Source organism: Xiphias gladius, chromosome 6 (assembly GCF_016859285.1).
Source record: "Xiphias gladius isolate SHS-SW01 ecotype Sanya breed wild chromosome 6, ASM1685928v1, whole genome shotgun sequence".
Classification (NCBI taxonomy): Eukaryota; Metazoa; Chordata; class Actinopteri; order Istiophoriformes; family Xiphiidae; genus Xiphias; species Xiphias gladius.
The window spans coordinates 2,528,234-2,671,760 of NC_053405.1; the positions used below are offsets into that span (position 1 = coordinate 2,528,234).

The 143,527-nt window shown below is 43.9% G+C and overlaps 5 protein-coding genes and 1 long non-coding RNA gene across 12 annotated transcripts; 3 read left to right on the plus strand and 3 right to left on the minus strand.

Annotated features, from left to right (window-relative positions):
• The first annotated feature begins 19,464 nt into the window (after window positions 1-19,464).
• LOC120790821 (tetraspanin-1) lies at window positions 19,465-39,553 on the plus strand. Its single transcript, XM_040128703.1, has 7 exons — window positions 19,465-19,521; window positions 25,064-25,270; window positions 28,152-28,226; window positions 35,934-36,032; window positions 37,650-37,793; window positions 38,742-38,825; window positions 39,366-39,553. Exons 1-7 carry the CDS (start codon window positions 19,465-19,467, stop codon window positions 39,423-39,425), a joined length of 726 nt encoding a protein of 241 aa, XP_039984637.1. The 3' UTR covers window positions 39,426-39,553.
• A 4,858-nt stretch (window positions 39,554-44,411) lies between these two features.
• pomgnt1 (protein O-linked mannose N-acetylglucosaminyltransferase 1 (beta 1,2-)) lies at window positions 44,412-61,925 on the minus strand. The gene is made up of 21 exons (XM_040128701.1): window positions 61,806-61,925; window positions 60,926-61,028; window positions 59,987-60,102; window positions 59,169-59,234; window positions 58,579-58,692; window positions 58,307-58,424; window positions 56,886-56,984; window positions 56,527-56,654; window positions 55,072-55,142; window positions 54,357-54,432; window positions 53,339-53,422; window positions 53,156-53,197; window positions 52,724-52,782; window positions 51,358-51,430; window positions 50,619-50,747; window positions 50,160-50,285; window positions 49,563-49,627; window positions 49,400-49,444; window positions 49,159-49,294; window positions 48,910-49,019; window positions 44,412-47,503 (listed from the first exon to the last, which is right to left on the minus strand). Exons 1-21 carry the CDS (start codon window positions 61,923-61,925, stop codon window positions 47,422-47,424), a joined length of 1,962 nt encoding a protein of 653 aa, XP_039984635.1. The 3' UTR covers window positions 44,412-47,421.
• A 1,485-nt stretch (window positions 61,926-63,410) lies between these two features.
• On the plus strand, window positions 63,411-66,873 carry LOC120790820 (interferon-induced protein with tetratricopeptide repeats 1-like). The gene is made up of 2 exons (XM_040128702.1): window positions 63,411-63,739; window positions 64,945-66,873. The coding sequence occupies exons 1-2, from the start codon at window positions 63,642-63,644 to the stop codon at window positions 66,284-66,286; spliced, it is 1,440 nt and encodes a 479-aa protein (XP_039984636.1). The 5' UTR covers window positions 63,411-63,641; the 3' UTR covers window positions 66,287-66,873.
• A 6,572-nt stretch (window positions 66,874-73,445) lies between these two features.
• gpx7 (glutathione peroxidase 7) lies at window positions 73,446-78,346 on the minus strand. The gene is made up of 3 exons (XM_040127977.1): window positions 78,133-78,346; window positions 75,131-75,392; window positions 73,446-73,947 (listed from the first exon to the last, which is right to left on the minus strand). Exons 1-3 carry the CDS (start codon window positions 78,262-78,264, stop codon window positions 73,784-73,786), a joined length of 558 nt encoding a protein of 185 aa, XP_039983911.1. The 5' UTR covers window positions 78,265-78,346; the 3' UTR covers window positions 73,446-73,783.
• A 1,537-nt stretch (window positions 78,347-79,883) lies between these two features.
• On the minus strand, window positions 79,884-81,616 carry LOC120790784. Its single transcript, XR_005707578.1, has 3 exons — window positions 81,540-81,616; window positions 80,927-81,040; window positions 79,884-80,043 (listed from the first exon to the last, which is right to left on the minus strand). It is a non-coding gene; the product is annotated as an uncharacterized LOC120790784 (long non-coding RNA).
• Window positions 80,956-104,572, plus strand: tut4 (terminal uridylyl transferase 4). Of its 7 annotated transcripts, XM_040128628.1 has the most exons (31): window positions 80,956-81,114; window positions 81,196-81,373; window positions 83,785-84,347; window positions 84,437-84,588; window positions 86,155-86,271; window positions 86,396-86,573; window positions 86,794-86,882; window positions 87,018-87,069; window positions 87,436-87,505; window positions 88,050-88,176; window positions 88,699-88,818; window positions 92,521-92,715; window positions 92,870-93,044; window positions 93,135-93,664; window positions 94,116-94,266; window positions 94,976-95,062; window positions 95,394-95,497; window positions 95,613-95,670; window positions 95,776-95,879; window positions 95,985-96,074; window positions 97,645-97,758; window positions 97,881-97,958; window positions 98,131-98,308; window positions 98,407-98,454; window positions 99,029-99,111; window positions 99,244-99,359; window positions 100,413-100,567; window positions 100,810-100,907; window positions 101,802-102,369; window positions 103,772-103,942; window positions 104,050-104,572. In XM_040128628.1, exons 3-31 carry the CDS (start codon window positions 83,864-83,866, stop codon window positions 104,136-104,138), a joined length of 4,581 nt encoding a protein of 1,526 aa, XP_039984562.1. In that variant the 5' UTR covers window positions 80,956-81,114; window positions 81,196-81,373; window positions 83,785-83,863; the 3' UTR covers window positions 104,139-104,572. The 7 variants fall into 7 exon arrangements, with proteins under 7 accessions (XP_039984562.1, XP_039984561.1, XP_039984565.1 ...); XM_040128627.1 differs by having other exon boundaries at window positions 80,956-81,373; XM_040128631.1 differs by having other exon boundaries at window positions 80,956-81,373; window positions 101,802-102,285.
• Window positions 104,573-143,527: the final 38,955 nt, after the last annotated feature.

A 143,527-nucleotide genomic window follows, 5' to 3' on the forward strand; every position in this document is an offset into this window, starting at 1 on the left:
GTCTAGTTTACAAAATGTAAGAACATTTTGAGAAAAGTCCACCACAAGTTTTCAAGGTGATAAATAGCTTATTCTGTCAAACCAGTAGTCCAAAGCCCAAAAATAATTAATGACATATTAAACAGAAAAAACACAGCAAATACTCACAATTGAAAGCTGGAACCAGCGGAAAAAAAGAATCACTTTTGCTTGATAATTTACTTAAGTATTAATCATCTTATGCCTCATTGTCTGACTTGATTTGCTCAGTGTTTTACTTTTCAATAAACTTGTGTTCTTGGAGAGTGCCGTACAAGTAAAAATAAAGTTCTAATTATGTTTTAGTTAGTTTTGGATGACCCCATTTTCATTTGAGTTAAGTTTAGCTTTCTCGAAAAAATATTAAATGTTGTTTTTATATGATATTTTCATTGTATTTCTTTTTAAAATTTTGTTTTAGTATGATGATTTTAATATCTTTGGTGTGTGTGTGTGTGTGTGTGTGTGTGTCTATGTCTCTGTTTGTATGTGTGTGTTTAGTGATCATCCTTTTGTCTCTGCAGACCTTTGTCTCTGTTGCAGTCATTCATCCCTCTCAGCTGACTGAGCTCAGCGCTCATTGTCCCGGCGATTTATGTAATTTGAGCTCTTTAAAGCATCGGTATTGTTTTTTTATTTCCCAAGTGGATGTCTTTATCTATACAAAACACACACACACACACACACACACTGTATTGCTTGTCTGCCCAGGGCCAGATAAAGCAATATATGAAAGACAAATTTCATACCACACACTATAACAGACAGACATTTATAGACGTTGGTCACGCAGATTTTAATTTGATCCGAGGGAAAATGAAACCTGATTCTCCTCTCTGAGCTGACCTTTGATTCTCTCAGTGTTGTGGTAGAATAGTAAATGTTGTTTGTAGGCCCTTTGGGATACTTTATTTGGGGGGGGGGGTCCACCTACTTTTGGCCACATCATGTATTTTGAACATTATTAAATGGTGACTTCAAGCTTTTGATGGCAAGGCTGCATTAAAGTACCACGGGCTTCGTGGCTACAACTTTTTCGGGCCCGCCTTAATTGAAAAGAGCTCACATTAGACTAGTCACTAGACAGGCTAAATTAAAACCCTACATTGTCGGCCACACTTTATAATGAGGCTACAATCATATACTTCGTTACTTAACTAATGCAAGGCTCATGATGATTAAATGCATGAATTAATGCAGCGTGTATCGTTAAATCCTGTTGCTCACCAGTAACAAATGACCGAGTCCCTACGACTTTATGTGATCAGTCAGTTAAGGATGTAAGTTCATACGTTAATTGATCTTCGACCAAATTAGCTGGATTCCTCTTACACAGAAGTTTATTTCAGGACCATGCGTTTTACAACATAGTAGGGGGGAAAGCCAAGATTTTTAAACTTCATAATCAGAGTAAGAATGGCTGAAACTATAGAGAACTGTAGAATATGTCATTTCGGCCTTTTTCTGTTACGGAAGGCGTTTTTTTTTTTTTTTTTACCATCACCTGACATAGATTTCAGCTGCCATAGAAGCTGCAGTCATAGTTGCCAGGAGCAGTTCACAAACACAGCATCCAAAAAAACAACGTAACAGCCGAGTAAAAGCTAGCGAGAGTTAGTTGTTCAGGCTGGTTTTACAGAGCTACAGTGACAAGAGAGCGTACCGTAGGTTCGTCGCTAAGCTAGCAAGGAAGGGAACGTCACCTGACATAACATTTCATATTATGCATCAATCCAAATAATCCCACTGTACTAGCAACCTTGGGTTTTTGGGCCATGGTGGCTATGAAGCCTTTTGCACGTTATACAGACAAATATCGTGACATCGCGCAGCACCGAGACAGCAAACCGTGGTTGCAGTTGTTGCCGCGAAGCTAAACATGCAGACAGGGCCAGACGGTTTCCCAGAGCCAGCACACCAGCTGCAGACTGTGATTCTCACAACTCTCCTGCTACCATAGCTAACGTCACACCAACACCATATCTCTATTGGTTCTTTGAAACATAGCAAAACTAATGATTTAAACACCTTTCAAGCAAGAACAGAGCAACCTCCCAACCTTCTTCATGCCTTTCAACTCTCTGAGGTCTCTCCACCGTTGCCCTCACCTGATCATAGCGCTTCTTTTACATTTTTCCTTCTTCTGACCTTGTCCTCTTTGGCTGTTCCTCTGCCATCTCTCCTTCTTGACGCCGCGACTATGTTGTGGAGTTCAGCGCATTAGCATGTGCCAGGTTCCTCTCGTCGCTCGCTCCCACTGCCCCCTTTCCCCCCTCTCTTCTTCTTCTTCCTTCTTGTCCTATGCACGACCACGAACGCCCCCCGTTGCTGATTGGCTGTAATAGCGTTGTGTGCCACACAGCGTGGCCTGTGTAGGAACACCGGATTTTTTTTTCCAGACCACACACAGAGCGGACACCTAGCTATTCGCTATTCGAGATATTCGCCGAATTTGACAAAAATTGAATTGGATTAGAATCGCTGACTATACCTTTAATGCATTGGTATACAGTGAACCCAGCTTCAATGCCACCTACAAAAGCTGAGATTGGCCTCGGTTGTTTTTTTAGCCAGGTAAACAGCCACCAGTGGGTAAAACAAAACATGCAACGCCAGACCTCGTCATTGGTAAGATCTGAGATGTGGAGCATAATTCAGTGACCTGGAATCAACTGCTCCCTTGGTGCTTTGAAAGCACGCCAATGGCTCGGACTGCGGCTCAATCATGCTTTGCCTTGGTAAAAATCTGTTCAAATTTTCCCATCTATTGAAGTACTGGATACTCATTTATCTTAGAAAATGCAGAGAAAAGGCCAGGGAACATTTTTCTTTTGAGAGAGAGAGAGAGGTGAAAGAGAAAACCCCATGGAGCAAGGGAAGCTTGTGGACCAGAAGCTGGCCATGAGAGGGGGTGGGGCTTCAGCTCTCTACAGGATCCATATAAGTTTCCTGAACAAAGAAAGCGACCCCTGCCACCTTGATTCCATTTCCCCTTGTTTAATAAAATCAGGGATGACCCCAGCTAGTCCCTTGTTAATGGTTATCATCTCCACTCCTTCTTCTCCACCCCTCCATCCCCACTGCCAAGCTCAACACCCCCCCCCGCCCTCCAAACATCCTCATATACAAGAGCCCAGAGGGACCAGCCCTGATATTTGCACAAAGACGAGAAGACGCTGCTCGCTCGCCGCCCCGGCTGCACACTCAGGGAAATAAAAAAGAAAAAAAAATACATCACTGGCAAGACTTTAAAGACGGATGAAAGGTTACCGCGCTCCCATATTTAGAGCAAGTTATGGGACACAGAGGAAGGCTTAGGGAAAATTACTATCTCCCTACACACCATCCCCTGTCTTAGATTTGAGCAAATCAGCCCCGAGTGTACAATACTCAGGCTTTACTGAAAACATGATGATGTGCCTTTTTCAAAAGGGGACTTTGATCAAGGGATGACAATTCAAAAGAGATAAAAGCTTGAGTGTGTAATGGTTTGACCCAAATTTTCCTTATCCAGTGCCTCATGAACTTTTAGATTCTGCCTACAAGTTGATTTCGATCCATTTGAGTGGGTTAATTTGAGCAATGTAAAATGAAAGGAAAACAGACGTGCCGATGTAAAAGGTTATCCCTAACTGCTGAAATTGATGCAGCTGGTTGTACAACTTCTGTCCGTCTAATAAGTCCCACTTGGCAATGTTGGATCTTGTTTCTCTTCTCAGAGTGGGTAAAGACCCGTGAGACTCTTGGGCTCTTTCTCTCCTCCTCTGCAGAAGCTCAGCAGATGTGCTGTGTTCAGCAGACAGACCAGTTGCGCGGACATGTAGAGACAACTGGGTTTCTCCAGTTCGGACTGAAACCTGCAGAGCCCGGGGCAGCCGGATGCTCGCAAAACAATCTGTTCAGATTAAAGACGGGAGCGTCTTGTGTGAGCCCTTTCTTTGAGACAAGTTGTGCTCCGCACTGAAGCGTTCGCAATGAGGCATATGTTGTGTATGCGTTCAGACAAACACACAATTTTTCTACATTTACAGCCTGGACAGGCGCGTTGGCAGGTGCATCTGCTTCTCGTGGAAGACACGCGGCACTGATTGGCTGAGTCAGCGCAACCCTCTGACAGATAGCACAGATAGCTGTCCACCAGCTAACGCATACATAGGAACACAGGCACGCACAAATGTAGGAAGTCAAGGATGCGTACGGCAAAAAAAAAACAAAAAAAAAACATGGTACATGCACCTACAAAGAATACAGTCATGTTTTTGTGTTTTTGCATAAACGAAGATGATGCACATTGAAGTTTGTTAATGCATAGAAGCACATACACACATTCAGTACATGCACACAAAGGCAATGAGGAGATACTCATCTCTTAAAGCTACATCAAAGGTCAGGAAGGAGTAATGAAGTATAAAGTTCAAGGGGAAAGGAAGCGAGAGGCAGAAAATAGGCAGTGAGAGAGATGTATTGTTATGTGAAGAGCCGAGAGAGAGCGTTGTTACCAGAGATGGACAGATATGTTGGAAAGAAGTGGGAAAAGGGTCCGAGAGATGCAGGGAAGGGCACATGATTTCAAGGGTAAATGACAGGGGAAGGTGGAAAGCAGAAGAACAAAGAGGAGGACAAAGAGAAGATGTCTGAGCACAGATGGGGAGTATGAGACAATCGGGGTCAGCTGATGTGATAAAACACATCTTCTGTCCTTCAATCAGCTGTCCATCCCTCCATCCCTCCATCCCTCCTGGCACTGCCACGCTTTAATGACATGCTTCTGGCACTCAAACACATATTTTGGGCGTGAGGAGAGCCATTCATTAAGGGGCAGGAGCTTTCGTATGCGGCGCTGCTACCTTGCAATCACCTCCGCGGCATCCCAATTACCTCCGGTCTAATTGATGTTAGATTTATTAAAGTTAATGAGCCAACTGGCCATCTGTTGAGCAGGCGAAGCGGCACGGGGGACGATCGGCAGCGAGGGCAGAAGACGCAGGACCAAAAAGCTGCAAGGGCAGTTCCGGCTCGCACGGGAGGGGGGGAAAAGAAAAAAAAAAAGCTGAGGAGGAGAGACAAAGAGATTCACTGCCAGCTCCCTCCCTCCTTTCCTCCCTCCCTGCAATCAAAGACAACCTCTCACATCACTCCGTGTTTTTTCCACTCTCCCATACGTCTTGCATCTTTTTTATGGTGTTCATATTTCAACTATATGGTGCTATATATGGCGGGTATATATATGGCATATGATTAACGGCCCTCAACATGCTCTGTATGTCCAATAAATCATAAATATATATATTTTACAGACTTATATACTTCTTGGAGCCGGAGATGAAATTTTAATTTGAGATAGCGGTTCTGCTGCTGGCCAGTGTATATTTTATTTTTTCTCTGAGGCCCTGCGGCGACTGCTGGGGCTCCTCTTAACTCCCTTTGTTGTGGCTACATCCTCTAGTGGCTTTTCAAAGGCCTCAGAGACTCTGGAGGGCACAAATCAAACCTTATATGTGTCTGTGTGTATATATTTCTTTGTAAGTGTGTATCTGTCACAGGCATGCGTTTCAATAAACTGAGCCCTCGCTCTCAGAGTAAGTTCTGTGTATGTTTTGCTGTGTGTCTGCAGGAGCGAGTACGCGTTCTAGGTACTGTTATTAATCCCCGTCAGGTGCAAAATAAAAAAAAAGATGTGTGTGACAGGAGTGTGTCGCTACCGATTACCCATTTTGTCATATTTATCTTCCAGCCAGATTTTGCCACCTCTTCACCCTCCTCCCTGTCCAACACCATTCCACCTTCAGTGAAGAAAAAAACAAACCAAAACATCTGGACTGAGAACCCGGAGTAGTTATAAATTATCGCCTACGGCAGTTTTCTTTCTGTTTTCTCTCCGAGCACATGGATCCAATCTTCTCCAACTCGCACGGTCAAAAATGTGGAGGACTTGGAGGAGAAATGTGAAATTTGGTGTGACAGTCGGAGCTATTTTCTCATGTCCTTTTCAAGCTCCCCTGCTGCGTAATTGCAACGGTAGAGTGTTTGGTTCCAAAGTGAGTTTGGGCTTCGTGAATTTATAAAAATAAATCCCCGAGGGGAAAATGTGAAGCGCTACTATTAATCCTCACCGCGACATGTTCAACGGCATGTCAGCAGTAAATCCACACCTACAACGGACTGCAGTATGTGCATATCGAGTTGATATTGATTATCAGCTCTGCAGGTCTAACAATCTGTAATTTTAAAGCACCCTCCACCAGCTCCTCCTCAGTCGTTGTGTTGACAGGACTTTCTTCCGCTTGCCTGTGGGGTTGAAAATAAAATGGCCACGTTCAAAGGGGCCATCTCTCTTTCTTACTATTGTGGCTGTTTTTTCAGTCTTGAGTGTTTTGTTTTAAGCGGCGGATTCAAAATATTTGTATTAAATCTAGGTCTTATGATTTTGAGTTCCTAATTAAAAAAAAAAAAAAAAAAAAAAAAGCAACGTCTGACTATGTGCTCACAAAGTCGTCCATAACGGGAAGCGTGGACTGTGCCAGGTGAGCTAATGGTGAGAATTCAGGGCGTAACGAATGACCATGCTGTGCTACAAGTAGCTGATGGATGAAACGTGAACGGAACAGCTGACGCCGATCAGCTAATTCAACACCATGCTTCATTTGGAAAATCTTCAGAGGGAATGAGACAGACAATCCAAAGCGGAGGGAGTTTCACTGTGTCCTTTTCCTGCTCTGCTGGGGTAGAATCCGCCCCGCGCGAGAGGCATGGTTTGCGGTTAGTCAGGAGACGGGACCCGAGGATACAAAATACGTCTCTTAGACCGTGTTGACTCGTCGTCCGGCGAGCGACCACTCCAGCCGGCTGGTGCGAGCACGTGTCATTTACCTGTCAGCTCTCAAGCTCACCCGGCCAACTGTGCAAATAATCACTACATCAGCAAGTTTAAATCCCCACCCGTTCCAAGAGGAGACAAAAAAAGAATTTTGCTTCGCTATTTCTCACGCGAGACCACATTTCACCGACCCTGGCATCTGTGCGCTGGCTGTGTGGCTTAATCTGGTTGATTACAAAATCTTAATGACTACTTTTACGGCCCCGAAAGGCCTCATCCAAAGTTATGTCCCAAGTTATGTGGTGCCCCGAGGCGCTAAAATGTGCCTTATGTTCCCTGAGATGCTGAGGCGCTTCCCTTCCCCGTGTTCTTCTCATTGTTCGGAGATCAAACCTGAAACCGTCTTCCAAGTGGAAGCAGAGATGGCAAATCATATCTTTCCAACACTAACAGGAGAGTATCCTCTGAGCTGGCGAGCGAGTTTATAAGCAGCGGTGTTGGGTTACTTGTTCAAGCTAACTTCTTGCTCGTTGCGAACAGTAACCAATCAGCAGTGCTAACGTGAGGATGTTCGAAAGATTCAGGTTTTTTAAATTATTCTTATTTTTAACTTTCAAATTATTTATGCCGACTTTTCCATTCAGGCATTGACTAAAACAATGGGTTGAGGTTATGGTAAAATTTATTGGTGTGGTTTAAAAAAAAAAAAAAAAAAAAAAAAGTCGATCAATTGTTGTTCTGAGAATACGATCAGTGTTAATTTTGGCAACTGGTTTTGATTTAGTTTTAGTTTTAGTCTTTGACGAAAAAGTGTTAGTTTTGGTCAAATTTTAGTCATTTGATTTTTGGTAGTTTTAGTCACAAAAGCTGAGCGATATGTCTCGTTTTCGTGATACCTTTTGAATTTCTATGTCTTCAATGCATTTTGAGGCTACAGCTGTGGCCGTCTTTTTGTACCGTTGCCATGGTCACTGGTGTCTTTGGCAAGGCGTCCATGGCAGTCTGCTCTGCAGTAGAGCAGACCGACTCACCTCAGTAAAAATCCAGTTAGCATTTCCAAACCCTCCCTAACTGTGTTGAGGGAACATCTTACTCACTCCTGCTGCCAACTGAGACTAACGTTGATGTGACAGTAGCGTTACACACATCCACGGCACCCAACGGTTGCATTAGCTCACCTCTTCATAAACGCCTGCGCGCTGCCGGCACGTTTTCCTACTTTGTCTCTGCTGTTTTGTTGCAGCCTCCTGTCTGATTCTCAGTGGACTGTAGATGAGTTTCGTCCACGAATCCGTTTCTTCCGAGAACAGGTAACGTCAGACGACACTGCTGACAGACACTTTCTCATTGAGAGTATTGCAGCAGGTCAAGTTGCCGAATCGTCTTGTGAAAAGCGCAGGAAACTATTGTACCAATCAGGAGATTTAGACTAGTGCGGGCTCCCGCAGATCACGTCCATTTGTCTGCCTTTCGCATTAATGTTCAGTTCCTATAGTCATAGGTTTCATTAAAGAAATTAACAGTGCTTCCTGCACTGGCGCTGAAAAACCACTTGACATATATTGTGTCCTGCATATTCATCCAGTGTAAACCAAATTCTAGGCTGATCAGCACTGGGCTCGACCCTCGTGAAATGAGGAACTGTGGCATATTCTACAGGGTTTCCACTTTATACGACACAGGATCTAAACGAACGCCTGTTTCGCTTCGTTTGTAAGGAGACACCGTTGCTGGATCGCGGCTCCTTTGTGTGTTCACGTGCTGCTCGTGTGTGTCGACACGCGCGCTCGCCGGAGCTGAGACGTGTCGCCGTGTCCCTCGCCTCTGAACCGATGGTGAAGAGAGCAGCGGTGCTGTAGGTGGTGGGATTATCTGCCCCGAGGGCCGTTTATATGAAGAGCTTCCCGTGCGACAGCCGGCCGCTCTCTGCTCCACACGAAAAACACGGGCACACACTGAAACTATACTGTCCATCTTTCCCAGTTTATCACTGAGTCCTATTTCTAAACAGCCTTCTAATAAAACCACTTCTCTCGCGTCTGATACGACTTGTTTTAAGAGTTTTTTAGAATCAAGTGGGTTTTCTGTTTATCACTTCGTTCGCGTTTTTTTCTTTTCTTTTTTCATCAAACAAAACTTTATTTTGAAATTCACGTGAGCACAGTAGAAACTGAAATGATAAGAGTCTTAAAACTAGATCTCGACACAGAGCCACGAGACAATGACTGGCAAAAAGACAGGACCAGAACAATAGGTAACAATCCACTCGCCTCAGTTGCTACTGCGCTTGAGTGGTGAACATTCCCCAACAAATTTGCAGTTAATCAGATAATCTAACCAGTTTATATGCAGTGAACCACAACCTTTTAGAGCCCCTGGCGGTCTGGTGTTGCCTGTTGTGCCCATTTTGCCCAGTTGGTAATTCAGCCTTGAGAGGGGCTAAGCTTGTTAGCATTCATTTATTATTAGTTTTAGTCTCTTCGGGGGATTTGTTCGTAACAATAAAAAAAGATAATATAATCTATATGTATTTAATGCTGTAGCCAAGATGCAATTAAACATTCATAAGCATTTAATTTTGTAGTAGTTTCTTCGAGGAATACTCCAACAAAACATATGTTTTCAGTACAACACACTCGCCCCTGAAGGAAGGTTTAATGGTTCCTTCAAGGACGACAACAGCTTTAACGAGCTTGGATCAAAATTGAATTCAGTTGGTCAGTGAAGACCCAGTTTCATGGTGAAAAATAAAAATAAATGTACACAGAAACGTCTCAAACCACTGCCGCAGGATAGCCCACTTCTCCTCTCTCCATCTACGCACATGTTCAGTAGGTCCACTTCAATTAGCTTCCAATTTGTGACTCGCACAGTCAGCTGTTTACATTTGTAGTTCTTGAGAATGTAGTCGTAAAGTGAAGCGGTGTATCAAGCGATAATTGCCACAAAAAAAAAAAAAAATTAATTAAAATTAATGAATTTAAAAAAAAACAAAACAAGAGCAGTGAATGTAAAGATAATGAGGGTATGAGATTCCAGAGATTCCAGAGAACACAGTTTCAGGCCTGTGATGGGACGCAAACACTGATCTGAATTAAAGTCAGCTGAGCTACACACACATCTATCACGGCGACCTCCGCACCCTCGCTTCCTCGCTGAGCGGTATAAAACACACACTGCTTCTTGTGTTGGCACTTCAAATTGGCACTGGGCGCAAAGTGTGAATTCCTATGATCGTGGGCTGGATCGTTCTCTGACCTTAGCTGAGTAGTTTTGGTTGCCTAAGCTCAACCACGGATGTGGCAGATCAGAAAATACGTCCCACGTGAAACAGTTTTGTAACTTTCGTATGCGCTTCGGAAGGACACTGGCAAACTACTGTCCTGACAGCAAGGGCCCCGGGTCACAACACGGTTATTGTGGAAGGAGCTGATAAATGACCCGTTTGGTCGTTTCAGTTGGAGGCCTTGTAATAATCATGGTAGAAAAACAAACCCAGTGTAACTTCACCCCAGTTCACCTCATACGGTGAAGGGGAACACAAACACGCCTCGGCCCGCTGAGCCACCCAGACGCCAGCCTTTGTTGTCCAAAGAGTTGAGGGGTCATTGCTTTATGGAGGGCGACGTGGGGATGCTGTCTGCTCCAGCTGGGCCTAATGATAAACATGTGAGGACACGCAAGTCACTCTGCTCTTAGACAAGCCAAAGTGATTCCCGACTGTAGTCCCACACTGTAAATTGTGGTCGGAGATATAAAGGGAGAGGGGCTAGTTTCTCTGAAATCTTCCCTTACTGCGGGATAAAAAGCCACAGAGGACGCCGCAGGGATGCGATTTCAGCCTCAGCGCCTTTGAACTCATTTGAGTAACAAAAGGAGAAAATGGTAAAATGAAGATGAAGTGAACAGCGAAGGTAAAGGTGGAGAGAGAAAATGGACTCCACAGATAGAAAGAAGGAAAATTAGAATGATTGAGGGAAGTGACAGGGGATGCTGCAGATGAGAGAGGTGGAGGAGGAAGAGAAGGGAGGCAGCCAATCAAATTTTATGGTTGAGTTATCCCTTTCACAGCCCCTTGAAATAGCCAAACAATTTACAGTCATCCAAAGCATTAACCTTTCGCAAGCCAGAGGGACTCATTGTCCATGATGCCGCAATGAGACACTTTGCATGCCTGATGAAACAACGCAGGGAAATAATTCATTCAGCAAGCAACACAAAGAAATGGAAAGGAGGAGAAGGAGACAAAAGAAGGGAGAGGTAGATTAACAGGAGGAGAAGGAGCAAAAGACGCGTTTGAAGGAGGACGAGGAGCGATGTGTTGCAAAAGCTTTTGTTAGGGAAGGCAGATTGGCTCGTGCATCAGGGTGAGGGATGGCAGGGAGGCTTCACAGTGGCTGCGCACAGTCCACAGTCCCTGCTTAACGCTTTTTTCAGGTGGAGAGTATGAGGTGGGAGGAAAAGGAGAGTTACGGTGAAAGAGGGGAGAAGCCGAGAGGAGAGGGGAAGCGTTAAGAGCACAAGAGGCAGGCTTGATTCCCATCTCGTGGCGGGGAGCCAATGTCCATGCTATTTACTGCATGACAGCCTCCCATATCTCCATCAATCCCCTACGAAAGCTGGGAAAAAAAGCTGGGGGGCTGAGAGGTACAGTGTGTGTGTGTGTGGGTGTATGTAAGTGAGGAAAGAGGAAAGGAGGAAGGAAATAAAGGAGGGAAGGAGGGAAAGCAAACAAAGATATGGGAGAAAGGTAGAAAGATGCTACATCATTAAGAGAAGAAAAGAGGTTTTCATAGGTCAAAAAAACGCACCCACAAGGGAGATGCATTAATTAATTTTCAAAAAAAATAAAAAGTGATAAATAAAAGTTGTGTCGTGCTTTATTTCATGGGTCCATTATTTCCTGAAAAATGCAATATACTGTAGGTTGGTGCTAATTATGGGGAAAACAGAGACAAAGCTCTGAGACCGTTCCTGTAGTGAGTTTAGTTGGCTGTGTTAATTTCTGCACGTTCAGGTCACCCACTGTGCCCTAACTCTAGCTAAGGCTAACTTGGCATTTAATTGGAACGGATTCCTCGGAAGTTTATCCGTTGAACACCATCACATATCTATCATAAACTACTTTTAATGAGGGGCAAATTACATAGCTCTTTCCAGCCATCCGTGTCTCCTAGAAATTACGTCCCTACACAACTAAACTGCGATAGCAAATCCCTTTTGTAATCACTGGCTGGATTATTCAGAGGCGATGTATTTTTTGAATCAATGAAGCGCTACATTGATTAACGTCAGCGGATTCGCCAGCAGGGAGGTGGCTGGGGTGGATGGCGGGCGCGTAGAGCGCACGAGCGTCACGTCAGTGTCCCGTCTGTGGTTCAGGCAACAACAGCTCTTTGGATGAGATTCGGGAAAGAGGGTGGTTTTGGTTTAAAGTAAATAAACGGCTTGTGTCTGAAGTCGCTGTGACCTTTTTACTGTGTTGAACCAGACCAGGACGTGTGAGCTGCGAGAGTCTAAACAGAACCATTGAACCGGTTTAATGATGCTGGAGTCGCTGCAAGTGGATGTTTTGCTGCACGAGCAGATGTTCTGGTGGAAAACAAATAATGTTGTCTGTTCATTTCCTCGATATGTTCGGTATCAACATAATTGTCGCTTGCCAAATACATAAATTAACAACATCTCCTCATTATGTTAATAGAAAACGTAATCATGGTCGCAATCATGTTTCCTGCGAAACATGTTTGCATTTGCAGTTTGTTTGCATAGAAACATCATTTCTAGGGTTGTTCCAGGAAACATCCTGATAAGATTAATAGCAATTCACTGGTAAAATAAAGGAGCCTTAAAAATGGTGTGGAACGCAATGTGTTTTCATATGGAGTCTAAAAAACTGCATAATGAGCCTGTCAGTACAACCGTCTGTTTTAAACTGTGGACTGACTGGTGTCCGCTTGATGTCCTCAGTGGCAGCTATGGCCCTGCCCATCGTGTGATCAGAGCTGATCACGAGTCCACTTGGATCCCCTAGGGTAACGAAGGTGCTGACACAGACCCCAGACCCACAGCATACGCATAAAGCACAGGGGCGTAGGAATGGTCTCTGATGGCTGCAGATTGGACTGATCATCACTTGGACCGGGCCTGAAAGACCCGTATCTCCGCGCACACTTTAATCAGTGTAAAACGAAAAAGAGAAGAAAAATGAACCACACGTTTTGTTCATTCCTCCGGTACAGAAACTAGAGAGAAGTTTAACAGATTAGGAGGAGTTCATGTGCGTTACTCGCAGAGGTAGCGAGGAGGAGGAAATTAAAGTTTCTCTCTCTAATCTGTTCAAGCTAACAGCCGACTTATTAGACTTGAGTTACGCTAATTATTAGACCAGATACAATTACAGTCTTGGAGACAAATTGAGATAAGGACGAGGAGGAAATGGATTGATAACCGAGAGAGAGAAAGAGACGAAGACCAAGAGAGAGGGAAAAGAAAGAGCGTGAGAGCGTGAGATAAAGAGACAGAGAAGCTGCATACAAATGACCCCTTTTAGCTAATTAGCTGTACCGCTAAGAGCCCTGCGAGAATTGGCCCCTATATGCCGCTGCCGCGGCACAGGGGCCCTATAGGTGGTGAGATCGAGCCCGCGGCCACAGGGGCTCAGAAGCAATGTGTGTCATCGCCGAATACCATCAGTCATAGAACAAAGGAGGCACACAGGTCAAAGGCAGCGATAGAGTGCCGCTGCTCCTCTTCCTCCTCTCTTTCCTGTCCTTCACTTCCTTTCCCATTAACCCCTTCCTCCCCATCCCCTCTCCTTAATCTCTTCTTCCCCTCCTCCTATCTCTTCCCATCTTCTTCACGGCCGTCCTGTTCCTTTGTGTATGAGTCAATTAGCCGGCCCTTTAGTTTTGATTTATAGACCGCGGACCTCCTATGGCCTAATGGATTGCTGTGAATTAATATGCTATGCTTATGTGTGTGTGTGTGTGTGATAAATTAAAGAGCAGGAGACACAATAGAGGTCACAGAGGTACCACTTTCTATACTGAGGGTGTTTAAATCGGCGCCGCTCCAGCTCCAGATTTTCATCCCTCACTTGAAAGAAATTATCAATTTGTAATGTCAACATAATGGATTATGAACAATAATAGAGTGACTACTGTGCTCGTTTAGATAAGGTCTCTCAATATCATCTGCCATGTGGAAATAATTAGGCGGTTCATAAAAATGGGAGCAGCGACGGTTGTTGTGTGAACAAAAGGCGATATTGGATGTCAGAATGACGCATTCGGAGGCGATTCATCAGTTTCGTATTTTTCTTCCCTTTGTTGACCGAGAACAACACAGAGATTAGAGGCACATCCTGCCCCAGGGGGCGCAGAGAGGAGAGGTCAGGATAGGTGCAAGTATACATCACCATCATCATCATCATCATCATCATCTGACTTTTGTAACACACATACTCTGACCAGAGGCTATTTACGCCAATCCAACGTCAAGAGGCCTGGTACTGGTGTTTTATAGTTCACAGGGTCATGAACTCTGCGGTCCAGATCAGGAATTGTCTGACAGAGTGCCTGTCGGCACCCTGCTAGACACACACACACACACACACACACACACACCAGCAGTGTATCATTGCTGTCAGGTGAAAACCCTTCATCTCCACAATGTCAACTTTTCAAGAACTAAGTAAGAAAAACAACCGTTTTCTTTTTTACTTTCAGCACAAAGCACATAAAGGGGATGTGAGGTTGTTCCTACACAGCTCGGGGGGAAATCTTTGACGAATCGTGCCATTAACCATACCGTAATTTCTGCTCTCGAAGTACCGGGGCAATCATTTTGCGACCCCTTGGCTGGAGACCACTGGCTTCTCCGTAACGCAACATTTTACTCAGGACGCAAACCCCGGTCTGGTGTTAAAGTCCTCCGCTTTGTGCACCGACCACATACAAAGCAATTATGTTCCCTCCAGACCGCTGAGTAGTATATAAGCATACAGTAGTTTTTACAGACAGGGGGTTACATAATATAGAGCATGACTTAAGTGTAACACACACTGGCAAAGTCATTGTTGCATCAGACACAACATGCAGACAGAAGGCGTAGTCATAGTCAAGTAGCCATAATGTGCAGATCTGGGGAGCAAATGTGATAAAATTGCTGTTTTATTGGAGAGATGAAGCATGTCAAATGGGGCAGTGGTGTATTATGATGAGCTGACGCACATCACGCTGATGTTTGAGCTTAGACAGATAAAAAAAATGAGCGAGGCTGTTCTGATGCACGTCGTACACCACCACCACCACCACCACCACCACCACGCGATGGCCTTTAAAAATGTAAAGGTTCAGGGCACCCTGGTAGCTAAGGGGCTGCAATGCACCAGCCGTGAACCGCGCCGTCCCCAGTTCAAATCCATCGGGAGATCTTCGTTGCATGACATTCCCCATCTCTCTCCAGTAATTCCTGTCCTCTCTCTACCGTCGAAGGCATAATAAATGCCCTTAAATTAATAATTACAAGGAAATTCAGAGGCACTAACTCCAAAAGATGAACTTAAAGGATACATACTAATCGCCCGGTCTAGTAATCTGAGGGTATAAATTACTAATTTGAATATCTCGCTGCATTTACCAAATCCTCAGTGTCAAGGAAAGTTTCCAAATAAATGGGGTGCAGTGACCCAAAAAAAAAAAAGGTTATAACAGGTTTTCAGGTGTCAACAACAAATTATAGCTGCTACGTGACGAACTCAAGTGAGTCCTCATTGCCAGACTGATCAGCATGAGTCACAGAAACTCTACCAAGGATTCAGAGAGCTTTTAATGAGCATTTAGACCATTAAACCTGCTGAGCACATACTGGATGATATTATATCAAACTTAAAATCAAGTTAAAGGATGAATCAGTGCTCACATGGGATTTACAAGGTATACATGTAATGGCAACAGCCCAGCAGCAGTAGATGTATAACTGCCCTGGAGGGCCACTGATAATACTCAATCTAGCCGACCTCATTAAGGGACCGTGTTTTTTACCTTCTCCATCTCACCCGAGATCTCCGCAGCCCTTCACCGCTTTCATCAGAGGTGATGAAGAAGCACTGGTCTAATCGTTTTCTTTTTCCACGTTCCGCGGCTGCAGAGTGTGTGCGTGCGTGGACGCGGGCAGAGATTATTAACGGTTTAATGGCTAACGAAGCCTGACAGGTGCTCCTCTCGCTGAGATTAAGGACCAGTGGGTTAATGACGGTGTGGGTGAGATTGTCATAACTCACAATAACGCCATTAAAGTAATATTACTGAGAAAGACTTCAGCCGATACGGGCTCAACTCTCCAACAAGGTGGCATTGGGCGGGGGGCTTCTGCCATTTCTCAAAGGGGGGGGGGGGTTTTTGCAGTTGGCATATGGGCTTTGACTGAAGACGAATCTCAGGAAGAAACAAGTGATTAAACAAAGGAAGCCATCGAAAGCTTTTGCTGCTGCATTCAGCCAAGAAACACTGATGTAGGGACGAAGGGAAAACTGACAATTATTTATTGACAGTTATTTAGAGAATCTACTGCTGATTGGGTTTGAAATGTGACTTGAATCTACCACCGACTTAAGGGCGCCATTACATAGTGATTACAAATAGACATCAAGAACAGAGAAGCTTCTTATTTTCATTTTTACTTCCTTTCTTCTCCCCCCTCCAGGACAAAGAAGAGCACATTCCTCCACTCAGAGAAACACTGATCACCAGGCGAAGCTGCAGGACAACAATGAGGAGAGGAGGCGCCGCCGACGGCCTTCACTGAAGTTCGCTACTCCCCTCTGGTGGTCAGCACGGGCCACTGCAGCCATCGGGAGCCACAAGAACAAAGGAAGGAGAGATGAACAATGGGGTCGACAGCAGCAACCAGCAACAAGCTGAGACTCAATGCCAACAGGCTGAACAGTCCAGAAGTAGTGGGTTCGGTTGCAGTTTTTTTTCTGTGTACTGTTTCTATGAGCATAAATGAGATCTATGGTAATATAGGCAGGATTTTATGTTTTATTCTCCTGAGCTGAGGTTACTGTTGGTGTCATATCAATATGTAGTGCCTTTTAGACTTAAAAACCCTCAGACATTTCAGTCTACATTTTCTTACTCCTTCAGGAACTTGTCACCAAACGATAAGCACTCGAGTCGCATTACAGTTGTGGTCAAACCTCAGTCGGTGTTGTCTATGCAAGCAGCTCATTGCAACCCACAGTCGTGTTTTATGGTTAGGCGACTTCTGGCGGCCCGTAGTGATTATGACGGCAGCAAAGGGGGAAGTCAGGTGAAGTAGTATAAAGAGTGGCAAACTCCGCATTAGGAGGAGGGTTGAGGTCATGGATGGGTCGAGAAAACGCGGGACTTTCACACAGGAGAACGCCGTTTGTTCATCGTGTGAAACCGACGGTCAACGTTGCCCCCTTCATCCATCACCATTCCACAACCTGGACATCGTGTTTATTATTGTAACCGTGACAGCGAAGGTCCGTTACACCTGCTAATGGTGCACTCCTATGGGTCGCATTGGACGACCTATAGGGTTCTTTAGGTTGGAGGACTTGTTGCTATAAAAACCCACCTACACCAGTAAGAATATGACTGAGTGACTGGTCAGCCGGTAGCCACGCAGCTGTGAATGAGCCAGTGATCGAGAAAGGGGTCTTGACTCTGCACTTGATGGCCACGTATTGTTCCAAACAAACTGAGAGTGGAAGTCCATGTCCACGCCAAAAAGGTAACAGGTGAACTAATTGACCTCAGGTTACACTGAGAAAGAAAAAAAAATCAAGACACATGCAAGAGAACCCCGAGGGCGTGGGTTTAAAACAATGATTCGCCTCACATTGATTTTCTTAGTCAAATACGAGCCGGTGTGACAAAACGTGAGTTGGCTTGAAAGAGAACAACTCTAAGAGCTGCAGTAACGACAGAGCATCTTGACAAACTCAGTCGAAGAGCAATGGCCCCACTGTTGCCCCTCTGCTAGAGTACGGAGGTGGTAGATAGCTGGCTTGTTAATAATAAAACCTCTGTGTGTAGTGACTGATTGACTTTTCAACAAGGAACGTCAACGAGGAGACATAAAACCACCACAAAGAGATGCAAAACAACGATAAAGCGACACAAAATGCAGTGGCTGCATTTTAAAGGTGCATTCCACATACCTGCAACATCCCCAGTTTGACCCCCATCCCAGAGGACCCTTTCTGCATTTTGTACCCCCCCCACACACACACACACACACACTTCCTGTCGATTTCTGCTGTGACTGTCCAAATAAAGTCAAATTGCCAAAAAGAAAATCTGTAAATAATCTTTCAAATAACGTGAAATGAGGATTTGGTCCAATGTATGATGGGTGGGGGGCCTTTTACGTGTCTGTGTCCAGGAGCCCATTGTCTCTTAATCCGTCCATGGCTGTTGGCTATTTGGAGTTACACGTAGCAGTGGTTACTCAGATTATTTCATAAAAATGTAACTAATAGTAATGTACAGTTTATTTTTGGCAAGAATCAGGCTTTAAATTTGAGCCCTGACACATTTTTACTCGTTTTACGAATGTGCCCCACTTCTCTGAATCTGCGCCCCCCCATTAAAAAGTTTCTAAACCTGCCCCTGCCTAAGGGGTCGTGACTACATCTTTATCAGTACCGTACTCTGACTCTCCCATCTCAGGCTTTGAGGATTATTTTTGTCGTTTCACAGTCTGACAGGTGTATTACGGAGACACTGTAGACGTCCCATCTTTTCCAGCCTCAAGTCCCCGAAAAGGTGATCCCGTGCTGTGAATCTGTGTCACTGTGTACCTGCAGGGGCGAGAGCTGCCACTCTGGCCACTCTATACCTGCACCTGAACGACGTTCAACCTGCTGCCGTCTGCAGCCTCCAGGACCACACCCAGTCCTCCGCTTGCACCACCGGCCAGCCTGAAGTCAAGCACTCATCAGATTTCCCATCTCCACCTGAGGCTTTTACCTGCGTGGACATCTCTCCTACACGGATATATTCACACAGAATTTTCACTGCAATTACATTGGCTCGCCTGGAAACACCTGAGACGGAGGCACAGAAAACTCCTGCATCTATACCATTAAGTATATAACTAAGTGTTTTGTTGCCTTTTTAGGTTAGTTTTGCTCTTGGAAGCCCAGGACACAGACTGTTAAACTGATATAAATCTGCTCTACATTGGCTATAAAGAAATAGTAATACACTGGGGAAGAGTAAGAAGGGTAAGATTTGTGTTTTATGAGCCTCAGTGTCTCTGCTATGTGTAAACACTCTACTTTTTCCTCTCTAATTTGGCTTCCTTTTCTCCTATAGATCTCCCATTAACAGATATCTTTACCGTTTCTCCCAGCTGTGTCTGTTATCATTAAGACTCATTGTCAGTAATGTAATTTTCACAGTAATTTCGCAGGGATGTGGGCTGGATGTAATAGCGCAGCATGTATGTGAAGATTGCCCGCGTAGACTTTGTATCCCTGTGTGTGTGTGTGTGTGTGTGTGTGTATCTGTGTGAATGAGAGATAGAAGCTCACGGCTGATGAAAGGAGAAATGCTATAATTTATCTTCTCCTTTTATTACAGTTGAAAATGGGCTGCTTCACATTCATCAAATTGATGATGGGCTTGTTCAACTTGCTTATCTCTGTAAGTATGTTTCCTCTTTGATTGCATACTCATATATGATGAGGAGGTTGGGAAGGTGGGGGAGCGTGTGTGTGTGTGTGTGTGTGTGTGTGTGCGCGTTTATTGTGTGGAAATCTTTAAATTGTGTAAAATATTTAAATGCAAAGTCGTGTGTGAAGTTGAAAACAATTTCAACACAATGAACAGGAAATCATTTCATCCCGCCCTTCAATGAAAACAGAGATGTTACGTAAACATTTCAGACCTCTGAAGATACTCAGATCCTTTCTCCTCCACTTTCTCCCCACTGTAGCAATTTTCATCTCATTAACTTCAAAGGCTCTAATTTTGCCAACTACATCTTTGGCTTAATGTCGATAACTAATATGGTTTGTGAAATGGAGAGAAACTTTGGCGGGCTAAGCTGAATTCGTCTGCCGAGTCGGGTCCACCTGGGCTCCCACTGTCACAGCTGAAGCTCTCAGCGCAAGTCATCATTTTCCTCACATTTCCCATTTCTGCCTGAGTGCCACTGCTTGATAAATCTGGCGCGGCAGCTCTAAAAGTCACGGCAGCACACTGATTATGATGTCCCTTTGAAATTTTAGCCAGCAGAGCAGAATGATGAAATGATACTCCTCAGCTCATAAAGACGATGCTTTAATGCAGCCGTTCAAACACTCAGGTCACTGCAGGTGCATTTAAAGTTCAGTGTTGCAACTTTATCATCTCGTCCTCGTCAGATTTCTGCATTTAGAGAATTTCTCTTTCGAGGAAATAACAGGAGCAGGGAAAACAAATTAATATTCTTCTGTGAATCTGAGTCAATTAATAAATTCCAAAACTCGATTCTTGTACATTTATAATGTCACGGTTTCTCTTTGCTATAAAACAGTCATTTGTGCAGTCCTGTAGCTTCTAACTTTAATGCTATGGAGGAGGGAAAATACCTCAACCAGCACAGTCGTCGGTGAACATTTTGATTCGAAAGTTTCCCATTGTTGCATCAGGTTTTGTTTCCCCATCCATTTGTGTTTCTCCTAACCTAACCTGAACCCAAACTTAGCCTAAAAGTCTATCTAATTAGTTAAAAAGGCTAGCCTAGCCTTTAACCTTAAGCAGTCGTCTGCCAGGTTATGCTGAAAAACAACTAGTTCCAATGCCATGTTGTTCAACCTTGTCGGAAGGCAAAAGTGTTTATAGCCGTTCCGCATGGCCAGACTTGAAGGGAAGTCAACGACGTCTCTCTTGAAAACCAATACATGGACAGAAATGTTTAATTTAAGAATGAAATAAAGCTTGAGAGAGAAGTTCAAACCCTGCTAACTGCCCAGTTCTAACGTCAGAAAGGTGTCGGTGGTTTCTGAAGCCGTTTGACCATCCAACAAGCAAGAGTCAGAAGTTCACCGTGTCACAACCCAGCTCAAAGATAAACGATCATGACCGCATCGGCCGTGACTTAATTTTAAGTGACTAAAATGGAAATCAAACAAAACAAAAAAAAAAAAAAACCAACCAAACCAAAGGAATAGAAGCGAGGGAAAAAAGACAGACTGGGGGACAGAGTGTTGCAGTCCAACGCTGTCTCCTAGAGATTTTGACTATATTCAACTAATGTGTAATGGCAAATACATTATGAAGGAAACATTATGCCGACCGAATGTATTGTCTATTAATGTAATTAGGAAATTTTCTTAATTAAAATGTAAAATGTTCACGGACAAAGTTTTTTTTTTTTTCCCACCAAAACAGCTGATCTTGCAGTACAATATCCACAATATTAATAGGATTCCTGTTAATAGCCCCTTTAGACTGTTTCCCGGACAAGCGTGAGAGACACGCGTTGAAATCTTTGGCTGTCAATCAAAAGCAGCGGCCCCGGATCGCGCTGAGAGACGCGTCCACCGATGGCCGACCAAAAAATCCTTTGGCAATCAAACAGGCTCCGTCAGGCAGAGTTTGAAAATCAGGACCCAATTCTCATAATGTGACTGCTTCCACAGTCCCCATCTACAAACCAACCAATCAAAACAAGACACGAAATTAGGCAGAAGACACTAGAGAGCTCCCGTGATGCTACTGCTAAAAACACAATCTCACCATGCAAAGCTGGCATCTCGTGCTACACTCATTTTCCCGATGGCAACCACCCCACCTCTCGCGCCCGTAGAGAGGGTCGTCACAACTTCCGTGCAATATTGCAGTGTACAGAGGGTCGATGTCTGATTGAATTAATAACCAACAAAGCAGGAAAAAGTGTCTTAGGGTATCTGAAAAAGTTTAGGGAGCTATTCTGAAACATAGACTGGTATTATTGGTGAGAAATGATTGTGAAGTCGTAGTCAAGATCAACATAGAGGACAGCTGGGACCCTTGTCGTGAGTGCCATTAAAAAATATATTTTTAAATATCTGAAAACAAACCTTAACGAAACATACCCAGAGCCTGTGATTTTAATTCCAAGGCTACATTTCTCCTCTGCCATGAGACTCTGACTTGACGCTGCCTTGGAACGGCTCTAAATGCGGTGGAAATTAGAAGTGTCTCTATGTGTGCTGTGCGTGTGCAGACCCACGCTCCAGTGTCGGGACTTAATCAGATTGTCTGCTCCCAGTAATATGACCCATGAAGATGGGTTTTATACTCAACTGATGTCTTTTTCATTCCAGGCCTTTCAAAGAGAACCAATTCTGTTTCAATTGGGGTGGATCGGGCCCGTTCTCTTCTCCACTCCCCTGGTATCTTTCTATCTCTTCTCTCCATTCACTTACCCCTCTCTGGAGCCCGTGGCCTCCCATTCAGCTGCCTGTTATTCATTCGTTTTCCTCTGACCCTGATGGGCTATATTTCCCATCTCCACAGATAGGACACTGCTTTTTCTTTCCCCCCACTCTTTCAAAAACCTGATTTACTTCCAGTCCTTTTGCCATGTAGGTGTTGAACTGACATCCACCTGCATATGGCACACCACCATCAAAGGGATTAGCCATCTTCCAAAAAGGAAAAAAAAAGAAAGAAAAAGACAGCATGTCAGCTATAATTATACCTGCTGAAGGATGATGGTGGCAGACATGGAGATAGAGGGGGAATATGCTTGTCGAATCAAATTTAGCGAACGGTGCAATGATGGCACTGAACAGGTTCAAGAGATGAGAAGAGAGCCCCAGAGTGAAAGGAGAGGAGAGGTATAAAGAATGAAGGAGAGGGTAAAAAATAGACAGGAAGAGCAGGAAAGAGACAAAGGAAAGAAGGGGGGAGATGATTCCCACATGGGAGACGTCAACATCTGACAGGAGGTGTGGAGTGTCGGGGCCTGATGGAGAGAAGAGGGGGCAACGTGACTGCAGTGACTCTGATATAGCCTGACAGACAATATCAGGTTTAAAACGTGGTTTCTGCAGAGGAGGAGAAAAGAAGAAGAAATCACTCAGTACGAGGAGTGCGGGGTGAAATACACAGAGGGGAGGAAGGAGGATAAAAGGGTGGGGAAAGAAGAGGAAGAGAAGGTCAGAGGTGGAGACATGAGGAGGGAGAGCCAGGTAGAGAGAGTAAAGAGATGACGACAGTGAGATCAGGTAATTTCCAGTCTGTAATGTGAAACATGTGACCTGGTTTTGAAATTGTTTGTTATGAGCAGGTCTCACCAGTTTTACGCCAATAGATTTCAGTGAATGCACTTCAGCGTCCCCTAATGAAATGACTGCCTGCTCACCCTTTTGTTGTACATGGTCAGAGACCAATGAAAGATGAGACAAAGCAAGTTTAATAACCATAAATTCTCAAATAGTGGCGTTTTAAAAGTCCCCTTTTTTTTAACAGAAATACAGTCTTCTCACTCTAATTTCCATTTTCTTCTACCTTACCATTTTTTCAGTCAGCGTTAAGCTGCTGTCTCAGAAGCTCCACACCTGCAAAGACATTGCACGTAAAAACCTATGGAGTGGCCACGAGGGCATGATCCTCCCCCTTTAGGGTTGTAAGGTATTTAATGAAACATCAGCCGGAAGTGTAGTAATTGACAGCAGCTGCTTGAAAGAACGTCAAATTAGAAGTGACTGTAATTAATGAATTTAGAACAATACAGCGAAAGTCTACCCCAGCCACTGGTCATAGTATGAAATACAGGATTACTGCCAACGAGAACCAATAACAGGAGGGCAGATACATTTAGAGGCCGATGTGAGGTGGTACTGAATAAACGACAACTATGTCCTTCTCTCAGGCACTCAGTCCTAGCGTTCACACTTTCGTTTCCTCACAAACCCAGGAACCCAAAATTGCTGACAAGGCTCGTTTCCTTTTGCATCCTGGGGTAAGACTAAAAGCAGGAACACCCCTTTCGACTGATCAGCTGGTTTTAGTTATGATTTGGGTGTCACAACTGATCAGAACAAGTTGTACCAAGTCTATTCTAGTCTGGGTCACCTGGTTAAATTTTAGCAGAAGTTAAAACTTTATTGGAAAGGTCAGTCGACAAAACTGATCAGTTCTGTTTTTACATTCAGCCTGTGCACCACATTGTAACTGGTTGAACAGTCCAAAGAGAGCATAGCAGTTGTATGCTCTGGTCAGGCGGAAAATGTGTTCAAAACATGTGGTGTGAGTTAATGTATTGCACAAAATTATCAAAATTGCAGTTTCACGCCGATGAAAAGTTCCCTCTCCTTCCTGTCCTTTTATCTTAATGCACCATTTCGTCCAAGTTTAGCATTTTTAACGTTTTCAAAACTTCGATATCAAAAAAAAAAAGGAAAACTTTTTTTCAGCAATGCCCACTTCTGGTTTCAAGAATTCATGTCATCCCAGAATTCACAGGGGTGTAAGTATAATAGTACAGTGTATTTCAGTGGAAGTACTGGTCACGTACGGAGTGTGTAATCCATGTTGTCAATGCGCTCCCTACTTAAACTTGCCAAATTTAGTTGCGGGACTGAAAAAGGCAAACGATCCTGTCTTTGGCTGAGCAGTAATGTTCTCTTTTCTTCGTTGTCCATCCTATAATACCTTAGAATATCTCTGTACACTCCAAGGCTGGCTTTATCCACCATCACAAGATGATCACTAAATGGATTTCTGTCCATTATGCTTGTGCGACATGGTTGGGGGGATAAAGGTGGTCATGGGAAAGGGGGGTCATTTCGTTCAGAGAGGTAAAAAGGGGCCAAGTTGTTGCTTGGCTTCGATACATAATGGGAAGCCTTAGGCAGCACCTCTGTCTCACAAAAGAAATCCTCCTCTCTGAATGGAGGCAAGGATATTGAAGTGTCATGGCGTCTCTAAGATTTAATAGTAAGAGAGAGTTAGTAATGTTAGATGGCCCCTCATTTCCAAAAACTATTACCCCCTAAAGGGCCGTTGACTTGACCCCGTCTGAATGACTGCCAGGCAAACGAACGACTGACGTTTTACTCGCCATTGTTAAGTGAGGATTACACCCTCTGGAAAGCTAACTAGTCAGTGTCCTACTTTCACAGATGACAGGGATTTGTATGCTACATACATGCACATGCATAGTTTTTTAAACTAATGTATGCTAATCTTATTTTCCTGGATCCTCCTTCAGCTGGGGGGCCTGACCCTGCTGGCCATGGGAATCTGGGTAAGCGTGGACGGGGGCTCCTTCCTACAGCTGCTTGGGCCATTCTCCAGCCAAGGCATGCAGTTCGTCAATGTGGGCTTTTTCTGCATCGCCATCGGGGCCGTGCTGGTGCTGCTGGGGCTGCTGGGCTGCTGTGGTGCCCACAAAGAGAGCAAGTGTCTGCTGCTCACGGTATGTGTGCCAGACCTACTTTACGTCATTTCCATACTAGTGCAGATGTAAGTCGAAGGTACAGTGTAGGTTTGCTTCACCAATGGTAGCAAGGTAGCAGGAAAGCACTGTCTTACTTCCTCCTTATTCACAAACCTAGTGGCCCCATCTGGATGCTAACATTTTGCCGTTCACGCTGCAGTTTTCTGGCTGCGGTGTTATGATTTTAAGGCTGTGTTGTATAGTCCGGAGAACTCTGAAACAGAGAGAATAAGACTTTTCCTCCATTGCTTTCAGGTAACGTCGCAGACAGCTGTCATCTCATCGGTTGCGCATACAAACAAACATGATCAAAGTTGAAACTATGGCTGCCCCTGAAACCTTTGTGATTTATAACAACAGTCAAAAAGCCCGCAAGTCATGCCTCATCTTGTCAGTCGAATCAGACAAATCTTTTTTTTTTTCTTTTTTTGTGGCATTATACATAAAGCAATGTAGGATAACAGCACGGCAAACTTTCAAAAGTTATTATAAACCTAGCTGTAATGGAAATGGAGAAGGGTGATGGACATGGAGGACTGAGCAGCTTGTTTCCATTTGTTGCTCCAATGCTCTCAGCTTTGGTGCCGAGTGTTAGTGAAGTTGGCCAATTTAGCCGTCTTCTTTTGAACCAGACGCTTGTACAACGTCCTCAACTGCCATCCTGTGCTGTACGCAGCCTTGGCAATGGAGATGCACTGTCGTGTGATAGGATTTTATTAGTGAATAAAGCCCAATCAAAATGTAAAATTACTACAGAGAAGTCAGGTACGGCCCTATTTGAAAATGATTCATCCTGCAAAGTTTGGCATCTTCGCTGTCTCAAATTCTGCCTTCTAGTTGAAACACTTTTAACTTTAAAGAAAAATTTGCAAAACTTGACTAAAAATCTTATTCAATTCCATGAGCATACAGAGATGAGGAAATGGGGAAAATGGAGGGAAACAGCAGGTAAAACTGTATATGAAATAACCAACTGTATAAGTATAACTGGTCTGTTTTGATCGGTCAAACAGATGTCAGACAAACTTGATTCAAAAATAGTGTTTTGGCTACGTGTTAGTTACAACAACGGACATTTAATAAAACAGTCTCAAAATAACTATGAAAACAATGACAAACTGAAAATCGACTTCAGCTAGAGACAGGCTCAAAAGCTTTACTGGTCCATATTTTTTAGCAATGAATCAAATGACCGTGTGTGATCCTCACACACCGTGTGTAATCCACAAAGAATTATCACCATCTCTGCAGCTCTACTGAGCTTTTTAGCCCCTTTTAGCTCTTAGTTTTGGTTTTGCAGCTCATTTACTGTCCGGTTCAGTCTCAGTGCTTCCAGCAGCAGCAGCGCCAGACAGCACTTTTCATCCATCAAGCTCTGATATTCCCACTTTTCACTACCTGCGCGGCAGCAAACAGCAGACAGACAAAGTCAGAGACCGGCGGGGGAAGGAAGTGGAGCATTTCGCAGCTAAAGAGCCAGATGTTTTTTCTCAGGGGTTGGTGGAGACCTAACCAGAGCTGAGTGAATAAATGGACGTAGATTCATCAGGTGGACACAAATGGGATGATCATGTTACCCTGTGTCTGCTGGATGTTTAAATAGGCAATTGCGCTCCATGTATTTTAATACAAATGATTTCTCTAGGTGTCTCCCAGTAAGTCTTGAGACATATAAAAATGGTATATATAGCAAATGCAAAAAACGAATGTGGAAATTCAACCGAGAAGGAGAGTAAATAGTGTGATGGTTCAGGCATCGTCTCATGTATGGTCTCACCCATCCATGCATTTACGTCGGGCTCATCAACAGCCCAGCTAATATCCACATCCACCCCTCCTGCCTCATCCATACCGGCGACACCGCCAACCACCGAACAGCCCAGTGTACATCATTATGTTCGCAAACGACAGGTCTAACTACCTCTTAGTCCACTGCAGTGAATCTAACGAGGAGCACAGGCAGTACATTTGCCCCTGCAGAGCCCCCCATCATGTCCACATCTCCCATTGAGTTGAAGGATGACGGTGGAGCAGATCCTGCGACTGACAGCGCAGGACGCAGCGCACATCAGAATCACACGAGGAAACAGCTGTAATGGACGGAATAAAGAAAATGGATAAGGTGATAGAATGGACCGTTCAGGCTCTGTGTCTCCTTATCGTCCCTCAGCCAAGCTTTATCGACACGGCGATTGTTACGTACAACAGTAACTGTGAAAAAGGCCCTGGATCTTACAAAAATCTGAATCTTTCATGGTGCTTGACCAACAGAAAATAATCTATGATATAAACACTTGTTTTATTTTAACAGGTTTTGCTTTACCCTATTCCGCATGTATTTTCAATCTGTTCTAGGGCTACTAAAAAATTCTGATTGATGATTAACTTTATTATTATGAATTTATCGATTATTCTTATTATTTTAAAAGCTGTAACAAGGATTTTAGAGACGCTGGGGTCACGAGTCCAAATCTTCTTACTCCCTCCGAAAAAATTTGACCGGATACAACATTAAAAGTAAAGTCAAATTTTTTGTATCATTCAGTTAGCTGTTGTTCAGAGATACTGCACGTAATCTTTATTGCCAAACACGAAAGGGTAAATGATAGAATAATGCTATATAATAGTGTATATTAACCACTAATGAAAATAATTGTTAGTTGCAGCTCTGAAGTTGTCGTATCTCATAAGCGAAGCGGTGGCCAAAAGTAAGAAAATAAATCCCTGGTTGCAATAAAATGGGAATTTTTTGATTAAATTGTTGAGTTTCTGACTTGATTTTGAAAAGTTCTCACCAAACAAAAAGATCATTATTAGTATTATAAAGAACTCCTCGTGTCGTCCTCTTCCCTCCATGCAGTTCTTCTCCATCATCCTCATCATATTCATTGCTGAAGTGGCGGCAGGAGTGGTGGCTCTGGCCTACTCTTCATTTGTAAGTTCCCCAACTTCACCTCTTCCTCTTTTTTCCCCCCGTGCGCGGCCTCATGACATCCTGGTCCTCCTCCTCCTCCTCCTCCACTCCTGCTCTTCACTGCCTTTCCTTTGTCTCCTAATTCTTCTCGTCCCCCTCTGTTGTTCTCTTTCACCGTCTCACCTCCTCGTCCCACTCTCTGGATTTTATCTCCACGTAAATTCTCCATCATAGCTGCGGCCATCATTGAATTACTGGCTTTATGTCGGCCTCACTACATTCGGCTACTTAATGACTCCGGGATAGCCTGGGGCTGTGTGCGCTGTCTCTCACTTTGAGCAATTTATTACTCTGGAATATTGAAGCTAAAGCATTTTATATGCAAAACAGCCTATTTACATATGTGTTCCCCTCTCTCACACACACTCACACACACGTGCACACACACATGCTCCATTTCCATTTAGTGCCTCGTATAATAATTACAAGGATTTCAAATGAGCTACGTAGAAAGGAGGTTAGTGAAGACTGGGATCCTAATAAAGAAAATAGAAAGTGGAGTTTTTTATCCAATCAGACAATGTATCTCAGGCCCCAGGAGCGAGAGAGGTAATCTAACACACATCCGTCTGCAGGGAGGAGCTGATGAATGGAGGAGAGTGGTGTGCACTGCTTGGGAATTTCATTTGTTCCTGCTTCTGTTGTTGGTAATCCAGTTTCAGCTGCAACTGCACTGCAAAAAAAAAAACCCCAGAGAAAAACAACCGACGTGGTTCGACCGTTGCAATGCCTGAAACCACCTACGTCTGGCTACGCTGGCCAACGCGTGACATGCGTGGCCATGTAAGGACTGACTGCTGCGTCCCAGAGTCCAACATGCTAGCGGACTGACACTGTCGTAGCTTCATAACGGCGACACACACCTCTCGATGCACGCTCGTCAGGTCAAGCCGTTTTCCTCATCTCCCGGTGTCGGTGCGAGTCAGCTCCCCGGAGCAGCAGCGATTTTACGCGTTACTCTGCCCCGACTGCGTCTTCTGTCTCTAGAGTGCACCTGATGTAATACGGGCGTCAACGATGCAATGTGGCCAGTGGGTTTTGTGCCAGAAGGGGGAACTCTGACGATTTGGCACAAAACAAATGTTGGCGCGCACCGGTGGACATGTGCAAAACATATGTATAAAGCCCTTTGTGCCTCCAGAGGGAGCTGCCCGAAGCCTGATGAACGTCCCCAAGTGATGTCAGAATCCAGCCAGACCGACAGCGGTCGAGGAATAGAAAGGATCTCTTGGTCTGCTGCATTGATTTTAAAATGAAACCGTCTTTCACGAGTGTGAAAATGCCACGGGAGAGCGATGCCAGATCAGTGGAGTGCTCTTCTGAGAGAGGAGGTCTATGTGGATGGCTGGCCAGCCGCACTAAACCCCCACCCAGTAGCGAAACAAATCTTAACCATGGCAGCGGCAGTTTAGAGAATCCTCAGAGGAATCGTTTGGGAAGACACGGACGTACTGAAAAACCATGCTGTCCCAGGGACAGGTGGACTACATGAGTAAATATGGCTCATGCTTAAGGATCCAAGTACACACAAAAACTCCTTCGTAAACTTATTTGTCCTTAAAATCTTATTTTCTTAAGACGAGAGAAGTGGGCAGTGCAGTACAGAATACCTCAGCCCTGTTCACAGTGAACCAAATCTGTCGGCCTGAAGTCTTCCCATTGGCCCCCGTGCCGCACACGCCGCGCCGCTCAGAGCAGGATTCCCAGGCGGAGTAGGCTCGTCTTGTGGGAGCCATTCGCAAATAGTTACCCATTTGTTCTGACGCCATTAGGAGGTTTTAGCAGGAGACGTTACTTTGCAAACCACTGCGCTACATAGCAAGCGGGAGTTAGGTCACTGCGGGGTGTCGACCGGCATCTCTGTGACAGACCGTGTAGGTGAATCCGAACGTATTGTGGTCGTGGAGACAAACCGCATCATTTTCTCCTACGTGGACCGCGGGCCCAAAGGTCAGCGCAGGTGGACCAAAGTTCAAATCTAAGTTTTCAGCTGAGCACACCACAAACCACACACACGGTGGCAGAGGGTAGATTTTAACCGCACTCCTACATTTTCACTCATCTTTAAAAAAAAAAAAAAACTGGTATTTAGGACTCAACTACAAGAAAACTTTTTTTTTTTTTTGCAGTGTAAAGGTCTGCCTCTAACTTCTCCCACTCTGTCTCTCGGTGTTCTTGTTTACTCTCTCTCTGTGTGTGTGTGTGTGATATCCCGTGAATTCTGGTCGTGTCCGATCCCGAGTGTGCCTGCTCCCGCACAAAAAGAAGTTGTGAGCGAGTGTGTGTGTGTGTGCGTGTGTGCGCGTGTGTGTGCGTGTGTGTGTGTGTGTGCGCGTCCTTGGAGGCAGAGCTGGGAGCAGTGCCGCTACCGCCGCGGTTCTGTTGAATTAAACCTGCCCCATGTCTCGCCTGTCACTTCCCGAAGCCACGCTGACCACGGCGGGCGATGTAAACGGCTCCCGGCGAGGAGGCGAGTCGACGGCGCAGCGCACGCCGGTGCGACAGGGAGAGGAGGGGGGGAGGCCCGAGCTATTGTCTGAGGCTCTCGATGCCGCGGGTTTTTGTCGTCCTTGAGGGGACCACGGATACAGCTCAGGGTCCGCCGAACGCGCTGTTTGTTAGCTTTAGCATCATCTGTTCATCACACACACACACACACACACACAAAGGACGTCGTCGGTCCCACCGCGGGCACGAGTTCGTGAGAGCAGCTGTCCATCTCCTGCTTTTGATAAGACACGGTAAACACAATAGCATCGAAATAATGAATATGGGCAATAAACATCTAATATGCATATATATAGCCGCCTGTGTCTCTGACTCTGTCTCCGACTCTCTCTCCGTCTCTCTCTGACTCTGTCTCTGTCTCTGACTGACTCTGACTCTGTCTCTGTCTCTGACTCTCTCTCCGACTCTGACTCTGACTGTCTCTCTCTGGCTCTGTCTCTGTCTCTGTCTCTGTCTCTCTCTGTCTCTGTCTCTCTCTGTCTCTGTCTCTGACTCTCTCTCTGTCTGTCTGTCTGTCTGTCTCTCTCTGTCTCTGACTGACTCTGACTCTGTCTCCGACTCTCTCTCCGACTCTGTCTCTGACTCTCTCTCTCTCTGTCTGTCTGTCTGTCTGTCTGTCTGTCTGTCTGTCTGTCTGTCTGTCTGTCTGTCTGTCTGTCTGTCTCTCTCTCTCTCTGACTGACTCTGACTCTGACTGTCTCTCTCTGGCTCTGTCTCTGTCTCTGACTGACTCTGACTCTGTCTCTGTCTCTCTCTGTCTCTGACTCTCTCTCCGACTCTGACTCTGACTGTCTCTCTCTGGCTCTGTCTCTGTCTCTCTCTGTCTCTGACTGACTCTGACTCTGTCTCTGACTCTGTCTCTGACTCTGTCTCTGTCTCTGACTGACTCTGACTCTGACTGTCTCTGACTCTGTCTCTGACTCTGTCTCTGTCTCTGACTGACTCTGACTCTGTCTCTGTCTCTGTCTCTGTCTCTGACTGACTCTGACTCTGACTCTGTCTCTGTCTCTGACTCTGTCTCTGTCTCTGTCTCTCTCTGGCTCTGTCTCTGTCTCTGACTCTCTCTCCGACTCTGACTCTGACTGTCTCTCTCTGGCTCTGTCTCTGTCTCTGACTGACTCTGACTCTGTCTCTGTCTCTGACTGACTCTGACTCTGTCTCTGTCTCTCTCTCTGTCTCTGACTGACTCTGACTCTGTCTCCGACTCTCTCTCCGACTCTGACTCTGACTCTGTCTCTGTCTCTGACTGACTCTGACTCTGACTGTCTCTGACTCTGTCTCTGTCTCTGACTGACTCTGACTCTGTCTCTGTCTCTGACTGACTCTGACTCTGACTGTCTCTGACTCTGTCTCTGTCTCTCTCTCTCTGTCTGTCTGTCTGTCTGTCTCTCTCTGTCCGTCTGTCTCTCTCTGTCTCCTGACTCTCTCTCCGACTCTGACTCTGACTGTCTCTCTCTGGCTCTGTCTCTGTCTCTGACTGACTCTGACTCTGTCTCTGTCTCTGACTGACTCTGACTCTGACTGTCTCTCTCTGGCTCTGTCTCTGTCTCTGACTGACTCTGACTCTGTCTCTGTCTCTGACTGACTCTGACTCTGTCTCTGTCTCTGACTGACTCTGACTCTGACTGTCTCTGACTCTGTCTCTGACTCTGTCTCTGTCTCTGACTGACTCTGACTCTGACTGTCTCTCTCTGGCTCTGTCTCTGTCTCTGACTGACTCTGACTCTGTCTCTGTCTCTGACTCTGTCTCTGTCTCTGACTCTGTCTCTGTCTCTGTCTCTCTCTGGCTCTGTCTCTGTCTCTGTCTCTGACTCTCTCTCCGACTCTCTCTCCGTCTCTCTCTCCGTCTCTCTCCGACTCTGTCTCTGACTCTCTCTCCGACTCTGACTCTGACTCTGTCTCTGTCTCTGTCTCTGACTGACTCTGACTCTGACTCAGACTCTCTCTCCGTCTCTCTCCGACTCTGACTCTGACTGTCTCTGACTCTGTCTCTGTCTCTGTCTCTGACTGACTCTGACTCTGACTCTGACTGTCTCTGACTCTGTCTCTGTCTCTGACTGACTCTGACTCTGACTGTCTCTGACTCTGTCTCTGTCTCTGACTCTGTCTCTGTCTCTGACTCTGTCTCCGACTCTCTCTCCGACTCTGTCTCTGACTCTGTCTCTGTCTCTGACTGACTCTGACTCTGTCTCTGACTCTGTCTCTGTCTCTGACTGACTCTGACTCTGTCTCTGTCTCTGACTGACTCTGACTCTGACTGTCTCTCTCTGGCTCTGTCTCTGTCTCTGACTGACTCTGACTCTGACTCTGACTGTCTCTGACTCTGTCTCTGTCTCTGACTGACTCTGACTCTGTCTCTGACTCTGTCTCTGTCTCTGACTGACTCTGACTCTGACTCAGACTCTCTCTCCGTCTCTCTCCGACTCTGTCTCTGACTCTGTCTCCGACTCTCTCTCCGTCTCTCTCTCTCTGTCTCTGTCTCTGTCTCTCTCTCTTTGCCTCTGTGTCTCTCTCTCTGTCTCTGACTCTGTCTCGACTCTCTCTCCGTCTCTCTCTGACTCTGTCTCTGTCTCTCTCTCTCTGTGTCTCTGTCTCTGTCTCTGTCTCTGTCTCTGTCTCTGACTCTGTCTCCGACTCTCTCTCCGTCTCTCTCTGACTCTGTCTCCGACTCTCTCTCCGTCTCTCTCTCCGTCTCTCTCTCAGACTCTCTCTCCGTCTCTCTCCGACTCTGTCTCTGACTCTGTCTCTGACTCTGTCTCCGACTCTCTCTCTCCGTCTCTGTCTCTGACTCTCTCTCTGTCTGTCTGTCTCTCTCTCTGTCTCTGACTCTCTCTCCGACTCTCTCTCCGACTCTCTCTCCGTCTCTCTCTGACTCTGTCTCTGTCTCTGTCTCTGACTCTGTCTCTGACTCTGTCTCTGACTCTCTCTCTGTCTGTCTGTCTGTCTCTCTCTCTCTGTCTCTGTCTCTGTCTCTCTCTCTGTCTCTGACTCTCTCTCTGACTCTCTCTCCGACTCTGACTCTGACTCTGACTGTCTCTCTCTGGCTCTGTCTCTCTCTGGCTCTGTCTCTCTCTGTCCGTCTGTCTCTCTCTGTCCGTCTGTCTCTCTCTGTCTCTGACTGACTCTGACTCTGTCTCTGACTCTCTCTCCGTAACTTGAACGCGATCAGCAAATATAAAAGGGACAGGAACTGGGGCTTTTGTCGGCGGTAAATGACGCAGAAACGGCTTCGTCGGGGGGGACCTGGAATATTTATCTGCCGCCCTTTATTGAACGGTAACCAATTAACAGCCGGCGAGTCCCTGACGTATGAGATATCGATAATTATTTGAAAAAACAGCGATTCACTGTAAAGCAACAAGAGATCAATAACACGTGGGGCTACAGATTTCTACCGCGCGCGCAGAGGGTGTTCACTCCGCTGTATTGATGGATGCCTTATCACCCCCCACCTCACTGTGCGGTGTGTCACTATAGGCTTTGTCCTGCCTGTCAACCGCGCGCGCGTGCATGCGTGTGTGCGTGTGTGTGTGTGTGTGTGTGTTTAACGGGATGTAGCGACGCGCGGGGCCGAGTGACAGTGATGAATTAGCCCACTGGTAATAACCCCCTCTGATCTCAGCCACTCTCCCAGCTTCTTGGGGGGCACTTTTTAATTGTGGCATGTATCCCAGCATCCCCCTCGGGCATCTTGTACGCCTGCTCCCTTCACTGTACACACATCCCTATACACACACGGGGGGGGGCACATACAGTAAACCACACACCCTCCCTCCTCATCAAATGGTTCTTTGTGTGACTGTGTGCGATGGGATTATTTATCAAAACGGAAAAAACAGACTGAGGAAGGAAGGAGGACCTGGGGGGGGGTTTAGCCGGTCCCTGTGTTTGTGAAGGAATTTTTCCACTACAACAGACTGTCCCCCGGCCTGAATCCTAACCTGCCTTTTTGGCCTTTGGATAAACATGAATATCAGACGAAATGTGTCCTGACCAAAGCCATCAGGAGCATCAATATATATGTAAATGTACCCCCCCCACACACACACACACACACACACACTCCCTCCCGTTTATGGCCCTAAAAAGGAGAAGAAGAATGGCTCAGCCATTTTTTGATTTATTTTCATTTTTTTCCAGATGCCAGGCCGGGGCTGTTTATTTCCCAGGTGCTTTTGTGTGAGAGAAGATTTATTTAATTTCTGATGAATAGGAGACTCCCAGAGCATTACCTCGCCTGCCTGTGAAATCAGCTGCAGTGTTTTATTTTCAGGGGCTTCCACGATGTAGTGTGGTGTGTTGTGGTGTGTGTGTGTGTGTGTGTGTGTGTGTGTGTGTGTGTGTGTGTGTGTGTGTGTGTGTGTGTGTGTGTGTGTGTGTGAGAGAGAGTGTGTGTGAGAGAGACTGTTGGACTTTGACAGCGCAGCTATGTGCCTTTCTACTCTTCTACCGGAGTGCATTTGCATATGTGGGCCTCTCATCTACCGAAGTGAGCCTGAAAAAGGACAGCGTGAAGGGTCGGGACTGTTGAAAAGCCTTTTCTTTTTACCTTTGACGGAGCTCGCCTACGTAAAGGAAGGACGTTTGATAAAAATAGGACATTTTAGACAAGTGGGACATTTTCTGATGGTAATTTTTTTTTTTTCCAAGTGTGGACTTTTGTCGACAGTCACGGCAGTGAAGACATTTTTGGAAAGTAAGAATATTAAAATTGGGACAAATTTGGCACATAAAGACATTTTTGGAAAGTGTGGACATTTTTGAAATTGAGGATATATTGGACAATGGGGACAGTTTTGGAAAATGAGGGGTTTTTGTACAATTAGAACAGTTTTGATTGAGGACATTTTTGTAAAACATGAACTTTTTGAAATTAGAGGGACATGGACAATTGGGACATTTTTCAACAGTCAGAACATCAGGACAGAAAGAGGACGCTTGTGTGTAATATGAAGGTTTTATAAAACGTGAGGACATTCTTGAAAACCGGTGACTTTTTGTTCAGTGCTCACTTTCTTCAAAGAGCAGTGTGAGGATTAAGCCCGGGCTTTAGGCGTTAAGTCAGAATTAGGTTTAGGGCAAGGTTGGGGGCTGGGGAGGGAATAAAGTCAATGAGCCTCCTCACAAGTGTGTGTGTGTGTGTGTGTGTTTTTCCCACAGGCTGAGGGGATCCTCAGAGCGTGGGCGACCCCTGCTTTACAGAGAGATTACGGCAGTGACCCTGTGGTCACCAAGATCTGGAACGCCACCATGACAGAGGTGCAGTATGCCTGAAGTTCTGCACCTTGACGCCGCTGTCTTTGTGCACGTTTGGAACTTACAGGAACATCCTGGCTTTGCATTTCTTAGCGCTTCACTACAAACTATACTTAATACTTCTGCTGATCCTTTTCCAAATCACATCTTCAGGTTTTACATTGGTTTTCATGTTTTGTTTTGGTTTTTTTTAAAGCACGCACTACAGTATCCTCATACTGACAGCACACTCTCGGCAGTTATTATGCAAGAAATATATTTTACCATTTTGCACTAACAGGAAATGATACGAGACAAGCACCAACATACAGTGTGGAAAGCTTCTAGTTTTAAAACTTTACAAATAGTAACCAAGAATACTGGTTGTTCAACATACACGTGTTTGCATCCTGTCACCTTAAAGTAAAACGGTTAACTTGGTCTAGAAATATGCACTGTACGCGCACGGGTACCTGAGTAACAAGTCGAACAAGTTGGACTCTCGTCATTTCAGTCGATATTGAAATTTAATTATATTTAGTCAAACAAACCAATATCAAAGTGTTCAAACTACCACAAACCAAACACGTTAATGCACCTGGGGCTTCTGGGTCCCACTGAGGGTTTGGGACCCCGGGAAAGTTGCCTGCATTGTCTGGTCAGCAACCCAGTGTTCAATTTTAGTGTGCATGCTTACATGTCCATGTCATGTTGTTGTTGTTTAAGTGTGACCACAGTAAATGCATGTTTAGAATTATGTCAGAATCATGTTAGAGTGGAGTATGTAGGGTTTCACCGACTAATTAAATGTGCTCTCTGCGGCACTGTTCTGCTGTGACCTTCTCTGGGCTGCACCGATAGAAGAGCACGAGCAAACTGCCTGTGGCTATCGTTCAAAGTTTCAAAATTTCCGAACTGAAATCAAACAAAAGCCCAGACAGAGGCTGAGCTCTTCATGGTTCATAAAATCAGTCTGCTTTTGTCCAGAGGTTCGCCTCAGCTCACCTGCTCACTAGAGCCTCCACCAAGGTAACTCAGGGAGCTTCCGTCTCTTTCCTCAACCGATCGCTGAAAAGGGAACTTTTATTCTCAGCGGTGTGACAGGTTGACAATGGTTTACAGTGGCAAATTACAATAAAACTATCAAGCAATGTCAGACCTGGTGTTGTGTGAGAAAACACTTTTTCCCAACTGCACCTTATTGTGTTGAGCCAGGCAACTAATTTCGGTTTGACTCCCTGTTTTCAGGTGGGAGGAATTTCTTTTACAGCGCTCAAAGCATCTGAAAGTGACATCTGTAACACTGAAAGCGATGTGGAACCCAGAAACGGTGTCATGTTTACCCGAGATAACACACACAGACCTCACCGTTTACAGTTGTCAATGGCTGAAGAGTTTCTGTGCACAAAGCCTGTGAACGAAGCACCGTTAACACTACACTTCAGCAGCTGCACCGACGACCTGACCTGAACATCGTGCGGCTGCAAAGCTCCTGTTAAACTTTTAACCAATCAAAGTTTACTACCAATAATAAACACGCGCAATAAACGCGGGTTATATTTGTGGATAAAAACTACACCATCATCCGCAAAAACTTTTTCCTCAAGTGTTTTCCTACTGTGTCTTTTCATCCTTCTCCAGCTGGGGTGCTGCGGCTTCACCAACTACACAGACTTTGTGGGCTCCAAGTTTGAAAAGGAGAGTGGAGGCAGCCTGCCGCCCAGCTGCTGCCGGACCGACAGCGCCCCCTGCAGCCGGGACGAGGCAGAGCGCAGCACTGTGCAGGCGAGACGTGACGCACCGCTCCAATTTAGCATAAGAAAGAAGCAGAGGCGGAAAAGGGGTGTCTGCTTAGTACGCTCATTGGTAGAGATGGGATGGAAGAAATATTGGGAGCGCCTCTCAGTATAGTGAAATACAATTCAAAAGCAGCACAAACTGCAGCCTCTGACCACGAGGTTCAATCTAAATCAGTTTCAACTAAAACTGTAACATTCATGAGTGTAGAGTTTAATGCAGGACAGTCGTTTTAGTCTGTATTAGTTTGACTCAGCTGTACCTAATAAACTGGCAACTGGGTGCAGGGTACTAAGTCATTATTCGGTAACAGCAGCAGCTCTGTGAGGCTGCTAATGTCAGCCTGCTAAAATGCTAACAATGACAATGCTAACATGCCGATGTATAGCAGTTATAATGTTTACTATGTTCACCATCTTAGTGTAGCGTGCTAGCATGCTAACATTTGGAAAATGAGGCTGACGACATCGTCATTAGTTCTGGACAAATGGAAATTCTGACCTGACGATGGCGCTAGAGGAGAAGTCAGCGGATCAACAAAGTTATTTCAATTGATCCTGAGGGGAACATGAATGTCTGGATCTTATGGGAAATCCATCAAATACATGTTGAGACGTTTCAGTCTGGACCAAAGTATTGAAACGTCGTCTGGGGGAAAACTGGATTTTTCATGATATTTTTTTTTTTTTTTAATATCCTGAATATGGCCAATTGATTAATAAATAAAACTTGCAATAGATTAATTGATAGCTCAAATTTACTGCATAACTATTTGCTGCAGGCAGCCCCAATTGACTTACGCAGAAATCACGTGTTACATTGCAATATAGTAAAAGTATTGAATCTGGCATGTGGTGTCTTCATTTGCCGTCTGTCAACGTGTTTATCATGTCAGCTGGAGAACTGATATTAATATTTTGACTCTCTCCCCCTCAGGGCTGTTTTAAAAACATCCTGGAGACCCTCAAAGAGCAGGCGAACGTTGTGGGAGGAATCGCAGCAGGAATCGGAGTCTTAGAGGTAAGATAACACGAAAGCTTTCCACTGAAAAATCGAATGCGCTCACTTCGGCTGAGAGACGGCGGCCGAGTGTGAATCGAAGAGCCTAAAAATCCACAGTCAAACTGCTCCAGCTGTAAGGCCACGATGCTGCTGAAGGGTAGCGGTAATGGCATCTCTGTTATCCATGTTGTCAAGAGGAGATCTGAACCCCAGACTCATTAGCCGGACACACCATGTGAGTGGGATAGTTGAAAAGTGACTATTCAGTCAGTAGTAGCCCAGAAAGTACAGAATGTGTAGAGATAGCAGCGTGTCCAATTTTGCCAAGGTTTTGCCATTTTGCTCGTTGAGCTCCAAATGCGGAACTCCTGCGAGATGTATTCTTATGTGAGAATCAGATTTAGAGTGTATTCTGTGAAGAGTCAACTCTGTGGGAATGAGAGCAGTTTCAACATTGCAAATAGTCTGCCTTCTTTTTTCTCTCTCTTTTCTTCTTTTTTTGTAAACACAGTATTTTGTGACGACGAATGAAAATTTGCATCGCTGTCGTTTCCCCAGATCGCCGCCATGATCGTGTCTATGTACCTGTACTGCCACCTGGACAACAGAGTCAGCTGAGACTCCTTCAGAGACGGCCGTGACATAGATGGACCACATGTGATGCAGTTTTGACATCAACAGTATTTAACAATGTCAGGCTCGCATTCTCTTGTCTTTTTAGTTTTCCCCTTTCTTTCAGGGACACATCTAGCGTTTGTGTTTATGATGCAGAAAATAAAAATGAGTAAATAAATCATTCTATTTTATGTGTAGTAAAAAGTTACAGATACTTCCTGCCTTTATATGAGCAGCTAGTAAGTGTAAATATTTCATATTTGTCAATAAAATATTTCCATAAAATTTTCTTAAGTGTACTTTAGGGATTGTTCTTTGAATTTCTTTTTTTTTATTATTTGTTTTTATTAAAGAACGATAAAATGACTATAATGTGAAAGGGGTTGCTCATCACCCTCTCACCGCTGTCATCAACTCCATTTCCAGCTGCAGCACACAGCTGTTTTTAAGCGGGGGGGGGGACTCTAAAAAGCCTCAGTCCACTACCTGCTCAGCAGCAAACAGCAGACAGACACAGCTACCGTCTGCAGCAAAGACAGCCCATGCAAAACGACCAGAGAGACGGCCAAAGTGACCACAAAAACACGCCCAACGACTGCAAAGAGAGTCTAAATGACACCAGAGACACGTGAAAAACATGTCTGCGCCCAGGGGCCCATTGTCTCATAAGCCATCCATGATTGAGATTTCCTTAGGTCCACCATTTATCCTTATTTTCAATGATAAAAACATGTTTTTCAAGTTTCCTCTATGTGACAGGCCAAACACGTGAAAGGAAGCAGCAGAGCTCAGTGCACCTTTTGTCCTGTATATTACTAATTAACGTTCCACCTCCTGCCCTTGAAGATGACGCGCATCGTGTCACAGGGGTGAGGAAATATTGACCAATAAAAGGCCCGACAACGGACAGGAGGCGGGGCAATCGTTCAGCCATGAGGCAGGTTATCTGTGGCTCCTGAATTAGTGCTTTGATCACAGATCCTCAACCGGCCCCCCGGGGGCTTCATTCAACTGGTTCTGTACAACAACAGAGAAAACTGCGATGGGAGAGAGAGAGTCATGCTAATAAAGCTCATTTGAATTTGAAAGGTCACCAAGAAGAGAGAGGGAGAGAAAAAACACAAAAACTTACTACTGCTAATACGTCTCAGAATATGCATGTTACCCCCCGATCAGCCACAACATTAAACCCAGTTACCAGTTATATATAAGATATATTTATATAATATAATATAATATAATATATTTATATATAATACATAATATAATATTATATATAAAATGCAAGTTACTTATTTAGTTACATGAGCAATGAGTAAGAAAATCAGTAAAAAAAAGCAATAATGTAAAGTTTCAGAGAAAATCCTGCAGATTTTCAGTAAACATGTTGTTCTTGAGCTGAGCTTGTGTTAAACAACTGGAACAAAGCCTGCATCAAAAACAAATGTTCAATTTGTTTGATTTCTAGTTGATGAAATGTTATTTTCTGCTTACATCTGTGAGTTTCTCGCTTTGACAGAAATACTGTTCTCATTCAGTTTTCTCTGTGTTTTTGCACTAACTCCCACTTTGCCGCTTCTCAAATCAGCTTTAAGCTACTGTCAATGAAACTCCAGATGTTTCACGTGAAGATCACATCAACAGACATAATCGATCTTTCGCTGCTGAGATTTCTCTTCTTTTTTTAGCAATTAAATATAACATAACTAGAGATACAACACAGCAGGGGCAAAGTAGTAACAGGCTGTGAAGGTGTTAAGACAAAGCACTGTATGTAGTGTATGTGGTGGTACGTGTCATATGCTGGGGGAGGGGGTACGTTTGTGTCAATGTGCATGTGTGAAGGGTTGAGGGAAAAGATAAATGTGGAGGGGGGGGGTTTATTCCAGGAGAATAAATAGGGATAATATAATACAACAAAAGGATCAAATCACAGTATCATAGTAATAACGGGGGACTGACACGAGTTCCTGTGAAATTACCAGCAGGCTTTTACTGTGCAACAGCCACAGCGAGTGTTGATTTACTGGCAGTGGCTTAAACGGCAGCGTGAAACCCACTGGAATTAATTAAGTGAATGTAAACAGTATTTGTGTTAAAAACAGAAACTCGGAGTAGCAGTATTTCTCTGTACCCATTGGGTTAGTGCTGTGAAAACGGAAACTATGCTTAATTTACAATGTAGAGCTAATTCCAGCCCTCAACCTCGTTTTTCCCTTTACGAGCAGCCTCACTTTAAATGCTGCTTTTTTTCATTAGATCCTTTCTATTACTTTTCTTTTTTATGTGTTTAATTATACAATAGTACAACATAAACACTCTGTTGTGACCACGTATCACTGTACAGTGTCATGAAGAAGTTTTTTTTTTTTGCATTAATTGGTCAGAAAATGTGATCTGATCATCTGTAAGTATAGACAAACACTACGTGCTCAAGATGAGCTACACACAACTCGAATCTTTTGTGTCTTTGTTGGACACATCCAGGTGACGTTCGCAGAGCTGGCGGAGAAAGTAAGCGAACCGCTGGATTTAGTAACTGGCCGAGCCTCCACGTCCGGCAGCTGTGGAATCAGACCTTTGGACCGTTCCTCCCAAAGCAGACGATCCCCCGACTGTACCTCACTGCTGGGACGATGTTTTCATGGCGGCATGCAGTGCCAGTGCAGCGCTTCCAGCTTACACTGGGAATGTGTGAATGATAACACCACGATGATTTGGACTTTATTAGTTCAAATAGATTGTTTGTTAATCATTGTGCCTTAGACGAAGACCCGATCACATCTTAAGACAAATTAAGCCATAAATGCAGATGACTCCAAAGGGTTCACTTAATTCTCCTCGCCACCGTTATGTCACGGCACTAAAGGCTTGTCGAAGTGCGCAGAGGGAGCGGTAAAGGGAGCAAGAAGACAAACCACGCTCGCCCTTCCATCCAATTATAAACCTGCGAGGCATTTAGAGTTAAATCTGTCATCATCTCAGTGCTGCTGAGCTCCATGTTTAACAATAGCCCCCAGCCCTCTCACACACACACACTCTCACACACACACGAAAAAAAAAAACGAAAAAAAAAAAAAATCAATATTCCATCTACATCGCAGTCATCAGCCTCTGAGCTCAGCTCATCAGAATGCTCAATAGGTCAGAAATGACATTTAGAAGGCAGCCAATACACACACACACACACACACACACACACACACACCAATATCAACCAGCGACTTCTGACTGACAAGCACAAACGACCGGGTTTGGAGCTGGTGATGACAGACAAGTGTGTGTGTGTGTGTCTGTGTGTTGACAATTAAACAAATGCCCCACGTGAAAAACACACTCACACACGCAGTAACACGCACTATTACCATTACTTTACATTCAGCCAGTCATGCGTAAAACCGACCTGAACATCCATCTCAACTAGACGTGATGCAAAAGTTGGGCTAACAGGCAGATTCATAAACACAGACAGTGACACCAGCTCACAAACGTGCACGACAGACTTCACGGACACTAGTTCAGATGCCCACCCCGACCCGTGATTTCAGTCGGAATGGACCACCTCTTAATGGTGCTGAAACAAGGATCGCAGTGCGCAACAGCCCGGCAGGGTGCACCCCGGAAAGGTCACCAGTCAGTTACCGGGCTGACACACGGCGACGCACCACCATTCGCCCTCATGTGCACGACGGCCCAGGCCCAGGCCAGATAACCCCGAAAGACAAGGGGTTTAAGGACAGTGGGTGTCGTGCGCTGAACACACTTAAACATCCTTTGAGGCCGATTGGTGAGTTTGGGTCATATAAATAAATCTGACTTGGCGTCACTTTTGCATCATCGGGGGGTTATCATCACAGACCTGAAGTCTCTTCGCGAACCCAAGACACTATACCAATGTTTTCACGTAGTCGGTATTACTGCCAATGCCGCGTAAACGGACTGAGTAAAGTTTGTTGAGTTCTCCCGTAAACTCAGACAACTGAAGACTCGATGCTTGACTTTGATTTTACACGGGACTTGACTTGGGACTTGAAAGCAAAAACATTCAAAGCTCAGGTTTTAACCTTGTACATAAACAACAGAACACCCATAACACGGTGACACACAGGCCAAATATAGCTTGAATATTTGATTATTAGGCCTCGGGCTGAGGTAAAAGAAATACCACTGGAAACACAAAGAAAACTCTAATTGCATGACATTGTAATGGTCAGCATTCAATGATATGAAAGATTAGCCACTTCACTTGCGATTTTCTTTTCGCAAGGGACTTGAACTCACCCCGACAGAGTTAAATAAGTCTAATCTTGGCCAATCCTGAGCGACTGCTCCACCGGCCCATGTGCCAAGAAAACACAAATGGATTGTGGTGTCTCCAGATGTAACCGTGCAGTGGATTTTAAAATCTGCTGACTTACCAAAATAGGTAACATAAGTTTGACAGTGATATGAGCTGATGTGATGTGACCTGTGATGGATTTCTGAACTCAGGCAAGATGTGGGTCTCCGCAGGGTGTAACAAAGCCAGAGGCTGCGTGGAACGTGGGACAATCACCTTAAAAACGTGAAACTCACACAGGAGTTTAAAAAGATTCAAAATGCAATCAAATTGGGGTTTTTTCGTACCATAGCTCCTGATTTATTACATCACAGCTTATGAAAGTCAGAGCTCAAAGGACCGGAAGCCACATTTGTCCTTGGTCAACCGCAGCGGCTGCAGAAATCCACCAAGCTCCGTGGATTTGCATACATTTCCTTCGCCGTATGCGCCCTCTCGCCACTGCTTTGCCTGATGCTCCCCTGGGAAATCTGCAGGCAGCACGAGGCCACACAGGTACCAAAATCTGAGCTAAGAATAACAGTAGCTCCAAGTTCATTCCAGGAATATAATGAAGTAATAGTAAAGCTCTTCTGATATGAATCATTTGAACAACATACAGTAGAGCCGCAAAAGAGAGAAAAACAGATTGAAACCTCTGTAAAAATCATCTTTATTCATTTCCATGATGAAAGTTAAAGGAACTAATACATGTCAAACTTCATCTTAATCGTACAGTATGTCCATGGTCGTCATTGCCGCTCATACAAAGTACCTTCCAGTATTTTCTAAATTATGTCACATCATTAAACATAATCAACAGCCACGCTGAGGAGACAGGCTTTTAATTTTACCCCCTCGTTTCAACAGGGAGAAGGACGCGTACCGCGACCGAAACTAGAGCGAACCGAGAGACAAAAATGAAAAAGTAAACCGGCTCTACTTCTTCACCGTTTTAAACTAACTGAATTTTCCAGGACACTCGTCGATTCAGTCACCACACAGGCGGTAATCTGCCGAATGAGCGGTGGTGTCTGACAGGATCATCTGGCCGCAGATAGCAGTCACACGGTTGTCCGAGCAGACAGATACGCACGTCAAAAATCAAGCGATGCTGCGAATACTGATCGAGCTGCATCAAAAACACGATGATTCACACGTTCATTCATTGAGTCGGTACAGTGTAACCACAGCTGGAAAGCACTTACATACTGAGATGGGAGCAGGCGACGGCCACAGTGATTCCTCTGCACATTTAAAAAAAAAAAAAAAAAAATTTAAAAAAATACTGCTCTTTGAGGTGAAATAGTCGGAACACTACGGGGACACACACCGAAAGGATTTTATCAATTCTGATTTGGCTAACATTTTATTATCCTCTCCTAGTAAGCATCTGCAAGCAGTATATTAACGAATAAATAGGTGTAAGCAGGTTTATTACTCTGTCAACAGGTGTAACGCCTTGTATGAAGCATCTCTAACTAGTGTATGAAGAGATACTTGCCCACTTAGCTGTAATCATACAGCGTGTGTATAAACCGCTAACACATGCACCGCAGCGCTGCTAGATCTGCTCATTCATCATATATCGCTGTGTATTATTTCAGCTACATCACACCGTGCTCTCAGGCGCCAGTTACAGATGCGTCGCGGTGGGAGTTATGACCGCCGGCCGATACATTAATAAACATGTGTGCTTAGAAGTACAATGCATTTTTATGAATTAATTACGAGATCTCTTACCTCCAGACAACAAGTCATCTCAGGAGAATTGTTTTAAAGGTCGACATGAGCATCGCGGAAAGATCAATTATCTCAATAAAACAAAAGGTTCAGTGTAAATAACGAGAAAAACTGCTTTTTATTTTGAAAGATATAATAAAATAGCAGCAACTACGATCACTCTTAGCCTCGGTATACAGATTCTCCCCATTTAATAGCCACATCTTGGAGTATCAGTTTGGTTGTTTACGACTGGCCGGTGATATTTTAGAAAATATCCCCCCGTACGTTTCCACCACAGATGAAGGCCATGACAAAAGAATAAGGCAAATAACAGAACTATTACGTCCTCACATCGCTACCTGTAACAAAGATGAGTTGACACTGCTGCTATTTCCTGGTCAGAGTCGTTTCCCTTCTAGTATCTGTCCGTCTCTTCTGTGACGCGGTAACCCCGACACTTATCTGAGGGCAGCAGATACCCTGACGTGCTTTCTCTACTCTGTCTATATGAGGAGCGTGCAGCCCGGCTAACGTCGCCGTGTACTGTTCAAGTGTTTGGAGCCTCCAGATCCCGTGGTGGCTGAGAGAGGCCGAAATGTGAACGCACGCCAAGAAAACAAGCAAATTCTGACAAATATATGTTGCATCTGGGAACACGTAGCCTGCATTCAGCTTGCAAGACTTCCTGAAAGTTTGTTTTCTAAACAAAAAGCAAGTAATGAAGCAGCAAAATGCTAATAAATTCTGGCAAAGCCACACTAATATTTTGGTTGAATTTAAAATAAAAACTCAGATTTTTTTCTTTTGTAGTGTAAATGCAGGGCTGCCTATCAATTGGAACTGTTCAATACTAGTGTTGATTTGATGCAACTTCCAGATTTGGTGGCAAATACCTTTCAGAACCTCAGCTTTTGATATGAAGGGCTATGGACACGTTTCGTAGAAGTACTGATGTTCAACACCCGGCCCTAGTAAATGTCCAACGGGAAGACATTTCTCTCTTTGCACTTACCAGTGGAAAGCATCACTGTGGTATCTGTTTTTGATCTTTTTCTAATGGTGGTGTACGTTGTTAAAGCTGTGAAAGTTTCTCACGTCTCTGTCTCTCAGCCACCACTGAGTTTCCCCTCATGAAGCCTGATCCCAGGCTACTGAACCAAGCAGTGAACAACAGTAAAAACCCACAGGGCCATTATCAACTCTTTCACTCAAACTCAGTATCTAATGCTGAAAAATATGCAGACCCTTTAAATTTTTCATCAAAAAATATAGAGGCATGTATATACATTATTATTTCATTATCTGTAAACGTTAGGCTCTTTAAAAACACGCTGATCTTGATAAAAGTGGATTTAAAAAAAAAAAAAAGCAAACAAACCACTAAACTCATTTTGATCGATATATGTAAAATAAATAGGGATAAGTTAAAACATATGTACAAGATGCACAAAGCAGTCAGTAGTAAAAAAACACAAACTAAAAGAAAACCTGGCTAAATTCTGATGAGTGTGTGTTTGTGTCATTTGTACCGTTCTTGTCGAAAAAGTTACAGCTCCAACTAAAATTTAAAACAGAGCGCGGCTCAAACACCAGCTGTCAAAGAAACAGAAAAAAAAAAGGGAAAAAAAGCTGTTGACAGTCATGTAATGTTTTGGTTGTAAAGTCACGTTTAACCGAATCTGGTTCAGCATCACCGTTCCTCCTCAAGCCATTGGACGGATTTAGTGGTGGAGTTTGTAGTGTTTAAAAAAAAAAAAAAAAAAAAGGACTCCATTTCCCAGGTATCCTCTTGTACACAAGTTCAACATCTAGGAAAAGTCCGTTTTGTAGTTGTGGGTCCCAGGCTGGATTATTAGTGGTTTGGTGGCTTGGTGGAGAAAAGGGGTGAAGTGTTAAGGCCTGGGCTGGTTCAAGTGTTTGTGTGTTTGTGTGTGTCAGTGTCACGTCAGGTCAGGTCTACATCTGTTCCACCGGTGCTCCCTCTTCTTTGGGCGGAGGCTCTAAGTGAATGGGAGCGACACCGGCTGGTTTCTTCACACTGGTCGTGAGACAAAGAGACGGACAGACAGGAGGACAGACACACAGGTGGTGGACAGGCAGTGATAAAAGATGAGAAAGGGGAAGACAGTGACATATTTGTTGGGTTTGCTGCTGGGGATGTGTCTTTCTTATGGGTATGGTTATTGGCATCAATGCTTGTTTGCCGCCTTATTGATTCTCCTCCAACATTTTGTCAATAAAAGATGTTCTCAGACCTGTTTTTTTTTTTTTGTTAAACCTATGGCAGAAATAACAAGAGCAGATACCAAGAATTGTTGCTGGAAAAAGTCACTAGGAAGCTCAGGCAAAAGATACAGTGAATAACTTCTACAGAGTTTCAGGCTGTCGTCATTCAACTTGACAGACAGTGGGATCAAAATGTGTAACTTGAAACGTCTGCAGCTTAATGAGGTAACCAGGCGCCCTGAGAGCGACATTAGGACCTCAGTTGCTTTCCTCCTGTTGTACAGTAGCTTCTATATTTCTAAATGGTCACATTAGTGTATAAAACAGGCTGAAAATGTGAGACGGGAGAACTGCACATTGGGTCATGTTTGATGTCAGGTCGTTGCTACGTCTGTCCAGATACAGGGTAATGAATGCAATCGCTAAGTGACATTCTTGTGACTTTACCACCTGAAGGTTTAGCCCCAGTCCCAGTTTCCACAATGGTGTGTTCACATTTCCCTTTTCCTTAAGCACTGGCGTGCTTTCCCAAGAGCACAGATCCACAGAGTTATCATTCTTACAACATTTCAGGTTTTTTTTAAGTGTTTTTCATCCGTTTTGGTGTCTGAGTGAACAGATACATACATACTTCAAATGTAGATCAATACAGCTGTTTGTTACTCTGGCACAACATGAAAATGAGTCTCCCCTCTTCCCTGATATTTATCAACCGGATTTTGGAAAGATTTTGCCTCAGGGTGAGCAAAATCAAAATAGTCAACAACAACGGAATTACCCGTTTACAAAGAGTCAAACAAACACCGTCCGTGTACTGGTTCACACTTCATTCATACTTTAGAGGTGTAAATACGAGCTGTACCAAATGCTCCTGCTTCACGTATATTGTTTTCCAACTTACAAACAACCATGATGGATCAGTGCAGCAGGACGTCACATGTTATCATGTTCCCGAAGCCTACAGTCTCTTAAGATACTCTTAGAAAATTAAGGAGGCCGCAAATCCATTGCCCCTGTGTCTACAGCAGCACGATATACTTCAAAGCGAACGGCAGACACTCACCCCGGGTGTCTGCGTCGCTTGACGTGCTCGTCAAAGTGCAGTCCGCGGGGTCACGTGTCTGGGCTGCACACGGGCATGGCCGGATAACGCGACTCACACGACGCGGGCCTCCGTGTCTACGCTAACGCACAAAGCATAATTAAAGCTGTACTCACGAGTACGGAGAGATTGGCACGGCTACAACCAGGACATGATTCCTTTTCCTGAAGAGCCGCCACAGGCCTCTGTGGTACCCTCGTACATCCAGGTCCCAAACATGCAGGCACTGAACAGAAGACGCAGAGAGACAAGAATGTTCTGAACGACCCTGTTCCTCACGGCAGACTAGGGTTAATTCCATCAACCAAAAAGGCACTGAAGAGACCATTTCAATAAGAAACCTTATGACCATAAAGTATGCGTACCTTGGCGAGCTCGGTCCAGGTGGACGTGTCCGTCTCGGTTTCCATCTTGATGAACATGACGTAGATCTTCCCCTCAGAGTCCGGCAGGAACGAGTCCTCACATGGGTTCTTAGTGTGGTCCAGCACCTCCGCCTCCCTGGAATCACAAACACACACACAATTACACCAACCGTACCCACCATTTTTGTAGACAATCGTAAGAAAGCATCTACCGGCTCAGTGCCATTACAATGTCACTCACTTCAACAGGTTTTGGATTTCCACCTCGTAAGCATCTTTCTTCAAGCTGTGAGGAACAAGGACAAGAACACCAGGACTGTCACTGTCGCCAACTACTTTTCAGACACAATTCAAGAGCTCACTGTGTGATAAGCAGCACGTCTCCACGTCCTGGGTGTACACACCTTTCAACATTCTTCAGCTGCACATTGGGAACAGTGTTGAACTTGTGCTTCTTGAAATACACTTCCTATATGACAGAAAAGACGGGAGTGGAGCAATATGATCAGGCAAGCGAATGATAACCGAATCAGAAATGAATCAAATCCCCCGTACAACAATTTTACTACAATAAGACATCATGTAAGTGAAAAGCAAAATATGTTCAGAACACCCGGAACATAAAAAAATGTATGCATAATTCTCCCAAAATTTAGGGGGGAGAAAAAACAGTGCAATATTTTGCCCGTTATAGGGCTGATACATAAAGATCTGATGGGTCTCTATTGTTAACTAAAATTAAAACTGTGATTGGTGAACTGTGCTGTCTGGCTGCTGACTGTGATATCAGGTGAAATTATTAAGGCTCCAAAGTCCTTTTTTTTTTTCCAGATTTTGCAAAACGGTATTACAGGATTAAGGTTGGGGTGATTTGATGATGAGGTGTGAGGATTTTGAAGCTGAGCAGTGTCGTCCTGGGTCCTGGTTTTAACTAACATTTGTTGAATTACTGAGACTTTAGAAAATCATTTTCTTTTAATCATTTTTAGTAGTTTACTCACATGGAAATAGCCGTTCATGTTGAGGCCGATAATGCCGAAGTGGTAGGAGCGGGACACGTCGGGGATGATGCACTCTCTGCCCTTCCGCTGCTCCGGCATTCGCATCCACATATCCCAGTCCCACAGCTACGACACAAAACACACAGAGTTCATCCACAGTTGACATCTTCAAAATAATCTAACACACATTTAATGAGTCATAAAGGTGGTTTTAATGTTTTAACCAATGGTGAAAGTTGTTTGCTAGCATACGGCTGCCTATGGAGAAGACAAACTCAAGCCGTGTTTTTGTGTAATTTTCATAGAAATGAACTGAAATCAGTGGAAGACTGAAAGGCAGGAAATCGGTCTGGAAAATGTCCCGATGGGATGTAAAAGAAGCACAATTTGTAGCCAGAGTGCGGAAACTTCCAAAGGCACTAAGAGAACTTAAATGCAAAAAAAATGTAACTTCCGCACCTTCTCAGGTGTCGGCCATTTTGGCTCCAGTTCGTCCTTGTAGAGGCTCTTTTTCAGCACCCAGCCCAGGCCGGGCATACTCTCCACTCTGTAGAGCAGGGCCGGGTCCTCCGCTGTGTGTTCATATCCCTGTACAACAACAACAGCAGCAGCAGCAACGGCTGTCAATGGCTTTTCCTGCAGGTCATTCAGTTGGTAGAAAATGAATGCAGCCACATCGAGGCAGGAAACAAAGTGAAACAGGGAGATAAAAAGTGACAGCGGAAGACTTGCTCAGGAACACAGAACAAGAAAAACCTTCTGTGGTGTCCCGCTCCCTGGACGATGTTAATTCACAGCCTCACGCTAAAAGAAAACTGATATGTCACCCCATTGCATGCCCTGTTGTTGACAGTGGTCCAGGCACTCCTGGTCAGACATTCAGGCCTCAGTTACCCAACTCTTAACAGCTAAAGACCCTCACACCTGCATCTCAGCTGCAACGCAATCATGTCTCAACCTAATGAGAAACTCTACTCTACAGGTGGAGGAAACAAAATTCCGGGAAATGCAGACGCAATGATAACCATCTCCAGAGCTTTTCAGTCGTTGAGCTTGTTGCCGTGTGTTCAAAAGAGAAGGTGTGGGGTGTAAAGAAAAGGAGGAACGATGTGTATTTATTGGACAGGGACAGATAAATGCTTGTAAAAAAAAAAAACGAGCCGGTACAGTAGGAGCGGGCGAAGCAGTCGGCACTCACCTGGTCGTTCCAGGCTGAGATACAGTACAGACTGTCGTCCTCGTCCAACAGGTGGATGGTCTGACTCAGAAAACTGCAGGAGAAATAGAGAAACAACAGCAACATTAGTGCGGACAAAAACAGCTACATCACTGTTAACAACAACAACTATGTTGTTATAAAAACGGCCTCGTGACAGTAAACCCCAGAGAAATAAGGCAGGGCTGTTTAATACATGAAAGACCTTTTTTTTAAGGGCAACAAATTAACCAATTTTTAGACCAATGGAGTGGGAGGGTTCCAGTCAACAGCTGGCGAAGTGATGTTTTGTTTTAAACCCAAAACCACAGAAAGGTTACAGTTTGTTGAGTGAGGCAAACTTTATCTCTTACATATATACCTACATTACCAAAAAAAAAAAAAAAGGGGGGGGACTCCTTGACATTACAGACATATGTCACGGTTGAGCATGTCATTCGAAAACCATGGGCATTAATCTGCTGCCAAAACAGCCTCCTCTCTTCCGCTTTCAGTAGCATTGAGGTTTCCTTTCATCAAAACTAGGTTTCCCCCGTGCAGGTCAATACAAACAGATAAGTCAGGTTTACCTTGACCCTGCAGGTACAATATAAAGTCCGTATATCAGCTATCATACTTAAGAGTTTGCAGCTGAGGAAATCTACTTAGTCCAACAAAAGAAGACTGAAGAAACTGCAGCTTGTTTTATATTGGGCCTCAAATATGACACAACCTAATTACTTTTACAGGCTGATGTTCGGAAAATTGAACTCATGACTGGAAAAGCTTGGTTTACGGTAATAAACTTTAAATAAAAACAAGTCTTTGTCTGTGGCAACAGGGGGCCACGCTTTGGCTTTCATCACTCTCCAAGTGAGAGTCTGAAGCTTGTTTCAGAGAGGAATTAAAACTGAGTGGGATGACGGCTCAGTGCGCTTCTGAACTATTTGAAGTCAACACTTCAAACAGGCCGGTCAGCCCAGGAGGGCAGCTGGAGCTTTTGCAGCAGCAAACACACGGTTCAAAGACAAGTCTGTCCAACAAAAGAAGTCTGGGGTTTCTGGCAGTTTCTGGCTCTGTGGATCTACTGCCACCCAGAGGTGACTCTGGCAGCTGGGAGGATTTATGGGTCTTCTCTGCTGACAGTCTGGACTACATTAGAGTTTCGCAGTCCAAAACCTAAATACATTCAATCTGCTACCGTGATTGACGAAGACGTGCGGCAAAAATCCTCGCATTTGAGAAGCTTGAACCCACAAACGTTTGGCGTCTTTGTTAGAAGAACGACCGAAACGATCGATTATCAGAATGGTTACAGATTCATTTTCTCCCAATCAACATGTCATTAATCATTAGCGGCTGTGCATACCTGAAGAAGTCAATGGAGATGTCCAGGTCTTCTTCTAGGACGATGGCAAAATTGGCATCCTGACAAACATGAGGAATAACACATGACGGGTCAGCGCTGGCTGGAGATTTACTCTATGCAGTGCAACTCACAAGACACCTGATAACTGACAGTTATGATCAATTAATGAACTGACCAATAATGCAATAAATAAAGTCAGAAAACTGTCGTTCTTAATTAAGAGGTGAACAAAGAAAAATGCCCCCCTTCTTTTACAGCCTCCTTTTAAAGCCTGAGTGTTGGATACTGAAAAGCGGAGTGAAGTTTGGGTGGAGTGTCACTTACTGTAAATCGTATGCTGCACATCCTAGCGCTCAACATGACACTCATCAGCTACATAAAAGAGACACATTTGTGGTTGTTTGCCTTGAAAAGGGAAAGCGAAGTACTCACTGGGTGAAGGTTGAAGGTTGCGGTCAGACTCGCTTTGTAGTGCTGCGACGGGGAGCGGAGACAGACCGTTTATATTCACAGTGGAGATTGAAGCAGAACTGTTGGAGGTCTCGGCTACTTTAATGACCTGAGCCTGAACCTCAAAGCGGTCTGATCTGAAACGGGGTGCTAACCATCGTTTACCTGGGACACTCTGGCATTCTTGATGCTGATGGGTGTGTGTTGGACTCCCTTCAGTCCAAACAGCTCCACAACATCCATGGGCTCCTGGGGCAGAAAGGCACACAAAACGAGGTGTGTGATGGGCCGAGCGGTTCATCAATATACAGTAAAGTAGCGGGAGGGCTGTATGTTTTACCTCTGAAATGTTTCAGTTCTACGGTGAAACCCGGGTTTTAAGGCAGAAATCAAAACAACACTCTGACAACTTACAGAATTTCACTCATCTCATCTTTGGTTAACAAACCTGGTTATCAAGCAATACATATAAATAAAATGTGGCCTTTTCTGTGTGAAATAACAACTGCGCTATTGGATCTTTTCATTCATAAGAGAACGGCTGAATTTATTGTATGTTTTTCTCACTGTCAATCCCACGAGAAGGCCGAAACCAAAAATGTGTTAGACGTCCCTTCTCTGTCTGTGGCTCCCAGCTCCAAGCCCACGGCTTCCAACTGAAGATGCCTAACTTTAAAAAACTGTTTCCCAGAACAAAGCTGGTCCCTGTAGTTTCAGTTTTTAATCAACGTAAATTACAGTGTGTGCGTGTGCGTGCGTGTGTGTGTTCATGGTGACGAAGGAACATGTCACCCAGAGCAACAGTGTGGCCCACTGATGTGTTTTTAATAGTTTCTGGAAAACAACTGAGCTCTACGGACAGATTTATCAGTCTCTGATACAATAACCACACTTGTTAGTCGGATACATTTATTATTATCGTTGGTCTTTTTGTCTTTTCGTGACATTCAATGAAAATGACAAAAATATCGAATATCGCCAGGTTTATTCTTTAATTTATTCTGACAAGAGGAGAAAGTCATTAGTTTAGTAACGATTAAAATAGGTCCAGGAAACCTTGAGTGTGAGCACATTTTTTCAATAAAAATGTTTTTTCGTTTAACAAAAAGTCTGAGAATGGGAAAGTGGTCTCAGACTTTTGGACCTCACTGTATGCTTCCAAACGAGGAAATAAAACTGGTACCTCATAATATCCATCGATGAAGACGGTGACCATCTGCGGGTTGACACCATGAGCTGAAAGAAGTGACCGCAGCATTCTGAAAACAGACCACACCTGGTTGTAATTTCTTTTTTAGACGCAAGAGAGGATTGACAGTCATTTGCTGTTTGGCTCCGTATCGCTGTGTGACGGTGTGATTTGTTCTCATCTAACAACGACGGACAGGTAAATTGTAATTTTCCTTTACATTAATATTCCCAAACGTAGTTTTTTAGGAAGGGACCACCATATTTCCTCATCCTGCTTTGACAACAGCAGCTTATTGTGGCTCTCACCTTTTTCATAAAACTGAGGTTATTTTCTCCGCAATCAATTTAAATTGTCACGTCGAGCAGCGAGTGATTTACTAACAGGAATATTTACATTCTGCGAGTCTCATTTATCTTCATTTGTTTGAGGCTAAAGCTCAGATGCTGAAATGCAGTTTATCTGTGAAATACCAAAAAATAATGACGAATATTTTTATGTTGACAAGTGAAAATCGAAGGCGTAACCGCCTCTCACTGTATGTGGTGGGAAAAAACGATTGTATTAAGTAGCTGAAACAAATAAAAATCTTGACTTTTTGAAACTATTTCTAAATTGTGTTGCCACCGATTTGTGTCCTTTTTTTTCGGTTCCTTAGACAAAGAACATAAAGGCCCAACAATGCTTTTGATCAGTTTTCAGATCCTACCGGTAGAGATAGTTGGGTCTGTTCCCTGCGATGACAGCCACTGGGACACCGAAGACGTTATTGTTGGGGAGCTGGAAGGAGAGGGACAATAAAGTGAGTGAAAGCCCAACGTGCGGACATGCCCACGAGAAACCAAATTACTGGCAGAAATCAGGTTATGCTGGAAATCAGACAACAGGTATACAGTACATGTGCTGTAGTAACCTGGTTACTGTAAATCCGAGTGTACATGCTGTGTGTCAGTAGATAGACTTCTCCCCTATACCCTGATCTTATTTTGGAACCATGACTTATTTAAGTTTATGAGTGATACAAGATGCTGCTTCCCGATTTTCTGTGTGTGTGTGTGTGTGTGTGTGTGTGTGTGTGTGCGCGCCAGAGCGCTTGTACTTCCAGCACAATAAGAGGACAGACTCTGCTGTAAGAGCTTAAAGCGCAAATGTGTGTGAATTTACCTGTTCACCCGAGGAAACACAATTATTTAGACTCATAGAAGATACTCTGTGCGAGTTCCAGTCAGATTACAAGACTGCATTGCTACGGAAAATGAACTTTCCTTTCGCCCTGCAGCACTGCAGTCACAGCTCAGCTGATCCTGAACTCTTTGTCACACACATGCAAACATATTAAAAAAAAAAAAAAAAAAGCCAGATTTCAGATTGTTAAATCCCCAATTTCAGAAACCGTAAAAAATTATTCTTTTAAGAATTTAAATTACAGCGCCGTGCCTACAGCACAAAAGCGTCATGTGACAGAAACGTGGCAGAGTGATGTTTTAAAGGCCACAGTTTTATTCATATTTGACGTTATTATTTCTAGAGCTGCAACAATTAGTCGATCGAAAGAAAATTAATCTGCAACCATTTTGATAAACAATTAATTGTTCCAGTCCTCTTTCAAACAAAACATCTGATGGTTCTCAAATGTGAGGATGTTCTCCTTGTTCAGGCCGTATATGACAGTAAATGTAATATCCTGGGGTGCAGGACTGTTGGTCGGACGAAACAAAAAAACTGATTCTATGGCTTTTTATAAACTAGACGACAAGTTGATTAACTGAGGAAACGGTCTGCAGACAATAATGAAAATAATCCACAGCTGCAGCCCTAATTATTTACGTGTTGCAGTAATTCAAGTCGGATATGCACTGTAGTGGAGAAATCCATTGTTCCATTTTACTGTTGAAAATTTGCTCTTTTTGTTCTAAAGTTTATTGTTAACTGTAAAATTCTGTGACAAATATTAACTACACAACGCTGCAGGAAAAAGTATGTGAACAAAGCAACATTTTGAGGGGACAAATGGGAAAAAAATGCTTTTTGATCCCATAATTATATTAAAAATAAATACTGACCAAAGTACAGTATATGCAGGCTTTTCTCTCTGTCCCCACCACATGCAGCTCAATAAAACAAACAGTCTAACAGAGTAAAAGAGTCTCGTCGTGCATCTTACGGGCTCAGGATTGAACTCTATGGGTGCCGGGTCCTTGCAGCTGCAGATGCTGCCGTATCCTTCCACTTTGCTGCAGAAGAGCTTCCTCCTCCTGTTCAGCTCGGTGTCCGCCCAGTGGCACTCTGCCTCTGCAGGACGGAGGTTGACATTCAGTTCCAAATGTATGACTTACAAGAAATTCGCCCACGGAGGGGTTTAAAACACGATGCAAAAAAAGGTCAGGAGGTGTAACGCTGATTTATGACATAAAAGGAATATTTCCCCCATTTAACAAGCTGGATCTTTTAGTTTGGGGCACTGCTACAAGATTGGTCAGACACATTTTACACCCTTCCAAGCTTGCTAGAACTGCATCTGACCTTCAGAGGCGGTGAGCTGCACCTCGGTCTTCAGCAGCACCGGGTCTCCCCAGGTGGACAGAGCCGGAGACTTGGAGTGCTTCTCTCCATACACCTGACCTGGACACACAAACACACAGACAGCAGGTCAAGACGGGTCTCTCATAAAGTTTAATGGGTTGATTAAGTTAACAATGAACTCCAACTTATTCTTGTCCCTCTTGACTGAGCTTTTATTCTCTTTTTTCTTGTTGAATATACACCGATCATACGTATACATATATAAACTGTACATACAGGATGTGAAAAATGTAAAGAGAGACACTGGCACGTGGAGTTGTGGTAAACTGGACGGGAGAGTGCACCTTGTCTTGTAAAGGCGAGTCCAGGACGGCCTGTTTGAGTGTCAGACTGATGAGTTTAAGACTTATCGGACCCCAAAACACTGCACAGCGTTTATAATACGACGCGACTGTGGATTCTACCACCTTATCCCGACAACAATCCTTTTATTTTCCTTCTCGATCTTCAAGTGAACAGTAAAATTATATTCCTATTAATGTTGCAAAATTAGCCACCAGGAAAGTTTGCTTGCCTTTTTGGTTTATTACCTGCACGTAATTCTCAGTAAACTGCATTGTCAGTTGTTTTTCTTGTTGCCTCATTGTGTTTTCTGCCATGTCCTTATTCCACCGATCGCCAAGTCAATGACCCAATAAATGATTAATAATCAAATGTAAATCATGTCATAAAATGCAATATGAAAGCTTTACTGAAACACTGAAGCACATCAACAGAAAGACAGGCATATGTATCACAAATGAAATAAAATGAAATGATATCGTCACTCAGAACTACTGCTCCAACACCGCTAAGTTTAAAGAAACTTATAAAAAAATGAAACATAAGGATTCTGTTCAGTTTACAGGCTTTTCTGGAGGGCATCATTTAGACGAACCAAAACGTGCAAAGTCCTTAAAAACAAAACCATAGCTGTTCTTCTACCAACAAAAGGATCTGCAATCACAAATACCTCAAGTCGGTCTGCTTTTAAATCGGCTGGGGAGGAGGGAAAGTGTTCAAACTGAGGTCTGCGGAGCTTCTCAACAGACATGTGGCTATTACGTTTTTCACATGTTCAACACTTTGGGGAGTGTTGAACACTCGGTTCAGCGCAAAAATCTACCGAGGCCAAATATCGACAAAAATGTCGAAAAATGCCCCGTCTCACAACGTGAAGGAAGGTGATACAAATTCCTGAATCCGCAACAAGATGCCATGGGTTCTCCCTGGCCCATGCCACACACCTCCACCAAGTCTGGGGCAAATCGGTTCAGTACTTTTAAACAAATAAACCAAAAAACAGCCACAGGTGAAAACAGAACCTCCTCAGCGAAGGTAATAAAATGACAAGAGACCGCTGAAAATTAACTTAACGCTACCTCCTTTCTTCACCACTAGAGTCCACATGTCCCTCCAGCTGAGGCTGAGGGACACCTGGCTGCCGAGACTCTTCAGCAGGTTCTTAGCAGCATCCTTAAGGTGGAACGTGCCCTCGTCCTGCAGGAGAGAGGAAAAAAAAAAAGAAAAAAAAAATCAGGTGATTCTCCACTCACTCATTCAGATTTGTCTTCGGTCACCTGTCTGTGTGTATACAAACGTAACATGAGAAACTGACGCCTGATTCATCCGTGGGACAGTAGCAGTGACTGACCTTTATGGTAAAGATGAGGACTCGACCCCGGGTCACCATGTTGAGGAAGAGGATCATGGCTTCATCCTCATGGGGAGAGTAGGTGTCAAATATCCTCTTGGCCATGACATGACCCTGAGACACACGCAGATTGTAACGCGTTTTTAATTTGCCTCCATTAGGCAATAACATAGAATCAATTATTCCTTCATTTATTTATTTATACAGGGGAAGTTATTTATTGTTGGCTGTTATTTATTTATTTTTATTTTAATTATCATTATCATTATCATTATTATTATTAACAACAAAACAGTAAAAAAGTGACTATTACCAAAAAATATTTTGTAACGATTGCAGCAAATAAAAATTAGATAAATGTGAGTATTAAGAAGAAATTTAAAAGAGGATTCTGAGTGTTTTTTGTTAGAGATCACATCACAATCCAAAATGTTATCAGTCATCAAGTCAAACAGTGGAAGAAATGGTAAGAGAATCGTAAAATTATCATTATTAACAAATGAGTTGTGTCAAATAAAAGCTGTGAAGCTGAAATGGAGGAAACGTTATTTGTTGACATTCAATATGAAGACAAGACAGTAGATGCTTACGGTTGCCTGGTTGAGAACTATCACATGGATGCCTCTGCCTTGCTCCCGCATATCATCCTCCAAAACCTGCAGACAGCAGAAAAAGCAAACAGCAGCTTTACCTAGACTTTAAAGTGCAGCCATGTGATTAAAGGAACAGTCTGACACTTTGGCTAGATCCTCGTTTGCCGACGTTTCCAGAGGCGGGTGAGAAGATGGATATCACTTCCATCTGCTGTACAGAGAGAGGTCCGCGACAGGTTTAGCCTAGCCTAACAGAAAGACTGGAAGCACTGGGAAAACTGCTAATGCAGCTCCAACAAAAGTGAATCTTAAAAAACTTCCTTTTAACAGTTGGCCCTGGTTAAATACCAAGCTGTGTTTTCCACAATGTCTGATGGTTCTTTGCAACAAAATATGAGCTGTAAATCACTTTATTTGCTGGTAAAAACACACACACAGACATACACACCTAGTTACGTTACATTATTTTTTATTGCTTTGTACATACAGGTATGCGTATCATTTCGGCTATTGTGTATCTTGTTTGTCTTTTTACTTCGCTAATAAGCACTTAATCTGAACAAACTCGGGTTCTGAGGCACCTTCACACTTTAAGTGTTTTGTGTTTTTGCCTTGATGGTTTATTTTTGTCTGACATCTAGTCAGTTTTATACTGTGGTTATTATTACTATTAAGATAAGGCCAAACAGATGACAATAAGACCAGAATTGTATTAAAACAGAATAACTGTTTTAGAAGGCTTTTTATGTTCTCCATGAGCATCAGTGCGTCAGTCAGTCGATCGGTCAGTCGATCGGTCAGTCGATCAGACTCACAGTGGTTCCGTCCACTGCCACGTAGACCTTGGAGCGGCTGGAGTACACCTCAATGTCCAGGGCCTTGCGTCCATTAGCCGGCCTGCGTGGTGTCTCCATGTTGGGTACTGCATCCTCTAAGGAGCAAAGGACCAAGATTAGGTCGTCCACAGTAAGGCCTCACTCAGCTGGGAAACATTCTCACAACAGTGTGTTGAACAGCTAACTGTTGATGAACAATTCTCAAAGCGAAGGACATCTCTGTAATCAGTCTCATCATCATCAAAGTCACTGAACCTGTAGAAAACACATCTTTCAAGTTTCCGGAGAGGCAAAATATGTCCGACGAGGTTGGGGAGACTATGGACAGGACATTTCAAGTCATGGTTTTAACTATTTCTCTCTGTGTACACATCGTAAAGCTTCGATACGCTGTAAGATCCGGCTGATACAGAATCATTATGGGATACTGCCGGAGAGAAAGTTTTAATTTGCCAAATTTTTAAAAAGAGGGGAAATAAGGTAACATCAAGAGCTTCAGAGGGTTACAGATTTAGGAAAACTGATCCAATTGTCAAATTTTGCTCTGGAAACTTTGTCCACCTGAGGAAATTCAGTGGTATTTTTTCCTACAGATCTTATTCAGATTCCAAGTGCTACAACCAAATCTGTGATCAGTCAGATTCTCAGGATTAAAGCCTTTTAAACAGACCAAATATTGAAGGGTGAGATGTTATAGAGATGTGCCAATACACTACTGGCCACCAGTGTCTGCTATCACAGCTCTGTGTAACCCCAATTAAATATTTGGTTACTTAAGGAGGTTAAACTTTGAATTAAAAAAAAAAACAAATCAGACGGATCAAACAAAGACACTGTATGTGTGTGACCATAACAAGTCATACTTTAGCCTAATTCCTAAAGTACAGCAACAAAGTGAGGACTGGACATGTTTCTTACCATATTCTTGGGCTGCTGCTTCTTCATTAGCTACTCTTCTTGTGTCCAAGATGAGTTTAATGTTGACTATGACAGTTATCAGCAGAAACAGCACAGCACCAGCCTGTGAAAAGAAAGTACAACATTCACTTTGAAATCTGATTTTACCGCCTTTGTAATCAGGGCTTTCTCAGTACTAGTTAACGTGTGGGTTTTTAAAGCAGGCACGTGCCGCTAAAACGAACATTACACACAGACTGACTCTTTAAAAACTGCACACACTCTGCTCTGCGAGGACAACGTTCGACTTTACTAACTGTTGCCACATGTAGGCCCGGAGGTAAGTGGTGAAAGTAGGTAACATATGAGACCACGCATCTCAGAAGACGACTGGTTGAGGTGAGAGCCCATGGTGGCCTTCAGGTAAGGTGAAAACGCAAAGGGCCGTCTCTGGAGCCAGTGTTTTGTTTGTCCGTTCTGGGCTACTGTAGAAACGTAGCGGAAGGATGTATGTCCTAGTATGTATGTAAATATGAGGGGCTCACTCTAGGCTTACGAAAAACATAAGGATTCTTAGTTTCAGATGATTCCACACTAATGAATACATGATTATGGATGTTACTGTCCATCCCCTTAAGTCCGACACACTGGTCCTTTAACTTTGTACCCGGTGCTGCTACATAATATGGGTCAAAAGCAAGACTTGTCCGGGTAGTTGGTATTAGACAACAGTGTAGGTCACCACGACGTGATACATGTGCGACAATGACTTATCCTTTCCAAATGAGTAATTATAATTATTGGTATTAGTAGCAATAGTAGCATTGTTATTTCAACAAATAGGTATTACGGTAGGAAAACACTGATACCGGCCAAGTGTGTTTGTTTGTTTTTCACTGACCTGGCAGAACCGACGAATCGTCCTCTTGTTGGTTAGTTTGTATTTCCAGGTGAGGTACAGGCTCCTTTGTTGGCGCGGGATGTAAGGCTTGGCTCGGGGGTTGGGGGTCCAGGTCTCCATCCCGGACAGCGACAGCCGCCGACACAGAGCTCAGACCCTCCGCCTGCCCTCCTCCACCTCCGGCGGCGGGGACATGCACTGCTCCGCGACACACCACCGAGACACACGGCTGGCTGTCACATCGTCACCTGAGACCCACAAATAAAGCAACGGGCAGCTTATCACCAAGTCTAGCTGACGGCGGCTAACTAGCTGGCTATCTTTACACCAGCGGAGTCAATGCAGCGGGGTGTTCAACACACTTCCGGGCGTCTCTTCTCGTTTCAGGTATTAACGTTACCACTCACGGGGTCGCCGGCGATCCTCGCATCGTCCGTCCAACCTGGCAGCGCGCAGTGAAATCCAGCGAAGTGGCTCGAAGCTGCTGCTGCTGCTGCTGCTGCTGCTGATAGCTGCTAGCTGCTACATGCACGGCGTTTCTGTCGCAGGAAGAACTACGTCATCAAGCTCGCGTCGCTCCTTTCTTTCCCGTCGTGATTTTTCTGCAGCGTCTACACCATTAGGCTCCCCGCTGCCCTCTGCAGGATGAATAATGAACTGCCTCACCGTTCGTTCTTCCGGATGACCCCGGTTCACAGTGCCGAGGCACTTGTAGTCTACTTTACTTGAGCATTTCCTCTCTCTTCGACTTTGTCAGATGCTTCTGCTTCATTGGATTTCAGAGGCAAAAGTTGTACTTTTCAGATTGAGATCTTTACAAATATATATGACAAGTTTCTAAAATACACCCCGTTATTAAAGATGAAATGTGCGTGTCTTGGCAGCGTCTAGTTGTGGCGAGAGAAAATGGATGTAAATGGATGTAAACCTTTTCCATTAACAGCCTCACGACCCCTCATTTTTATCCTGTGACCCGCTGGACGGGGGCCCGACCCCCAGGCTGGGAGCCACTGGGCTAAACTACCGAACGGTGTAATGACGTAGTTAAAAACCAGCTCCCCCTTGGCCACCAACAACAGTAAAATGCTCCTTGGCGTTAAAATGGTGCGTCTGTATTAACTAATCAATGAATTTTATTAAGTCATCACAAGTGCCCCTTTTCTTCTGCAGAATGAGCAGAAGTAACTTTTGTCCAGTTACCTAAACGTTTACTTAAAGCGTCCTCTGTCTTGCGTCTAACCACTTGGCCCCCTGGGACCTGTGTGCGTGGTAGGTAACGGATCCAGGCCTTCGGCTCCCCAGCAACCCCACTTCACAGCACATCGCGACCAGCTTTGAGCCAAACGCTGAAGATGTCATTAACAAGAGCCGATCGAGCTCTTGACAGGGTACCGGCGTGGCCTGGTATCGTGTCCTTGTGGCCTGGACTCCGGCCAGACCCCGGTCATCAATCCAATGACTATGGACGTGACATCGTTTAAAAAGACTCGCAGCTCCACGCTGACTTCAGCACGTGGTGTGACTCACGGCTGCGCTTGGACTTTAGCCGTTTGCTTTTGGAACGGCTTGATATGACGGAGGGGATCCTCCGATTATCACATTCCACCCGTCACTAGAAGAAGGCCAGCGCCTGCCGGTCTTGACTGGGCACTTCTTTGAAAAACCTAGAGAGGCGAGCTCATCCGAGCTCCACGCAGCCCCGTTGAGTCATGGGGACTTCTGGTGTTTGTTTAGAGTGACGGTCACGTGGCGGTAGGTTTCTATTACTGGAAACGAAAGTCCAAATGCGGGGGCTCAACACTACGTTGTTTACAGCAGCACAGAGGTTGAACATTAATGAGCTTTATGGTGCCGCGCCCGACGCAGCGGCCTACATTAAGAGCAGAAACCAGACTTCACTTTAGAAAACTACTGAGCCCCGGCCGGACGATGAGGTGAGTCGCTGCTTCGTGGTGTCAAATCTGGCCACAGCAACATCATTAATATGTCAAATGCTATGGATCCAAAGACACTGATTTGATTTTGTGTAACTGATGGAGTTCTACATGCCTTTTTTCTCTCTTCCCTCTGTTCTTCCCTTGCTTTATTTTCTTCCTTTGTTTTTAGTTTCTCGCTCCATTTCTTTCTCTTTTCTTACCCCTTTCCCTCCTTTGTCCCTTTCAGCCCCTCTTCTTCGGTTGTCCCCGTGTTGCCCTTTATTCTTTACTTATGTCCTCACCCCCCCTTCACTGCTTTATTTGCCAATCACTGTTTCTTTCTTCCTTTGTCCGCTTATGTTCCTTCCTCCCTTTCCTGTGTCCTCTTCTGTTTTGTTTTTAGTCCTTCTCTACTTCCGTTGTTCCTCCGTTATGCCCTCATTTTCGGGTCCCTTTCATCAGTTTTCATTTCCTTTTCCTCCTCTCCTTCTGTTCTTCCCTCCATATTTATCCTCCATGATATCCTCCTTTCTCCTTTCTGATACATCCCTCCTTCATTCACTTCATTCATTCCTTATTTCTTTCCTTCCTACTCATCCTTTTATTGTTATTTAGTCTCTCTTTCTTCCTTCCATCCCACCCTCTTTCTTTATTTCTCGTGTAATTTCCTTTTGTCTATTTCTTCTCTCCTTCTTTTCCCCCTTGCTCTTTCTCTTCCTACCTTAAGATGCATGTTTCCTCATTCGTTCCTTACCTTATTCACTCTTTCGTCGTTTCCTTGTTCGTCCTTCATTCATTGTTTCTCACTTTTCTTCCTCGCCCCCTTTTAGCATCCTTTCTTCAGTTCTTTCCTTTTTTACTTCTCTTCCGATGGCCTTCCAGCCATCCTTATTACATGTTACATTTATTTCTCCATTCTCATGTTTCCCACCCTCATTCGCTTACTTACGCTGTGTTTCTTCCTTTCTCTCCTTGCTTCATTCTCTCAGTCCGTCTTTCTGTACCTCTTTCCCTTGTTTTTTTCTGCCATTTTTCCTCCATTCTTTCCCTCCCTCATACACTTCTTCCTTTCTGTCCATTCTTTGTTCTGACTTCCTCCCCTCCTTCCTTTCTTCCTTCACATGAGATGAACAGTAATTATCCAATCATAGCACACCACAGAGCACATTATATCACTGTGCTCTATATGTGATTAAATATTCCTCCTTTTTATCCTCCCTCAGTGCTGCTCAAAGTGAAACAACACTGGAGGCCAAACTGGAGGCCCTGCAGTGCCACTTCACCTGGGATCTGGTCCCCAGCAGGTCCAAACTTTTCCGTCTCAGGGACAAGCTGGAGGACATTGGCACCGAGGAGGGATACAGCTGGCTGGGTCACATTTACAACCTGCAGGGGTACATCCACTACCAGCTGGGGTCCACCGACGACGCCAGGAGTTTCTTCAGCAGGGCTGCAGAGGCCTTTTGCCAGATGAGAAACACCGTCTCAGACGAGGGTCCCTGGTTGGTGGTCAACTACGGGAACCAGGCTTGGCTGCACTACCATCAGGGCGAACGAGCAGAGAGTCAGGCCTGCCTGTCAAAGGTCGACGCCCTGACGAACGAATACCCGTCTCCGTCGCAGGACGAGCTCCATCCGGAGATCTACGCCGAAAAAGCCTGGACTCTGATGAAGTTCGGCAGAGAAAAAAAGCTGCTGGCCGCAGGTTTCTTCCAGAGAGCCATCAGGATGCAGCCGGACATGGTGGAGTGGCAGACCAGCCACATTTTAGCACTAGTAAATGGCGTTAAACACAGCGACAAAGGGCTGGAGCCCGACATCTTGGAGAAAATGAGAATCGCCAAGGAACACGATCCGGAGAACCTGTACCTCGCTGCTCTTTATCTTGAGGCATGTGCCGCCAAAAGACAAAAAATTGAAGATGAAGCACGTGAGTTGGCCAGAGGGGTTTTGAAAATGCCTGTTAGCAGCTACAGTGGTATCAAACCATTACTAAAGCTGTACAGAATGTATATATCTATGGATGAGGCTATTGATTTGGCAGAAGAGGCCCTGGAAAGACATCCAGATGAGCGTTACCTGAAGAGGTGTGCTGCAATCTGCTACAAAATGAGGATCTTTTTACAAAGGGACAGTCCCCTAGAGCACAGCATGATGGAGAGAGCAATCAGCCTCTACGGGGAAGTGATTTCACTTTATCCTGATTCTTCGCTTAAGAGAAAAATATCTTTTGCAAACATACATGCACAGTCAGGTCACGGCCAAGCTGCAGCTGACCAGATCTATGAGGAACTGCTGAACAGTAATCTGGATCCTAAAGGAACACAGATGCTCTACAACTACTATGCAAAACATTTACAATTCATGCGAAAGGAGAGCCACAAGTCGATAGAATACCACATGCGGGCAGCGGCGATACCGCAGAAGTCCTTCTATCGTGAGAACAGCATCAGTATTCTGGAGAGGATTAGAGGAAGAAACAGAAACCGAATGTGTGGAGAAATAGAGGAGTTTCTGGCCAACCTGAGAACCTACAATAAAGAGGGAACGTTTAGCGTACTGTAACATCGTCGGATCGGAATCCAGAATAATGGAAAAAAATCTGTACACACTCATTACCATGATAGATATACAGATTTGGAAAACCCGTGGAGAAAATATTTAATTACTCATGTTTTTGTTTGGTAATACCCAGCCATTGTTTTTCAAAGCATGAATTAAAATGTATTTCCGGGAAGAGAAACAGTCTAATAACCCTAAGAGTCGCGTCTCATAAATATGAGATAAAATGTCATAATTTTGAGTCAATTTTATCAATGTAGCCCAAATAGCAATTCACAAATGCACCTCAAAAGCTTTAACATCTATCCATTGACTCTCAATTCAAATAAGGAAAAAATCACAAGGATAAAATCATAAGGGAAGTCAAATTACCTTTGAATTAAAGCCCCTAAAAACATGTTTTCTTAGTTAGATTTTACTATAAACTCTTCTGACAAAAGGTGACAGAATTTAATCTGATGAAATATGTGCGGTTTGTTTACATTCGAGTTTTTGACTGTTAAACTGTCAATAAATTGTTATTATAGTTAATAGAAATATATAAGGAGGTGATTTGTCTGAACTGTAACTTCAATTGTTGATGATTTTTTATTTTTATGAAATAATGCGTAAAGCATCTATAATAAATATTTGCATATTAACAACTGATCACATGACAACTTGTGTTTGAGAGGGGGTTGCTCATAGTGATGAACCAACAGAGAATCACCACCCAACTCTGCAGTTCCCCTTTTAGCGTCATTCAGCTCCAACCTCTCTCTCCAGGACCTCTGACGGTGCCCTGTGGTATCTGACACCGGGACGTCAGTCATCCAGGTCATGGTATATCCAGAAATGCTGGGCTAAGGGCAACGGGACTTGTTTTAAATTCCTGAAGACCAGGCGCAATGTTTCTGACCCTGAACTTTGGACTCAAAAGCAAGGCCCTCGGGATAGGCAGGTAACGGCCAAAAGGCCCTTTGCTTAGGTCAGGCAGGGTCGGTAACAGGCAGGCGGTCAGAGAAGGCATACAAATCAGGTGAGGGCCAGGCAGGCAAAAACCGGCACAGGCAAAGGTCAAGGTCGGGTAGGCGAGAACTGGTGAACGGGCTGGAAAGCTTAGACTACACAAGTATAAAGACAATCTGGCGGGTCTAGTATACACACTAAGAGGGTAATGAGGCAATGAGCAGCTGTTTCATGCAGGTGGCGGGAAAACTGAGGTCGTTTCAGGGCAAGGCGGAGCGGCAGAGTCTGCAACGGCAGGAGATAAAAGACGACAACAACAAGAGGAAGGTGAGAGGACGTAGGGAGAGGGGGCCGACGTGACAGCAGGAATCTGAAACATCCAAAAGGCTTCCTCGATCCTGGTGGGGAGTCCTTCAGAGATTGAGAACCTGTAAGAATCTGAAGCGAGTCCAGTGGTCTTTGACCTTGCACTTCTTGATAGATTGTAAACCAAGTTCCCTGTAACTTTAAAAATCTGCATTTTGAAAAAACGTGAAATAAAAATCGGTTGGATACTGCTGTGTGACACTTCTGGACCAAAGTCCTGGACGGACGGATAATCCAACACTGCTTCTGCTCAGGGCAAAGGTTTTTCTTTCAGAACACACTTCAGGAAAAAGGGATGTTACATGTTTTGTCAGATCTTGGTCCAGTTTTCTCGGGTGGCACCAAAGGACTATTTTGGGAAGACTAGGTTAAAATTTTATTGGCCAGGTATGTTGACGTAGACTCCAGCTGTCTATAGCTGTCAATAAACTTTGCACGTTGCACCAAGGAACAATGTGTAAGGATGCAAGTAAGGACATACGAAATAAGAAAGGCTATAGAGTTAAACAGTTTTTATTTAAAATAACCTTTTAAGACCAAGTCATTCAACTTCTTTTTTAATTTCTTTTTGTTGTCAAATCCACATACGTTTCAAATCATATTGAGACAAACGCACATCATCCCGTCATTACAAAACACTGCAGTAAAAGACGCAGAGCGGCTGATCGTTCTCTGTGGACTTCTCACTGTGAGCCCCACTTACTCTTGTCCTTTTCACGCATTGTCTGTCTTCCTTTCAACACGGCTTTTCAGCTGTCATGCGCTTTTATACAGGGGCTGGTGCCCCTCATCTAAACGAAGGCACTGCAATGAGACACAGTGCAGTTTGATCACTCACAGCTGGCACCAGAATTATTTGTCTACATTCACTTCCTCCTCGTTCATTCCTCATTTATGGAAAATGTCAAAGCAAAACAAAACTCATGACATAACATCAACCGAGTTCTTGGTGGCTTATTTTACTGAGGCTATTTCAAGTTCCGCATACGTTTGCTCAAGTTCAAACTTTTGGTGTCGACGTAAAGGAGTCAGTGTGGACTGGACAGACAAGACAGTGCAACTGACAGATGGAGACATCCTGTCAAACCTTTCACCGACTGATCTCATTGGTTGTAGACTTAGAGCTGTGGCAGCTGAGTTCATGTTGTCAGTGCAAAGACAACACGCGATGGTACTGAATTCAATACAAACCGTCCCTGCTATCATTGTTTTCATTATCATGAGAAGAAACAACCATGGCTGACCTTCACGTGTTAACGACAGACAACGAGTTTACATCGTGTCTGTTTTCTTCGAACTACGGAAAAGGAGACTTTAAACTCTAAAACAATGCGTGCTGGGCAGTCTGTTGATGTGCGGATGGCGTAGCGTTAGTACCGCCTGCCTGACTAGGTAAACACCATCACTGAAAGGAGCGTACGGATGTTTTGCCTGTTTATGATGTTCCGGATGACCAAAAAAAAAAAAAAGGAAGCACATGCGAAGCAAGCTGCGTGATAATTAAGCATGATTAAGGGCGGTGTCAGGAAGTACGCCAAAACAATGTCTTGACCAGGCAAAAGACAACCCACATATTACAAATGAAAAACCACCTGCTGTGCCAAATTCTTTCTACTGTGAAAATTATTACAAATCACCTAAATGATATTCCACAAATGTAATAAAGGGAGAGAGATTGTCTGATTATTTTTTATCAACAACGAAAATGCATATTGATCAGTACCATATAAATGATCGAAAATCTGATTTTCTTTTTTTTTTATATGATTGATTATTTTGCTGAAAAACTTCTTCTGGTTTATTGCCAAAACTCTAATACATTTAAAAAAAAAAATACAACCAATCAGTCTGTGTCAGTGAAGCTCTAGCTCGGGGCAGGATGGGACTTTGGTTTCTGATCTACTTTTGGGTCCCTTGCAATATTCTGCTATACCTAGAATTAAGTCTCGCGTGCCCTCTGAACGATAGAGGAACTCCGAGCAGTACTGTGATGGGCTGTCTCAGGCGCACGCCAGATCTGTATTTTTATTGCTAGATAGATGACTATTGAATGGACCTAACCTAGCTTGCTAAACTGTTATTCTAAGTGGCTGCTGCTGCCTGCAGCTGTGAGTATGACTATAGAAATGGGATGATATAGTGTTGGCCGTCGCTGTAACTGGTTGTGGCCTTAGCAATGGCTTTGCATTGGATTACATCATAGTTTTTATATGTTGGCGTGCTTGTAATGAAGCTTCTGTATTCTAGAGCTCCTACTGTTGGAGTTGGGCCTTTTTGAGTAAAGAGCAGTAAATGTATCATGTGAAGGGTCACACCATCCCTCCCTTCTGTAGTATCTGCAGACCGTCTCCCTACGCTGGCAGTGTATTATAACTGGACGGGACCGACACGCTAGCTGTTCTTGTGGTTCAGGAGGGATACAAAAACATTACGAGGAGACGGAGACAGGCATTCAATGTGTGACCCTAAGATACATTAATAAAAATAAGAACTAGAGAAGTAGAAAACTGAACTGTATGGACAAAAAGCCGATACATCTGGTATAAGTAAGCAGCGATGCAACACTCAAAGCTGCTGGGTACCTTCTGTTGGCTGACCAATTGTTTCAGCTCTTTTTTTCAATACATAAAACATATTTATAGACCAGCTATTCACAGTAGGGCTACAATTTATTATTAATCTGGCAATTATTTTGTGCAATCTCAGGCTTATTCAAGCAAATATATGGTGCAGATAACGTTAGGTGACCTGAATCTTCAGGTTCACAGGTAGCGAGAAGCCAGCAAGGAGACTGGAGGGACAGGAAGGCCAGATTGTAATTCCATAGTTGACCACAGATGTCCTTCGCTGTCTCAAAATATACCAATCCAATATATCAACTGAGAAATGTTTGCTGACCAATGGTAATGTAAAAAACTGGGCAGACCTAGCCCACCCTTCGATTTGGATCTCTTTAATCATTTCAGGTCCCCCTTTGTACGTTCGAAAAAAATCACTTTAAAATGTTGTTTGAAAAGTGCTTTAAATTAACTTGTGACACAGATTCCTAAATTCGTGAAGCATTCTTGTTCGCCTTTAAAAGGAAATTTGTTATAAGAAATCAACTTAGCTACCTTGTTGACAGGAAATAATGGGCTTTTAAGAGAGATTTAATTTGTAGCTTTAGAGATTTCCAAAGAGATTTAGGAGGTGAGAAAGACTATTGGTTGGGTCTGTAATATAGAGAAGCAGGTCATCTGCATACAGTGATAACTTGTGGACTTGTGGCTATATATGGTACATGACAGTTTTAGGCTGTGCAAATCTATACTGGACGTACATATTTAAACAACCAAGTGATGCATATTAGACACTGTAAAAAAAATGTTTTTAACCATTCCAGTCTCAAGTCTTTAAAGATCATTTTGCAGAACAACAAAAAGAATTTTCAGACCAAAACACCACAGAGTTCTGATTTGACATTTGTGCTGATCATTATACTGAGTACTTTTCTCCCCACTGCAGCTGGAGCACTTCTGTGTCTTAACTTGCGCAGATGAGGTCTGTTCTAGCGCAGCACTAATGCCATGTTCCTCAGAGACGATGCGTACAACTGCCTCCATTCAAGGTAGCCTTTTCTTCATGCCAGTCTTTTACTTTTCAGTGAAATACATGTGTATCGAAGTTATATGTGCTTTCGATCGACATTAACAAACTGCACTATGACCCTGTAGCCACTTCACCTGGGCCGCAGCGATTCTTCTCTGGGTTTGCGTCTCCCTCCCTGTGTCCAGCCACAGGCTCTCAGATATTCTCAGCCAACTTGGGTTTTCCAAGTGTTGTTGTATCTGCTAAGTGCTGCAACATAGATAACTGCAACTCAGAAACTTCAGCTTGTAAGTGAAGATAGATAAATTTCTTGTTTAAGATAAGGAAAGATAAGCCAAATAGGAACTCTTCTTACATGTTCTACTTTCATTTTGTGACATGTAAATGTTCTCTCTCCCTCAAATAAATGATGCCGTTCTTTTCTGTTTCAGTACCTTTTGCTCAGCCAGATAACGGACTACCGTGTTTCTCTTGTAACCCCACCACCTCTCAGTGCACCACTCAATTACAGTGTAGGGGAGCGGAAGACGGCTGCTTTCAAGCAAGTGGTGAGTCTTCGTGTTACACTGTCTCCTAATCTGTTGTACAACTTCAAAGTATTTCAGACAAAGTCTGACTTGCGAATTCTGGAAAATCAACCAGTGGAGGAAAGTAATGAAATACATTTACTCAAGTACTAAACTTTAGGGCAATTTGAATTCACTTTTACATTTATACTTGCATTATATTTTACTTTACACTTCTAATCTGTTACGTTACAGGGGTTAAACTTTTCCCTCTAGCTCGTTCCTTTACATATTAAGGTTTTATGACAGATCATCTTACACGTGACCAGTTACAAATTTGTAACAGTGATCCAATTAGGACTGCATTTAACAGTTATTTTCTCAATTAATAATTTATCCTGTTAAGCAGCTAGAACATGAGAAAGATGCCCTTCACAATTTTCTGGAGATAAAGGTGATGGTATCAACTCTGTTGTTTTGTCCAACCAAGAGTCCAAACGAAGAGATATTCAATTCACTATCTAATGTAAGACAAGGAAAAGCAAAAAAGCCATTAAATTGTACAATTTCTGCTTGAAAATGTACTTAAATGATTATTTGATCATCAAAATAGTTGACCATTAACTTTCTTTTCAACTTTCTAGGCAATTAACCGACTAATCACTGCAGCTCTAAGTAAAATGAAGTAGAAAATATATATAATAACAGAACAGTCTGAGAGGGACCATTCTGGATGAGGACCACACATCTGAAAACATCACTGTTGGATGTGGTTGGATGTGATCAGTGATGTCACCAGGTCCTGGAGTACACCGGATGTCAGCGTAACCAAGATTTTCCACATGACTCTTCTTGAAATAAGTTAACTGACGACAATAGAGTTTTATAGTAACACAGTGATTTTTCATCTACAGTGACCAGTGGGGCCCATCATGTTTCCAGCCTTTGGCTGCGCACCTACGAACCTGTGCACAGCTGCCACCAGCCTGGGAAGCCTACTTTTCACGCAAAAATCTTGCCGCCACCATCAGTGGACTAACCTGCTGTGGGACCAGTTTGTGTAATGCTGTCACAACAACGACCTCCGCCCCCAAAAACAACAACGACTGCCCCGACGACAACACCCTCCGCCTCAGCAACACAATTGGCCACAACTACACATACTGCCAGTGACGCCTGTTGAATCGGACTGGCCATGATCCACCTGCTGCTCGGAGTCCATGTCTTTACCCTCTATTAGAAGATGGAAAAAAATGGATGAAGCACCTTTGAAGCCACCAGGAGGTCTCTGAAAGCTCCTTTTGAAACTTGGGTTTATTGCTCACTCACTTGTCGCCAAATTGATAATAATAATTGAAGAATTGGGCCCCTTTTCTCTAAATTTTTTTTTTTTTCTTTTCGTGAGACTTTAATAAAACCCAAAATTTCGAAAAATATTTGAAGTGCTGACTCTTCTGTCTGACACAAATTGGGCTTGCACAGTTGATGAAGGTGACAAAATATGGAAATGACCATAAATTAGTGTTATTACACCAAATAAGGAAATGCATATATTTGGTATGTTATAGGGGCGATGCATGAAGAAACATGATTTCATTTTTTTTTGTTTGGCAAAAAGTCTTTCACAGACAAAGAAATCTACAGTGTGTTATCCTACAGTCTGACACGACTGATGTTTTGGGGACAAGTAGAGGCAGTAAAACACTGGAACATAAACTCAGCAGCGAGGCATCAGTCTCATCACAGTAAGCGTTTATTCCACAGATCAGAATGAATAAAAAAAACACCGAACATATAATCCACGTGACTAACAAACAGCGAAACAGGAGCTCTTTGGCTTTAAACTGCAGCTTCGAGTGTCACACACCTGATCCATTAAGTTGACTTTGACTGTAAAAAAAAAAACATAGTGGTGTTTTAATCAGTGCTTTCAGAAAGCAAGTAGGATTTGCTTTCGCTGTGTGAAGTGAATTGAATGGTTTGTTCTAACGAAGCCGGATCGTACGAGCCACATAAACGTGTTCAGTCCATCCCTTCGGTGAAATCTCGAGCTGCAGATCACTGTGTAGCGAATGGCCTTCAAACGAGGGGGCTAAAGCTCTTCTTTCTTCTTTAGGATGATCTGCCGCACCATTTCGGCTATTTTTGGTCGGATTTCTTTGACGGAAACTTTTGGTCCCCATGCGTCCACCACTTTGCCATTCACATCAATTAGATACTTCCAGAAATTCCAGTCAGGCTCCTTGCCAGACGACTCTGCAGAGGATGAGAGAAGAAGAAAGAAGTCAAAGATTCAAAAGCATCCTTTCAAACAGGAGTGTTCAGTATATTACAGTGTTTTCCATTTGGGCTTCCGCCCTTCTTCCTAACGTTCTTCTGTTGACTCATTCTTATTTTCTTCTTCCCTTCTGTTTTCTTTCTTGGCGTCAAGACCAACTGGAAGCAAACAGATCGTGACACCACCTCTGCCCTTTCTCCAACATCTCAAACAGCTTTGTGTAGAGCGGTATTCATTTTCATTGTTTTGTCTTTTGTGTAGATGTAATCTCTCAGAAGGACGGATTTTCAGGACCTGCAGTGATGATCTCCTTCCCCGCAGACACGGACCCACGCTCGGTAAAGACTAAACCTCCTGACCCAGCGACGTTTCGTTATTTATCTCTGTTTTGTCTTTGTTTCCAAATCACTGCAGAGCTTCCAGGCAAAATTTTCTCGTATTTGCCAAAATAAATAAATAGATAAATAAATAATACGATTTTAAAATTTAAAAAACTACGATGCTTCCTTTTTTTCACATCACCGACCCCTCCCACATCCCTTGCCATCCCACAATGCCTTGAGAACTGATCCCGTCCCACGGAAGATGGGCAGGTCGTGTCCCATCAGTGGCTCGTACTTCATTCTTTTCACTTCTTCCTTTCTTGCGTCCCATCAGTTTTTCTTTCCTTCTTTTGTTCGCTGCCACCGTTTATTCTTTTTTCTTTCGCACTACTTTTAACAGGTCTCTTCTCCTGACAACTCTTCCTCCTGCTTCTTCTAATTTTACAGCTTTGCAATAGCACAACTTTTCAATTCATCAGTTCTCGATTCGTTTTTTTTTTTAAATATGCATTATAGAATTTTAGTCTTTAAAGGACAAGTGTTCCGTTTTATGAAGTCTCACACCTTGGCCAAACCCAGCTTCCCTCTGACGCAGTCGACCAGCACAAAGACTCTCTTCCCCTGCGGTTAAGCCTGTAACAGCTGTGTACGTGATGTCGGTATCGGTGTGTTTAGTATGTGCGGTCCGAGCTCTGTTCTTCGTGTCACATTAATTCTTGTCATTTCCGAATATCTAACATCTATTCCTTGTAATGATTTGATGTCTTTCGGGCTAATCGGCTCAATTGAGAATTGACCTTCGAGCGATTCGAGAAAAGACACTTCACATCTCACTCACCGACGAGGTACTTGTAGACATTGTTGGCTCCCGTTCCTACGACGGCGATCTTGCTGAACAGGGGGAAGGAGACGCCGTAGACTCCGCGCACGAAGCTGTCGATCTCCTTGTCGCTGCCGGGCTCCTGCTGCCCAAACTGGTTGCAGGGGAACGCCAGCACATTGAAGTGATACGGCCCAAAGTCCCGCTGGAGCTGCTGCAGGTCCTTGTAGTGTTGCTCGGTGAAGCCGCACTCGCTGGCTACGTTCACCACCAGGGACACCTGGAGCCAGAGAAGCGCACTGTGAAACGCCACAAAGACGGTCCTGACCGTCCCCCCGACCAGCAACCAGCAGACAGCTGTCCACATCTGTGCGCATCATCTGTTAGTTTGTTAGTTTGGGACCATCAGTAGCTGGAGCTTCAAAAGAAGCTTCAAAAGAAGCTCCAGCTACTTTTTAAACATTGTTTTACTATGACGGTGTTTTTTACCCCACGAGATACTATGATCTTTTCCCTCTTGGTCTCCTCCATGGTCATGTACTTTTACTCAAGTGCTGTACTCAAGTAAAACTTTGAGATACCTGTACTTTATTGGAGTTTTTCCATTTAATGCTACATTAAATATATTTATTTTATACACACACACACACGCACACATATATGTATATATATAATATATAGAAAATGTGGAGCCAGAGGATAATTGGTGTGTTGGCCTGTACGGGTCCACCCGTACTGGTGAAGGGCGCGGAAACAGCTGAGTATGGTAGCGAGGGGGTTACCACATGTTACGGCTTCACGCCTCGCGGGCCGGTTGGGTCGCCAATGCTTTGAGTCCCCCCCCCGTCCCACCACAGACCGGCAGCAGTCTGACGGTCCCATCGTCTACTGCTGACACCTAGCGTCGCGCTGAAGCAACTCCGGGTCGGGTGGACCTGAAAACGAATCGCGGAGGTACGTTCATTATCACCGAGTCCCGACTGGAGGGCGCGCGGTGCACTGGCCGCAGAGCGTTGAGTAACTGGGCCTGGAAACCGCGTAAATGACGAGGCCTCCGCGTGAGGAGACTGGGGACAAGGGGAAGGCTACACGGTTCAGTCGGGAGGGAAAGCGTGGGCGTCCTCATGTGAAGTAAACGTCCCTTCCACTGTCGCGTCAATACCGTGTCTCCCCCTAATGAACACAGTTTCTACCTTCCTCCGACCTGTTCGCATCCAGGGACAAAGCTGACCTGCGCCGAACCGCGCTCCACCGGCCAACCGCACCGAAGAAACGCCGCCCTGCGTGCAAACACGCCGGACGGCACGGCGACGAGGCGGTATGCGGGCCGGGGTGTACTCGCGCGGCCCCCCGTCCCCTCTCTGCGCTTTAACCACACAGCGAGGGGAACGAGAAGCTCGACTTCCGCCACCCAGCACTGTGCCCCCGCGAACACCCAGTATTCATGCAAACACTCCACGTTTCGTCCATTTCTCTTTTCCTCTCCCTCGTCCCTCGTCTTCCACGGCACCTACGGCGGGAAGCGGCAAAGCGGTTTAGCGCGCCCCGGATTCAGACAGCACGACGGGACGACCCGCTTGATGAGGTCGTCTGTATAAAGGGGTTAGAGGCTGCGATGAACGGCTCTGTTAATGGTGGGTAAATAATCTGCTAATGCCTAATAGGTCAGTTGTAAGCCATCATTAGGAGCAACTCTTCGGGGTTGCCAGGTTGTGGAAAACCCTCCTCCAGCACAGACGCTTTGCTCGTCCTCTCAGCTCTTTCATTCATCGGGGAGACCCCTTTAGCGGACTCTCTGACCGCATGTCTCCCCCGGGAAAGTGCCACGGGACGTCTGGACCATAACACATGTACACACATGTACTGACGCCTGAAACGTCAGACTTATCATGGTGCAACCACGAACTGACACACACGCGTAAGAGCGTGACTGCCTGTTGCCCCCCCGCGCAAAACAAAGCAGGTACGAACGCGGAGAGAAAAAAAATACACGAGTTGCGAGATGCTGATGCTAAAGGTCTGTTTTTAGGACATTTTGAAGCGAAGGAGTCCCGGTTCTGTTGTTAGAAGGGAGACCGCCGTGCGCCAGTGTCGGTAGTAAACTGCCCCGTAGTAATCCAGCTGTGGCAAACCACTGGTGAATACTTCTGTCAGTCCGCCGTGGCCGCAGTCATTAATAGAGGCTGAGGAGATTTTTCACTTTTTCCTACGAGTCATCAGCAAAAGTCAGCCGGTCGGTTCCAGGGCGACCCGCCAAGTCCGCGGCTGTAACTGTGGAGGAAACGGGCAGTTCGTGGACGGAGTTTGGTCCGGACGTCCTGCGGCGCTCCTCCGGGAGAAAAGTGCTCAAGCAGTCCTCTGGAGAGGTCTCTGGACGAGGACCCTCCGCAGCCTTCTTATCGGCGGCTTATAACGGACCCATAAAGCATTTATCAACCATCTAGTGCATCTCATGAGCCCTTCACAAAGGCCGCCTCATCAGACAGTGGTACCGAGGTACCCCGTGAATGGAGAGCCGAGTTAAACCGTCACCTACAGACAAAACCGAGTAAGTTCAGTCTCATTCAGTGACTCCGACGCGCTAAATAAAGTGGGCCGCAGTCCCGGGCGTCAAATCGATCTACCGTGGGCGGACCGGGGCTGACCCGACCGAGGGACCCGGACCTGGCTTGAGTGGGAAGCGCTTTGAAAACGCTACGAAGCTGCTGCTGCTGCTGCTGCTGCAGGGGCTCTGCAGGCCTCTTGCCACGTAGGCCAGCGGGGCTGCGAGACGGGACATCCCGGGCGGGCTACGGTGGAACCGATCCGCAGCGCTGCTACGTTAGTTACACCCACAGACCAAGTGTTAAGTGGGAGACGCAAAACCAACAAGCCAGCAAGCAAACAAACAAACAAAGAAACAATTTCCCATGCAACGCTCATTCATGCAACCGGTCGACGGGCAGAGACTGGTCCCAGTACAGACACTGGAACATCACCGGTGTAAACTGTTAAACTCGGCTGTGCAGACCCAGACTTACCGAGCCCCGGTATTTTTCCAGGGACACTAACTTCCCCCTGCTGTTGACTAATTTAAAAGTGTAAAAGTCTTTCTGTTTGCTCTCAGTGAGGCTGAGCAGAGTCAGTAACACGGCGAGCGCCCCGAGAAGCATCTTCACGGTCAAACTGCCAACGCAACAGCCGGGGGAACTTCGTCGAAACTCCCCCGCCGGTGAAGCTGGAGACAGGGAGCACAGCGCTTCCAGGACCGGGCGTCCCTTTCAAAACAAAAGCCGCGCCGACCGCTTGGGCGTCCGGAAAACCGAGCGGAGCTGAAACGATCCGGCAGCTCATCGGTTGGTTAAGTAGTGGCAACATGTTTGATAACTGATTAATCATTTAAGTCATATCTAAAAAAATGAAAAACAAAAATATATCACCACTGGTGCCAGTTTCACAAGGGGAATATTTGCTAGTTTCCCAGTTTTCTGTGATATTGAACTTAACATCTTTGGCTTTTTGACCTTTTTTTTTTTTTTACTACTTTCTGGCACTTTATTTACTAAACAATCAGTCTATACTAGATACATGGAAATTAAGCATTTGGATAAAACAGGACTTTACAACAAACGACAAACAAATTTTAATTTCAATTTCCCAAGCATATACCCCAAGTCTGCAGTACAAATTTGTATTTTTCGTTTCGTTTTCTTTTCTTGTTGAAATGCAGTTCTGCACATTTGAGTATTTAATTTTGTTCACTCACTTATTTAAATGTATCCATAATTATATTTCTTTTTATTTTCATTTGTCATTGTTATTTCAATTTTTCAAGTTTTTTTTAAGTCCCTGCACATTCATGCTCTGTCAAAATTATGCAATAGTAATGTTTAACAGAGTTTGTCACAGTTTTGACCTACCATGAGTATTTTTAAGATTGAAACGTTCCAACAGCCTTATTTTTCCAGTTTTGTAGTAAAATTAGTTTATTACTGTAGTTTATTTGTCAAGGGTAATGACCACAGATGAGAATAAACAATACATGAACCATTAATATTTTAGAGGGCTAAAGCTTTTCATTTGTTGGACAATGACTGTCTTTTAACGTTAAATGGAAGCCAAAAATTTAAATATAATAGAATTTGGTGGCCCACAGAAAGCTACAAACATGTTCAAACCAGTGAAAGTCCTTTTCGTCCCAATCAGCACGTGACACTTTTGTTGATTTGCTGGACCAAATGTGTGCTATATGCAGATGAGGGGTCTCAAGCTTTATTTTGAAGGTGTAATGGATAGAGAAGAATTGGAAGTGGGACAAAAACTTTTCAACCTCTCCCTCTCAGCTCATTAGGAATGCACACCATGACCTACTTCTTCTGGAGGAAAACAAATGAACACAATCCAAAAGTGCAGCACAAAACCTAACCTGTCTGCATACGTAGGCTTATTCCTCCGTAAGTGAAGTTTTCCCAAACTGGGTCTCATTTGTGTGGGTATTTAGGCTATGTCACATTCCTAACCAGAGTGTAATTACACAGAGTTGAGATGGGGTATTTTGGTTACGTCCTGTGTTTCGGGGGGGGGGTGTTTGGTTGGAGTGAATGGCCTACATACTGCATGCCAAAATAAATGAATAAATTACCCCGTGAAGTGGCCCACAGAGTGTAATTTATTTTTTTTGTTGCATCGCGTTACCCAATATCCAGATTATTTAAAAAAAAAAGATATGTCAAGATACAGTGTGTGAAAGCAGGAACATTTTCAACATTTAACTGTGTTTATTCTTATGTACAAAGTAACCGAGACTTTTTTGACGGAGACATCAACTTCTTAAAAAGTAAAGGAATGAAAGGTACAACATATGTCTTGTCTCAGCTCTTTAAAAAATATGTCTTCTGCTACATTTCCAATCAGTAACGTTTACATCAGATCGTTAATGATGCAACGGGTTTCTGAAGAGAAAGGAGATGACAGCTCTGAATTAGCCTCAAAATGACATTTGGAACTGCATTGCATTCCCTAACCCTCGGGAGTAGCCTTCACCCTATATTTGTTAATAAAATCCCTATAGAAAAAACAAAAAACAAAAAAAACCTTCCAAAATGTTCCTAATTTTGGATAACAATATACAGTATGCACTAAGAATACCACAATTTTTTCTATATACAGTACTGTGCAAAAGTCTTAGGCACTTTAGATGTTTAGAATTCCTCAGCAAGGAGTCTGATCGGTCCCAAATTCATTCTGCAGCAGGACGACGAGCCCAAACACACGGACAGAGTCACAAAGAGCTGGCTTCAGAGACAAGAAGAACAAGGAGCCCTGCAACAGACGGTCTGGCCCCCACAGGGCCCTGATCTCGACATGATGGAGACATTCTGGGATCACGTGAAGAGACAGAAGACAGTGACACAGACTAAAACCTCAGAAAACCTGTGGCAAGTTCTCCAAGATCCTTAGAACAACCTACCTGCCGAGAACCTTGAGAAACCTGTTCAGCTGTACCGAGGAGAACTGCTGATGTTTTTAAGGCAAAGGATGGCCACAGCAAATAGGGACTTGTTAACAAGTTAAACTGTAAATTAAAACAATTTATTGCATAATTTCTGAAAACATCTCCACTTTACGTTTAGTGCCCTAAAACTTTTGCACAGCAAGGAAATGTTGTTTTCTACTTTCGTCTCACTTTGATATTTTGAAGTGTCCTTGTACTTTAGTGTTGAGTAATAAATAGAGAAGGATAGAAGGAAAAAAGAAAGAAAGAAATAGAGAGAGAGAGAGAGAGAGAGAGAGAAGGGGTAACACTGTCCATTCTCTAGGGTTCCCGAGCGGTACCTGAACGCAGCACGTTGCACGCCCCTTTTCATCATCACTGGCACTCCCACAATGCAGCGGGATAATGTATTAACATGGCGTCAATGGTTGCTGTTTTGACCAGGGCCGTGGGATCTGAAAAACATTATGTAGAACAGAACCATGGAGACAGCTAAACAATAATCCGAAATCGACTTTCGAGCTCGAAAGTAAGTTAATACGCGCTCTTGAGTGTTGTAACGGTCGAAGCCGCCTTTTCCTGCTTTTAATGACTTGCTGCTGTGTGGCAGCTGGGTGCCAGTATTATTTATTTCCCGTTAGCTCTCTCAGCCGGACGACCGGGCACAGCGGCTAACGATAGTTAGCTCACGGAGGCAGCTAACGGCAAAGTCGGTTAAACAGAGAGAGTCCCCTGGATGTCAGCGCGGTTCCTCTCTATAACACGGGAAACACTTTTTGGTTTTAATGGTGAGCATTCCTCTAAGTCGATAATATCTGTGTGCTTTCGTTTCTGTTTTGGAAGTTGCGCTAACGTTAAGTCCCGGTGTTGTGTCGAAGTCCGCCCCCCCTCTCCTCCTCCTCCTTCTCCTTCTTCTTCTCCTTCTCCTCCTCACAGTTTCTGTTTCTCCCTCACCTGAACCACACAATATCGGCTATCACCCGGCCAGTCACGTCTGCGACGCGAAACCACGATCCAACATGAAACCCAAAATTAACCCCTTGCTAACCCCTAAAGAGGAAGCAGACTTCGACACAACATCTCTACGCTGGCTCCGTTCACGTGGGATGTGTTTGTGTTTAGTAGTAGTGGAAAGTAACTAAGTACATTTAAGTACAGTGTTGAGGTACTTGTATGTGAGTATTTCTATTTGATGCTACTTACTACTCCTATTCCACCGTATTTCAGGGGGAAATGTTGCACTTTTCACTCCACTAAATTTACCTGGCAGATGTAGTTCCGAGTTACTTTTCAGATTAAGACGCCGCATACAGTGTAATGATCACGTTAAAGTTACAGTTTAATCCAGTGGTTCCAAATCATTTTGGCTTGTGACCCCGTCAGATACCAATGAGCCACAAAGGCGGTCTCCCATTTGAAACTCTGTGATTGGTTTCTTTGAATAACTGTTTGAGGCCCAAATTGGTAAAATTATCAAATATTTTCAGCAAAAAGAATACAAAATAAAAGAAAAACAAACAACAATTGAATGCAAATTTGTATAGCAAGAAGTAGTTTTTCTTATTTGCTGTCCCATTGATCATCTCAGCACACCTCAGATTTATCTGGTGACCCTGTGGAGGGGCCCAACCCCTAGATTGGGAAACCCTGGACTAAACTGACCAACTCTAAATTAAGAATTTAAAATTAGCTCCACCCCGAGCAGCTGCGACAGTAAAATGCTGCTTTACACACTGATGCTTCAGTAATAAAAATTTAATAATGTAATATAAAATAATAATAATAATAATAATAATAATAATAATAATAATTATGATACATCACCAGCAGAATGCTGCTGCCAGAGTTTTAACTGGAACAAAGAAAAGGTCTCATATCACTCTGGTCCTTAAGTCCCTGCGCTGGCTTCAAGTTGGGTTTAGGATAAATATATTTATAGACTTTCCCTCCACTACATAGTTTATTTGATTCAAAGATAGGTCCCTGGTAGAGCCTGTAAATCCCCAGACTCTGTGCTGCTCAGTGTACTAATAGCTAAGTACAGTGAGATTACTTTCTGTAGTTGTGAACCCAAACTCCCCTTCTCTGAGTCTGAGCACATAAACATTGGTTCAGACTTTTTAGCATGTGTTTAAAAACTAACCTTTTTAGGCTTTCATTTTACCTAGAGTCTTTTATTACTACTGCCACTGCCATTGTTTGATTATCTACGGTAGATCTGAAATGACTAGTCGATTAATTAAATGGTCAGAAAGTTTATCGGCAGCTATTTTGATAATCGATTAGTTGTGTTATCTGTTTAAGATATCGAGCAGACATGCCAGTGAGACCTTTTCGAATAACTGTAGCTTTTTGACTGGTAACAAAACAAGCAATTTAATGGAATCAGTACTTTTCACTATTCTGAGACACCTTATAAACCAAATGATGCACTGGACTGGACTGATCAAAGAAACCATCTCCTACTGCTTCTGTCAGTGTATTTACACCAAGATAATCAAGAACTGGTTTTAAAAATATATGACACGAACACTCAGTGACATCATGGAGGTGAAACTCTTCCATGTTTTTATCCATAAGAAAAGGAATGAATTTCCCCAAAAAATCAAGGCACACTTTTTTGTGAAACTACAGAAATTAACAAACCTTCACTGTGGCACTGTGGCTTTAAATACAACACCAACGCTTCTTGTCATCCTTTCTGTTTTTAATTTTTAGCGCACCATGTACGTCAACAGAATGTTTTTTGGAATTCACTTGTTTACTTTACATTGAAAAAATCATATTCTTGTAGCAAAATAGTCAATTTGCAATTTTTTTGTCTTTTTAAAAAATGTAGCAATTCTGTATGTAAAGTTGATAAACAGCAATCAGAACTCATACCACATAAATTGACTGTAATAACTGTTGTGTAAGGCCTATGACTTGGTCTTTTTTTCACTTCTTCCTCTTTTCTCGTTTGTCTTCCTCTTTGCTTATTGAAGAATTATGATTCCTCTTTTCTAGTGGATTACTTGCTTTACATTTTGGTGGTATAAAATCTCATTAGTTACATGCACAGTAAGTTTACATGTGTATTTGGTTATTTATATTCACCTGAATTGGTAAAACAAGACACAACAGGCTAGCGCAGTGCTTTTGTCGTGCAGTCTTGCTACTTAGACTGATAGCTATGATTTTTTTTTTTTTTTTAACGTAGGTTTTAGGTCGCCTGCCTCCCTGGTGATCCTCAGCGTGGTGTTGACTCCACCAGGGACAGCAGCAGCAGGACAGGAGGGATGGATGAGTCCATAAGTCCAGTAAAATCAGTCAAACAGTCTCAGCCCAGAGGAGCAAAAGCTTTTTCCAGTGAGAAGTCAAATAAAGAGGCTCCTGTGCAGAGAGAGGGTACCAAGTGTGTGCCCCGCAGCAAAGAAAATCTCACCACTGCAAAGGATGACCATAATGTAGGCAGCCAGGGGAGCCGCGGGCAAGGCAAGACTCCCACGGACACCCCCCAGGACAAGAGGAGAGGACGACCTTCCAGGCTGACAAGGCTGTCTGGAAGAACCAGTTCTGGGGAGAGAGGCAGAGGCAAAGTGGCAAGCTCACAACAGCAGCTGGCGACACAGGCTCCTGACTCCAGGGCGTCTGTTTCTGCAGACAGCAGCCCTTCAGCATACAGAGAGACCAACTCTCCTGTAGTGCCTGGTACACCTGAGAAAGGCCTCGCGGAGCAGGACAAGAGCTCTAACGTAACTCCAGCAAAGGAAAGGCCCCATGGTGGGTTTCCAAGAGGTTTTCCCTGAGATGACTATGTCTTCTTCACCAAATGCATCTCTGGTACACTGTTTTGTCTTTGCTGTTTGTAGGGGTGAAAGCTGCAGCACTGATGCATCAGTCTGTTGAAGAGGGCACAGAGGTGAGGCCCACTGTGGAGGAAGGATCCCTGACAGAGCAACAGCTGGGCCTCCGACAGGCAGAGGAGCGTCTCTACAGAGACTACATCCACCGGCTGTTGAAGGTGAGTAAACAGTCCAATCATGCCCGATAATGTAGTGTTTAGTGAATGTAAGCGAGGGGTTGGTTGTTTTCCAGCTGTCTGTTATTTGGATAACTATACAGACCCGTCTAGTAAATGGCTATCCTTTCTGAAAAATCACAGCAAGAAAATTTAATTTGTAGTGCCAAGGCGATTAGTCATTACAACGATCGGTAAATAGAAGGAAAATGAGTCAGAAGCAGTTTTGATAATTTGTCAGTCATTTAAGCTATTTATCAGTCAAACATGCCAAACATTCTCTGGTTCCAACCTCTTCATTGTGAGAATTTGCTGCGTTTCTTGGTTTTACGTCACTGTAACCTGAGCACGCTCTCGGAGTTGTGGTCTGTTGCTCAGGCAAAACAGTCTATTTGAAGATGTCACCGACAGCTGCGAGGATTAGTCGATGAATTGATGATTGTGACTGTTTTATATCACATTAAACTGAATATCTTTGGGGTTTGCGCTGTTGGTTGGGCAAAACAAGACATCTGGAGACATCATCAATACAAAAATGAAATCTTAATCGATCATGGCTACTTTTCTTTATCACAGTGGCATTTTTTTGGGATTGTGTCAAAATTAAGCAACTGATTGAAGTCAAACTACACCATGTGCATTTAAAACTTAAAGACTCCCTTACTGTTACTTCACTTGGATGTTTGAGCCTCATTCTGCGGAATGATGCATGTGCTGAGTTTGACACGAGACACTGAAAACACTGAGAATGGACTTCTAATGGAAGTAAAAGTAACGCTGTTAGTAGTAATTAAACGTTTGAAATGAACCAATATTTTCAAATTCATAGTTACTGGTTTTTGTCAATGAGGGAGAAAGAACAGATGTAAGAGTTTTTAACAAGGTTATTGAATATTTTGGTGGAAAACCCGTATTATTATTCCTAGCAGAGTATTTTTATATGTTGTAGAACATGTCAGAAGGGGCTCTTTAAACTTTAATAGAACGAATTATATCAATTGAGGATGAACAATATGGTCTTGTTTTCCAGTGGGGTTTATCTCATTTACTATAAAGCTTTAGCCTAGAACTGGAAAAAAACAGAGATCTAAGATGCCTTGGAAAAAATATCTGCACACAGGAGCTGATAGCTACTTATGTTCATGGTGTTTTACTGAAATTAAGTAATTTTAAAATGCTGTTAGAGGTCCATTCTCTAGGACTGGGTGTTGAATCTCGAATACTTTTTTGCTACCAACCCAAATGAGACTGTAGAGCCATGGTTCGTGTACAGCTGTGTTGTGTGAAGACAAAAATAAATGGTGATACACTGGAGAGGCAGGGCTTATTTTGATAAATAAGAATAACAATGGCATCCCAGCCCGTCTGTTCTTTCCCTTTCCCTTTGTCTCATCTCTTTGCCCCATGCAGTCATCACCAGTCTGTGTACTAGGGATTTGTTTGTTTTTATCTCCACCTAGCATGATCAGGTAGGGTTAATGTTTGTGATTATGGTGAGGTGGAGGAAAAATCTAAAAACTGAGAGAGAACATGCATAAACGGATTTTGCCTCTCTCTTTGTTTTCACAGCAGTCCCCCGAGTACCCAAACTATCAGTACTTATGCAAGCTCTGTTCGGTGCACATTGAGAACATTCAAGGAGCACACAAGCACATCAAGGAGAAGAGGCACAAGAAGAACATAATGGTACGGGAGTTTTAACTTTGTGTTCTCATTCCCGGGACGTGTACATAATTAATGCTCTTCTGAAAAGACATGAAGTGAGGGTTCAGAATTTAGTATTTTACGTATTCTGCTTCTGGGTTATCAGGAAAAACAGGAAGAGAATGAGCTGCGTGCCCTGCCGCCCCCCTCCGCTGCCCAGCTTAGGGCCGTGGATGCGGCCGTCCTAGAAACAGCCAGGCAGCACGGGATCTCGGAGGAGGACTTTGAAGTTCGGAAGGCCGTGGTCATCAGGATGGAGGAGATCATAAAGAGGCACCTCTCAGGTTCTCTGCTCTCATGTCATTCAGCCTGGTCCATCTGCCTCGAGAAACATTTGAATATCAAGTCTCACTGAAAGTAGACCTTGCTTTTCAGTGTCTGCTTTTCATCTGTTTTTATAAAGAGCAGCTAGTCACAAGTTGGCAGTGCCTCTGAGTGTGGAAAAAAAAAACTGCATACTGTACAATGTACATATTTTCCAGTATCTTTTCTTTGGTTTTTCAGCTTGTTCTCTCCGTCTCTATGGCTCATGTCTCACCCGATTTGCCTTCAAGACAAGCGATATCAACATCGATGTCACCTACCCTTCCTCAGTAAGTCTGCCTCTGCTGTTTCACAAAGCAGTGATGTATTTTCCTAAATAACATACAAAGGACGTTGTAAATCAGAGATGACATTCGGTCTTATAGTTGATATCTTACTTTCTCTCGCTACTTTCGTCTGTTCAGATGACACAGCCTGAGGTCTTGATTCAAGTGCTGGAAATCCTCAAGAACAGCTGTAAGTTTTGCTGAGAGCATTTCAATTTTTCCTGGAGTTGAGACATGATTAATTGTCATCACGCTGCATAAACAGACTGTTCTGGTTGGTCTGGAATTATTGGCTTTGCCTTGTTGGTTCATACATCTGATAGCATTTGCAAATTAGACTTAGCAGAACAATTTCAAGACACACATTGCTTGGAAATTCATTATTGGCTGTCTTCTTTCTTGAATTTGAATAAAATGTATGTCCTCATCCAAGTGCTTTGGCTATTTAATGCTACCTTGTGTGGCTGCGCCTTCATGTACAAGTCCTGTAAAGAATGTGTGTTCTTGCAGCTTTCTTGAAGTGAATTTACTGGATTTTTCCATCTCTCTTCTTTAGCGGAATTTTCTGACGTTGAGTCAGATTTTCATGCCAAAGTTCCTGCTGTGTTTTGTCGGGATGTTAGCAGGTCAGTGTTTGTTTAAATGCCTCAATCGTGTTTTTGTTTTTTTTTTTTTTTCCTATTTTCATTCATGTGTATGTATATTTTTGTTAATTTAAAAATCAATGAATGTAAACTATTTATTTAGTATCTATTTATTTTAGTATTAGTGTAGAGTAAGTAGTTATGATATATATATATATATAAGTATTTGTTTGTGACTTTTGTTTAGATGAAGGAAACCTTTTTATGACTGCGACCTGGTCCTTTTGGATTATGCCACCAGAGTCAGCTGTGTTAGATGATCTTGTTTTAGTGTACTTTTGTAACTGCTCATTGTTACAATGCATATTAACTCCTATTCATCCGATCACAATACATCACGTGTAAAGCGTTCAGCGTAGCACACAGTAGGTGTGTTTTTCACATGTGAATTGATATCTTTTTAAACACATCCCATCTCTTATCCCTCAGTGAGCCCAAGAGTTAGATTGGGATTCTGTTTGATGTAAATTTAAGATTTTTATCCAACGTTTCATCGCCGTCTCTCCTCACCTCTGTTTCTGCGCAGCGGCCTGATGTGTAAAGTGAGCGCAGGTAATGACGTCGCTTGTCTCACCACCAATCACCTGGCAGCCCTGGCTAAACTGGAGCCCAGATTGGTTCCCCTGGTGCTGGCCTTCCGCTACTGGGCACGGGTAAGGCTGTGACTGACTGACACCTCAGCTGAAAGAAGAAGCGATAAAGAGCCTCAGATGGGTTGCAGTGTGTGTGTGTTCCTGCAGTCCTCCTCCCCTCTTGTAAACCCTGTTTGTTTTTTAATACTTTGCTAATCAGTATGTTTTCTTTTTTTTTAAATGACGCATACAATGTACCAGTTTCACAGTCAGGACACCTTGGGTTTTAAGGCTGACAGGCCAGAAATAAATGCTTTGTAATGGTAACACTTGCATATTTTAAATTGTCTTTTTACCCAGGTTACTGTTTTTAAATAAAACAATCCTATTTCTGCATAAACACACTATATCACCTACAGTTTATGTCCAAATGCCAAAAACAGAGAATCAAATATTTTGTTGTATATAATTGACTTAATGTTTAGACTGTAACGAGTGATGATTTTATAATTGAACAAATTGATTTCAGATTCACAGTTTGCGTTAAGGCTGAAATGCAGACTAACCGAAGGCAGTTTTTTCCTCGTGTCTTTATGTCTGCAGCTGTGTCACATTGACTGCCAGGCTGAAGGTGGCATCCCCTCGTACTCCTTTGCCCTCATGGTTATCTTCTTCCTGCAGCAGAGGAAAGAGCCCATCCTCCCCGTCTACCTGGGCCGCTGGGTAGGTGACGTGTTACGTTCTTCAGGTCTTGTTCAGGGTTTTTTTTTTTTTTTTTCTGCCTTTATTAGATACAGTAGCTGACAGTAGAGAGGTGACAGGAAATGAGAGAGGAAGATGGGGAATGCGATGTGACAAAGGTCCCAGCTAGATACCATATCAGGGATGTTGTGGTTCACGGTGGGCACCTTACCCCTAAAGCGACGCAGGGCGCCCTCTTATCAATTCTCTTCGAAACACGTGAAGAACAGAGAACTGGTTTTGATTAATTCTTTTGTGATAATGACAGTCGCTATCACTGACACGGCTACACCTATAAGCTATATGCTTGACCCCTGTCAGGAGGCAGTAGGATCCAGTTACCACACCTGAGCCCTGGCATAGAAATAAGATTCACAAAAACTTCTCGTGTCTCTCCTACAACTAACGATTCGCTCAGTTATCTTGATTCTGGTCGCATTCTTGAATTGTTTAGACTTAATAACACTTCCTTGTGAATGATGAATGATTTTATATACATAAAATGAATGGAAATTCTAATTTTACACCTCTTTTAGGTGTCATCCTGCCTGCTCCCCATTATTTGTGGTGCATTAACCAGTAGTTCTCTCTTTAGATATAAAGCAGGGGAAATAGATTGAAACTCAAAAAATGTCTCAGAAAACTCTTAGGTTTCACAGCCTGGTGTGATGTAGACAGTGGCTGCCCATTTAATGTAATGCACGGGATGACTGCCCCCCTCCCCCTGCTCATTGTCTGTGTATTGTGTCACGTTTTTGTGAAAAAGGTTCCCACAAGGGTTGAGCACAAGATATATGTCTCTCTGCTGCTGTTTAGACGATCTCATAAATTTTTTTAGCACTGTTCCATACATTTGCATGTTAATGAGGAAAATCTATTTGACGATGCTACAAATCATTAATTTCATGAAGACGTAAGTGTCATATTCATAGTTTTATGAAGATATAAAATGACCCATTTAACTAAAATTGCATTTATCATTTCTGGCATCGCTGTTAGAAGGTGTATTCAAATGAAGTAGAAGTTTTCTTTTAGTGCACAGCATTTACCACCAGGAAGAACTCCTCTGTAATATTTATATGAGTGTAGGTGGGACATTTTCTTTTCTCTATAGTTTTTCTCCTCGAGGTGAACATTCGTTTTCTCGGGCCCTCAGGCTGTTTGTGCCATGAGGTGCTCACAGAGACGATGATAAATGTGAGATGCTACGTGAGCACAGGTTGAAGAAAGAATGTAATTCAAATTAACAAAGGTTTACTGAAGTTGGATGTCAACCATCCTTTCTACCGTCTAAAAACAGCCCCTGGAGCCTAGAATGTATCGATGAGTCATGACAGTACCTAGTGGGTGAGAAAGCTGCAGTGCCACGCTGCCAGGTCTAGGCAGCGTGGCACTGCATCACATCTGCAAAGAATTCATGTTCATGATGAAGCTGTATCCTGATTCAGGCCATGATGTCAACATTTCTAGGAGATCTTCTTAACAGACGGACGTGACATGTCCCATTTTACAGACTCTACCTGTATTTCGAGGACACAATTAGTGTGACTTTTGCAGCCCTTATTATCCCACAGACCACTCTGCACTGGTAAATTGTTCAATGGGCCCCCAGGCAATTTTCATCAACCTGTATAGTCAGGAAATATCATTTGACTATACTGCATCCACGGTACGCACTCAGGTGGCAGTTTATTAGGAACACCTCGCTAAAACCAATCCAGTCTAATCCAACAGTCCTGCAGCAAATCATCCCTTCGTGAAGGTTGTAATGTTCAGTTTTTATTGAAATTGTTTTAGAGAGGTGTTGATTCAAATGTATGATCATTCTGGAGGCTGTAGTTTGTGATGCTTATGACCTGTATTGCTCTGTGCAGAAAAGTGTTTCTGTTGTTTAGCCTCCCTGCATTGATATAAATGGGGTGGACAAAACAATGGAAACACCTGTCCGTATAACGCAATACAGTTCAACAGCCCCACAACCCTCTAAAACGATCATAAAGTTGAATCGGCCCTTCTTTGACACAGTTTCAACGCAAACTGAATATTTACCAGTTTATCACTTATCTTGTACACTATCGACAGTTCCTCCAATATATATATTCCGTCATATATGTTCAGTCCATTATATGTTCAGACCCGAGGCGCCATTAGTCCGGTGTGAGAGAGTCTAGACTATCTCATATGTGGGGGAGGAGGAGGAGCTTTAGCCTGTATGTCAGGTCCCCTGAACGACCTGCCTTCCTGGGCTGTGTTTCTCAGAAGATCTAACACGTGAATTGGGACTCGGGATGTGCCTGCACAAAATTAAATTATAACAATCTATACTCTGATAGCTATTTGAATCATACTTTTTTTTTTATACTGCAATAAACTGTAAATCAAAGGTCCAAAAAAGTCACTGCTAAAAATTAGGTTTCGTCTGTAACTGCACTGATGAAATGATCAGAATCCATCAAGAAGGTTTCAAAATGTTTCTAAGTGGCTTCACTATGTTCAGCTTAAGCTACAATCGCTCGAGATCTAAAGCGTGAGGTGCAGAGCTGCAGTGCCATGTTCAGCTCTTAACCTGATCACACTGAGGGGTTTTTTTTTTGTAGTGAGAGTGATGGGCTGTTGCAAGGCAACGCGCACTCCTCCATCAATCACTTGTGTGCTGCGAGCTACGAGTGGAAACTATTCACATCCGTGTTTTTTTTTTTTTGTTGTTGTTGTTTTTTCATGCAATCAAAACACAGTCGTAACAGACAGACAAGTCTAAAAACCTGACATGAAACTCCAAGGGATCCAGAAGTTCCCGTTCCTTTGCACGGTGGGTTAGGTGGATAAAACACAATGCGCAGGGCGGCGTGGTAGCCCACTGGTAAAAACGCATTCCATGTTATTGCAAAGGTGTTGGTGGGGGGGCTTTTGTTACACGATGTTTTCCTCAACTTTCTCCCCATGTCCTCTGTCTGTCTCTGGTCTCTTTCAGTGAGGCTAAAATGCCAAGAAAAAAAATGTTGTAAAAAAAAAAAAACTGCGTAAAATGTTTCAAACCCACTGGAAAAATGTCCTGCAGCTAAAAATGTGTCTAGTGTGATTTTTGCCTTTAGATGTCATTTTTTACATAATGTGTACAGTTTGAACCACTTCTCACTGAGATAGAAAAGCTACCGTCAGAGGCCGGCTCTATCGTTTTTCTGCTTGGTTTTCTGCATATTTGTTTTGGAGAAGCCAAGCTCAGAAATTTGTAATCATGTTTGTCCTGTGGTTGACGTTGTACTTGGGCTGGAAGTCTGCAGCTTGTGAAAGTAATTACAGTGGAAATTCATGTGGAATTCAGAGTTTTCACATTGATGGCCTTGTTTTCTGCAGCCAACATACACAATCAAAACTGGTTTGATAATCACTTACTAAGACAAATATTGTTCATGAAATGACTTTCAGATAAAAATTATTTATCTGAAAAAGGAAAATAACATTTGTCTTAACGTGGCCCTTATTTTCATATTTTTGCCCATTGTACCCATTGCCAATACCATCACTTGTCAAGTTACAGCATAAACACTTGCCTGTCAGGACAGAGTTGTAGAGTTTAACTGGCTTTTGCACAAAAAAAAAAAGCCAGAAAAAATTGAGTCATCATATTCTTGTACGCTGTTAGTTTTCCTCTCAGTTGTCTTTGACTTTCTTTTCCTCTTTCAGATCGAGGGCTTTGATGTGAAACACGTGGATGAGTATCATCTAACTGGAATCACGTTGGATATGTTTGTCCGATGGGAACACAGACCTCCAAGCTCCACGGAGGGACGAGGGGAGAACCGAAACGAGGCCAGAGGAGAAAGCAGACCCAAACCCGAGCAGAATAAACCCGATGATGCTCGATATTCAGAGGGCTTGGTGAGTCACAGTACTGCAAACAATCATCTCCTATGAGGAAGGGTTAGATTTCCTTTGGTTCAGATTTCACATCATTCTTCTATGAAGGGCAGTGTTGATATTCTTGCTTTGCCACCTTGTTTTTAACTATCCGTCTGTTACTTTCCCTTTGAAGACACGCCTAACCTTGGACCTGGGTAAAGGTGTGACGCTGGGCCAGTTGTGGTTGGAGCTCTTACGTTTCTACACACTGGAGTTTGCTCTTGAAGAATATATCATCAGCATCCGCTTAAAGGTACTCCTCTCCAGGGAAGCGAAGAACTGGCCTCGTCGCAGGCTCGCTATTGAAGGTAAGAGACCACTTTGTTGGAAATTTCATCTTACAGGTTTGGAGAATTACCAGAAATTCACTCTGCGTGTCTTTTTCCTCTTTGTTTTAGATCCTTTTGCCTTGAAGAGGAATGTTGCACGAAGCTTGAACAGCCAGATGGTGTTTGAGTACATCCAGGAGCGCTTCCGTACAGCTTACAAATATTTTGCCTGCCCTCAGAGAAGGGGCTCTGGGGGCCGCCAGAGAAGCAAAAAGGCAGGCAAGCAAGGTGCAAAGTTGGAAGGGGCTGAGAAGAACGAGGCTGCTTTTCTGAACAAGGAAGAAGACGACGGTGAAGAAAGTCAGAGCCCTCAGAGCGAACACCCGGATTTGAAGGAGGAAGAGGAGCCTGACAGCGATGACGAAGATGTTTCAGATCCGTCCACAATGAAGGATGAGAGGACTTTAGACGCCAGCCTCATGGACATGGCTCTCAGTGAGGGGAACAAACCCTCCTTCTCCCCCAATGGCCTGCTGGACAGTGACAACGAGGGGTGGGGGGAGGATGAGGACGAAAACGGTGTTTCAGAGAAGGACGGGCCTGTGACATCGGAGGATCTGCACTATGTGTTTGACAAGATGATTTTCACTGGAGGGAAGGTAATTATGTTGAACGCCACGTGTACATGTTAGAGTCAGTAGCAGAGTCGGCCAGAAATAGATTCTGTACGTGATACTATTTTATATAGCTCAAAACTGTTTGTGATCGAGCTAAGTCGAAAAAAGAAAAAAATGAATAGTAGATTTCAAGCTTTTCCACTTTCATAGCTGCAGTGTAGAAAAAGCATCATCTCACCTGTCAGCCCTGATGGGCCCGTGTCACTTAGGTGAGACATTTCAATTTAGGGAGGGTATTTCCTGGCATATCGACACATGATGACAGAGTCCAGTCCAGTCACATTTACGCTCTGTAATTAGCGTTGAATAGTTACAACGTTTTGGAATTTTTATTGATGCGATTATCTTGCACATACGTTGTGATGGTCGAGGCTGTCGTGTCTGGTTGATCATTTAATATATGGACTTTTTTTTTTTTTTTTTTTACTTCCAGCCTCCAACTGTTGTGTGCAGCATCTGCAAACGAGATGGTCACCTGAAGGACGAGTGTCCTGAAGACTTTAAGAAGATTGAGCTGAAGCCTTTGCCTCCTATGAACGACCGCTTCAGAGATATCCTTGATGGGCTCTGTAAATTGTGCTACTGTACGTAGTCAGCAGTGTAGTTCTGTCTTTTCTTTGACTTTTGTGGTTTCTGGTTTGAAGTTACAATTCTCTTTTGGAAGAATCTGAGTAGAGCATAAATATACGTTACCGATCTGAAATTGATGTGGCAACTATTGGCATTTAGATGACTGGATCTGATCTCATCTGCTCTTGCGTATTGCAAATAATGATGAGTGGCATGAAGACCCAAAAAATTCACACATTTTTATTTTATACTTTAAACCCATTGAAAGTAAACTGCGTTACATTTACTTCAAACTATAATATGACAGGAAATAGGATTTAGTAGGTTTACTCTCAGCCACCGCTAGCAAACCTGCGCTAAATCAGTGAATCGGTATAATCAATATTATGTGATTGAGGGGCTGCATCTGTTATTTTCATTACGGACTAATCTGCCATTTATTTTCTAGATTAAATGGTTAATTGTTAAGTAATGTTGCCACCATCAGTGTCTTGTTTTGCCCAAATCCCTGAAATATTCAATTCACTATAATTGTGGCCAAGAAAAACCCACAAAAGCGGCAAATTGTCACGTTTCTGAACCGAAAACCATCAAATGTTTGGGTTCTGTTTGAAAATTGACACGTAATCCATATCAATTAGTTGGGTTAAATGTTATTTAGTTTCAATAATCGAGTAATCATTGCAGCTCTGTGTGACTGAATGTCTGCTTTGCTGCTTGTAGATGAATTGTCACCTACACTTCCTGAGCAGCAGAAGAGGGAGCAGATCCTCGCCAGCCTGGAGAGGTTTATAAGGAAGGAGTACAATGGTGAGCACTAAGCATAAACTATTACAGTGAACAAAGTCTTAAATATTTACCAGAGTCTGTATATTCCTCCAATGACAAGAGAATCAGTATTTTAGTGAGTAGCCTTCCTGTTTTCTCCCTTTTTTTTTGCTGTGTTAATTTGCTTGTTGCTGTTTACTGTTGAACCTTCCTCAGTACATTTCAAGTTAAAAGCGTTTCAGCAGTAAACAAGACATGTTTTTCCTCGGAGGGCGTTTTTCGTGGATACCCTGGAATCGCTCCGAATAAATAGATGGAATGAATGAATAGGTAAATAATAAATCAGAATTTCTTCCTGTATCTGAACCCACAGATAAAGCCCAGCTCTGCTTGTTTGGTTCCTCCAAAAACGGCTTTGGCTTCCGCGACAGCGACCTTGACATCTGCATGACTCTGGAGGGTCATGAGACTGCAGAGGTAGGCAGACTAAACACACACACTGCCACTCGATGCAACTCACATTTCCTCAGTGGGATTAGAGACGTGACCCTTGTATTCTTTCACTGTTACACATTTCAATCTGCCTGAACAGAAGCTGAACTGCAAAGAGATCATTGAAGGCCTTGCAAAAGTGCTAAAGAAGCATACAGGTGAATTCATGTTTTACAAATTAACACTTTATAACACAGTGATATTTGTACGTGTCGAGGACTGAATCTGACTGGTCACCATCTCCTGTTTTCCCAACATCCCAGGTTTGAGGAACATCTTGCCTATTACAACAGCTAAAGTGCCTATTGTGAAGTTTGAACACAGACAGAGTGGTTTGGAGGGAGATATTAGCCTTTACAACACCCTGGTGAGTGACCACAATGTGCCTTCACTGTTACATAAAAGTTCTTGGACATGCCTTTTGTTTGTTGAAAGTGCTGCTTGAATGAATTTGGACGCTTCATCTCTGTAGGCTCAACACAACACAAGAATGCTGGCTACGTATGCAGCCCTGGATCCACGTGTGCAGTTCCTGGGATACACAATGAAGGTCTTTGCAAAGGTATGTGAAAGCTGACATACTGATACAGTAACCCCTAACTGCTGGCCTCTGGACAGTTCAGTTTTTCAGTTTTCTGTTTTGCCAACAGTTTGCTTGTTTGAATTTAATTAACATACACAATTCTGGCTGGATACATCCAATAACTACACCATCCTGACATAAAAAAAACTTGGCTTATTCACAATGTATGTATTTACACTGTTGACAATGTGTATATGTGTTCAGAAAAAGTAAAATGCATTCAGTTTAAAGTGAGAGGGAGCGATCTAATCTCTCTACCTACCTTCTTGGGTCATTTAGCCAAACATCTTTATAGCTTTAATGTGCAATTTCTGCCAAAATGTCATTTTTTGAAATATAATTATAACCCTCTTAATGTCACTTAATGTTACTCATAGTTCTACCCAGTCAAGCCTCTACATCTTAACGCCAATTTACCCCAATATTAAAACAGCTTTTTCTGTTTTAGTGTCTGATACTACGTCCTCCCTATTACCTCTTCCGCTCACTCTGAGCAGGGAATTTGTTTTTTTGACTAAATAATCTCAGCTCCAGGTCCGCTGACTGCATTTTGTAGTGTAGAAATCACTTTAACTTAATGGTATGCAAACCTCCACTTTAGCTCCTAACATGGGGGGAGGTGGGGAGTAAAATATTCACCCTGCTCCTCTGTAATTTAACTCATCATCCCAGACAGCATTTTAAGCATTTGGATAAATACTGGATATGGTCTGTAATAGACATGGACATTCAGCAGGACAAAAGCCTCCCCAGGGTTGCGTGGGAGAGCTGAAGGGGAGGCAAAGACACTGTGTGAGGTGCTAATGATTCAAAAGTCGTCCTCCCTCTCAGAGTCAATACACAGACATGAAACACGTGTGGATACGATTGACTGTGACTAACAGTTCCTGAGGATAACATCATCTCCGACGAATAAACGTCAATAAATCTGCTTAGAAATCACAGAAAAAAAGGTGCTTCAGAAGTTGCCTGAGGAAAAACCGTGATAGTTGTCTACACATCCATTGGTACATTACAAACAGGAACTGCTAACTGTTAACCCAGTGTACATTTAATGGTGCAGGTTTGACAAAATGTGAGTAAACAAAGGCTAAATGTGACGAGCTTTTACATGTTTTTGCTCTCCTGATGGTTTTAATGTTTTTCTGTGGTCATTTTGGTTCCCAAATAGTCCTATATGTTGTTGCTAACATGTTTCCAAGAAAGGCTTTTGACTTCCGCTATTTTCGCACATAAGTTGATTTTCACATGGAGCTCGTACAATAAGAATAAAATAAATAACAGGAAGAGCAGCTCTTCTCGTGGAAAAAACAAAGAGATCCCCTTTGATATAGAGGAAGGTCACTGTGAACGGGAAATAAACAACTACAGGCACCTGTGGCTGTCATTATTACTGGGCTGGGGGTAGAAAAACTACCCTTCAGACACACTCCAGACAGGATTAAAATCACTGACCAGTGACTTTGAGGAGCACGTGAAGGCACCGGAGTGTTGCCGTCCCTTACTGTCTCTAACCCCGACCCTAACTAGCCCCCCTCTGTGCTCACAGCGCTGCGACATTGGGGATGCATCCAGAGGAAGCCTCTCATCCTATGCTTACATCCTGATGGTGCTTTACTTCCTGCAGCAGAGGCAGCCGCCAGTCATCCCTGTCCTGCAGGAGGTACCAGTCACTGATTAATCACCATGGCCTTTACATTGAGAAGAAATAAGCTGAACCCACGTAAAGGGGAGTTTAGCTTTGAATAAAACAAAATGTAAAGCTCTGTGTGATGTTTTTCTTAGATCTTTGATGGAAAGAGTGTTCCCCAGCGAATGGTCGATGGCTGGAATGCTTTCTTTTTTGATGACCTTGAGGATCTGGTGAGTTTAATGAACATGACTCAAATTTACATCCTACTCGGTCTCCTTTAACTTGCACCGCATTATTTGACATCATCTGAATATAGTCCAGGTCTATTGTTGCTCTTGTCACATATCTTTTCTCCTTCAGAACGTAAGTTTGTACGAGGCGCCTTTTCTTCTTTCCACACAGCGTCGGCGTCTCTCAGAGCTGCAGCCGAACACAGAGTCAGTTGGAGAGCTGTGGTTGGGCCTCCTGCGCTTTTACACCGAGGAGTTTGACTTCAAAGAACACGTCATCAGCATCCGCCAGAGGAAACGCCTCACCACCTTTGAGAAACAGTGGACCAGCAAATGCATCGCTATTGAAGGTGCTCACATGGATCTGCTCATTGCTCTGTCCTCACCTCCTTCTTACTGTTACGGTCAGGGTCTTCGTTTCTACTCATTCGTTTGTTCTTCTCCTCAGACCCCTTTGATTTGAATCATAATCTTGGTGCAGGAGTTTCTCGCAAAAGTAAGTGCTTTAGTCCAACTTAGTTCATCATAACCTAAATACATTTGTTTTTAAAACTTCGCTGAGGGCATCATTGCATCACAGCATAAAATTACGCGTGTGTGTGTGTGTGTGTGTGTGTGTGTGTGTGTGTGTGTATATAATATTATTTAAAGGGACAACTTCATTTTGGAAGATGAACAAATAATCAACATTTGATATTTATAATATAACACATATATTTATCTTCCTTACCTGCAGAAATGTGAACTGAGCTGAGCTGTTCAGTTTTCGATGGTAGTTCTGAACTGAAAATACAAACCAGAAATATCAGCAACCGTATTTGTTACACAAATTTGCAGCCATTGTGAGATTGAAGTTCAGTTCTACACATTTTCACTGTAGCCTGATATTTACTGTATAACATATAAAGAATTTCATTGACAGTAATTGATTGGTCCAGAGGATCAGGCTGTTTGAAATTTATTTTTCGTATTCGAATGAATTTTTTAAAATTATTATCTTGGTGTTGAAGGCTAGTTTTAAAACTGTGAAAATGCCCTGTCGCTCCCACCCCCTCCTTTTCCTCCTCTAGTGACAAACTTCATCATGAAGGCTTTTATAAATGGCAGGAAGTTGTTTGGAACTCCTTTCTACCCCGTCCCCGGCACTGAAGTGGTACGTCATTCATGACTCCCAAATACAAAATACGATAAAATGTTCTGAATTTAACGCTATCTGCTCCTTGTCTCCTTGAGGAAACTGCTATTTGTCTAAAATATCTGCTGTCTCTGTTGTTTTCTGCTGCAGGACTACTTCTTTGACTCGAAGGTGCTGACAGACGGCGAGTTGGCGCCCAATGACAGGTGCTGCAGGATCTGCGGGAAGATTGGACATTACATGAAGGACTGTCCAAAGAGACGCAGGTTGTCCTCTCTTCCTTCATGGAAATATTTCTCTCACCCCGGTAGAATTCAAGAAAAACTAAAATAACGTACTGAGAAGCAATGAATATGTTATGAATTCATACAACTTCCAATTGTGCTTTCTCACAGTGTGTAAAAGTATATTGAAAATTTATGTGAACGGTTTTTACAGCATCAGTGTCCAAAGTGCTGCTGTTTTATACATCAAACATACTAGGGAGCATTACAGTTTTGATGTAGTTGCCATTAAAAATGAGAACATAAAAGTGAGCATATGGCTGCTATGGCAACAGCGACACTGTAATGTCCAGAAATGTAAGTAATGTTTGGACGTATGCCTCCGGACCGGGGAGTAGGTGCATTAGGTGTCATTACCAAATCGCCAGTGTAGCTTTTCAGCTTTGTTTTCAGTGTTCTCGTTGCCATCATACAGTAGGTGTGAGGAGAAACAGAGTAAGTGGTGGTTAATTAAATCTTCCACAGGAAAAAATCACCTGAACATCAGCTTAAACAAACGTAGGTGATTTTTTTGTTTTAAGCTTTCAGCATCATCAACACGACCGCTCAAAAATAGACGCGTGTAAAAAAAGAGGGTGTTAAATAAGAGTAATAAAAGTAATACCTCGAGAAAGGTACGAGAAGGAGACGGAAAGAGAAACGGGGAAACTTACTCAGGCTTGCTCACAACTGGCGGAACCATGAATGCCTCGCTTCTTTATAAGCTAGAAATCACAGCGTTTCCACCTAAAAAGCCTTGGTATTTAAAGCTAGTCTCACAAAGGGCACTGATTCTCTGTATAGGAATTTTGTGGAAATCTTGATCATTTCAGTTAAAATCTGAACTCTTTTTTGTTACAATAATTACTAAATGTATTGATATTTGAAGGCGTTTTCAATGGAAGGAAACAAAAGTCTTATTTGATATCGAGAAGAACCTGTACCACTGAGTTTTCTTCTGTGTATGTTTGCACACTGGCGTATGTGTGTTGGCGCCGAACGTGTCGGATTCATTCATCCCTTCCTGTCGTGCCCTGAACTTTTTTTCTTCGCCAGGATGAAGAAGAAGGAAAACGAAAAAGACGAGGACATAAAAGAGGAGGAGCGAGAGCCGAAGGACAGACGTTGTTTCCAGTGTGGGGACATGGGTCACGTACGAAGGGACTGTCCCGAGTACCGCCACCTCAAACAGAGGACAGCCGGAGCACCAGGTATCCACACCCTGTCTCACAGACACTGACCTCGCAAGTGAAGACAACCACAAAAAATACTTCTTCGTGATATTTTTCATCGTCGTTTTTTCACTGATACACATATTTTGAAACCTTCATTTAGAAGGGCTTTGTAAACTAAGGTTAACTGTTCTGACATATCTAAAATACAACACACCTCATGTTCTCAACAATAGAGCGGTGAAGCAAAGCTGCTTATGTGACTTCTCGTCCTTCCCCAGCTCCTCACATGGTACGAACTATAGTGAGCTCCCAGTCCATCCCCATTCCTCAGGCAGCTGCAGACTGTCCTGGAAGGACCAGACAGCCCTCTGAATGTGTGAGTACAATAGTTAGACATGACATGAGATATCTTCTCATGTAAACTGATAGAGATATCTGCTTTCATCCAAATACAATGGAGGTGAATGGAATTAAAATGGCGTTTAACTTCCTGGACCAAGGGAAGTGAAAAATTACAGTGAAAAAATGTAAGAAACTTTTCACTTGAATGAGTTTGTTCATATTTCCTGTGGAGAAACTCTAAGGATGACTTGATTAACGGTGTTTCAGTCCTTCATCGTTTACCTAATGAAGGTCTCAGATCCAAAATGTGGTTGAGAATGTGAGTACAAGTGATCGAAGGTGGTCAGCACTTTGAGTGCCGTACACCCATCAAAAGACTTTTTGGTGTGCAAAACGTTTTTCACAATCACGGGGATTAAAGTTCTCCGTCGCCACGACAGGTTTCCGTCAGTTGGTTTCCATAGAGGCCACGTACGAGATCGGTGTAGACCCGGAGGGGAAGAGAGCGAGGGGAGGGGGTTTGACACTGGGAGATGTAGAACGTAGGCTATTTTAAAGGGAAACAGATAGTTACTGACCCACATGTAGTCTTAGGGTGTGTACACGCAGTGGTGTACTGGCCATGGTGGGCCGCCGCCGGCGGACCGTCAAAAAACCCTTTGTGCCTATCATTCAGGGTGCGCATGAGAGCGTGCTGCGTGCATGTTCTGGGACTTTTTTTCTTTAACTCCTGTAATTATTAGTCTCTATAAAAAATTTTCACAATGATATCTTGAGATGCGGGCAAATAAAAACCCTTAAACCCCCTGCTGATGCTGCAAAAATGTTCGGAAATCAAATCTAACAGAGTATTTGAATATAAGAATGAAAGTGTGGCTTTTGTCTGCTTGTCGATTTCTAATACTTTTCCCTTTCTTCACCTTGATAGTCGGACAGTCGGCAGACTCCGCCCTACTCCCCGCAGCCCACCGCTGTCCCTCAGAATTCCTCCCAGTCCTCCAGCTCCCCTCAGCCCTCCCACAGTAAGACCAGTTCCGCTGGTCCCCCGAAGCAGCCCGCTCACCCCCAGGTCCCTCTGTCTCTCTTTAGCTTCCCTACCTCCCTTCCAGGCCAGTACCATCCAGGGACACTCACGGCACTGGGGCTTCTTCCCTCCCACCAGCACCAGTCACACCAGTCCCAGGGGCAACCTCACCACCCGGTCCACATCCCCTCCACCTCCTGGCCCATCCACGGACCGGTCCTCACTACGTCCTCTCCCACCGCCCCCTCCCCACCTGGCCTGAAATTCGCCCTGCGTTCAGCGTCGGGGAACGGGAGTCCCACGGGCTCAGGGGGCAACCCCAACGCCATGAACCTGAACGACCCCAGCATCATCTTTGCCCAGCCGGCGGGGAGACAGCTGGGCATCGGTGGGCCAGGACGGGAAGGACACTGGCACAACCACTTGGCACAACCTGGGTCACTCATGAGCAATGGCACTGTAGTCAAGTCAGGTATTCACTGGGTGAACTTTGGTGGCACCATCTGTCTGTTATTCTGTCTGTTAGTGTCTTCATGTAGTTGTATCTTTAAAGAGCAACTTAACGCTAATTCCACTTTTCTGAGTTAGTAAATTTTATGTTCGGCTATTTTTTTATACTATCAAATGATTCTGGTCCCAGTCGATCATATTCCGTGGTTTTTATTTCACCAGGAAGTCTCTTGAGATACTTTATCTCTTTTACAAGAGAACCTGGACAAAATGGCAACAAACTTTACAACGTCTCATATAACACAACAAAACAAGACCCGAGAGACATGAGAGATGAAACATAACTGTTTAAAACAATTAATATTCCTCATGAAACATTTTTTTAAACTTGATGTTTGAATGTTTGATGCCTGATACGAAGGCAGCATTTCCAGACCAAGTAAACAAGACAATGTGGATCTTAGCAGACTGTAGGGACCCTGAAGATTGTCCGTGTAGATGATCTGGTCTAATGACTGTTAGAAACGGGAGATGGGACAGGAAGTTTGGCAAGGACGGCTTTAAAGATAAAACGGTACACACGAGTCCACTCGTGTAAATTACAGGGATGAGTTCTCGTTCCAACATTCAAAATATTGCAACAAGAACAAGACAGCCCCAGTGTGTCAGGAGTTGGGGGTTAAAAATGATGAGTGAGTGGTGATGGGGCATGCCTTATTGATTTGAGTGCCGAATTGGCCCGTCTCTTTTGGTAAAAATCAAGTTCCAATGAATTTTGAGCTAGTGTGTAATTTGTGTGAATTAATTTGAACGCAACCCTCTGCTGAAATAGGCTGTGGGTGTAGCGCCCCGTCATTTCTATCAGGCGTTGGGGGGGGTTCAACTTGTTCATCCCTTTGGTCCTGTCCCGTCTTTTGCCCAAACAAGCGAGTAAATTTGGCCAAGCGAAGTCAGACTTTGGACTCCATTCCTTTACGGTGCCTCTGCTGCTACAAGCTAACGTTACGAGGCAGTGGCTCTTAACAGAGTCAGCAAACGGACGGACAGTGCATTTTAGAAACGTCTCCTGACGAAGTACGAGGCCCGGCACAGAACTTGTCATTTGTACAGACTACAGATAAAATACTTAATTATTTATGTCGTCCAAAAAGTAGTTCAAATTACGGATAAATGCATTTCTGGGACACGTTGAAGCTGAAATCGGGTGTTAAGTTGCCCTTTAAAATTAATGAAACACTTGATCAATTTAGACCTTAAAGGGTTAAATGAGGTAAGATGCAGTTGTTCAGGATGTGGGTGATGGTTCACTACATCACTGGTGAAGGATCACTGGTTTACACAAACTGGAGTATTACTGAAGTTCTGTAGTTGGATTTCATCGAACCTTGTGAGTCACTGAGTGTGTTTTGATCTTGCCTCTGCAGAGTCAGGCCACCCGGCCCAGTTCGTCGGTGTGAGCCAAGGCTCGCGGTTATGGGAGCACAATAAAACACCCCAGTACACCCTGTCGCCGTCCTGGCCCTACCGGATGCCCCAGAACTTCATCCAGCAGGGCAACGGAGGCTACCAGCCCGGCAAATCCTTCATGGCCCAAGGTCCGAGATGACGCAGTGGTTTTATTACCGCTGAGAAAAGTAGATTATCCCCAGTTGTCCTTTTTGTTCTGACTCGACCTTTTGTTTTTTATTCTCTCTTTCATCAGGTTCCGTGGTAAATCCGAATCCAAACTTCCCACTGGTCCCCCATGTCCGACATCAAGTCAATCTGAACTTCATCCAACAGAAGAAGTGAACTTGTATCTCCTTTTAATTAGGTTTATGGTCAGTAACATAACAAAGCAGAATTACGTACTCTTTGCATCATTTGATCGCAGGAATTTTTAAAATGAATTTTATCATTTTTGTACAGTTTTTATGTTTTATTTTTTGTCTCATTACATTGATTTGTGATACAAATGTCAAATATTTTAATACCCCCATTTTTGAGGGGGTCCAAAAAAGTGTTTTTATTTTATGTGTAAAGTAAGGAGGAAAAAATGTAAACCTTTATTTTTATTAGCTGTATTCATACTTTGCTTGCCACAAGATGAAGGCTTTGAATAGACGTTTGTTTTAAAAACAATCTAACATGTCAACCTAAGTATTTAGTGCCAAAAGCAGGGATAGCAAGAAAAAAGGGAAAAAATCTTAAATATAAAAAAAAAGTTCCAAAAAAATAAAGAAAAAAGCAAACAAGCCTGTTGTGTCATGTGGGTTAATCTGTTTGAATGCACCGCTGAATGATCCTGGATACCCCAGGATTAATAAACAGTAGTGACACAGTGAAAGTTTCGGGTTGCACCGCGACTTTAAAGTGCGTCGCACTACGGCAATGCGGCAACTTGTCATGATACCCGCTGTCCCAGACTAAGAATCAGATTTTACACTGCTGTTCCACGTCGTTCGGTCAGCCTGACATCGTCTTCATGTTGGCCAGTGTCTTTTTGGGAGGGCCCCCCCCCCCCGATTCAAACCCCGCTGTAGTGGTTGCTAGAAGCGCGTGCAGTATGTATAAAGAGCTGGATATGGCGGCGCCACCCAGCCCTGCTGCCACCGTACTGCACACTACTCCCAAAGCGTATTTTCCCCTTAGACAACCATTATAAAAGAGGCATCTGTAAAACTGGACAGGACGCCTCCCACTGCAAACGTCCGGCCTCGTGCTGTGTATTATTAGAAGGTTTTATGTTTTTAAACTTTCTCTAAAACTTAGACGTCAAGGCTATGGGACAAGTCTCCAGGGACGGGGGTCAACATGTGGGTAGCAAACTGGGAAGTGAGAAGGCTTTTTTTTTTGTTTTTGGGTTAATTCAGAAGAAAGGCTGCCATCTTGGAGTGCGGTATCCAGTTCTTGTCATACGTCCATGTGTTTCCGTCTGTGGTCTTGTCCCAGGATTTAGTAATGTAAATTAGTAAGGTTTTGAAAGTGTCCGTCCGTTCGTCCTGCACCCGACGACTGTGGCTTTACCTCGCCGTCACCGCCGAGTTCCTCCGGGAACGCAGAAGTTTTCACGAGCTGGAGGAGGTTTCTGTGATAAATCTCTGACGACGCAAGGCGGCACAGAGTGAAATCAGAGCCCGTTTTTCAGTTGAAAATCGCCGTGAGACAGTGTTTTCGTTTCCTTTTTAGTTTCCTGAAACTAAAAAAATAACAAGCAACATGTACGACACGTCCCCCAGCTCCCCCATTAGCGGGATACCTCTGTATGTTCCATCTGCCGACGAAGACCTTGAGATGCGACTGAAAGCTCCAGGAAAAGCAGCCAGTAAGTGGAGTCGGGCTGTAAGCTATGAAGCCTGATGCTCAGTGACGCTCAGCGTTGGCCTGCTGGCGAGCCGACGCGGTTCTAACACGTCGGCGCCTGTCTGATGTTTTTAGGTCGTTACCATGGTGACCGCGAGGCCCGCTGGGACCCATGCCCAGTGTCACGCCGTGCTCGGTGTCCCCAGGGGGCGCTGTTGCGTGACTGTTAGTGAGCGGGTTAAAGAGGGGTCGGGTGTAAACGTTTACTTAGAATGAAATATTATTTAGCTGCTGCCCGTTTTTGTCCCGTTTCCAGGGACAGTGAGGTCGTGTCACAGTTTGTGACCTTTACTCTGATCTGCTATTTTTTAATTTTTTTTTGCTTTACGTGCTGGATCCAGTAGGTGCTGGACATTTCTCTCTCCTCCTTTGAAACTGAATAAAACTAAAGCATCTTTCAGGTCAACAGACGCAGATTAGAACGAATGAGTCACCATTTCTGACTCATCTCCTCCCCTCCCTTCTCTCGTCTCCTTGTCCTCTCTCTTGTTCCCTCCTCTCCTCTCATCCTTTGTGTCCTCCTCTCCTTTGGCTTCTTCCTTTTAGTCCCTCTTCCTCTCATCTCTCATTTCATCCACTCCTTTTCTTCTCTTCTTCCTCTTTTCTCTCGTCTCCTCCTCTCCTTTCCTTTCCTCCTTTATCCCTTCCTCTCGTCACATCGCCTCATATCCTCTGCCTTCCTTCTCCCTTTACTTTCCTCTCTGGTCTCCTCCTTTCCTTTCCTCCTTTGCTGAGTTTCAGTCTAGATACCTTTAATGAGCAAATAAAATATGATGCATTTTTACAACCTATGTTAAAGCACCTAACAGCATATAAAATGACCACAATGGGCTCCAGTTCAGCTGTTATATAATACAACGGGACCATTTTGCCTGGTTACTTCTTTTACACTTGGAGTCAATTTTGCTGGTTATACTTCTGTACTTTTACTCGAGTACAGTTTGGAATACAGGACTTTTACTTGTAAGGGAGTATTTTGATGAGGTGGTTTCGCTACTTCTGCTTAAGTAAGGGATCCGAATACTTCTCCCACCACTGCTCAGGCTAATTCACATGTAAATAAAAAATGTAAAAACGTTTTTTTTGGGCATCTGACGTCTATTATTGCTTCCTTAGCAGAAAAAATGTGGAGAAGCAGAGAAAACGCTGGTAATTTCAGGGGAACGTCATTTTTCAGAAACAGGCGAGTGATCTCGGATCGATTCACCGTCCCGCTGAAGGAGGCATCAAGAGCCGCCACTTCGTCCTCTGTTGATCTCAGGGAGGAGAGCTGCCAATCAGACAGCTCCTCTCTGACAGCCGAGGAGAGCTGGGACTTATCTCTGTCCTCAGACGCACCTCTCTGGGAAAAGACCAGAAAAATCCAGCATGTGGGTTTATCTTCAGTCACGGTGGCAGCGGCCCGGTTTAACAGCAGCGCTACACTGTGAATCCGGGATGTGGATCACTGGTCTGGACGATGTAGCACAGACGAACCAGTCGGAGTCTGAGGTCGTCGGTGCATTTTACGCTTTTCATTATTCATTAGGAAATAACCACTTTATTTTACACCTTAGAAGCTGCGATTTGCGTATGACTAAGACGGGATGTGCTCGGAGTTGGGAACTTTAACTGAGATTGATCCTTAACAGACCAAAGTGAAGCTGCTCACGTTTTAATAACTTAAACCTACAGATTATTTAAGCAGCCTGGCCCCTTGTCCTATGAATCAAAGTCTGCTGCTGATTGTTGATTCCTTTCTTTGGTAAAACAATGGATCTAAAATTCCAGGAGTATTCCTTCTTCATTATATGAGTTTTGCCTCGATGTTCAAAAACCCAGCTCTGCTGCTTCTATAACCTTCAAAAAGTCAGAATCTGCACTTGAGGGTGAGATTTCTCATCTTATTCTCAGCTGTTAAGCGCTGAGTCATTCGTGACAGTTTTATCTGAATACTCCCTGACCGAAAGTTTCCTCCTCTCTAAGGTCATGTTTTACGGGGGAAACCTGTCGTGTTGTGTCCAGCGTTCAGCGGCGCGGCCGAGCCTTCGGGTGAACGTCGGACCCGGAGCGACCGGCCGGGGGCGCTGTCACACACAGCCTGCCGGGAAACCTGGAGAGGGGAGAAGGTCACCAAGTCAGCTGAGTTAAGGCCGCGGAGCGCATGCATGCAGTGGAGCACCGCAGTGAAGAAATACTGCCTTTGAGATTCAGCTCAAGTAAAAGGGCAGAAAGAAAGAACCTCGAGTAAAAGCACTCATCTTGTAGAATAGTCCATTTCACAATAATTAGTGTTTATAATTACTGATGCTCCACGGTGCTGATTTTCATCACCTTATATCCAGCTGGGTAGCTAGTGAACGTTCCCCCGAGGGATCAGTAAAGTCTTCTCCTAACCTATAATAACTCATCACACGCGTCACAGTTTCTTCGTCGGTGGTGTTTTGTATCATTAATCTGAATCTGCAAAGTAACAGAGGTCAAATGAATGTGGTAGAGTAAAAGCACCTAGGTACAGGTGCAGTGTGCTTGCTTACTTTCCACCACTGCTTGTGCCGGATGTGTGCACACTGGTAGCAGGTGAGAGGAAGAACATCCACTTCAGGGATTTTCCTCCGCGACGCGTCGCAGGGAAACATCGCTCCTTCTAGAGCTTGTTCCACTGAACTTGTCACATGTATCTGACAGATGCTGTTACTGGCTGTTCTGTAGATTCAGGTTTTACATGTCGGGGGGCTTTTTTTTTTTCAAGTATGACTCTTGTCTTTCTCGTCTTCTCTTCCTCACTTCCTTCTGTCCTTCAGTCTTTCCTTGATTTCCTTCTCCAGTAAACACTCCCCAACAGCGAAGATACAGTGACACCACAGAACTGCAATGAAAACGTTGACTTTTGGTCCATTTCGGAGCTTGTCTGCTTTTTAAAGCGGGACTTTCATTCAAACTCGGTTGGCTAGATTTTTTTTTTTTTAACTCTGAGGAGGCTACTTTTACTTCACTACGGGGTTTGAGTACTTCCTTTGAGACGGTATTTGTTGTAATTGTTTAATGATTTTATCTCGTTTTATATTTTATGATTTGAATTTTATTTTTACTGTAACGCACCATTGCACCAAAGACTCCATTACAAGTAACAATCCTGCATTTAAAACCCTACGTAAGTGAAAGCGCAGCTGTACTATCAGCAAAATGCACTAAAGTATCCAAAGTGAAAGTTTCACTCTGCAGTAAAATGTCCCCAGTGACTGATCTCGGATTCTGTCCGACATTATCTGATTTTTAGTACAGATGCATCGGTGCGTGAGCAGCATGTTACTCTTGTAGCTGCTCCAGGTGGAGCTGGTTTTACCTAATCTATATCCAGTGAAAGCTAATTTAGTCCAGTGGTTCCCAACCCAGGGGTCAGGTCCCTCCAAAGGGTCACTAGATAAATCCGAGGGGTCGTGAGATGATGAGTGAGGGCTGGCCGTTCTGATACGCAGATGTGTTTTAATTTTGAGTTTGGAAACCACTAGCTGGACATTTAGAAATGTTGTATTTTATAAACTTTCATGTTTTTTTATGTAAAATGTTGACCTGAAAAGTAACTAGTAACCAGACCTGACAAATGCCTGTAGAGGAGTAGAGAGTGAAATATTTCCCTCTGAAATCTGGTGGAGTAGATGTAGAAAGTAGCATAAAATGGAAATACACAAGTAAAGGACAATTACCTCCAAATGTTACTAACGGACAGTACTTGATTAAATGTCCTTTCCACCACCACAAAACACTTTGTACGTTTGTTTTGAAAGTTGCTCTATAAAAAAGTAATAATTACTTCCTCTGAATATCAGAAAACCATCCCACACATTTTACCTGGTTGATCACAGCCCAAAGTGCAGAGTCCGCTCGGTTCTGCAGCCGTCTGTGAGACCTGGACTCCATCCCATCTCCTTTTTCTGGAGGCTTCTGGGGATCGTCATCTGCAGCTTCAACAGGAGCATTTTCTGCTTCTTTCCCCTGACATGTCCTGTGTTTCTCTGTTCGGGAAAAGTCACATCAAGATAATAAGAGTGTTGTTCTTCGGCTGCACGTTTGACACAAGGGAGCTGCCTCCTTTGAAAAACAGACATTAAACTTTGATTCAAGCCAAATTAAATCAAGTCAGCTGCATTTGCACGGCCCGTAACCACAGTTAAAGCATCAAAGTGCCTCAAAAATACAAAACAAATAATAACCTTTCTGAGATGACAAGGAAAAACTCCCATATACACCTCAACACTGGAATAGCACACATTTTGATGGTGAGATCATGAGCATCCTTTTTACACTTTCACACTTTAAATGACCGATGACTTTTACATACAGTCGTCAGCCAACAATCGGAGTAAGTATCCTGAGTCCAAATGCCTGCACACGATAATGATAAAAATAAATGAGAAGAAGAGGAAAAACTTAATTTTTGTTTCACTCTTCAAACGGCGGTTACAAAGTGCCCGTCTGAGCAAAAATGAAGACACGAATATGAACGTACGAGAGACGATAAGAAACAAAACATAGACAAAATGCAAGGAACAAGAAGTAACATACTTAGAGCATCATTTCAAGGCTGAGACGCTTTTAGTGACCAATCTTAGTCCCTTAACCAGCCTTGTCATTATACTCACTCTCGTGACTCTTCAATAAACTGCTTGACTAGTTTGCCGCCTATGATCTGGACAACGAGTCTGGGGATTGTATTTGTTCCTGATGTGTTTTTCGGAGCCATGATGCAGGTGACGTGATCGGGACTCCCTAGAGACAGACAGACAAAGCAGGTCTTTCTTATAGCGAAAGCCTCGTATTAGCAAATCTTTCCTCCTATTTTTCGCTTGAAGACATCTCAGCAAAAATGGTCCCTACAGTATCGATGAACCGGTTCCCTTCAGTTTGCTCAAGAATTCCTGTCTGTATAATCATCCTTTACTTACATGTTCATTTATTCCATTTCCATTTTTTCCAGTTCTTACTCATTCCATTTCACTTTTCCATGACCGGGTGGATCCTGTTTCTTCGGGCTTCCTGTTTGCTCTTTCTGCACCACGGTTACCTCTCTGTTCCCACCCCCTGAGCTGCAAAAGCCCGACACACCGCGGCTCTCTGCAGAGGACTGGGAGTCACGTCAGCACAAAAACACTCTATGATTTATGGGTGTGTATTTTACATTTGAGTCTGCTGGCGTTATATAAAAAAAAAAAGGAAGTGTGTAAGTAGGGAGGGAGGACAGAGAACATAGCAGAGTACAGGTACCACATAAAGATGTAGAACAATAATGAGACTAATAATAAAACTAATAATTATAATATTAGGGTGAATAATAGTACTGATAAAACTAAATATATTAATAGATGATAATCATAATAATTGAAGCAGTGGGTGTTGAGCGGGATCATGGGGGGGCAGTAGGTGGTTTGCAGTCACAGATCCAGACTCTGAAATACCACAGAAAGCGACAGGGGGAGAGAGGAGAGAGAGACGAGAAAGGACAGAACTGCAGGAGGGAGAAGAAGCCGAGTTATTAACAGGCAGCGATGGGATGTGCATGCATATGGATGGAGAGGGGCTCGGTGCATCATGGGAAGTCCCCCGGCAGTCTAGGCCTATAGCAGCATAACTAGGGGTTGGTTCAAGACAAGCCTGAGCCAGACCTGACTATAAGCTTTATCAGAAAGGAGGGTTTTAAGCCTACTCTTAAACCTGGAGAGGAAGTCTGCCTCCTAGACCCAGACTGGAAGAAGGTTCCACAGTAGAGGAGTCTGATGACTGAAGGCTCTGCCTCCCATTGTACTTTGGAGACCCTAGGTACCACAAACAAGCCTGAGTTCTGGGAGAGCAGTTGTCTAGTGGGGTAATAGGTACTCTGAGCACTTTAAGATATGACGGTGCCTGACCATTAAGGGCTTTGTAGGTGAGGAGGAGGATTTTAAATTGTATTCTGGATTTTACCTGGAGCCAATGCAGAGAAGCTAACACAGGAGAAATGTGATCTCTTTTCCTAGTTCCTGTCAGTATTCACGCTGAGGCGTTCTGGATCAGCTGGAGAGTATTTAAAGATTTGTTGGGACAGGCCAATAACAAGGAATTCCTGTAAGACCGTCTAGAAGTAACATAAGCATGGACTAGTTTTTCTGCATCTTCTTGAGACAGCATGTGCCTGATTTTTGCAATCTTACGTAGGTGAAAAAAGACAGTCCTTGAAGTTTGTTTTATGTGGGGGTTACTCCGAGATTCCTAACAGTGGTGCTGGAGGCCGGGGCAATGCCATCTAGAGTAACTGTTACGTTAGATTATGTGTTTCTGAGGTGTTGGGGCCAAGTACAATAACTTAAGTTTTGTGTTAGTTTAACAGCAGAAAGTTGCTGATCTTCCAGGTCTTTATGTCCTTAAGGCAAGCTTGAAGGTTAGCTAACTGATTGGTTTCATCAGGCTTCATTGACAAGTACAATTAGGTATCATCTGCATAACAATTAAAGTTTATGGAGTGTTTTCTGGTAATATTACCTAAAGGAAGCATATATAATGTGAATAGAACTGGTCCAAGCACAGAACCTTGTGGAACTCCGTGGCTAACTTTTGAGTATATGGAGGATTTATCGTTAATGTGCAAAAACTGAACATGATCTTATAAACAGGACTTAAACCAGCTCTGTGCTATGATGCACTCTAAGTCCTGACTGAAAATCCTCAAGTGAACTATTATCATGTAAAAACTCACACAACTGGTTGGCGACAGCTTTCTCAGGGATCTTAGAGAGAAAGGGAAGGTTAGATATGGGTTAGATATGGGTCTACACTTGGCTAAAACATCTTGATCAAGCTTTTTAAGAAGAGGTTTAATTACAGCTGTTTTATAGGACTGCGGTACGTGGCCTATTAATAAAGACATATTGATTATATCTTGTAAAGAGGTGCTAACTAAGGGTAAAATTTCCTTAAGCAGCGTAGTTGGGATGGGGTGTAAGACACAGGTTGATGGTTTAGATGAAGACACTGTTGAAGTTAGTTGGCGAAGGTTGATGGGAAAAAAATTGTCTAAGGATATATCAGGTTGCACAGCTGTTTCTAATGGGCCTGTCTTTGAAGATAGGTTGAGGTCAGGAGGTGGTGAATTTTGTCTCTAATAGTTAGAATTTCATCATTAAAGAAGCTCATGAAGTCGTCACTACTGAGAGCTTTAGGTACACATGGATCATGGATTTTTTGTTGGGTACCTAAGCCACCAAGCAAGGGTCTGATAAAAGAGGACTCTGTGGAAAAACTATTAAATGTTCAATTTCGATGCCATAAGTCAGAATGTGGTCCAGAGTGTGGTTAAAACAGTGAGTGGGTTCATTTACACGCTGAGCGAAGCCACTTGAGTCTAATAATGAGATAAACACAGTGCTAAGGCTCATTGTCAACGTCCACATGAATATTAAAATCACATACTATGATTACTCTATCAGTAATAAGGACTAAACTTGATAAAAACCCTGAGAATTCAGATAAAAATTCAGAGCGTGGGCCAGGAGAGCGGTAGGCTATAACAAACAGAACAGGCTTTAAAGTTTCCATGATGGATGTGTAAGACATAAGAACCAAGGTTTCGAATGAGTCATCCCCATTGTGTTGGACATGATTGCTACTGATGTGTATGTACCAGGCCGCAGTTTGATGGAACAAGCACTCAAAGCCATCATTACTCCTAGTTCTATCACACCAGAAAAACACTCATTTATTAGTAAGAGTCCTGCGTTAAAAATGTATGAATGCATTTATTTATTAAGTGAGAGTAATGGTAAACTGCAGGCCTACCCAAGTATCAACAGTAGAAGGGCTCACTGTGAAGAGTTGCCCCTTTCAGTGCTCAGTTATCATCTTAGTGCATTAATAATGAAAATCCCTAAACCTGGAGTACATGGGTTTTCTACCCTAGCTGATCCAAAGGATTTTTAAGGCTTTTATGTCCCCCCACAGGTATTTGGCCATACACTAAAGTATTGGACAAATTAAAACTTTGACCTAATGGTGGCGCTAGAGGAAATGTCAGAGGGTCACTAAAGTCGCGAGAGTTTATCCTCTAGGGACCTTGAATATCTGTTGCAGATTTCATGGCAATCCGTCTGATAGTTGAGTGTTTGTCGAGGCATAATGCTGCCGCCAGGTAGGTTTTCCATGGGTCCCTTGTGGATCTGGTCCAACATTTTGGGCCCATAAACAACTCAAGTACGGTATGTGCTATGTCATGTACGGTATTTCCTTCTGAAATCTGTTTCTCCCAAAAAAGAAAAACTAAATTAACGTATCAAAACCTTAATCCTGCGCTTGAAGCTGCGTTAATCAATTTCTAGCCACCAAAAGGCAAAAGAACTCGAGAACAAGCTGAGGGACGCACAGGCTGGACATGTTATCACATTATTGGTTGATCTGTGCGAATAAACACTTTAGAGGCGAAATGACTCATCCAGCAGTTACAGAGCGTCATTATCATTCAGTTGGACTGGTGTTTTTATCTGCCAGACGAACGTCACATAATCACTCTCCTAGTTTGGTCTTCCACCAACTCCTGAGAAACATGTCTGGCTCTAAAGCTGCTTGATGTCTCTAAGTGTGTCTGTCTGCTGTTTGGTGCTGGACAGGTAGTGGACAGTGGGTTTTTCAGAGCTGCTGCTGCTGGAGACAGTGAGACTGAGCCGCAGTAAATGTGCCTTAAACTGATAATGATTAGTGGATCTTTGAGTACAGCGCTAAAGTAACGTACAGACTGTTATTCCTTTCCACATCCGTCCAGCTGTCCAACATTTCTCTCTATATTCCTCTGGCCGTCAATTAACAAGGGAGTCAGCTGTTTGAAGTTACCTTTAATTTTGCTAAATCGTTAATGAGAAAGATTTTTCTAATTAAATTTCCAGAAGCGATAAAGAAACGGCTTTGATAAGAGGCCTGAGCAGAGATAGAGTGCCTAATTACATTAATTACTCTATACCAGGAGGAGAAATCTGAGTCAATAAGTTCTGCAACCCTTTAATCTTTCATAGAATAAAGCAGGAGGTGGACCACTGTACGGCTTTAGCCGGAGTCTGGCTCACTGCCAGGTGCAGCCGCTGGAGCTCGGCCTCGCTCCGTTTGATTCGCGGGAATTAAGTTATTAAATGGTCTTAATAACTGTGGAAATGGCTGCTCGTTCTTCACGGCATTGTCTGTCCCTGCACGTCACACACCTCTTTAAATGTCCTGCAGCGGCCCGAGCGTGAAAGTCAAACACAAAGTCCAGATCTTGATGATCAGACGAGCGGCGACAAAACAGCTGTAGGACGCTCGCTGCTGGGAGGAGTGAGGCGTCGACTCCACGACCGAGAGGCTGTTTACTGACAGGAGAATCGTCAGAGGCCCATCTGGTGCTTTCGTGAAATGACGGCCACTGTGTCTGAGCTCACATGCTGCTCAGTAATCTTACCAGCAGCCCAGGCGAGCAGGAGCTCAAAGAGTTACAATTCACTGCTTTCTTTTTTTGTTAAAATTTACAATCAGCTCGACCTGTCGCTGCCCTTTTGAAAATTCAGCAAACTGAACTAACGGAGGAGGACGCCCGTGAGCGAAGTCGTACCGATCGGCTAGTCACGACACTGAGGCGTCCGAGCAGCAGTGTGGGGAAGCATTTCGGGTTGTGTACTGTAGTTGGCGAATTTAGCAACAAAGGTAAGGCCGATTGCCGGCGTCGTAAAGAGCGGCTGTGCTTTATGCTGCATATGCTACATCATATGGGTTCTGTTCGAATGAATTCAAACAAATTACATGTTAGTCTGAATTTCGTTCAAACTTCACTTTCGGAAAAAGTGACAGTCCTACTGGCTGAGCTGTAAAATCACGTCTGGGTTGCAAACCATTAGGCAACGTTCTGCTGCCGGATAAGCCTTAAACCTATTAATCTGTGCGCCACGAAAAACACGTCCCCACCTGAGCCGCTAATGCAGGACTGTTTTCCTGATATGTGTGGCCGTTCTAAACAGCCGTTAACACTTAGCCTTCCAACGTGCTGCGTGGACGAGTTCGCTTCGGGCATACCCCCTGCCTTCACGCTTCATTTCTTCACATCTAAAAGGCCCAACCCTGAGGAGGGTTGAAAGGCGGTAAGCAGCATCCAAACGGCTCGACCAGGGCCAAACCTCTTTTCACACAGCTGAGAATCTGAGCGCACAAGACGTTAGACCCACTGGTGATCTTCAGATCGTTAACCAGGGTTAAATTAATACTCCTCCTGGGTCTCAGCTGATACAAGTTCAAGGTTAACAGTAATCTGCATCTTCTGTCTGTGGACGTTTGTAAACGTTTGTTTGGTGTAAGTTTAGATGAGCAGGATGACATGAAACACTGGGGTAAAATGTGTTCCGTTTAGTCACCTCTCCGTGTCGATCAGATCTGACTGCCGCCTCCTTTATGCACTTGGCTCAGACGATTTTGTTGCACACGGGCCTTAATTGATTAGCAGCCCAATTAAAGAGCAGCGATGGGGGCCGAGGCTGGAGGAGAAGGTGACAGAATCACGGCGCCCTCCTCTCCTCTTCAGTAATTCTTTTACCTAGTTTCTAAATCGGGTTTGCCTCGGACTGATAATGAATGTCTGAGCCAAATAAACATGCACCCAAAAGCCAGCTCAGCCCCTCAGCTGAGATGAAGCCGACAAATTACAGGAGGAATAAAAGAAACAGACCAGCTCCTGAAGTGTTTTATCAGACGATGCGGAGTGTTTGTGTTTGTAGATGTGCCTGTAAGTGGCTGTACCTCCTTGTTTGTCTGTGAATCAGTGTATGTGATTTTTGGGAGAGAAAAGACAAAAGATATATTTCAGATGATAAATTGATCATTTAATGGGTTATCTCTGTCTCGTTAACCTTCGCCTGCGTGCAAATGATGTGTTGGATTAAACAATGGGGTCTGAACATGGCAGGCGGTACATCTCTGCAACGGCTGTGTGGAGAGACACATTGATCAAAGCGTCACATCCATGATCTCCGACACTCCTGCTGCGTTCTGAGCCATCCATCACCGTTTCCTCCTCTGGTTCAGATGGCAGTGTCGTTTAACATTTTTATAAATGCCTCCTGCTCGACATACCCGCGCAGGAAATATGTGACATTACGATGTCCTTCGACAGCGCAATGGTCACGTTGGGGATGCGAAGGGACAAAAAACACCAAAGTCTGTACCCAGGTTCGCAGACTTGCGAGGCTGTACGGCTCGTTGCACTTCGGAGACCAAATTTCTTGGATAGATGACAAATGGAAAAACAACTTTGCTGTTGTTACCACTAGCGGGGGAGAAATGCAAAGTCTCTCCTGAGGGTGGCATCACAGTAAATGTCACGTTGTTTCCGAAATCAAAGGGTTTATCTTCTGTACGGTGAATATTTTTTGACATGTCAGGCTCAGGTTCAGTTATAAATCATCTGATTCATCAGTAGCACTTGAACATTGCCAGGCATAGTTCTGCTTTGAGCTCCATGCCAACTTGCTCATGTTAGCATTCGGCACAACTACTGAATGTTCATGCCGCCTTTTAATATTCTAACTTTTTAGCTTGCTAACATGCTAACATTTGCTTGAACGTGAGAGGTTATTTTCAACTTGGTGAGTCAAGTCCACAATTTGTTTAACAAGTGATGTAAGTCGTGGGAAAACTTACATCACGTTTAGGAATGAGAGATAGAACATTTAGCGAGTGAGATCAGTGGTTCTCGGACTTTTTCTGTCGTGCCTCCCTTCAGAAACCGAAAACAGGCTCAAATGAGAAATGTCCCAAGGAGACGTGTAACCTAAAGTTTACCCAAACTGCCTGAGTTTTTAGACACTAGAGAAACGAGCCCCTCACGCAACACTGATTATTAACCCTGAGAGGAAGACAAGCTTCACCGCATTTCTGACTTGACACACGTTTGACTAAACAGGTACAGCACATATATTTTAAAGCTGTAAGCCAAACGATATGACTGTAGTGTGATGAAACACATCACGGCTGCTGTTTATATTGTCATTTCTTACCAAAGTTGTGAAATTCTGCATTTCCTGGGTTGAAAACGGCTCAACGTACCATCTACTGTTTTAAATCATCCTGAGGCTTGTAAGGCCAGCGCTGACACAGAGTCAACCGTTTGGGGCTTTTTTACGTCATGAAAGTTATATAAAAATAAGAATGTCAGAGGTCATCAAAAGACTCCCACTGGTGGGCGGCCCACCTCCCCCAGCAGCCGTCTTTTAGCGGGAGTCTGTGAAACTGCGCTCATTTTCAAATATCTGCTGATCGAGACTCATCATTCACAAGAGTTTACGCCTTTTTTTTTTTTTTTTTTTTTGCTAACCCTCTACTTTGTGTTATTCAGTCTTGGCGCAGTGGTTCGGACTCGTGCCTTTGACGGCTGTGGCAGCACCACCAGACCGCGCTCTTTCCCTTCAGGCCCTCATACGGCTCAGCAGTGGTTGCAAATGGCAGCAGGTCCCTCGATGGCCACACACTGATTTGCACATTTGCAATCGGCATTTTTCACACATGCTCGGCTCCGAGAGGTGGTGCCAGATGAAAGGTGAGGGTATTACTAAAGTCGTAAGGATTTTTCTTGTAGGGGACATTAATGTCTGCATCAAAGGCCACAGCAATCCATCTAATATTTGTCAAGATATTTCACTCTAGACAAGAGTGTTGGACCAACTTTGCCCCCCCTAGAGAGATTAAAAACCTCAAAGAATATCATTCAAATTTAGAAGCAAAAGAACCAAAATGCCTCGGATCATGGCCGTATCACAGGTTGTATGATCGAGCATCAACATCATTGTTCAGTGAACTATTGACCACCCTGCACAGGTGGTAGCTATCATCCGTTTACAGTCCCCATCCCGACCTGGACGGAAGTCCTCCGCTACAGCGGGAACTGGCCCTCCGGTGGAGCAGCGGAGGCGTACACCTGCATGTCCCCGGAGGTCAAAGTTGAAATATATCCAGTGAGTATTTCATAAAGTGCGTTTGTCAAACTTAAGTTTAACTCTTCTTAAAAAAAAAAAAAAAAAAAAAAAAGTTTATGTTGGGATCTAGATTTTGACCTATAGCTGAGCTGAAATGAACTGACCCCATGTTCAGGCAAATAAACAGAAAAATAAATGCTGAAATGTAATAAATCAAAGGCATGTGTCGGTACAGGATTATAAATCTAGTTTCTCATTTGGCAGGTTGCAGTGTGGCCATGCCTCTCTATTGAGGAGGCGTCAAACGTGATAGGAGGGCTCTGCTCCGCCCTTCAGGGAGCTGGAGCAGCAGCGACGCTCCCGCGCTCGCACTGTCCTCGGCGTTAAAATGCAAATTGCTTTTTCCCGACCCCTCCGCAGCGGACGGGGAGGGCCTGTAGCTTTCAGAGTGACCTGCTTTTTGCCTCAAAAGGCCGCACGCTATGATGCAGCAGGTGGTGGCGGGACGAAGCAGCTTAGCAGATAATATCGTCCATGGCAACGGAGCAGCCGGCAAACCAGACAAAAACACCAAAATATACTCCCACACGGCATGTCTTTAACCCTGTGCAGTTTTGCCTTATATTGTCATGGAAACAGAGCCCCATTATTTACACGTTACAAGTTCCTTAAACTCCTCATATAAGGAATAAGGTGGAAATCATTTAGTCGGTTGATTTAAGGGGTAAAAATCACTGCATTTGATACTTAAAATACCAAACTTTACTTTCTCGCAGTGGACATTTTGACTTTTGGCAAACACAGGTGTACCTGAATCCATTAATCCCTGCCGTATTTCTCTCGGGTGTATCAGCTCCGGGGCTCTGGAACTGGTATGGGACCATGGCTCCATGGACGACAGTGCTGTCCGGTTGGTCCGCCACGTTGGTCCCGGCTGAAATGTCTAAACAACTATGGAATGCCATGAAATTTTGTACAGACCCTCACGGTCCCCGGAGGACGAATCCTACTGACTGGGGATCCTCTGACTTTTCCTGTACCACCATCATCAGGTCGATTCGTCCAATACCTTGGTTTATGTCCAAATACCTGCAAAATATTTACCAGTTCTGACCTCTAAATAATCTAAATACATATATATAGTCTATATAACAACAGGGCCAACAGCTCTGTCTAAATAATGTTTAAAAGGTTAGAAATTGCACTTTTGGCTGATTCTTCATATACTTCAACAGGGATTCATTCATAACGTATGCTTTCTGTGAAAGGGGGTCTATGTGGGAGAAACTTGATTTAACATACTGCTGTGAAGACCTGCTTCTGCCGCTTGGTGTTTGCAAAGATCTGTTCAAAGGTTTTTTTGTTTTGACTTTTATCTTTAGAAATTCTTTACCCCTTTTTTTAGTATAATTTCTTAATCACAGGCTTGTAAACCAGCTGGACCATCTCAAAGCCTTTAGCTAACAGCAGATGAAAGCAGCTAATTAAAGCCTTTTATATGGAGGTGTTGTAGTCTCGTTGACCTGCTGAGATATCCTGCAGTGCTCCGCTGGCCTTAGAACAGTTATTTATTAGTGATTAAAAAATAAATAAATAGCAGAAAAAAATCCACTGAAAAGGATTAACACATTTCTCACATTTTTTAATGTGTACTAGGGTTCATTAAAGGAAAAGTCTGACATTGTGGGAAATATGATCATTCACTTTCTTGCAGAGTTAGATGTTCAGATTGATCCCATGTCTGTAGAGTGAAACGGAAGCTGCAGTCAGAAGCTGATTGGTTTAGCTGAGCAAAAAGAGTGGAAACAGGGGGCCAATAGCTAACCGGGGTCCATCTAAAGGTAACGGGGTCTGTCTACCAACGCCACTAAAGCTCTCTAATTAACACGTTGTCTGCTGTTTTATGGGGAATTGTGTGCTGCGCTAGTTCTTCTGGGCTCATTGCCCCACAACTGGCACACAACCGCCCGTAAAGCAGCTAATTGTTGTTTTTGTATGAGATAGACGTGTTAATTAGGGAGCTTTAGTTCATTAGTGAGCTGTAGGTGGAGGTTGTTTCCTCATATTTAGCGTACAGACATTAGGGGTTGTATTAATCTTCTCATCTGACTCTCGTCAAGGAAGGAAATAAAATGTCAGACTATTCCTTTAAATCTATGACCTTAATGCCTAAAATCCCCCCTTCATTTGGGTTAATTAGAGTTAGAGCTAATCTAAACGCAGATTGAGGTGTACGACCAACATTCTCATCTTTGAAAGATCAAATTTGATTGTTTCTTTCTCTTCCAAAGCACATTCCACCTCAATCTTCATTTGGAAACTTCAAGGGAAATGTAAGGTAAAACTGTTACCATACATACATACAAGTAAAATTGTAATGACCTCGGACTCCACACGTGTTAAGATCTTACCAGGGACTGTAGTGCCGATTTTAAATTCAGGTCGTGTTGTATTTCTACAGAATAAATTCTCCACCAGTCGCTGAGCCATTAAAGACACCTCCTCCGGATGGATACGATCCAGCATACGCAATGAAATATTAAAGTAAAACAACGTGTTGGTGGGGCGAGCCCAGAGGAAAGCTCCTGTTCACAGTAGACTGACGTAGATCAGGTTGGAATTTCTGGAGCTGACAATCATCTACAGCAGAGGGCCTTTCTGGGCTTCCTCTGCCGACTCTCATCTTCCAGGCGGATGATACCAAGGAGACAGACACACATTATAAATGTGTGAGCGCTGAGTGTGTTTGTGTTTGAGACTATTTGTATGCGGCCGCACAACAGAGCCATCCTCAGCTGTTGCAGAGAAAAGCTGCGGGATCACGACAGGAAAACCAGGATGCAGAGAAATTCAGTAACATGTGATTCAGGGGTTACATTTGCCTCCGTTGGGATACTGGCATTCTGGTCTTTTCCTCAGGTATTAATCACTGTTTCTTGACATCATGCAGTCCCCGATGCACAGCCTTGCATCCTTTAAAAGTTCAGTGGGGTTCTGTGTTTTTTCCAAGGACTCTGACATGTGGTAAGGAGGAGCCGGGGATGGAAACACCAGCCCTGTGATTAGTCTCGCTGCACTTCCTGAGCCACCATTGATGATGATAACATTTGATCGACATTTGGAGATGGAGCGACACCAGTAGCCACCAGGGTAAGCAGAAGAAAGACCGCATTTACACCGGGCACATCGCAGGATATCCTATCTTGATAAAGAAGAACACGGCCATGAGAGGTGTAAATGCACACAGAGCGCACTGTGATCGAAATGCAAGCATTTCAGCCAGGCCGCATCTGGAGGTGGTCTGGCTCGCATTAAGGTCGGATCTCAGTCAGGTGTAAATCCAATCTGTACAGCGACACCACATTATAAAGAGAAAAAAAATGATCCAGTACGTTGAAAGGTCGTGTGATAGACTGGCGACCTGTCCAGGGTGTACCCCGCCTCTCGCCCAGTTCCAGCTGGGATTGGCTGCAGCCCCCCCCCCTACAACCCTCAAAGGATAAGCGGAATGGGTAATGGATGGGTGGATGGAAAGACGTTGACAGGTCAGTTCACTCCACCTTCAGCAAACCCGGCAAAAGAGAGCAGGCATCGCCTGCAGGTCTTCCCTCACAAAAAGTGATTTAAAAATGTACGATGCCTGTCTACGGCATTTCCTCTCTTGACCTGGGACGTGTTTGTCCACCTGCCCCACCTGGCTAATGTGCATAGTGAAATACAATCACAATGCAGGCAGAGTCGAGATGACGAGGACGCTTGTCAACAGCAGGTGTAAATGTAAAGGTCTCTGGATCTAACGTCATTACACATGTTAACACCAGGTGCATATGGGGCCAAGAGATCAAACAACCGGACAGGTTTTACGTAAAGTCAATCTCATCTAATGGGTCTTATTGAGGTTTACAGTAGACAGACTGGGTAACACTCAGTTTTACTTCCAGATACTTTCAATCTGAGTCAGCACAGCGCCGGCTCTCAACTTTAAAAGTTGGAGAGCAAAATTTTAGACCTGATAAGAGTGCTAAACCAAAACCACAAGAATAAAGGTAATTTAAGGGGAGCCGTCAAAGAGTCAGAGCAGCAACGAGGATTCTGCTGTGAGAACCAATCCCTCCTGACAAACACATACATGAGCTTAAATCTCAATTTGTCACAAGTAACAAAGGAACCCAAACGCTGGACACAACACTCAGAGTTCAGAAACAAGAGAAGCAAACTTATTTTAAACTCAGAGGTGAGGTGGAGGAGCGGGGGAATTTGGGGCAAGGGGCTGAGGGAAAGCGAGCAGCAGGCAGCAGGCAGCGAGGGTGAAGGGAAGGCGAAGGTCTTGAAAGCCGGGAAATGGTTAGCTTAATACACACACACAAGAAGACAGACAGGGGACAAACAGAACACATGGGGAAGAGGGAAACGGTAGAAACAAATGGGGAAGAAACTGGAGTCAGGGCCTAGGCATGGTGGAGGTCGCTAAACTCATACTTGGAAAGACTGTAGAGTTTTTCTGAGCGAAGAAGGCTTTTTTTTTTTGGTGAAGTGTGAAAGCTGCTGTGACAACTACGATCCACTTTCCCTGTGACCACCCAACAAGTCGTCATAACCACACAACAGAACGAGATGTTAACGTCTTCCAAAGCGTCCCAAGGGCTGTTCTAAAAACGTCACAGTTCCATGGTCAATGGCCGATTGAGTTTAGGCAACTAAAACCCGAAAAAGTTCGACCGTTCTGAAAGTCCAGAAAAGACATTGACGTCACGGCTTAAGGAAACAACTGTCGGTGGGGCACACATCACGGCCTCCAGCGTTGAAGCCATCCATCCTCCACTTTCAGCGCCTCATCCAAGACAAAGTCAGGCTGCTTCCATTTTTGACCCTTTTTGATACTGAACACAAACAAACGTTTGTTTTTCTGTGGCCAGTCTCGACATCCAGCTTGTCACTCCAACTTCACTCTTCGCCGCTTGAAAAAAGGGCGTATAGAACGTGGCCTTTTTTCATCGTGGCAGACAACTTCATGTTTGACCTTGGTCTGAAAGAACATATCCTCACCTTCAGACCCAGACTGTTAAAAAAAAAAAAAACCCCAACTAATTCTAATCTAGCTATGGAATGGCACTTCACCACTCTGGACTCTGAGTCTTCTCCAAATCAATCAATTAGCTCCTTCTGGCCATTCGACTGTGGGGGAGCGGAGCGATTATTCACCGGCTGTCAGGACGGTCGCAGGCGACGGGACAACAATCGGCGCCGTTGTCGCGTGTGCTCCGAGCGTCCGGCAGAACCTGCAGGTTTGTCGGAGACACAGCTCGGGGAAAAAGGTTAATAAGGACACCTCCTCTTTACCGGGGAGACAGCGCCGACACTTTGCCGGGGAGGGAGCCTTGAACAGGTCTCTGCCACATGCAGCGCAGGAATATTTTAGAATATTAATTGCACACTTAGTATGCTGTTGTCATATGGCTTTTATTAGTATTCCATCAACTCAATGAGGCGTGAAAGGGCCAGATGCTGTGTCCTCATCTATCCCACACGTATTCCTGTGTTTTGTCAGGTATTAGTGCGACGAGTGTCAGTCAGCTCATCACTTCGGCAATTTGAAGTCATGTGTTTATTAATTGGATCAGTGAGTTTGGAAACGGATTAATAACACAAAGTGGGGTGAAGAGTAAGGACAGTGGCAGTTTATACCCTACATTGCTCATTGTTGTCAACACACACACACACACACACACACACACATTAGTATAACTGTACGTATGAGGATGGTATTAACTTATATTAATTACTTAGAGGCTCACCCTCATGTTATCCCTTCCTTTTTTCTACTCCCAATCCTAATTTATCCTAATAATAAAAAAAGCACAATATCAGCTGAAATAATTAAATCCTTAGAACTAGATTTTTACACAGGAGCATTTTAATTTCAGTTTAGTTTTGTACTTTAAAAAAAATTTTTTTTAAATTGTTTGTTTCTTTTTCTGGAAATTAGGTTTCCGAGTTATTATGGGTTGTTTGTAGCTTCAAACTTTTTTTTTTTTTCCTTTGCTCTTTAAGTCACGTTACATTGTTTAATTTTTAATTAAGCTGGAGGGGAGTCTCTGTTTGATCCTAAAGGTTGATATTTTTTATTTTGAGAAAGGGCGATTGTATTTTATCATCTTGTAGGAACAGGACTCATATATTGTGCAAAGAAGTTATCTTTATAGAACAAGATCAACATTTTCCCTTTAAACAGATCTTGTCATAAATTCACAATTTGTTATCATAGGATTAAAAGTAGCGAGTGGTTTTGTGCTGTAGAGCTGCATCTGTTTATAGATATTTAAGTCGGTTCATGGGTGATTTTTTTTTTTTTATGTGATGACTCGTGTGTAGATGCTGGTTTGTGCTTCGACCATGTTGTTTAATGACTGTTTCCAAACCACTTTCCTGAAGTTGACACACTGATCTTCTCTCTGGCTTCTGCGATCATGTAAAAGTTTTGCTTGCCCCTGCACCCCGGCACTTAGTGAGCGGGGGTCTTCCCTGACGTTGTAACTCTGATTTACTGCACTCCACAGCCGTGAGCTGGTGGCTGAGCAGCGCCTCCGTTCCTCCTTTAACGCTCTCACTATCGCAGGACTGCTCACCCCCTGGGGAAGAAGTGGTCGCCATCGGGAGCACTTTTTAATCTGGTGCTTCCCCTCTGATATCCACTCTCAGCATCTACCTGAATAAATAAAAGAAAAAGTGCTTAACGTGTTGGGTTGTGATACTTTGAGTTTCAGGTTTTTGTGAAATTTCTTTCTTTTCTCTCTCTCTGTCTGTCTTTTTAGAGTGAGCACAGAGCCGAAGTCATGACGTCAGGGCTGGGCTAGGTTTACGACACATGGGCATCCAGATACACTCACTATTAGAAATTAAAACCACCATGAAAAAACTACGGGCGCGGCAGCGTGGTTGCTTATATCGTCGTAACTTGGTTTAGTCCTGATGCATAAAACCCACCAACGCTCTGTTTCAGAGTCATTTCTTCGACTGTCTCAAAACCGTCCTCTCTGTCCTGCTCTCGTCACAGACATGCCTGAGCTGACCGCAACCCCTCGACCTGTTCAGGGACTCGCCTCTTCTGTCGAGCTGCGATGTTTAGCCTGCAAACATCTGGGGTTCATGGGAATTTTTTATTTATTTATTTTTTGTTAAAGGTCGCTTAAAAAATTGATACTTACAAAAACGATGGTATCTGATCGTTTTTGGAAAAGCTACCGTCCTTATATGAAGACATGAATCGCGCCTCACATCAAACTGTTGAGAGAAGCTCTGTTCCGAGGCTGGATTTTTAGTTGTTAGCGTAGTTACGAATGTCGGCAGGACTCTGGGTGAGGTTTTCTTACTTCTGGAACCAAACCCCGAAGTTCTGGTGTCGCGTTGGCTCCCTCCAACTTAATAATGCTGGATTCGTTTTGGGGGTTGTTGTTAGCCACACTGGGCGCATGGCTCTAGGGGTGAAAATGTCCACCACTTTTGTCTCGCCACAATGAGGCTGACTTTTTTTTATTTTTTGTTGCTGTTGTTGTTCACAGCGAAAAGTCTTGAGCGTTTATGACCAAATACCTGCAAAACTAATGACATTCCCCTCAGCCCGAGCTACACTTTGTGCTTTGCGCTAATTAGCAAATATTAGCATGCGAACATGCAAAGCTAAGATGTCGACCACGGTCGACCTGCTAAACGTCAGCACGTTAGCGTTGACGCTGTGAGCATGCTACGTGCTAACATGAGTACAGCTTCAAGGAGCTGTTAGCATGGCTGTAGGCTTTTACTTTTACTTTTTTTTTTAGGGACAAATATTGTATTGTCACTACTGTTTTTTGTTTTTTTTTAAACTTGTGCTTTATTTGTAATTGGTACTGTATCATTAGTGGGTTAATAATAATAATAATTTGGGTTATTGATGAATTATCAAGCACGTACTGTGTCTCAATCTGTCACTGCGACAGTCCGTTCCTTTTCTTTTCTGCACCTACGACCTCTGTTTACTTTGCTGTCATCCAGAGTCTGCTATTCCCTGTCTGCCTCTCGTCATCGCCTGACTTCCGCATCCACACCTGCAACGTTCCCTCAGTTTGTCCGTTGCGCTAACCGGCCTGGCTCCGTCGTTTTCTCGTTTCTGCCTTTTTACGTCCAGAGATCTTCAGAGTTCTTTCCCGCCTGTCCGGCCCTTTTGGTTTTCATTGCCTGATTTTGATCACCGACACAGTGAACTTGCCGTCTCCTACCTGCCAGCCTCTGGGACGTGCATTTGCTCCGGGGATGCATGCTGGCATGTCGTGCCAGTATTAGCACAAATACTGATCTTATGAAGCGGATCAGGTATTGGCCGTGATGTGACCAAGCAGCATTGAAATACATTTTCGTTGCAAATGTCATAGTGAAAAAGAAGCGTTTCCACTATCAGTTGCATTACTTCGGTCGTGGTTTGCCGCAGACTCCACAGCAGCAGTCCCCGGCCTCACGATACACAAAAATGAGTCAAATGAATCCCACGCAGTGTGACATACACATTTCAAATTCTGGGGATAGGAGAGCGGCGGTGTGGTATCTGAATCCATAGCCTGAGCTGAGGTATCAGGAGGAGAAGGTAGTTGGGTGCATCCATAATTTGGGTCTTCTATGTGTTTTACATCAAACATTTGCTGGTTTCAGCTTTTAAATTCTGGGCATTTGCTGCTCTTCCCTTTTTTTTCAATATCATTGTCAACTGATGTATTTTGGGTTTCAGTTAAACAAATCAAGCAATTTGAAGACATCAACTCGGGCATATGATTGGGATTTCTAATTAGATTATTATTCTTATATTTTATAGACCAAACAACTAATTGATTCATATAAATCTGTAGATCACTGCACCAGTTTTCACTGGGATCGTCTCAATTTTCTAAAGAAAAAAAAACAAACTTGCCATTAGAATATTTTGAAAGATGCACATAAATTTCAACACATGATGGCTTTAAAAAGAGAAAATCTTTCAAAAATAATAAAAGAAAAATCTCTAAATTAGGAGAAATAAAGAGAAATAAAGAGAGAGCATGTCACAGACTGTCTTTACTTGGTTGTTGTTGTTTTTACAAATTTATAACCCCTTCCACTTACTTACTGGACACACACACACACACACACACACACACACACACACACACACAGTGATGGCGAGAGTCCCTCAGTTCATTAGAGTTTAGATTGGAATCTGTGGCGGTGTTGGTTGTGGCAGCTGTACTTTGTCCCCCGTAGGATTGGAGACGAGGAAAATTGAAACCACAAAACCTTGGACAAGCAGACGTTTAAGGCCTTGTCAGAGTGAGATAGGGCTCCCCGGCACCGCCGAGCCCTGAGGGCTGGCCCCATCACTCTCAGTATCCTCCCTCCTACTCACAGCAGCCCCCCCTTTAAAACAAAAGGAGATATGGAGAACGGATAGCGGGGGTCAAGCTCAGGGACAGACTGAGGGCTCAGACTTCGCCCTCTTTTTAAAAAAAATTTTTTTTAGGGAGAGCAGACATGGGGTCAGTGAGGGGGACACAAAACGAGGCGGCATTTTAAAACTTGAGCGGAAACTGTTTGCTTCCCGAAAAAAAGAAATCTACAGATATGATATATGAGGAAGAGGAACCGCAGGAAACTGCAGCAAAATTAGTCACACAAACTATCACACAGACACATGCGGCACAACCCACACACTCACACTGCACTGTGTGTTGTTGGCTCACCATAGCAAACAACTGATATATTGGTGAACAAACACAGACTGAAAAAAAAACCCTCCAGCTGTCAGATTCATGCAAATCCGTCGAGGCAAAAGATTCAGCCGGGACAGAATAAAAGTATGCACCTCGAATCTGTGTATATATTATTAAAATCAGCTATAGACTTTTGCTGCTATCTGCAGTGGTTGCAAACAGCCCACTATGTTGGTCACAACCTGATCATTTATTTATCTCAAGATGTTTTTCCCTTTTGGTTCGTTGGTTTCTCCTGCAGCTAAAGCTGAAGTAGTAACAGCAGACTATTTTTAGTCGTCCAGGACAAACACTGTAACTCACTTTTCGCTTTTGGCCCCTGGGTCTGGAGTAAGTCTGGATCACTGGCTTTTGGGGCTCTGCCGAGCAGGGAGGCGACGGCGGACCCTTCCCCGACGCCTTCCCCACACTGCGGCCGTCACCCTGCTCCCCCTCGCCCGACCAACACAATGTAGTCCCATCTCAGCTGATGGTGTGTACCTCCAGATATTCAGAAAACTCAGTGATGGTCTTGAAAAACTAGGGCCTAAAAAAGAAAAATCATTAGCCACCACAGCTTTTCTGCTCTACAAAATATCACCTCACAGCATCACTCCACTCAGCTAGCACATAATCAACACCTTCCAGTAGAGTCGTCTGCTCCTTTTGGTGCATAGCTCCGCATTACCACACAAACACCGACGCACACAATAAGGCGCACGCCGCAGCGGCTCGACACCGGATACATCAAATTAAAGACGTTCAGGGTTGTTGGATGGATCGTTAACATTAATGGCTCTGGCTCCAACGTAGAGGTGTGTGTGTGTGTGTGTAAATATATATATATATATATATATATATTCAGCTGCAAGATTAAAACCAATAGCTGATTTTAATGTCGTGGCAGTTGATGCAAGGTCAGTGACATTCTCACGCAGCCTGGCAGATATTTCCATCATTTTTAATAAAGTGAAACAAATGTGATTGCTGTGAGTAAATCTACATTACTGAATATGATTTTTTTTTTTTTACTGTCCCGACATCCTGCTCTGTGGGACCTCGCCGTTTCAGTCCCTCCCGTCCTTATCCCGCATCAGTCTGCAGAGATGCCAGGAGACGAATCCTCCCTTCAGAGGGGAGCGCTCTCCGCTCACCTCGGGGGAACCCGGTCTGAATGACACGCGACGACGACAGTGACAGCCTCGGCAAGGTCAGATGTTCGTCCACATAAATATAAACAACTGTGAGATTAAAACCGCCGCAATCGCCACGGTTCCATTACAACAACAACAACAGTCCTTGTCCTGCAGACACTGATGAATGCCATCATTATGGAGAATGATATGGAGTCACATGAACCACTAAAAAAACCCCAATCCTTATTTTATGATTAATTGAAAATGTATTATCGACCTCCTCCTACAGCTCGCCTCTCTCCTCAAGATGATCTGGCAAAATTATTGTCCCATCCCTAAACGCGTACTTTACATTTGATCACATTTCTCATGTGAAATGTTTGGTTATAGCAGTGGGCTGCAGGCGTGATCGTATCTAAATAACAAAATAGGTTGTTAGTTGGTGCCTTTCATAATGGAATATATGGGCGTTTTTTTTCCTGATCTGTTTGAGTTATGTTTAGGCAACTAAAACTAGTCGGCTAAGGTTAGAAAAAGGTGCTGGTCATGATTTAATCCTTTAATCCTTAAGAGATGACATTCGGTAACTGTCTCTCTAAGCGGCAGCTAAAACCCTGAGTGGAAACGCAGTTCTTGCGCTTGGCCGTGGTGGAAAAGTTGACGTATTGCTGAAAGCAAAATGCAGCAAGGTGCAGTGGAAACACCTTTAATGGAAAAATCAGGACGCACACGACTTAAACGTCCGCCGAGGCTTCCAGTGAAGAGACGAAAAGACATCGGATCTGCGCAGAGCGATGAGGAGACTGGAACGTTCCTCAAATCAATATATGAAACAAGCGGAAGTGTCATATTTTCATCATTTTTTCTTCATTTTTTCATCATTTGAGGTTCCACTTACGCACTTTTGATTACATCACCTTGTTGCCCCAGCTTCCTCTGCAGTGTTTTAATGGCACCGATTTTCTTGAAGTTTGGTTAAAATTTGTACCAAATCTGGATGGAAGCCAGGAAGTTTCCCGCGCAGAATCCAAATGCTGCACACAAGCAGGACAGATTCCCAGAAACGCACCAACCGTGGTGTGGAGTGCCAGGCATTTAGAAGGGGAAATGTAGGTGCTGTTGAAACCAGACTAAGATCACCGGAGTCACGAAAATATACATCGTCTGGGAACCGTGAATGTCTGTACAATTTTATGCCAATCCATCAATTAGATGTGGCAATATTTCAGAGGATTTGTGAAAACTTTGACCTGCTGGTGGCGCTAGAGAAAGGTCAGGGGGTCACCAGTCATTAGGATTAATCGTTTGGGAACCGTGAACGTATGTCATGTAAATTTCATGGAAATCCATCCATCAGTTATGGAACAACAGTATTTTGGCCCGGACCAAAGGGGCGGACCGACTGACACTGCCGTTAGCGTGGCATTAAAAACAATCCCAATGATCTTGGTTTGGGTTTGGAGACTATAGATTTACTGGGGGTGTTGTGAACCGGGGGCCCCAGCTTTACGGAGGTACAGTACTAAATTGCAGGACCATCCCTTTAAACTGTTGACCAGCACTACAGTTCCAGGGTCGTGATGGGTATGGTTCTGTGCGGCGCCTGCCAGCTGGCTGAAGACCACAAATCTGAAAATGCTGAAAACTCTGGGGGTGTGGCGTTAGACCGAAGTGCGCTGACCAGGCCTCTGTGGCCTGCTCCTCATCACCGCTTGAGGCTACATTAGCCACAGCTAGCGTAAGCATAGCACCTTCAAAACCTGACGCTCGGTTTTGACGAGGGAGAAGAATGTGTGAAATAAAAAAGATAATATCTGTGGTTCTGCTGCATCGATTTTGATCATTTGCTTCAAACGGTCCACGTGAGGCTGACAGCGTTGCGTGAGTGCAGTGATAAATTGGTGGCGTGTTCCTACCGTTTACTGTCGGTAACTGGTGTGAGCTGATGAGAGAGAACCGTTCTCCACGGCTGTGCTATAGTATCTGGAAACAGGAAACAAAGCAGACTGATGCTTATCAAGTATCGAGAAAGTGACATCTGAGTCCAGAAAAAAAAAAAGCTCAAAACAAGTTGATTTGTTTCAGACAAGTGTGAAATAATCTCTCCCAGCCGGAAGATTGAGTTTCTGTTTTCTTTTTTAAGATTTAACACTAAATAAACTGACTCGCTGAGATGCAAATTTCTTCAGGGCCCGTAAAGGAGGGCTCTCATTTCAACAGGACTGAAATCATCCGCGCATGTGATGATTCAGGACACCGGGGACTGCGGGACAGAGTGGACGCAGCACGTGTCCAAGCCTACAGTTTGACGGACCGTGGACCCGCTCGACTCTACGATAAACTCAATCTGCCGGTAGCAGACCTCAGCCGAAATGTGCCGAGGTGGTTGAGTGGGATGTCTGTGTGTTGAGATTGGGGGGAATCTCCCTCTGTCAGTGAACAGGGCGGCCCCCGCCCGTGCAAGCCCCTGCTCCTCCAGCTCACCATTTCTGATAATTACATTTTCTGAGAGCAGATTTTTCTCTTTCTGACACACTGAGGGGAAGCTGCGAAAATGAGCATTTTCCCTGCGAGGACGTCTGAGGAGGGAAAAGCTGCAGAAACTAATGTGTTTCATCAGGTGAAAACGCAGCCTGGGAAGCCTGTTCAAAACAATTCCATTTGCCAGAGGTTTCCATTATCACATCTGTGATGGAGGACACCGGCAGGGGTGGGAAGCTCTCAAAATAAATCTTTTCTACAGCAAAAATGCAGGAAGCAATAAAGATATTCTGCGAGAAAATATTGACTCCTTGAAAGGACAGCCGTGGCTGTTTGGCCACAAATGCTAAGTTGCATCGATTTTCCTGATTGTAATCACAGTTAACACGTTTGGTTCATTTTCAGTCTCGGCAAGTAAAATCAGCCTAGATTTCCGCTGGGTGTCGTGGAATTTCTGTTGCCGTTAAGTAGAGAATTGCAGAGTCTCTGTTACCACCAAGAGAAACGAGATTATCACGTCAGACTGATCAAAAAAAAAAAAAGGAATCGCCAATGTGTAATCGATTTGAAACTGAATCAAAACAATCGGTTGTGAAGACAGGGAAACCCCCCCAACATGTCTTCGACGCGGCAGCAGAACAGACATCGACTGTTCAATGATTCATGATGGTGGCAATTAAAGAAGGAGAGTGACGCTGCCGAACGGGCTGGGACAGGTACCCTTGGAGTCCACGGGGAGGAGAGAGCGCAAGGGGAATGCGTTAATGCGGAACTGCTCACAGTGACAGTGCTATCGGCTGAGGCGCACAGGAAGGTCGAAGTCACTCGCTCTGACTTCGCCTTGTGTGTCGGCCTCTCTCGCGCGGAGAGGAACAAAGAACCCAATGGACATAAATATCAGAGGGGTCCGTGAGACGCTTAGGTTCTGAGCAGAGTTCGGATTGTTCCTGCGATGGATCTACATGTTTCAGTTCCTGCGACAACTCTGGTTCGGTGTTTTGCATTGAGACAAAGCAGGATGTCCGACTGTCATACTTTCCCCTTTTGAGGCCCATCAATGATCCAGATAAGCAGGATTATTTATCTACTTTTTTTAAATCACATTTTCTCTCCGCCTTGGCCCATATTAGCTTCCGCACCCTAACTTTTTCTTCCGTCTGCAAGGCGCATACATTAAGGTGTGAGCTACTAAAAAAAAAAAAAAAAGACTTGACTTGAAGTTCTGGATCATGATCGTCCCTCACAAGCTGGAGGTTCAACATCGGAGTCAGATAACGGAAGTGGAAAAGTTTTCAAAAACTTCAACACTGGAGGGATATGGGAGAGTATTCATGGCAGCCCGGCGTCCCTAGAAATGACTCCGGGGACGATTCCGCACCTCGTGATTTGAGTCCGGCGTTCAGGATGTCATGCGTCCTTCGTGTAGTCAATCAGACTGTGTGAGTCTGGAGTGACTTTCACACGGAGACCGGAGTTTGCATCCTGCTTCCGACCGGAAATTGGCATTTGCGTTTCTATTAACAATAACCACCATGTTTCCCTGACCTTAGCTAAGAGTTTGGCCTGACACTAACTCGACCTTAACCGTAAATGATTTGTAATAACTACAACATTTTCCTATTACATAGTTGCAATGCACAGATGGCAACGATTGTATGGTAAACACTGAGCGTAATATGGGCTTTTGCAGAACTGTCCAATATAAATGTTCTTGCCTGGTCATTTTGTTGGATATAGACCGAATGCTCTCATTATCCTGTTGACGTTGTCTTTCCTGAAAGACCTTGCGTTGTATTTTCGGATGTCACGTTAAAAGTCAGCAGAGTCTTCTTCTTATTTTCATTCCTACTGTTGAGCTGAAAAGACAAAAGTGCGTCACGTCTGCTCCCGGGAGCCTTGCAGGACCGTGATCACTCATCCACCGGGGGAAAGAGTAAACTGTTGGTGCTACAGATCAGTTATTAAACAGAGGCGGTTTGGATCATTAGGCATGCTGAGGGGGACTCCCTGTGCCAGATGTGCTGCGCCTCTGGTTGAACTGTGGGACAGACACGTCCGAAACATTAACTCACTCGCTGACAGCGATCGCATTTTTGCTCATAAGCTGAGAGTAATGAGCTCAGGCGTCGAGGAAGAAACCCTCCGGGGACTTATTTAGGAGAAAGGGTGAATCCCCATTAATGTTCGGGTAAAAACCCGTTTCTGCCTGGCGTCACGTCTGAGGTGAAAACGGCACCAGATCACAGCCAGTGGCAGAAAAACATGGACAGTGGTTTTTCCTGCTACGGGATTTAATACTTTATATATGGGACATTTGAACTTACACATTTTTGGGGCTAGTAGCAATTTCTTTACACACCACAAAGTTTTATTTTTACAGGTACATTGGAAGTTTTTCTTGCTCCAACTTTAACTTCCAGAGCACAGAAAAGCTACAGGCTGAGTCAAAAACAGACTAATGACTGATGAAATAAGATTATTTAATTTCAAAATGACCATTTCTTATATTAATCAGCTCAGATAGACTTTGCTGTACCACTTAACCTTTAAGACACATTTTTGGTTGTGTCACATTTTCACTGAAAAACCCCCCAGAAACAATTGATTTTCATACAGATTTTTTTGTCCCCACGCATCCAAAAGAGGATGTATATTGTCTCAAAAAGGCACCGACCACTAATGTTTACAATAAACTCACCCTTTTTGCAAAAACCAGCTCAGAAAACGCTTCACATAATAGAAGGAAAAACATAAGGAGAACATGCAGATAAGCAGTTAGGTTTATGCTAAAGTCAGTGCTAAGAAGTAAAGCGAACATGGGGTTTGTGCAGCGAATCATCCAGTGTTTTTAAATGGGATTTTTTTTTTAAGTCTTAAATTTGAAATAATCAGACAAATTCCCACATTTTATATAAATCTAACCATACACTGGCTCAGAAGATTTAGGCTTTAACCCTCGATTATCAAGGTTTATATAGAGTTTAATGTATCACATATCACATCTCAGGCAGTAAATATGTAACGAGTGAAATAGGAAATTGTCTCAGGTTCAGTTACGGCCGCTCTGTTGGTACCATTCACCTGATGCCTCAGTGTGCAGCCGCTGCAGCTGGCGCGAGGTCGAAGGTGTTCGCAGTGATACAAAAGTTCAAAGGTCAACAGGGAGTTGCTCTTTGCCAAAAAGAAAAAAAAACCCCACCAGGCACGATTGTCCTGAACAGTGGGATGTGACAATGCTGCTTTCCAGACTTCAGACTCAATGAAACCCACCAAACAGCCGGACCCGAGTCTGACGGATAAACACAATCCAATTCCTCTGAAAAAATAAACACAGTTCACTTCCTACATTTATGCTTCACCTCTCTTTTTTCCATTTGGAATATTAAGATCACATCGCAAACAGTGATGTACGTTTTTTTTTTATTTTCGGAATTAATCTCCTGTCGAAAATGAGATTCCTGCTCTGATGTGATTAATGCAATGAAAAGAGTCGCTGCTCATCAGATCAAGGGATAATGACCCGTGGAGTTCAATCCAGATTTTGTGTCACCTGTAGCTGGTCAGACCAGACATGTGCTGTCACGAAGACACAAATACAATAATACACCATCATTATGGACATAACTATGGAATAAGGATCGGAATTCAGGCCTGGATAGGAACTGGCTTCCAATCATAAGATGTTTAATTAATTGAATAATCTCAATCAGGTGATTAGATTTGAAAAGAATGAGGCTGGAGAGAGAAGGAAGGACGGGAGCAAGCGGAGAAGGAACATCACCGCTTCAAGTGACCGTTGAAGCGGTGGACAGCGGCTGCTTGTCCACAGCAACTACTGTGCGTTCTGAGACATGAAACGTGTCAAGGTAGCAGCTTCTTTTCTTTGCCTGACCTTAACCAAAGTGCTTTTTAAGCCCAAACCTAAGCACAGTCGGGACTCTGGATGTGGACCCTGGTCTCTGCTGTCGCAGTCTGTTGCTGTAGATTAATCATGTGTCTTATTCAGGCTAAAAAAAAAAAAAAAAAAACACAGAAAAAATGTTGCCTGTGGTGATAATCCAGCCAACGATTACGTTTGCTGTTCACAGACAAAGCGTTTGACTTGTTGTCCTACAGTTTCGGGATTGTAATTCTTGTGGTGATTTTTGGGCACTCAGAGCATCCGGTTAAGGTTCAGGGAAGAATGTGGTCTCGGTTAAAAACTGAAAAAAGTCAATGGTGACTTGAAGCACAAGACAGCACTTTTTGTGAATTTGCCCAAACCATCATCTTCCCCGTACGTTACCCACCGTAGCCGGTTACAGCCGTGTGTCAGTAGCAGTCAAACAAGGCTAAGGATGCCGCTCTTCGCTAGGGCACCTTTTCTAAATATTAGATCAGCTAAACAGATCGCATGACTTCTGCTCTTTGCAAACAGCAGCTACAAACGTTAGCCGACATCTCCGTGTAGCTGCCGGAGCTAAGTTTATAAATGGAGTTATTTTCTGTTTCGTTTTGTTTTTTTCCCCCCAGTGGACGTGCAGACAGACGGCCGGCGGGGATATTGGATTAATGATAGATTATAGATGACAGATGCTGACATACAAAAAACAAAACCTATGACCAACCTCAACACATAAAAATTAATGTAAATGTCATTATTTCAGTCCGCTTGTGCATTTTACTGGTCAAATTAGAGAGCAGGCTTCACTGTAAACACGAGGTGGGAGACGAATGTCCCTTTGACCTACGGTTTGAAGAGGATGCTTTGGATTTGATAGAGGCCCTTAAAATACATCAAGCCAATTTCATTTCATTGGAGGAAAATCAATATGGCCCAGTGTCCTATTTACCTGCACAATATCCAGAGAGGAATGGAGAAGTAGATGAGGGTTGACCTGTTCCTGACATGATTACACAGATATCCTCCAGATGACTCGGGAGCGTAGGAGCTACGAGGACGGTTTTTTAAAATAAAACTAGATGAAAAACAAGATGCAAGAATAATTCTGAAATTTAAATGGTTTAAAACTGAGGGTTATTGACGACAGGTCTGGTTATGTTGTGTGTGTTTTTGTGTGGTCGGGGGTTTGTTGTCTACGTTCCCTGTCCACCATGAGGATGATCCTGTCTGGGTTCTCTAAGCGTGTCTGTGTGGAGTCAAAACCGCAAGAAGCAGCAACACTTATTTTGTAGCTTTGTAATTTTGATGCTCGGTTACTTTGTGGTTATATACTGTACTATATATATATATATATATATATATATATATGTATATATGTATATATATATATATGTATATATATATATATATATATATATATATATATATATATATATATATATATATATATATATATATATATATATATATATATATATATATATTTATATATATATATATACACATATGTATATGTACATATATATATGTGTATATACATATGTATAGAGAGCATTTCAGGCCATTTGCCATGTTCACATACGCTCACTATAATGAGCAACGGGGCGGCTGTTGAAAGGAACCACGTGTGCAGATCTGTGTGATTGTCAAGCTGTGGTATGGGTCACACTCCAGAATACACTGGATCCTTCGTTTGTCATAATGTGACCGAGCGTATCTTTCTGTCAGGCCCTCTCAGACTGGTAAATGCCCACATCTCCACACTGCTTATTTGTAATGCAGAATTTCTATTCTCTTATTTCTGCATTTCTCGTCCTCCGGCCCCGAGCTGACATAAACACACTAGTCAAATAAATGTTTTCGAGGGCTGAGTCGCACTCCTCATGATGAGCGAACTGACCTTTATGTGTGCCATTGTTGGACTGCCCCTTTAATAGGAGCCAAGACATAAACAAATGTTTCAGGAGACTGCTTTATAAACCAGGGCTGAGTATTCTGGATTAAAGCCTAATTCTGCTTTAATTTATACGTATCACCAACACATACTGTGCAGCCAAACACTGTTCAAATCCACAGAACTCAATTTTGATTTACTGGAAATCCCAAAGTTTCCAAAGACGCCAAATACCTCAGGCTGAATTTTGGGGAAATGTATTTAAAATGATGCAGAAGACATCTAGAGCATTAAACGCGGCGTCCGGGGCTGTAGATATTATAGCTTCAGTGATGAGCTGGAACAAGCTAAGGCTGATTAAGTCTCCCCTCAAAAAAAAAAAAAAAAAAATCACACATGATAAAATGTAAAACACTGCACTGATGTTCATTTCATAAAAAAAAAACAAAACGCCAAAATGTTGAGGATAAGCATCCTGGAGACCGTGTGCTGAAAGCGAATCCACTTCCTGAGACTCAGCTCACCTAAGGGTTGATGAGGATTAGATTTCTGACACGAGCGCGAGAGAGAGGGACTGGGTGTGTGACCTTGATGGTTTTAGGGGGAGAAAATGACTTTGCGTCCACGACGCCTGTGAGGACGAGGGGCGACGAGTGACACAAGGGAGCCTAATTCAGCCTGCGGGATGGAGGGTACAGGGAATGGATGAGGGGAGAGCTGGAATCGAGCATTCGTCTGGCTGGGGTCATATCTGATTAAAGTATATGAGTCCAGTATTGGGGGTAATTTTCATCAGGCAGCCAGATAAGGCAGAGCCGCGCAGACAGAGATTCTTTGTTCTTCAGCAGGACTCGATCACGGGCGTGTGTCCTCCGCTGCCGCCACAATCCCTGCTGATTAACACGGAATAGAGAGGATGCTCTTTTCCTATTTCTCTTTCTACACCCCCCCTTCCCCCGCCCCCTCCCTTTTTCTCAGTTTTTTTTTTTTTTTTCCCCCTTTCAGGCTCCATTGTGTCTCTCTTTATCATACAGAGCCTGGTGGTCGTGTCAGGAGTGAAACGTAAACTAAGAATAATTCCCGTAAATTGAGTGTGTGTGTGCTCATTTCCTTCTCCCAGTTTAGTTCTTTGTATCCTTCAAGTCTTTATCTCAAGTCAGTCATTCTGATGAAACCATCAGATTACAAGATAAGTCCCAAAACTCACTTGATCGATTTCAGTATTTCCTCAGGTAATTAAATAAGGTGGGTCCAGTTAACAGTTTACCATTTAACCAAACAATTAACCAATCGGAGCTTTGCAGCAGGGCCTAAGAATGGAAGCATCACCTTCCTGTGCCAGAGCCAGTAAAGTAGTGACAGATAAATTGCCATGAACATGAAGAGGAAGCACAGATGGGGTATGATATGGAGTTTTTGACCACTGGAAGCACTAACAAACGGCCCAAACCGCAGCAACGTCCCAACAGAGGCAAGGAAAAAACAAGCTCAAAAAACCCGAATGTAAACAAGGCAAGTGTCAAAATGTTCAGGAAATGCATTTAAGTGTTGTTAAATCGACATTTTTATTCGACTGACATCGAATAAGTTCACTGCTTCTGCTCGGGCTGAAAAGACATCAGCAGGATCCGATATATCAGTCACCACTCACTGGTTGGAGCAAAATATACGAGACGTATTCATCAGCTAAAACACTGTCAGGCTGAATTATGAAGTGAAAATGAAACAGCAGTTCAGTCTGATTATCAGGCAATCAAATTAAAAGTTTGAAAGTCCGTCCCCTCGATAGTGTCCTTACGGAACGCTGGGATTTGGTTTATTCTGATCTGAGACTGAGATCTCTGGCGCTGCCTTTGACATCCTTGCAGCATAACATGTTGTCTTTCTGTTACGAACTTCTGGCGACTGAGTGGATGCCTTCCAGTTCCTTTGTGGCAAAGACCCGTTGTGGCCTTCCAAATCATTTGAGAGTATGTTGTACTTTATTGATAATTACCCATTTGGCAGATTGAGGTCGAGCTGTAGTACCTAAGTTCGGTGTGTGACTCGGGACATTTTATGTCTCGTCTTAGTCAACAGTCTCGTCTCGTCTCTTGTCTCAACCCGTTGTCCCGTTGTTTTCCTGGGGTTTTTTTTTTAGCTTGTTTGTTTTTTCCCTTTCCTGTCCAACATCGCTGGCTGTTTTGCCATAAAGTAATAAAGAATTTTAGACGTGTAGTTTTATGCACACACGTGTATGAAGATATACTACTATTACTTTAGCCTGTAACCGCGTGCAGGGATATTTTTGCCCTGCTCTAAGCCCGAAAGGCTGCACTGACATACATCTTGACTCCACCTCGAAACCGCTCAGACTTGGGTTCGTCTCGGAGCCGACCTCTCGACCACAGCCCTGGTTTGAGTGACTGATGGCACTATTGGGACAAAGGATTTCAACCTAGTCGTGGATTATCCCTCAAATACACCGTATGCACTCGTTTGCATACTTAATAGTATGTTATGACACGTTCTGTCGACCCTTACATTAGTGACAAGTTACCATCAGGCTCTTTTCTCTTCTTTCAATATAATACCTGCAGAGTGTTTTTTTTTATCTCACCTGAGCACACAGCAGCCAGACGTACACAAAGCCCCCGTGACAAATTGACAGAGTTTTCAGGAGATTTATATTTTGCATAAACCATTCTCATATTCCCAGAGGATTATCAGACTAAAATAACTTCAGCAGCAAATGTCTTGTAAGTAAACACTCCGATAAGAAAGCGATTCCATTTTACTGTTTGTAGGACGAGGGAGTCGATTCACGGGCAGTTTTATGAGGCGGACGCTTCTCATGTTGTCGGCGGAACATATTAAATGCGGCTCTAACCTTAAACACAAAACATGCACATGAATATGTGAACGATATGGACACACACACACACACACACACACACGACCTTAAGTCTTAATCTTGACCTTCAAGCAGTCCTTTGAAGTAATAATGATCGGTCAAAATGTCCCTCACAGTGCAGTAATGTCCTCACTACGAGGGTTTAAAAACTGAAAGTGGTTCAAGGATAACAGGGGTAACAATGTGAGCCTCATCATGCATACCTGCAACGCGCAGACTCGCAAACTCGTAGACATACAAGACTCTCTCTGTCCACAACAGCGTTGACAGGTCAGACAACAACTAGGAGTAGACGAGTGAAAAAAAACGGATGGTCGGCCAAAGAAGTTGACAATCAGGCCTGAATCCAGTCAGAGGGAACCTTTCCTTTGTGATTTTCACTGATCTTTGTATCCAGCTCTGATCCCAACTGAGGTTTATGAGCACACAACTGCCGCCCCATTGCCAGAAGTCAAACACAAATCCAGCAGAGCGCTGCACTAATAAACATCCGATCACTGATCTTCTCGCTCTGTTACCGTGCTGCTAATTGCAGGGAGAAGCTAGTGGTTGAGCTTCATAAAGCTTGTTTAGCTACACTTTGGCATCTGTGCAACAACAGCAGCGCAGTGTTTTGTTGGTGATTGCGGCAGCGGCAAATGATTGATTTCACAGCTCTCGCTGGGGTCTGCTGAGGATCGTGGGTAGTGTAGTATTTAGTGCCATTCGTCAAACTGAAATAAACTTTCAAATGTGAACTTGCGGCGGGACGAATAGATCCCGCTTTGCTATGTTATTAAAACAGGAGTCAGACTACACCACATCAGCCCAATAGCGGCACACTGTCATTTTAACGCGTGCACGGTAGTGTTTCGTAGTGGACTGCAACCGATTCTGTGTCCAGAACGAGGCCCAGAGGAAAAATGTGACATTTTGGACACCATGGTTGGTTCGTCTCCGTCCACTGCCCCCAGATTACAGGTCGTAGAAGATCACGAGCACGATTGGTCAGGGTTCAACATGTAGTCTGACATGTCTTGGCCAATCACGCCATGACCGCCCAACCTCACATAGTGACAGATATCAGTTTCATGTAGTCTTATCCTGCTTCATGATGAATATGAACATAATTTAGAGGTCACCATTCCTAGAATTTGTCAGCCAGTTCGTGTCCGTGTTCGACCTGCTTGATTCTACCTTACGCCTTTATCGCATTTGATAACTGCACCATTGGACAAGCAAAGCTACAAGACGGCGACCTCCATTTTGAAACTGTCGATGGTCGATTTGGAAAATCTTAAAAAATGTCCTCTTCATTTCTGACAGCTAAAGCCCCGAAGGCCACGGCGGCGCCCGCAGGGACTCAGCGGATGCCATGATTGATTTAAGGGTCAGTGAGTCCAATACATTTCCTCTGAGCTGATCTTTGAAGGGCTGATGTGATCTTAATTGAGTCTGGTTCATCTTCCCAGGAAAAGAAAGGAGGAGAGGAGAAATACGCGGTCTCCGGATCCAGAGAGGTACGGGGAATGTCACAGAGATTACTGACAGCGTTCAGTTACGAGGTGGGTTTCTGCTGGTTCACTGCCCACACCGCCTAATGCAAGAGAAAATGTAAATGTGTGTTTTTCCTGTTTGGTTGGCCCACCTCACCTGACCGCAGAATGGAAAAGACATGTGAATGACACCGGTACCGCGTGATCCGGCTGTCCCGATGCACCACGTGTCGCTCCTTAACACCGCGGCGACACAGCGGGAATCGGCTGTGTGTAACGGACGGTCACGTACATACAGCACATGGATCTAGGCTACACGGTGACAGTGTGGGTCGGTCCGCCGCTTCGGTTCAGACTGAAACGTCTCAAAGACTGTCACGGCCCCCTGACAACGTACCCTGATGACTTTGGTGACACACTGGCTTTTCCCCTCTGGCACCGCTATCGGTTTGACATTTTGTGGCTATGTGTGAAATGTCTCCGCACCTATTGGATGGGTCTCCGCGATATTTAGTCCCGACATTCGCGTTCCACTCGGGGCTGACTCGTAACAACTTCCGTGATCCGCCGTGCCTTGTGCTTAGTGCGAATTAGCCAACGTTAGCATGCTAACTCACTAAACTAAAGTATCGTACTCCGGGACGGACGGGGACACACGCTTCTATACATACTACGATCGAGGGTATGTGTCCACTCGCGCGCTAGACAGCACGAAGAGCAGGAAGAAGAGCTCCTCCAGTCTTAAATTTTTGTTTGGCCGAAAGCGGGCGGGGGTCCGCGTGGACCCTCCCGGGCAAAATTCACGTCACGCAGACCCTCGCAGCGGCGCGGACGTCGACTCCACGAACTTGCCTTAAGATGGTGAACGTACGCGAACACGGTGAACATTCTGTGCGTGTTAACGTGGTCACATAACGTCACATTTGGCCCTGCTGATTTTAGCATTTAGCAAACGGCACTGCTGTGCCGCGCTTCAGAGCTGCTAGCCTGTACACGTGTTTTTCTAAAAGGCTTTCGCTGGTGAAAAAGAGGCCGGCTTACTGCACAGGAAGCCCAGAGTGTGGAGAACAAAGTGGACATAGGGTTAGTTTTATCTGTGCTGTGGATGGAACTATGATTTCTGCTTTTGAGACTTTTGCTTATGGAAGGGAGGCAGAAATAAGCCACAGCTCTCGGAGGCTCGTGGCGGAGATAACTGAAAGACTGGCATGTTTTGAGACAGAGATACATCTCAACAACTCCTCTGTCCTACAAAGAACAGGAGAGTTTCATCTCATTTTTATCAACGTTAATTTCAGCTCCTTGACCCAAACAAAGATGACTCACAGACAGCTCAGCAGGTGTTTTTGTTTCTGGTTGCCATCTTTGCTTGGGTCAACGTAGAGGCACTCTAGCAAA

Bases quoted from the DNA above. Each gene is read 5' to 3' on its own strand.
- tut4 (XM_040128627.1), top strand. From the start codon at position 83,864: ATGGATGAGTCCATAAGTCCAGTAAAATCAGTCAAACAGTCTCAGCCC. The intron at 84,589-86,154 runs GTGAGTAAACAG...TTGTTTTCACAG, and splicing joins ACATCCACCGGCTGTTGAAG to CAGTCCCCCGAGTACCCAAA. The intron at 100,908-101,801 runs GTGAGTACAATA...TCACCTTGATAG, and splicing joins CCAGACAGCCCTCTGAATGT to TCGGACAGTCGGCAGACTCC.
- gpx7 (XM_040127977.1), bottom strand. From the start codon at position 78,264: ATGCTTCTCGGGGCGCTCGCCGTGTTACTGACTCTGCTCAGCCTCACT. The intron at 75,393-78,132 runs GTAAGTCTGGGT...CTCTGGCTCCAG, and splicing joins TGGAAAAATACCGGGGCTCG to GTGTCCCTGGTGGTGAACGT. The intron at 73,948-75,130 runs GTGAGTGAGATG...CATCCTCTGCAG, and splicing joins TGTCTACAAGTACCTCGTCG to AGTCGTCTGGCAAGGAGCCT.
- pomgnt1 (XM_040128701.1), bottom strand. From the start codon at position 61,925: ATGGAGACCTGGACCCCCAACCCCCGAGCCAAGCCTTACATCCCGCGC. The intron at 56,985-58,306 runs GTAGCGTTAAGT...TTGTGTGTCCAG, and splicing joins TCTAGTGGTGAAGAAAGGAG to GTCAGGTGTATGGAGAGAAG. The intron at 54,433-55,071 runs GTAGGATCTGAA...GTCTGTTTTCAG, and splicing joins AGACCCAACTATCTCTACCG to AATGCTGCGGTCACTTCTTT.
- LOC120790820 (XM_040128702.1), top strand. From the start codon at position 63,642: ATGAGCTTTATGGTGCCGCGCCCGACGCAGCGGCCTACATTAAGAGCA. The intron at 63,740-64,944 runs GTGAGTCGCTGC...ATCCTCCCTCAG, and splicing joins AGCCCCGGCCGGACGATGAG to TGCTGCTCAAAGTGAAACAA.
- LOC120790821 (XM_040128703.1), top strand. From the start codon at position 19,465: ATGGGCTGCTTCACATTCATCAAATTGATGATGGGCTTGTTCAACTTG. The intron at 25,271-28,151 runs GTATGTGTGCCA...CCCTCCATGCAG, and splicing joins GCAAGTGTCTGCTGCTCACG to TTCTTCTCCATCATCCTCAT. The intron at 38,826-39,365 runs GTAAGATAACAC...TCGTTTCCCCAG, and splicing joins CAGGAATCGGAGTCTTAGAG to ATCGCCGCCATGATCGTGTC.